This window comes from Phoenix dactylifera, chromosome 1 (genome assembly GCF_051530095.1).
Source record: "Phoenix dactylifera cultivar Ajwa chromosome 1, Ajwa_hap1_PhDact_Kaust_v1.1, whole genome shotgun sequence".
NCBI classification, from domain to species: Eukaryota; Viridiplantae; Streptophyta; class Magnoliopsida; order Arecales; family Arecaceae; genus Phoenix; species Phoenix dactylifera.
Genome location: NC_143190.1, coordinates 2,647,500 through 2,748,898, shown reverse-complemented (window position 1 = coordinate 2,748,898; position 101,399 = coordinate 2,647,500). Strand labels below are relative to the sequence as shown.

The 101,399-nt window shown below is 39.6% G+C and overlaps 7 protein-coding genes, 1 long non-coding RNA gene and 1 pseudogene across 13 annotated transcripts; 8 read left to right on the top strand and 1 right to left on the bottom strand.

Annotated features, from left to right (window-relative positions):
• The first annotated feature begins 2,391 nt into the window (after positions 1 to 2,391).
• On the top strand, positions 2,392 to 3,569 carry LOC103719301 (protein WHAT'S THIS FACTOR 1 homolog, chloroplastic-like; annotated as a pseudogene).
• A 19,269-nt stretch (positions 3,570 to 22,838) lies between these two features.
• Positions 22,839 to 24,187, top strand: LOC103702885 (putative BOI-related E3 ubiquitin-protein ligase 3). Its single transcript, XM_008785516.5, has 3 exons — positions 22,839 to 23,020; positions 23,113 to 23,404; positions 23,490 to 24,187. Exons 1-3 carry the CDS (start codon positions 22,965 to 22,967, stop codon positions 24,009 to 24,011), a joined length of 870 nt encoding a protein of 289 aa, XP_008783738.3. The 5' UTR covers positions 22,839 to 22,964; the 3' UTR covers positions 24,012 to 24,187.
• Positions 24,188 to 35,212: 11,025 nt separating this feature from the next.
• On the top strand, positions 35,213 to 41,017 carry LOC103702699 (acidic leucine-rich nuclear phosphoprotein 32-related protein 2-like). The gene is made up of 2 exons (XM_008785236.6): positions 35,213 to 36,237; positions 40,461 to 41,017. Exons 1-2 carry the CDS (start codon positions 35,431 to 35,433, stop codon positions 40,632 to 40,634), a joined length of 981 nt encoding a protein of 326 aa, XP_008783458.3. The 5' UTR covers positions 35,213 to 35,430; the 3' UTR covers positions 40,635 to 41,017.
• On the top strand, positions 36,244 to 39,282 carry LOC148714999 (uncharacterized). The gene is made up of 2 exons (XR_015975877.1): positions 36,244 to 39,136; positions 39,174 to 39,282. It is a non-coding gene; the product is annotated as an uncharacterized LOC148714999 (long non-coding RNA).
• Positions 41,018 to 43,131: 2,114 nt separating the features above from the next.
• LOC103702702 (uncharacterized) lies at positions 43,132 to 48,231 on the top strand. 2 transcript variants are annotated; one of them, XM_026802860.4, is made up of 2 exons: positions 43,132 to 44,664; positions 48,131 to 48,231. In XM_026802860.4, the coding sequence occupies exon 1, from the start codon at positions 43,250 to 43,252 to the stop codon at positions 44,648 to 44,650; it is 1,401 nt and encodes a 466-aa protein (XP_026658661.3). In that variant the 5' UTR covers positions 43,132 to 43,249; the 3' UTR covers positions 44,651 to 44,664; positions 48,131 to 48,231. The 2 variants fall into 2 exon arrangements, with proteins under 2 accessions (XP_026658661.3, XP_017697206.3); XM_017841717.5 differs by lacking the exon at positions 48,131 to 48,231 and adding an exon at positions 44,953 to 47,386.
• Positions 48,232 to 48,331: 100 nt separating this feature from the next.
• LOC103702700 (uncharacterized) lies at positions 48,332 to 50,901 on the top strand. 2 transcript variants are annotated; one of them, XM_008785237.5, is made up of 3 exons: positions 48,332 to 49,815; positions 50,392 to 50,489; positions 50,594 to 50,901. In XM_008785237.5, coding segments are annotated over exons 1-3 (1,584 nt in total). In that variant the 3' UTR covers positions 50,596 to 50,901. The 2 variants fall into 2 exon arrangements, with proteins under 2 accessions (XP_008783459.3, XP_008783460.3); XM_008785238.5 differs by lacking the exon at positions 50,392 to 50,489.
• A 2,117-nt stretch (positions 50,902 to 53,018) lies between these two features.
• LOC103702708 (protein ESSENTIAL FOR POTEXVIRUS ACCUMULATION 1-like) lies at positions 53,019 to 68,898 on the bottom strand. 4 transcript variants are annotated; one of them, XM_008785247.5, is made up of 11 exons: positions 68,689 to 68,898; positions 64,529 to 64,617; positions 63,400 to 64,326; positions 63,176 to 63,296; positions 62,944 to 63,081; positions 60,310 to 60,519; positions 59,665 to 60,234; positions 56,690 to 59,450; positions 53,797 to 53,984; positions 53,659 to 53,718; positions 53,019 to 53,544 (listed from the first exon to the last, which is right to left on the bottom strand). In XM_008785247.5, exons 1-11 carry the CDS (start codon positions 68,759 to 68,761, stop codon positions 53,153 to 53,155), a joined length of 5,529 nt encoding a protein of 1,842 aa, XP_008783469.3. In that variant the 5' UTR covers positions 68,762 to 68,898; the 3' UTR covers positions 53,019 to 53,152. The 4 variants fall into 4 exon arrangements, with proteins under 4 accessions (XP_008783469.3, XP_088573149.1, XP_026658662.3 ...); XM_088717023.2 differs by lacking the exon at positions 68,689 to 68,898 and adding an exon at positions 66,160 to 67,021; XM_026802861.4 differs by lacking the exon at positions 62,944 to 63,081 and having other exon boundaries at positions 68,689 to 68,887.
• Positions 68,899 to 75,061: 6,163 nt separating this feature from the next.
• LOC103702707 (proline-rich receptor-like protein kinase PERK4) lies at positions 75,062 to 78,913 on the top strand. The gene is made up of 8 exons (XM_088712567.1): positions 75,062 to 75,149; positions 76,129 to 76,665; positions 76,806 to 76,868; positions 76,951 to 77,048; positions 77,544 to 77,620; positions 77,721 to 77,868; positions 77,998 to 78,159; positions 78,623 to 78,913. The coding sequence occupies exons 1-8, from the start codon at positions 75,062 to 75,064 to the stop codon at positions 78,911 to 78,913; spliced, it is 1,464 nt and encodes a 487-aa protein (XP_088568693.1).
• Positions 78,914 to 82,391: 3,478 nt separating this feature from the next.
• On the top strand, positions 82,392 to 96,002 carry LOC103702706 (coatomer subunit gamma-2). Its single transcript, XM_008785245.5, has 18 exons — positions 82,392 to 82,615; positions 83,033 to 83,127; positions 83,243 to 83,293; positions 83,402 to 83,515; positions 83,605 to 83,805; positions 83,915 to 84,016; positions 87,010 to 87,117; positions 87,189 to 87,422; positions 88,189 to 88,439; positions 88,532 to 88,703; positions 89,496 to 89,651; positions 89,785 to 89,835; positions 90,323 to 90,463; positions 90,533 to 90,730; positions 90,876 to 91,007; positions 91,094 to 91,267; positions 94,825 to 95,064; positions 95,575 to 96,002. The coding sequence occupies exons 1-18, from the start codon at positions 82,570 to 82,572 to the stop codon at positions 95,767 to 95,769; spliced, it is 2,661 nt and encodes an 886-aa protein (XP_008783467.1). The 5' UTR covers positions 82,392 to 82,569; the 3' UTR covers positions 95,770 to 96,002.
• Positions 96,003 to 101,399: the final 5,397 nt, after the last annotated feature.

Genomic DNA, 101,399 nt, shown 5'->3' with positions numbered 1-101,399 from the left:
CCAAGCTTGGGGCGCCTGCTTCAGTTGTACGCCCCGACTCTCGAGCTCGGGGCGCTCCACCGAGCACACCTCGGAACTCAGGGAGCCGAGCTACCCCCAGCACCCATCAAGCCGACCTCGTCAAACACATGATGCGACCTCTCAATAGGCTCGGCCTTGCCAACAACCGCACCTATGTACGCGTCTACGCCCATCTACGTGGCCGTACATTACAACACCACTGTGCTACGCTTCGATTGCTGGCCCTCGACAGTCAAAGGACGGCATCAAGACTACTCCAGCCATATCCTGCTGTGTCTGTCAAGACCTTACCGTTCTCAAGAACGGACAGCACCACACACCACCAACCAGCCTAAGCTGCCTACCATTTGGCTCAGAGCCACGCCCTCTAATGATGAGGGTTGACAGTGCCTCTGCCACTTGGGCCTCTCCACCGGGACTATAAATAGCCCGGTCAGGTAACTTTTAAGGGACTCTTGACTGGACCAAATTAACCCCACTCTAACTCAATCGTCGGAGGGCCCTCACCGGAAACACCGGTGAGGCTTTGTGCAGATCCACCTCCGTCGCGCAGGAGGTGGCCCCCGTCTTCTTCCAACCGCCGACGGCTCCCTCGACTCCTCCGACGTGGTCACCCTCAGGCCAAATTTGAACCACAACAGTTATAATTATATAAAAATTATGAAAATATTTAATTTTAATTAATATAATAAATAATTTTATAAATTAATAATATATAAAATAATTTATTTATATATATCAATTATATAAATAATTAATTAAAATTATAATTTAATTTAAAAAAGTTAATTAATTTTATGTAAATAATTAACTAAAAATACTGAAGTATAAATAGAAAAATAGAATTCAATTCTAATTATTTACTTACAATTATGGAAATTATGTACTAAAATTAAAATAATTAGTAATAAAGGAGGGATGATGGCTGAAGTAGAGAACTCAGATCTTTAGTCTTGCAAAAGAGTAAAGAAGCGTTACGATTTTGTCAAAAAATTAATGAAGGATAATTTTGTTAGCATATAAACTCATCTCTCACATGCTCCATCCATTCTTTCTTGCATCCTTCCAATTTATGAAAATGCAAATCGGTGATCCATGATTAGGGGTGCAAATAGGTCGGATCGGATCGGGTCCTAGGTGACCCCGATCCAACCCGATTTTTTGTTCGGGTCCTAATTTTGGACCCAGACCCGACCCGGTTGAAGATCGGGTCGGGTCGGGTCGGGTCCGAGTTGGGTCCGGATCGGGTCCGGGTCCGAGTCGGGTCAGGTTCGAATGCAAATCGGATCCAATTTTTTTGTATTTTTAGGAAAGAATTTAGGCAAATCTAATTTAGTCATATCATAATTATGAAGTGCTGGGTGACCCATGACTTGAAAGACTTGCAATTGATCTCCAATCAGAACAGATGGCCCCGACTTACTAACTAAGTCGGTCTACAAGCCAAATTTCATATCACACTATTTTTTGTCCATATGACTGATTGGATGGAACTTGGCGTCTCCCAGCTCCCCTCTCACGAGGACAAAAAAAATCCCGGACCTTCTTGCAAAATCCAATTCCATTGCAGAAAACTGGCACATGACCCGTATTCAGTTCGGTGTTCCCTCACTTCCTCCTTGTAAAAGTTAAAAAAAAACAAAAACCAAAAAACCGAAGGAGAAAAAAAAAAAAAAAAAGCCAGCTACCGAGACACCAGAGGTATCAACGGTGTAATGGACCGAGAGAGGATCCTGACGGACCAATAGTGCCACGACCCATATTAAAAAAAGAAAAAAAAACTTTTTTTTGCTTTTTCCCCCTCTCTCTTTCTCTCTTTGGGTCCATTCGGGTCGGGTCGGGTCCGTTCGGTAAACCCAGACCCGACCCAGAAAATGATTCGGATCCAATTTTAGGACCCGATCCGGATCCGCGGATCCTAAAATTTGGGGTCGGATCGGATCTACGCGGGTCGGGTCTCGGGTCAACCCGACCCATTTGCAGCCTTATCCATGATGGATAGATAATTTCTCTTTCATCCATCATTTTTAAATTTTTTTGAACCAACTGATGGATGAGGGCCATCTATCATTCCAATCCCATCTATCCTCCCTCCCATAATCTCAACCAAACACACACAGTTAAGGAGGGTGGAGAAGGTGAGCTAAAGCAGCAGAAAGGGTGGATGATGGTGGCAAAAAGAGGGGCGCATCTGTGTTTAGTGATTTTTTCAAAAATAAATATAAATCTTGTTATATATATATATATATATAATATATATATATATATATATAGAGAGAGAGAGAGAGAGAGACGTGTCAAAAAAAATCTCATGCCTTTTCTGTCTGGGTTTCTCCTCCGTCCTCCCAAAACGAACACTGTGCTCTGAATTCCTAAACCCTCTCCCTTCGATCCGAGAAGAATGAGAGCGAGAAGAACGACTCCAACTTCTGCCCGAAGATCCTCTGCAGTCATCCCTAAAACCCTACTCGGTCTCACCGTTCTCTAGATCCAATCCAGGGCCATGTCCTCCTACTCCGGCGGCGGGAGGCGGCCAAAGAAGAAAGTCTGCCGCCGCGTCCCGGAGCCATAAACCTCCCGAAGAAGCCCGCCCTCCTCCTCCACCTCCACTCCATCATTTCCTCCTGCAAGAGCCGTTCCGTCCTCCTCCGCGACCTCGAGAAGGAGTCAAGGAGGTCACCTTCGTCCAGAACTGGAACCACCTCTCCCTCATCCAGCGCCATCCCGCCATGTTCAAGGTCTCCAGCGGAGGCGCCTCCCGGGGCCCCACCTCCGTCAGGCTAACAGAGAAAGACGGCAGGGTGTCCGCCGAGGAGGCCGAAGCTATCTGTTCTATCTCCGTCAGGCCCACGGTGAAAGTATCCGGAGTATTTCCCATCCGGAATGTGAATGGGGTGGACTATCTCTATCTGGAAAGCTGGGATTCTTCATTGGCTATCGCTGCTCGTGCAGAAAAATTGAAACTTGGAAGTGTTCTGAAGGTGACCAAGGTGATTCCTGGAGATGGTAATTTCTCTGGCCCGTTTGCTTTTAAGTTGAAATTTCCTTCTGGTTTCGGGCCAAACAAGCATTAGCTTGAGGAAGAGCTAAAATGGCAGAAAATGGCGTTCTCTTCTCCATATTTTAATCTGCATGAGCTATTCAATTTGACTGTGGAAAATCATTTATCAGATAAATTGGATGCATTTCATAAGGAGTATTGGCTGCTATCCCAGCTGTTGCGGGTCAAGAATCATGGGATTTTTATATCAAGAATAAGGGGCAAGAAGTACTGTTTTTCTTAAAGAGGCTTATGATGTACCCAATCTGATTGAGAAATGTCCTCTGTTGAGATTTTATGATAGGTTTACATCACTAATTGGCAGGACATGCTCTGATTTGAGTAATGTGATGGCAATATGAAGGGATTTGTTATGTCACTAGGATGCTTTCATGTTCATGTGAAATGCTCCTCTCTTGTTGGTTCTAGTTAGGTTGATTTTTTCTGCTGTGTTTCTAGCCAAACAAGAGCAAGGATAACCTTGAGCAGGTGATGAAATGGCTGAAAATGGTCTTCCCTTCTTTGGTATGACTGTATGAGGAGAATTGGGCTCATGAACCTGCAGGCCTGGAAATGGGTGGGTCGCAATGCTGCAGAAGCTCCAAAATTTGTCTGTGGCAAAGAGGGCGACATCTGATTAAAATTGCTTGCATTTCATAAAGGGTATCACTTTCCTTCAAGCTGTTTCTTTGCTTGGCTAGGAATCTTCAGATGCTTCAACATCATCAATAAGGGAACATGGAGTACTGTTTTTCCTCTGAGGAGGCTCATGACGAACTTAATCTGATTGAGAAATGTCTTCCGTAGAGTTTTCATGATATTTTCTGGCACTCATTGGCAGGATATGCTCTATTTGAGTAATGTGGCAATACTATGGAGTTTGACATGTTGATTTTATGACAGAAGTCAAGCTGATGCCAAATGCTCTTCTCTTCTTAAGCTATCCTGAAGAGAAACTCGGCCGACGCATATGCCTTTCTTCACTCAGGTATGTGTCAAATATTCAAAATTTTTAACTTGTTTTGAGGAATTTCATTTAAATGTCAATTCATGTGCTAATGCAACGAAACACTGACATTTCCTAAAGCATTTTTTTTTTTTTTTTTTGTTGGGGGTGGGGTGGGGTGTGGAGAGGCATAAGAGGCTGTGGAACACTGTTAGCTAGGAGATATGCTCAATTCAAATTTCATTAAAAAATTTATTGGTCTCAAGCCTTTTTGATCTGTATTAAGTTGCTTTCTTTTAACAGGCATACATAATTTTACATTGTTGAGAAAGCTGGAATTCATATTCTTCTCAAATAGTGAAATATAAACTTCATGATGGCCCATCATCATCATTTAGAAAAAAATGAAGAACAATCTTTTTTTTTTTGCAAGACTTACACCAAAATACAAGACCATATAGCAATCTTTATTTAGGTTTGCTCTGGAAGTTTGAAGTAAAGATCTGAAACAAATTTCAGATATGAGGAATTTTACAGAATCTGAATTTGTTTCAGATTTCTGTGAAGAAAATTAGCAGACTAACAAAACCCTGCTCCCAAAGCAATTTTATCCATGATCTTAGGAAAATTCTCAAGCACAAAAAAGGGAAAGAAGAATAATCGAAAAGAAATTTTAATTTTTTTCATTCATCATCTAAAATTAATTTTTACTCATATAATTCGAGGGACCATACCAGTCTAAGGAAGTAGTGTTTACCTTTCCGTGATGTGGTATTAGCAAGATACCTCCACATGCAGTTAATAAATACCTTCTGAAAAATAACTACCTTTAACATAAGTTGCAAATTGGTAAAGGTGAGCTTCTTCAAGATCCTTGATGTTTACATACTCACGATAGCATTCTTGACATCAGCTTCTCTATTGCTTCCGATGCCCAAAGCATGTGTATTTTGTATTGCATGGATTGGATGATTGGAAATCTACTTCCAGTTTCTGTCAATGATATTTGGTAAGTGTTTTTTGGTGTAGCTAAAAGTAAACATATTTGCTGTTTTTCATCAAAGGAAGCAAAAATTTAAGGTTGATCATGCAGTGCCCAAGTGGCACGTGAGATGGTCGTTAAAGTTGGTCCAAACATCTTGAAGTTATTATTGGCTGGAAAATGCATTTATTGACTGCTGAGGTCCCTTGATCATTTATTATAGGCAGTTGATATTTGGCCAATTGCCTTTTAGTTTCTTGTGAAAGCATATGGTACTTGTGTAGTCTTTTTAGTATTTCATATAAACTTTTTGTTCTTGTGCATTCCCTCCTAGCCATGGATGAATCTATTTTATTATTTTTTGTGTGCACGCATAGAAATGGAGACATGGCTATGCCTATATATAAGGGGTGCTTTGTGAGAGAGAAATCAAGTTGTTTGGATCTATGTTACCTGATTCATGGGTTCTCATGGTATGGGTCTGGGTTTGTAATTTGAAATTTAGTGCGTAATAATGAATAAATACAACAAGAGTAGGATTAGAAAATACAATCCTAAAAACTTAAAATATGTCCTAATTTTGATTAGGATAGGTGACTGTTGCAATCTCACTAAGTTATAGAAATTAAATGACAAAACACTATAATCCCTTGATCCTGATCCCTATATGCAAGCCAATGCCAAGCATTTTGACTTTATTAATTAAGGCAAAGCGTTATCCTTAAAAGTGCGGACACAATCAGCCAGTTATAAAATTGATTTCTATTCACCATTTGATATTATACAGAGCTTATTTGCTTTCCGAATATCTTTTGATTTGAGATATCTTACGAATATCTCTCACCCACTTCATATTCACTGATTGAACCCCTATTTGTTTCCCAGCAGCAGAAAGTCACAATTCTACCAATTTGGAATCCCACTTGCATGGCTTTCTCTCGATGTAACTCCCATCTAGAGTCTACAAACTATGAGCCCTAAATCCTCATAAACCGGTAGCATCTAAACCTTGTTTGTCTTGATAAGTAAGTTTTTTCCCTATCTCATCTTTTGATTTACATTGGATCATATTATGAATTTATTCAAATCACACTGATTTATAATGTGCATTTATGCCAGGCAATTTAGGTAACTCTTGTTTGGATTAAAAAATTTCCCTTTTCATTTAGAAGATAGTTCTTCTAAGTCTCATGTTGCTCATATCCCCTTGGTGGGTTCCTTAAGATGGCGAACCTATATCTGTGGTTGCTTTTGTGTTCCCTGCTTATACTTCTCCACCAGCCAATGTCAAGATTGTTATCAAACCCAAGTTGATGGCTAAGCACTGGCATTGTGGACCAAGAGTAAAAGGCACTCCATTATGCGAATAAGACTAATGTGACATCAATATGGATGACTCGAGGAGACAAGTGCAGCAACTAGAAGAGCATGTAGTTTGCTATCAGGCATTTGGACATGGTGTATCTCTTTACGTTTCAAAACATGAAATTCTTAGCAATTTTGAAGAGGAGCTTAACCCCTTCCACTGTACTAATGGTTGGATGTTAAGCAAAGACATGTCATACCCCGAACTTAGAGCATAACAGACGTCGCGTACCTGTATGGCGGACCATATAGGCATGCAAGGCTGCAGATCATATCAAAACAATAATAATTTCTGAAAATTTATTTAATCAACATCTTATTCAAATAATTCTCACAATATCTCCAAGGTGACATAAGTCAACAATTGCTAACTACTAACGTAAACCAAATAAAATATTCTAACTAGACTGACTAAAACTCCAATGATTGAAAAATAGAGAAACATAATAATGAGCTATATAAGCTCAATAAGCAACATAATACCCCAAGGTGGGGTCAAAGCATGCCAAATAATTTAGTTAAAAGCACAAAATATTGACTGAAAAATAAATTATTCCTCGAATAATGCATATTTCTTTTGAAACATACTATAGTTTTTACAAAAAATGCCAGAAAGAGAACTCAAAAATCAGAAATCGGGCTATGGTCACGTAACCCAGTGGCATGGGTTGCACAAAGTGCCAAAAATCACTATTATTAACCACCGGTGACAGCAGTGTCCAAATACCACTATTCTAATCACCGGTGGTGCAGTGTCGAAATCAGTTTTTCACAGATTACAAGTTGATAGGGCCAACGAATAATCTCCATTGGCGGGGCCAGAACAGATTATAGCTGTGCTGAAAATACATATTTATAAAACAAATTTTTCATGATTTGCCCAGTCATATTTTTTTTCAAATTTTATAATATAGCACATAATATATTTTAAAGTAATCATAACATGAACATGCCTGACCCGTTTAACTAAGTATAAAATAGATATCATAATTAAATATAATCAAGTAATTATTATTTTACCAAAAATTCAAAAAATACATATTGAAGCATTAGGTTAGTTGCCTCTTATCACTTCAAAATTTCACTCCAGTTAGACAAGTGCACTTGTTTTAATATAATTAAAATATCATAAATTTCATCATCATTCCAGAAGTCAAGCGAAGTCAAAATCAAACACTACTGGAGAACGACTTCATGCCCCCAGATCAGGTCGGTCACGTGATAGTGCCCGACTACCCAGGTCAGTCCGAGCAAGGAGGATTCAACAGGTCAGGTGAACATCAAAAGTGACCAAATCTAGCTGGGGTTGAAGTAATGGATCGGTCTACCGCACGAGTATCGAGACAGTTCAGGGTCTCCAAACTGGGTCAACTTGGATCCGAGCAACAAGAAGAGCAAAGATTACACTAGGATTCCTAAGTCTGTCTAGAGAGAGAAAAAAGGGAGAGGAGAGAGATTCTCAGTCCGAGTTTAATTAGGGATCTAGGTTTTGTCCATCGATGACACGAGCTATCCAGGATCATCAATATATCTGGTCTCTGAGTCAACTGGAGAGAGAAAAGAAGGTTTTCCTTCTTTCTTTTTTTTTTAAATTAATTAATTACAAATAGGAGAAAGATGGGAAGAAAGTAGAAGAAATAAGAAGATCAAAGAGGAGGAAGAGAGGGAAGAGGAGAAGGATGAGGTCGGGGAAGAAGGTCCGGCGGAGGCTGGGCCTGGGTGGTAGACGACCAGCCGTTGATAGCAGGTGGTGGCGGCATCTAGACAGTAGGGGGCCGCCACGACAGTCGGCGAGAAAGGAAGACTGAGATCATTCTCGGTTTGGCCAAAATAGGGGAAGAAAGCCGCTCGGTTGGCTTGACCGAAGGAATAGGGGAAGAGAGCTTACCAATGGTCGACGGAGGTGGCGGTTCTCAGCCGAGGGAGGCTCGGTCTGGCGGCTAGCGGCGACGGTGCTCGAAACAGGGAGAAGAAGCAAAAATAGTGTCGTCGGTGGTCTAGAAGGAAAAACAAGGGACTTCGGCAACGACGCTTGGCCGAGGCGGCACTCCGGTCACTGGAGAAGAGGGAGGAGGAGGTGCTCGGTGGAGCTCAGAGATGAGTCAATCGTTGAGAGATAGAAGATTTATAGAAGGTTTTCCGAAGGAGATTAGCTAGAGGGTGAGGGGATAAGCCCGGGGGGGGGGGGGGGGGGTTGCTTCGTCGCAAGAATCGCGGCGGATGGACTTAATCGAAGAGGAGGCTAGGCTTATCCTAGCCTTCGACAGTGCCTGCGGTGGAGGACTTTTACTCCTCCGCATGGTTGAACAGGGCTCTGCCCTATTCCGAATGGGAAGAGGGCTTTCGGACCCTCTCTTGGTGTTGGGCCGGCCCAGTGAGGCTGGGCCTCACAACTTAACCCCTTCCATTGTGCTAATCGCTGGATGTTAAGCAAAGACCTAAGAGGCTTTCTCTGATTGCCACACTCAAAGGGACTAAGGTTTCCTTTGAGACTACGACATTAAGGTGGGCCTTCTTGATTTTGAAGGTTAGATGCAACCCGATGAATTCATTAATTGATTCAATATTTTCAAGCGATATTTTGACTGTAAAGAAGTCCTTGATCATCAAAAGGTGAAGTTTGTTGCCACCAAATTGAAGAAGCATGCTTCCATTTGATGGGAGCAACTTGGAATTTGGTGAGCATATGAAGGTAAGTCCTTCAGTGGTTCACAAGAGAAGATGAAGGAAGAACTTTGTAAGAAGTGCTTACTAGAGAACTATTTGTGAAATACTTTTCTAAAGGTCCACCATCTTCAACAAGGTACTTGCTTTGTAACAATGTTTAGATATGGAAATGTTGCAATATTTAGCCAAGATGGCAGGTCCATCGCCATCTTTACTGAAAAACTGAGTAATTCTCACATAAGATAGTCATTACTATAAAGACTTCTATGTTATCATTTGAGCTTTGGGGCATTAGTGGCACAACTTTGTATCAGAGTACTTTATCCTTTTTCGGATCATGAGACATTGAGATATATAAATAGTCAATATAAGCTCAAGCTCAATGATAAAGATGCATAATGGATAGAATTTCTTTAAACCGATACTTTTGATCTCAAGTACAAACTTGGCATACAAAATCCTGTCGTAGCTGCATCGAGTCAAAGACATTCTTTCTCACCATGCAAGTGAGGGTTCTTGGCTTTAAAGTTTTGGAAGATCTGTACCAAGTTTTGCCGTCTTTGTATTGGACCCCATACTAGTGCCACACTAGCACAGTATCGGCAAGGTATGGTACAAATTTTTTTTGGCATACCGAGTGTTGATACGCCACCTGTACCACATACCGGTACCAAACCGATACGGTACAGTACATCCTATACCATCCGGTTTGGGCCGGTACGGCGTACCATAATCTGTACAAAGATGACCCATATGTTGGCTAGATTTGGAGTAAATGCTCCAAAAGTCTACATCAAAAGTTTTTGTTGCAAGGCAGGTTCTTATTCAAGAAAAATCTTCTTTCTTGAGTGCTTACTACGAGCATTCATTATCAAAGAGACATATGGTGAAGGGATTTGATGGCCACTTTTAAAGAGACTAAACGTTTGCTCTTTGTTTTCCTCCAGGTGTTGGGCAGTGGGTGGGTAATTAGAAGGGATTGGGCACCAAACTAAACTCCTAGGAAATTGCTTCCTCTACAATCCGCCATCATGGCTATAAACAACCATATCAACAGAACCGCAAGCAAGATCAGCTGCAACTGTTTCCTGATTGATTCCCTTCACGATAAATATGAGGCGCTTTCCACTAATGTCAGCAATGAATGGATAGCTGCAATTTCTGTTAATACGATCCAAGCAATCGCAGTGGAGGAATTGCCCACAAACCTGACTTTTGAGCATTCAAATGTTTAGCAGCATAGTGTAGGCCTACTCAAGTTTCTACTATCTTTTGGGTCTTACCTTGGAATAGATGAAAGTTTTGAGCATTCCAAATTTGTTAGAGAATATAGGCAATTTGGGCCTTTAATCAACTGTCTGCCAGATTGTGAGGAGGGGAGGCAAGGGAATGAAAGATGTATTCCCGGCTCAATTGGTTTTTTTGTCATCTCGGCATGGTCCCAAACCTGCCTGGCCCAGGGACATTGAAGCAGATTGTTCGGAACATTTTCTCTGACCATGGAGCATTTGGAGTGCACTCCTTGTCCAAACCTATGGCAGATAATACATTAGAACATGGTACGGGATACCAAGGCATCTTCCACAAGAAGCACTAAACCTTTAGGCTGCGTTTGGAAGCAGATTAACATGGAATCAGAGCTACCTAGTCCAGTTATTTCACCAAGCATCAAATTCTTATCCCACTCATTCCAAAATAAACTACTTTGGTCAAAATCAGTCCAAGTCTAGCTAACTTGTTTAACCCAGAGTAAACTACTCCATTGGGAGAGGTGGAGTAGTATAATCCACAATATACTCCTCTCATCTTTCCGAAAAATAACCATGATCCCTCTTCTCTCTAATGAAGTTAAGAAGCCAGTTTGGCTTTTACTGATAACCTTTATGCAGTCAATCATCAATCTATGTTGTTTCTTATAATTTATACATGGTTTTTGTTTGAATTATTCGTGATATGATTTGACTTGATAAACTCAATAAATCAAAAAATAAATCTTAAACCCAACCTAATTTGATCTGAATGGAAATGGATTAGTTTTTTTTTTTTTTCATTTTGATTCAAATTGGATTTAATTTGGGTTATGCCAATCCCAAACATGTTTGTTCCCGGTTTTTATCTAATAATTTAACACTATTTTTGAAATAGACAGGTTAATGAGTTTCAAATTTTCTAAAATTATTCAATAAACTATAGATATGAACAATCTACCATTATTATTGCATGTTTATGTTCATTTCCAGCATAAAGATTATTAGAAGTTTTGTTTATTGCTAACCTTAATAAAGGCAGCAACATTTATCCTACCTATATAAAAAAATCTAACACAAACTGAAATCAATTTTACAATATAAAATTTTGTAATGTGCTAAGCTATTTTTGCCATAGGTTAACAGTTCTCTAATTATTATGGCCATGATTTAATTATATGTGGTGAAATATGCCTGTGAAGTCATTACATAGTGCATTTTACTGTCTAGCCTCTTCTACCTTGCAAGCTTGACTTATATTGTTATGAAACATAATATTTAAAGAAAAAACTAATATTTTATGTTATTTATTAATTAATTCACTCAACTAATTTTCTTCAAACCATTTGTTTGATGATGCATCTAGGTGAAGAAGTAGTTCCAAGTGTCTTTGTTGTGATGACGCGTTCAATTTGGATAATCCATCTGAAGGACACCTAGAAGGTGCTATTGGATGATATAAAAGCATTCGGTGAAGTATCTCTCAGGCCCAAGGCTCTCAATCACTTGTCATAAGCCATCATTCTTCTCATGTGAGGACAAAATGGACTTTTCCATAACTGTTGGTTATGATACGATGATAATGAGATGAATAGACAACAGTGCAGCCTTGAAGAGAACATCAGGGCTTTTAGGAGGGAGGAGAGGATATAGTCTGTACATTCAAGCACCATCATCTGATTTGGGTTGGAGATTACTTTGTTTATATGATGAAAGTTAAGAGTCGCAATATTTGTGTTTGTTTGAAGACCAATAAAATGTCCACCATGTTCTGCTTGAAACAAGTTGCTTTAAGTCATTGTATGAAATCAAGGATTTGGCAGGGGATTTGATTATAATGCTGTTATTAGTGTCCCTATCTGTCTGTGAAAAACAAAGTGTTCTATGGAATAAAGTTGTCTCGAGCTTTTTGCATTGACATGCATACCTCGGACAATTTAGATGCATGATGAGCTAATTATTCTTGAACATGTTCCAATGTTCAAAAGTTGTCTACTTTGGATGGTAAAGGAGGGTTCTTACAAGTGGATCAAATATCTTCCATAAAAGTTTTGCTGTTTGTTTGTCTTTCTGTATCGCCACTCAGTAGATGGATAAGCATGAAGAATATGAGCATGATACACCATAATTTAATGATTTTTTCAGTTCCTCATGCAAGGTTGTCATGTAACTTTGAAGTTCGAACACAAGTATACTCTATATTCTTTGGTGATCCTGTGGTGGTCTGTTGAAAGAAGAGTGTTGTTTCTAGAAATCTTAGGAAGGTTACCAGAGTCTCCACTTCTGTTGAATGGTTGAATTATGAGATATGGAGTAATTTTCTGGAGATGAGCTCATTTGGGTAGATAATAAAGTTTACCAAGTTGATGGAACGAACTTGGGTCATTTGAAAATTGTTCTTGTTCATTTGCCTTTTCTGTTTGAGCATCAAAGGAAAAGAAATGGGCTAATTCTAGAGAAAAATACACCGATGTAGACCAGTAATTATGTCAATCTATATAAAAGCAGTCGACGAGTCCTACCGTTGAATTCAATATTGAAATCACCATCAAAATTGACCAACATTCCCATGCTATAAGGTAGAACTTCAAGAAATATACTTGATGTTGAACATGCTGGGAGGCTCCTCCTCGAGTCAAAATGAATCATTTGGATGGTCCTCCCGGAACTTTGACATTAAGCCCTTGGCATATAGCTTCTTGTTTCTGCAGTCTCATTTGTGCATTGACCTTTTGATGAATAAAAAGTTCTTTTCTTTTAGCTGGAGTAATCAGCGGGCTGGATTGAAACATTTGAAAACTGATACATGGTGTTGCGGGGACGGCATTCTGCCGGAGCCTCACACAACAGCATAGCCCACATTAAGCTAGCAGAGAAAGAGGACTGCGTTCCTCCCGAGGTATTGTCCGCTTTGGGCGCTCCGGCCCGCGCGTCCAGCGCAGATGGAGGAAGACCACTGCCCTCTGGGCTCTCCGGCCCGCGCGTCCAGCGCAGACGGGGGGAGACCACTGCCCTCACGGTTTTGCCCTTCAAAAGGCGCCTCGAGAAGAAAGGATTTACATCCCCCATTTAAGGCACAGAACCTTTCCGCTACTAGCCGATGTGGGACTAAATTCAAGGCCCCCTCCCCCCCCCGCAACATAGCCCCCCCAGCGGGAAGGTTCTTGAGCCTCCACAGTCCCGAGCGGTAGTCAACGGTGGGAGGAGGCGCCCCCTACCTGGCGCGCCATCTGTTGCGGGGACGGCATTCTGCCGGAGCCTCACACAATAGCATAGCCCACATTAAGCTAGCAGAGAAAGAGGACTGCATTCCTCCCGAGGTATTGTCCGCTTTGGGCGCTCCGGCCCGCGCGTCCAGCGCAGACGGGGGGAGACCACTGCCCTCTGGGTGCTCCGGCCCGCGCGTCCAGCGCAGACGGGGGGAGACCACTGCCCTCACGGTTTTGCCCTCCTTCTAGCGCCATCTGATGCGGGATTTGCACCCCGTCACCAGCACAGCCCACACACCAGCTGAGCAGGGAAAGCGACCGCGTCCTCACCGAGGTATTGTCCGCTTTGGGGATCGGAGATCGTGACCGCTCCCGGGGGTCCGCGCTTTGACGGCGCCCCGGGTGGAACCACCCATTCCACCCCTCACGGGTTTGCCCTTCAAAAGGCGCCTCGGTGAGAAGAGGTTATTGAGCCCCCCATTTAAGGCACAGACCTTTCCGCTGATTAGCCGATGTGGGACTAAATTCGGGGAACCCCCCGTAACACAGCCCCCCCAGCGGGAAGGTCCTGTGCCCGGGTCGGCTCCTTGCTGGATAGGCGGAGGGCCAGACCCTTCCTCTAGCGCCATCTGTTGCTGGAAATTGGACCCGGGGGCGGCCGTCGGCTGAGGAGGGGGAGCTCCGGTGGGCACTGGTGGGTGGCGGTCCGTCGGCGAGCGGCGTCCTCCATAGGGGTGCCTGCAAAAAAAGCCGGTGGCCGGGTCTTCCGGCGCCGGCCCTCCGATGCTTAAGTCAGAGGGAGGGGCTTAGTTTTTTAGAGTGGAGGAAGATATATTTTTTGCTGAGTTTTTCTCCGTCCCCCCCCCTCGGGAAGGTAGGGTCCCATTTTTATAGGGGGGTCGGATTACCTGTGATGTGATAGGGCGAGGCCGTCGTACGACTCAGCACGTTGCTTGAGCTGGCGCGCGATCAGGTGAATCATTGCCTTGATGTCGGAGGTGAAGCCGGGATCAGAGAGTTGTCACGGCCGACTGGACCCTGCTGAGCCGATTTGTCGTGGAGAGCTGAGGATCCATAGGTAACAGGAGCCACGCGCATTAATTGTTGAGTGAGTCGGAGATATGCATTAATTGTTGAGTGAGTCGGAGATATGCATTAATTGTTGAGTGAACTGTGGGTTTGCAGAGATCATGCGTATTAAATGCTGGAGGCGGTGGCAGGGTATGGCCCCTGGCTAGACTTCGGAAGGGTACAACCGCGGTAGGTGGGCGGCGAGGACGGACCTCCGAGGTCGGGAGGTCTCCGGGTCAGAAGTGCCGAGGTCGGCGACCGACCTCGGCCGTCCAAGGCCGGCCGTCATGCGGTCTTCTGGTGACGAGGTTCTCATGTACTAAGGGGGGAAGCTGCATTCCCCCACCATCCGATGCGGTCTTCTGGTGCCGTCATGTCCAGGCCCTCCTTCTAGCGCCATCTGATGCGGGATTTGCACCCCGTCACCAGCACAGCCCACACACCAGCCGAGCAGGGAAAGCGACCGCGTCCTCACCGAGGTATTGTCCGCTTTGGGGATCGGGGATCGTGACCGCTCCCGGGGGTCCGCGCTTTGACGGCGCCCCGGGTGGAACCACCCATTCCACCCCTCATGGGTTTGCCCTTCAAAAGGCGCCTCGGTGAGAAGAGGTTATTGAGCCCCCCATTTAAGGCACAGACCTTTCCGCTGATTAGCCGATGTGGGACTAAATTCGGGGAACCCCCCGTAACACATGGTACAAAAACAAGTCATCAAATAAACCATATTGATTTTGTTTTTTTTTTTTTTTTTTGTTGAGAAAAATACACTTATCATACTGATATGACTAAGAAAGCCTGTGAATAGCATAGCTAGAGCTTATAGTGTGCATTTCTTTAATGGTGACAACAACAGAACAGATTGGTGGTAGTAATTGATAAATGAAAATGCTTGTTCTGTTTCCAATCGAAAAGAAAATGCTTATTCTGTTTTCTAGAAGTGGTTGTATCTGTAGCAACAAATTGTACTGACATATAATTGAGAAGGTGAGGACATGTGGAACTTCATAAATCCAATCATTTTGTCTTCAACTTCTTTGTGACGCATGGACTTTCACCTTCTCAAGTATATAGGGGTAATAAAAAATAAGTTAAAGATGAGCTACAAACAGATTTGAGGGGTTGAGAAAAGCCACTTTTTAAAAATCTAGTTATTTTTTAGATATCCCTTCATTGAGATACTTTCAAATCCCTAAGCTAACCGTATTGGAAAAAAAAATTTATGGCAATTGGCCTAAAACTAAATAGAAAGTAGAAGAGATCCTGTGTGGTTTTGAGAGTATTTTCTTTGTTTAAAACCAAACTTGCCTTCTGAAATCATTTATCTGGTGGAGCAAGAGATGAAGGAAAGTTCCAGTCTGATATTGTTCAACAACATTGACAAATTACTTGCCTCTGACTTCTTCCTACTATTCCGTGTTCAATGATTTGAGTGGTGAGTAGGCGACATTCAATCTGGATTGATGCATCTGGGTTCCATGCCTGAGAAATTATTGATTGGATATAACGAAAAATTATTGGTGAAAGTTAGAACTAATAGAACAACCTTGCTAGATGTGGCAGACCATGAAAACCTTTCAAAAGATTATTTTCTTCTTGTGTTGACAAACCTAACTAAGCTTAGATATCTCCTAGATGAATTTTAAGCTAACAACTTTACTGCACCAAAAGTCTAGAGGGAGAGCATGCTGCTGCACCAAGCACAAAAGGAGGAATTCAAATAATTACATCCAGCAATCTAACTGGTAGTTGGAAAGGTAGATGATCTCTTGTTAAACATTCAGCGATGAATCATGGTGTATATTGACATGATGAGCCTGAATGCTGATGGTGCCATGTCAAGGAGGCATGGAGGAGTGGGTCAGTGGCTGCTTCCTGTTATTGAAATCAGCAATGGCACATCGAAGTGGCGAATATATGTGAGGTGTATTTGATTGTGACCAGATTCTGTCAAGACTGGTTTTGGGTGTGCTCTCCACCAAAAGCCATCATGTGAGCTAAAACCTAAAGTATAAAACAAAAAATAGTGGTGGATGCTGTGATTTTTCTTTTAATGCTTTGATGTGTTGCTGGTCAGAGGCAACCAAAACCACTCTTTGGATTTTAAGTAGTGGCAGCTGGTTCAAAACATCTGCCTGAAAGGCACTGATAGAGGCTGCTGATGTCCAATTGGAAGCAATGATCTTTCCTTTTACTTTCTTGTTCTATATCTTGCTAAGGTGCCCAACTTTATATGCTTCTACTATTGGTCCAAATACCATGCTTTCCATCTGTCGCACTCGATTTCTTGCGACTTATCTGGATTCTAATTGTTCAGTCTTCTTATTCATCACTCTTGCGCCCTACATTGTCTGAGCAGAATAGGAGCCTTGCATCTTAAACTTGTGGCTGAGGGCCATCTTAATTGACCACTGCCAGAAAAACACAATAATCATAGTCTCCAAACTAGTTGTCAATAGTCTCTAATTTGGACTGCATCATCCTTATGAAACAAATTTAATTTTCAGGCATTTGTCTTATTGGTGCAGTAACTCAACCCATTGATTGCATTGAGTGGAACCAAAAAATGCCATTTTCCCTCCATTTCTTTGGTTTATTGTGATCCGCCGATTTATTTATTTATTTATTTAATTATTGTATTAGTTTTGCCTTTTCGATCGAATTAAATATCACATGCAATTGACAAGTTGCCATGTAATTCGCTGTATCATTTGATCAAGGAAGCAAAAGATGAAAGAAACCCTGCCATACATGTAGTGCAGTTATCTTTCACCAAAAAAAAATAAAATAAATCTGTAGATGACCAAGAATCACTTTTTTTCTGAATAAATTCCAAAACTGCTTTTCCTCAAAAAAATAAAACCCAAATCCATGCATGACTTGTAGGATCATCTCTTATCCTTGGACCACATATCCTTAGGGTGCAAGCTTAGGTCCTTCATTTTCAATTTTTTGTTGGAATTAGATGCAAGGTTCTCACTAGGCCTTTGGACCAGTCATATTCTTCAGGTACAATCCCATCATCTTCTGACCTATTCCAAGGCTCTTTTGCATCCAAGAGCTTAATATCTATCAGCACTACATTAAAAGTGACAAAGAAAAGACCAGTTCTATTCCTTGGCTAATGGCTCTACCAAAGCTAAAAACCTTGTCATTGTCCAATTAGGCTAAGCATGCCAAACAGTTCTTCACAAGTTGGGGTGTCCCTTTTCACAAAGAAAGAATGGTAGCCCTAGATATCCATCTTTCCAGGCCAGCATCCACTAGGGTTAAATTGCATCACCAGTCATTGCCCTTGCTGTTGGAGTGGGTCAGCTTTGTTGGCTATCAAACAAATATGCTCACCTAATGGCATTGTCTGATGCATGAAGAAAGGGATCAGTGATTGGTCATCCTATTAACATACATATATAGGTAGTCTTATAGAGGGTTGAAAATTTTAAAGCTCATATTATGCTTTAGTCTGCATCGAGCGGCCGAGGAAACACTTCATAGGATCTGGTGATGGATGATTAGGGAACATGTGGGCCTAATCCTGTCCTACATTACATGGTGCTTCAATCAAACCTTTTACCTGTAATATTTTTCTTCTCCATAGAATAGTGCTGCTAATCCAATATTGTCTTTATCATCTATAATCGCAAGCTAAATGTGAGTAGAAATGAATATGTTAATTATAGCGTTTAGCTTGACCGTTCCTGTTGAAGGCTGATATAAACTCGATTTTATTGTTTGCCCTGCTTATGATATACTGCATGTTTTTATTTTTTATTTTTTATCCCAAACAACCACATGGTATGAGTTGATTAGTGCTTATTTTAGAGTCAATGACTTTAATTTAGCTTTCCAAGTAATCGCTACCGTGGTGGAGACTTCACACAATTGCCTCCAAAAGGAATCACATAAGACCATTTTTCCACTGAAAAGAGACTGGAGATTTGATCGCAGGTCGACACAAATTGAATTGGTTCTACTTATTAAAAACATCAGCTCACTGAAGAATGATTTGGATTTTAAACTCGAACGTATCCTTGCCAAACTTCTGATACTCTGCTTCTAGATGTATTTTCTAAGAATGTAATGAATCCTAATTATTCCTTATTATGGATTGGAGACGGATGTGTAGAAGAGACACTTCTTAATGTAAAGTTTAATCGTTGCTCTAATAGTTTGGTTTTAGCTTTCCAAGTCATTGATGCCTCAACACAAATGATAGGTATCAAGGTCCCACATATGATCATTTCTCGAGTGAAAAGAACCAAGGATTTTAAGTGAACACCACAACCCCTCCATGGACTCTTTTGCATCTCTTGGGGACCCAAAGGTCCCATGTAAGGGCATGGATTCCAAGCAAAGCTCTTTGGAAGGGCCCTTGTAAGCACAAGTGCGCAAGTAAGGCATGTTTCCAGCGCACGGAATAATGATAAGGGTAGGAGACCAAACCCCCAATGAAAGAGGTGGCGGGGAAGTTGCGTCACAACTAACTCTCAACCAAGGTGAGGGAGCTGCTTTGGGCTTTGTGTGTTGGAAACCTGACATCCAACTTTTCTATCCTTTGGGTCAGAGTATGGTACAACCTTTGCTTTGAACATATCATATCTTCCTTAGAGCAATGGTGAAGAGCAATGACATATATAAGAAAAAGGAAAAGGATAAGAGAACAAAGGGGAGAGAAAGGTGGGAGGAAGAAGAGAGGGGGAGTTAGTGAGATTCTTACCAAATGGGAAGTAGGACCAAGAAAAAGGGTGGAGGGGAAGATGGCAGGGCACATGTATAGAGGATTCAACTTTAAGTTGGATAGGGAAAAGGAAAAAGATGTGGGGTTGTGCCCACAAGTCAAGGTGCTTCCAATTGCCCGCAAAAAGGGGGAAGCACGAACACGCATGTTATCCTCTCCTCTCTTTACTTTTCGCGAGATTCGTCGGACGTTCAGGATTCGATTGTGATGAAAATCGAACAATCTTAGCCATCTGAGGGGCTATCGCTTTCGAATCTTGCTTGATCCACCCTAAATATTGTGGGGTTATGTGACCTTCTTTTTCTAATCTTTAGCTTCTAAGGTCTTGTGATTTTGGCAATTAAACAATGTGGGTGGTGATATGGTTGGGGTTGATGGAAGCAATAATGGAGACAAGGAATGGTGCAATGGAGGAGAATCCATGCACCTATTTGTATATGCTAGATGGGCATTTCTCTTTCATGCTATTTTCGATCTCCATCCCTATTTTCCATATACGGAGTATTCTAAGATGGAGTGGGGGGTGACTAATGCATTGTAATGGCCCATGATCGCGTGATTGCATGGATCTGACTCAAAATGTTTAATGATTTAGTTTTAATAATGGTAGTTTATTTTGAGTCACGAGGCATTCAGAAAGACATAGGGAATAAGTTTGTCACCCACCATCACCATGTGTGGTAAACTGAGAAAGCTTGAGATCATGGCACACTTGAAGGTGAAACTGCTTATTAAATCAAAGCACAAACAAGTTTATATGGTGAGTGCATAATATAATAGTACAAGATAATCCACCTTTGAACATGCCCATCCTTAGCTAGAACACAAACACCACTATATTACAAGGGCCATAATTTTATGCCACTGCAAGCTTCCAGTTACATTGTCAGAGAAAAATATTATACTCTCTTGAGTCTACATTGGCATGCACAATCTTAAAATTATCATTACATGGCAGTGTTAAGTTCCTCTTGTTTGTATGCAAGTCTTATCATTACTTTTGGTAAATTTTTGCTTTATTTTTTTTATTGTATTTTGGTAGGTACCTACATAACCTTCGCTTCCAAATTGATTTGTATTTTAGTATGTTCCTACAAATGCATGCTTTCTAGGTATCATATTTGATATTTCAAAATATATATTTTAAAAAAGAATTTCTATTAGAGTGAAGCTACAAGAAGCAATGCTATTTAGCATTGCTAGTATTACGACCATTGTGTAGGATTTGATTTGATTTTGTGCAATATATTTTTCCATTCTTAATGTAAATTTCACATAATATGCATCAAGAATGAAAAATACATATTGTACCGAATCAAATCAAATTCTACATAATAATTGTAATAGCTGGTAGGTTAATAAAATCTCAAGATAATCCTGGATTTTATTTTGTTAATCCTTCAAAAACAACAGAAGATTCAGCACAATGAGGGATAAAGGGAAATAAAAGTCACATAAAACACTAAACCAATTGGAGCCTACACAAAGCTGGTTTCCAGCAAGGAGATGCAAAACTAAGGAAATCTGCATGGAAGTTACACAAAGAATCCAAGCTGACGTGCGAAACATAATAAATATCACGTCAAATCAATTGGTGGGAACAAAGGAGTACTAAGAGCATCAATAATGCTAGTGTTTTCTAGAAAAATAAACAATTCTTCCATATTTCCAATGAGAGAATAATGCACTCCACCATGTGGTTGGCTGTTTGTTCTGACTTCTATCAAACCGTATACACCCCAAAGGTTCCATTTAATCCAGTCCTCTAATCTCCCAAACAATTTATTATAATAAACAAACACTCCTCAACTCTCCCACCCTGTCTATTTTTTTTTTTCTTTATTTTTTATTTTACATGTGATTGGTTAGATGGTAAAGCCATAAGACTTGTTTGCGAACCAGAAAGAAAAAATAAGAAATATTTTATATTTAATTAATTTTTTTAGAAAAATAAAAAGATGGTTTTTATATGAAAAATAAAATTTTCATATTTTATGAGAAGAAAAAATTAATGTGGAACATAGAAAAGTCTGGCTAACAATTAGAATTTTTTTTTTCTTCTAAAAGCATCCATAAGTTTTGAAATAGAATGAAATAAGATCTTTTACATTAACAAGTTTTTTTTAGAAAATTAGATACTCAATCGAACATAAGTAAAACATACAAAAACTACTTATATATATATATATATATATATATATATATATATATATATATATATATATATATATATTCATACATCAGCTTTTTAGAAAAGATATTTTATTTTATTTTGCTGTAAATCAAATAAATCTATAGTTCTATAAAAAAAAATGGAATCAGATTTAATAGATTATTTGTAAGTGTATGATCAATTAGAAATTATAAAATTGAGACAATGAGTGTATCATTGTAAATGTATGAGTGATATATTTGATTCCACACATTTTTTGTAGAGGACTCACATAGTCACATGGTGAGTCAGGTGAAACGAGATTTTGCCCGGGGGTGGGGGGAGCGAAGCACGAGAACGGCACGGGCAGAAGGGTCCAAACCGGGGAAGCCCGCGGGCCCCACAACCGTGGTCCCCATAACTGTCGGATCCCACACGTGCCGCACGCGGGGCCCACCAGTGGAGCGGCCCATTCACGTTGGGCGCGGGAAGAATAAGGTACCTCCGCGGCCCGCGTGCCCGCATGTGACTGTCGGACGACACGTGTCCGGGAGCGGTGCGTGTCAGTCCCGAATCCCCTCCCCTCTCATTAAATAAAAATTTTGATATAAATGACATAACGAAAGAGGAGAAGATTTCGTTCAAAACTCTCCCCGCTTTTGCCTCTTTTCTCTCACTACCGCCACAACAAACCACAACAGCTTCTTGGCCCATCAATTAAAGCCTTTTTGGCCCCACCTGAATAGGGCTGTTAATGAGCCGAGCTGCTCGGGCTCGGCTCGATAAAAGCTCGGCTCGGGCTCGGCTCGGTAAAAGCCTGGCTCGTTAGTCAAACGAGCCCGAGCCCGAGCTCAATATGAGGCTCGTTTACATCCGAGCCCGAGCCCGAGCAGCTCACGAGCCCAAACGAGCTCTAGTCTCCCACTGAAAAATCTTATTTCAGCACTATAATTCATAAAAATATGACCACATAGAGAAAAATAGCCTATTATCGAGCCCGAGCCCGAGCTCGAGCCCGATTACGAGCCCGAGCTCGGGCTCGTTCTGGAGCTCGTAATTGAAACGAGCTTTACGAGCTCAAGCCCGAGCCTTTGCTTTGCCAAGCAAGCCTGAACTCGAGCCCAATATAGAGCTCGTTACCGAGCCCGAGCTCGAGCTTCTGTGAAACGAGCCGAGCCGAGCCGAGCTCTCCCAGGCTCGGGCTTGGCTCGGCTTGTTAACAGCCCTGCACCTGAACTTACAGCACTATTTCTATGTACTCTAAAACAAATACCAATTTCTTTATTTCTTTTACTGAACATGAATGAGTACAAACAAAATTTCTCTCTCTCTCTCTCTCTCTCTCTCTCTCTCTCTCTCTCTAAACCAAACCCCTAAATAAACCCCACCTCTCCCCACCCATTTCAATTGCATGTCCCCTCCCATTCCTTTCCACACCCTCCTCCTCCCACCTCTCCTCTCTTTTCTCTCTTCAACCCACAAGAAATAGTAAACATCCCCCACACCCACAACATATAAACACACCTCTCATGGCAGTTGAAGCCCACCATCTTCACCTCTTCCCCTCCCGACTCCTTAGAAACAGGTATCAAAAAACTCCTCGCCACCTTTATTCCCTCTACTTCATATATATTATTCACAAGACAACGCTTGCTATTCTTATAATTCTTGCGGCAGGGAAATCACCAACGCTGTGGAGAACCAATCCAGCATCTACAACACCCAAATGAGCTTCGTTGCGCCGGTCTCCGGCACCACCGGCTCCTTCATCCCCTTCTACAATCCCACCACCCCCACCGCCGCCTCAGAAAGCAGTCTCACCTTCAACAACCTGGCTGCCACCGCCGTGGCGTCGCTCCCTAAGAAGAGATCGCGAGACTCCGACCGCCCGCTCTCCTTCCTCGGTGAAGACATCTCCTCCCACGTCCAGCAGCAGATGGTCGACATCGATGGGCTCATCGTTCATCACGTAATTCTCACATTCTGACACCCACAGCTGCCGAATTTGATCGTATTTATTCGATCGGTATAACGAGTTCGATCGATGCTTGCAGGTAGAGAAGGTGAGACTCGAGCTGATGGAGCGGCGAAAGCGTTTCGCAAGGCAAGTCCTCGCGGCAGTCGAGGAGAGAGTATCGAAACGGCTCAAGGCTAAGGAAGAGGAGATCGAGAGGCTTGGCAAGCTCAACTGGGCGCTAGAGGATCGCATCAATAGCCTGTGCGTGGAGAACCAGATATGGAGGGATTTGGCTCAGAACAACGAGGCCACCGCGAACGTTCTCCGGATCAACTTGGAGCATGTCCTCGCAGCCCAGGCGAAGGTCAAGGAGGATCGCACCGGCGAGGGCGAGGCGGCCGACGCCGAGTCATGCTGCTGCGGCGACAACCAAGAAGAGGAGATAAAGCTGACGAACCGATGGATGAGAGCCTGCCGGAACTGCCGAGAAAGCGAGCCCTCGGTGCTGCTGCTGCCGTGCCGGCATCTCTGCCTGTGCTCGGCCTGCGCTCCGGCGATCGACGCCTGTCCCATCTGTAAATGCAGTAAGAGCGGCAGTGTCAATGTAAACATGTCCTGAATCCGAGAAGAATAAACAGATAGCATGCTCAGATCATACAGAATTTTTAGTCTGCGTTTTCGAAGACATTTTCTCTCTCTCTCTCTCTCTTCGTCGGATTATGTTCATAGCTTTAGATGAAAAGAAAAATTTCTTTTAATTATTTATAAAGCTACTCATGATCAAATCTTTCCAAATTTCTTCTTCTCAGTGGCATCATCATGTTGTGCATGATGTGATCGAGTTATTGTCGTTCTTTCCTTCGAATCCCGGCTTTTCCAGCTCGATGAAAAAAAAAGAAGAACAGAAGCAGCCAAACCGAAAGGCAAGCACTATGAACTAACAGCACGAAGAGGAGACATCACCACACGCCACGTGTAATGCCCCACGCTCACGTACCACACGACAAAGAAAACCCACGTCCGTTTTTATAACAGCCATCAAGAACCCATCCGATGATTACAGTGGGTTATACGGCATGTTTCGATGTATGGGACTCACAGGGGGGGGGGGTTCACGAAGCGGCGTTGGTTTCGAGCAGTTCCAGGAGCGGTGGGTGCGGGTGTCGGTTGGGGTGTCCGCTTGCAGCGAGCTAAGTTAACCGGGACCCCCCCCCCCCCCCCGAAGAGGACAAACGAGGAGGGCGCGCGAAATCCCGGCTGGGCCGGGCGGAGGACCAGGCGACAAAGTGGTTGGGGATAACGCTCCGCCATCGGGCCCCACCGCAAGCCCTTTTCGTCGCCGAGCTCTCCGGCCCCACGTGAATCGCCCGTGAGACCCGGTGGGTCCACGTGAATAGCTCACGTCGTGGCACCTTACGATCCAGCCACGTAGACGATTCCACACCACGCCGCGGTCTCCCTCATCGAGCTGCGCGATTGATCTGGGCCGTCAGATGTCTGATATTTCTGATAGCACCACAGGCCATTGAGTTGTCGAATCGGCGTCATCATCTCATCAAATATCAAATGATGGAGGGACCATCATGATTCGTGCCGGTGGTTCCTGTTGTGGTCCGCAGGATCTTTTTAAGCCATCCCACCGCCACCACCTCTGTCTCACGTGACCTCTATTAGTCAAATGTTAGGACCCTTATCCTTGAATATCTTTTATTCTTTTTGGACTTTTGAGATGGTATTTGGCTGCTAGCTTTTATCTCCTTATGGTACAACCATTTTATTCATGAGCGGTGTTTGGCTCTAAATTTGTCAGATCTTAGTTTGTCCAGCACCAGAGCTTGATCAATATGAACAAGATATAAGCTGCATACATTCTTGGAGGTTCGGTTGTATCTTTCTCACGAAAAAATGGTTAACCTTGTTCCATAATGTTGAATGTTAAATCATACTTTATACAGATTTCAAAATACTTAAAACTTTTTCATTCATCCATTTGCACAGAAATATCGATGATTAGTGTAAAAAAAACAGATGATCTTGAAGCGGTCATTAATTTGCGTGAAGATGAATCTTTCAGTTTTCTTTGTTATCTGTCAATTTGTCGATTATGCTGCAGGGAATAAATGAGTCGTCTTGGTTAAATTGGTGTGGAGTATAAGAACTTGGCATTATGCTTTAAGGAAAGAGCACAAGAATAAGAACTCCATTATTGCGGTACGTTAGCTTGCATGCTTTTAGGACTTTGGAAGGTTAGTGTTGTATACGATGACTGAGGAGTGGGGATCAGTGATGGGAACCAGCTGCATGGAATTTTGACAGTAAAGCGAATAGATTTCTTTTTTTTTATGCAAGCAAAGCATGTAGATAACTTTTGAATTCTGATGCCAATCTAATGATTCATTGGAATTTGTCCATTATGTATTGCGACGGTAGGCAGATAAAGGGGGTTTGTTTTTTAGCAGTATGTGTGTTTTTCTGTTTTCTTGTTCATTTCTTCTTTCTTTTAAACAAACTTTTCACTGGAATGAAATCTTCCAACTCCCTGGCCTCCGTTTTTTCCCCTTCTCTCTCTGTGTGCGTGTTTGTTTTTGTGTGTGAGGGAGAGGAAGCCGTTAGACAGATAAAGAGGTCCTATTGCCATGACTTCTCTGTGTGTGTGTGTGTGAGAGAGAGAGAGAGGGAGAGAGAGAGAGAGAGAGGAAGTTGTTGGATAAAGAGGTCCTATTGCCATGAAGTTAACAAGAAAATTGTTGTAACGCTTGGTGAAACCACAAAGGATAAAGTTACACAAGAGTTGTGTAACTTTAAAGAGAGAGAGAGATCAGAGAGAGAGAGAGAGAGTGGTATGTGTGACTTATGTTAGACAAGGACAAGGAGTGGTTTCAAATCCATGTGGAAAGATTGATAAGGAGGCAAGAATGGCCAAAACAAGTTGGAAAGGATTTGAGACACTTTCTAATTAAATGGGAGAATGAATCTTAGTGAACACTAGAGGTAAAGTTTCACAAGGCATGCAGTTCCATATTGCTTTGAAGACAAATATCTATGGTAGCCTACAAGTTAATGCACCACCATTCCAACATGGTCTTCCAACTCTTTATGACCCACACTTCTGGTGTGGAATAAATAAGAAAGCATATCAATGGTTGGATATTAGGGTTAGGGTGCAGCGCACTTCTCCTAAAAGTGTGTATACCTGGCGTGGTGCTTTGAACTTGAGAGCCCGTTCCCACATCAAACAGTGCCAAAGTTTTAAAAACTTGGGAAACAAAGCCACCCCTATGTCCATCTCCATCTCTTGATTAGACAGAAAGAAAAGGACGCAGAGAATGGAGTTTGTGGCAGTCTCTTGCCTTGGTCCCCATCCATTGTGTCACATATCAATGTCATGTGGGTCCTCCCCCTCCCCTTAGAGTTTGGCTCTTTAGCAAGGAACAAGTAATCTAGTCCTTAGAACATCTTCATCATAGATATTCCCCAACAGTGGTAAATTCAGCAACTGGTGGCATTAATAGTTATCAGCTAGCAACAAATTAAAGGAAAGGAGTTCTACTCCAAGTGTTAAACGTTAATAATTCATTATATTTCAAAAGAAAAGAATTACTTTGGAATGTTTTCTACATAGCAACCACCCTGTGATGGAATTAATTCAAGCATCCACTTGAAGACAATGGAGTTGGAGCTATCGCATTTGCGGACCACTCCTCATCATCCAACGTACACCCCACGCACCCTGCCAATGATCAAGAGGACAAGGACGTACGGGCCGATGCTTCCATTTATATTTGTTTTTCTTTATTTTCTCCTTATATGGGATTAGCTAGCTTGTCCATTTGAAGGAACAAAAAAAAAAAAGAAAAAAGACTTCAGGTATCTTGGCCCCATTCCTGTGCTTTTATTATTTTTAGTGGGCTTGCCCCCATCTGAAAGAGATGGAAGGATGCATGCCATAATTTTTGAAGGATGGACATGAGCCTTGCACTTGGGGTGGTGTGTTGTGAGGGACCATGCATGATGGCTTGGTATAGAATATGCCAGGATGATGGGAACCCAGACTTTCTCTTATGGGCAGCCTTGCACTCCCCTCTCCATGAAGGATTTGATGTTGATTCTTCCTTTGTTCTAAGCATCATACTCTTTAGGAGTGGCCCCAGCATTTATAAGACAACTCATTTGCCCATCTCCTCTTCCAGCAGTGACCTAGGGCTCTCCTTATGTCTTTCAGAAAGGTATGGAGGGGTTGAGATAAGAATCAGCTACCCCAACCCCTAGAGTTAGAGGAAGGCACAACTCCTCCTGCCCCACCACCTAAAAATGATACCTTAGACAACACCCTCCTCCAATGCATCCGCTTTGGGTGAGGATTTCAATGGCCAAAGTCCCAAAAGGGAGCACATAACTCCCCCTCCACCTATAAATGATGCGTGGGGACTTTCAATGACTGCCATGGCTTCACTTTTGGAGGATGGAGGAGTAGGCCTAAAGCAAAGACAATATTGTTTATTACAGTGTTGAAGCAAGGACCGATAAAGATGGGAATGAAATAAGTAATGGGTGCAACCATCCAATGTGCTAAGTTTTGCTTTGGAGAATGAATCAAATAAGTAATGGGTGAAACTAAGAAAAAGGTAAATGAAAAGCATACAACCATTCCATATTATATGAAATGATTGTCTTCTTCTTGTTGGCCATACATATATATATATATATATACACTGTAGGTCTTAAAAGTTGAGCAGAATATCAACACCAAAATCCTCCACAATTCAACCACCAATAACACTATTTGACTGGTTCTTTGTTCATTGATTCTTCTATATATACTTTGGACAAAAAAATATGCAGGATAACAAAAGCTCACAAACGAAGTTATGTGATATCTCTCAGCTTTTAATAGATTAATTGGATCTAAGGTAGCCTTGTGCCTTGGCCTAGAATAATAGGCTTGTCGCGCGTTGGCAATGATCCCAAGCAAGGCTCCATTGGAAATGAATAAGAATTTGTCCATCCTCTGCACTGTGAGCTACCATTTTCATTTGTTTAATGTGGGACTGTTCCAAGTTCAGGTGACAAAGCCCGTACTTGATATGGCCTTGACCGTGAACTATACTTTGCGGATCAAACGAGAGATGGCTTATGCTGTGGGAGGCCACGCTACTAATTGTCATGGTACCTTGCCCTATCCCTTCCTTTGCACTGCAAACGGATAACATGGCTTAGCAAATCATAATAACATAATCTTGATATAATGTTAATATCATCGCAAGACCGCAATTTAGATGAGGTGCAAGTTGTATTTTGGGCTACCGAATAAATAAAACCTCGATTCTCCGTCACGCCACCAATTTGAGGATCCATTCAGACTTTCGAAGCTGAAAAATGTTCATCTTAATTGCTTGCATTTTGCCAACTTTTGTTCAGACATGCAGAATAGGAAGTTGAATTATAGAGATATAATCTCACATATATATTTTTTTTTAAAAAAAAAATAGCATGCGCATGATATCCCATAGAATCTTCAATTTTGGCATCCATGTGTTCTCTAAATAAACTTCAAAAACTTATTTTCCCCTTATATGGGCATCGTAGAGATAGATAGAGTGATCGAGAGTGATCAACCTATATTATAATTACCTAGGTCTCAATATTGAGGATGCATGACTAAATATTTGAGTTCAGAATCTTTGGTTGCAAGCAATGGTACCTATATGATGGAAATTTGAGATATCTTACACTTATCATCTCGAGATAAAAGAAGAGAGAGATGCTCATTTTAAATCCCTAGAGGGGAAACTATGGCTAGGAAAGAGTATTGTTAGTTGTAAGTTGAGCATTTTAGCTAGGACCAAGGGCATGACCATTGATGAACCCAACTCCAAGGTAGGAGTTGGTGGAAAAGTTAAGGGAGCTATTAATGCTAGCCAAAATGCTTCTTTGCATGCTATAACATGGAGAATGCTATTAAGGATAAAGAGAAAGCTTCGATTTGGAGGGAAAACCCAAGTCACACCAAGTCTCTTGGGCCAACGAGGCAAAGGAGGTGCTAGGGCTTCTAAGCCCATCTTCCCCATGTCACTGGCTCAACTTAAATGGCTTAAGAAGTCAACTACGGATATAAGACTATCATGGACCCAACTATGTTGGCAACGAACAATGCATATTAGCAAAATGCTATTTGGCAAATTTTTGGAGAGGCTTCTTCCCATTAATGAACTACATATGGTTGCAACTTAGTAAATTATGACCATTAAGGAATCACAGTTTTGTCTCTAATATTGCAAATGGCTTCTATGTATTTCAGTTTCATAATGAAGAGGATATGGCTACTATGCCTCCCGAAGGTCTATGGATTGTTAACAAGAAGATTTTAAATCTCATGTGACAACCTGTGCGAGCGTGTGTTTAGTCCAACATCGCTTATTCATTGAGAAGATCTTAGGTACTTATACAGGATTAAAGAATCCAAAAATATACCTTCCAGCTAGTTATTTTGGGTGAAGTCTTAAATTGTGACAAATGGTATTAGAGCAAACTCAGCCCATAGTCGATGTAGAATAGGGGACACTGCAGTACGGGTTCATGAAGGCTGACCACGGGCCGATTGTAGTGCTTGTGATTAGATTTGAATCTTTATCCTGATAAAGATGTTAGGGCTTGAACGAGGGGAGTATGTGAGAACCTGTGCAGACGTGTATTTAGTCCTACATCGATTATTCGCCAAGAAGATCTTGGATACTTATACAGGACTAAAGAACCCAAAAGTATACCTTCCGACTGACCATTTTGGGTCAGATCCTAGGTTGTTACATATCAGGAGTTGGATAGATGACTTCAAACCATCTAAGGAGACCCTCTAGACCACTATATCAAGAATCTAGCTCATTGATCTTCCTTTGGAGTATCGAACTTGAGATGGTGATCTAGGTGGCATGAATACATCGATTGCATCTACCATGGATCAGAAAACTATCCACAGAAACTAGTGTAATTATGACAGCGATTGTATCGAGGTTAGAATTGCCACTCAAAATCCGATATGATAGGTCGACATGCTGACAGATGATCTGCTTTGCTTAGTGGAGTTGGAGAAATATATCATGACGCTGAAGCTATTCTACAACAACAGAAAATGATCAGGGATCACCAGAACATATCTAGCTGGGAACCCTCTAATGCTTAAGTCAAGTGAAGTTTTAAGAAAAAACATGAGAGATAAAAGAGAGGTAGAGATTTTAGAATATGATGATGGAAGTTTTCTTCATCGTACATGGTGGGTCCCCATGCCTGATATTTATAAAGGAGAGGATCTTGTGAACAATATGGTATCACATCAAAACTAATGTAATTGTGCCAACGATTGTGTTGAGGTTAGTATGAAACTATGAATGACCCCATGAAGAAGAGGGTTTGGGTTGGACCTCTTTTATTAATTAATTGAATATGAAACCATCCCTTATATCAAACAAGGTGGAAGGCATGGACTAGTCAAAATGATTCAAAATAAGAATGAGTCAAGAATAAATAAATGGTAAAACCAGCCTATACGAAGATTTCAGCTCATTAACCTTGAATTTGATACCATGTTAACCAACTGCTAGACCTCAAAAGCTTACTTTGATAGAGAAAAGGTCTACAATGCATATCATGCCTCAACAATTATGGACCATAAGGTCGGTATCTATGTTTGAGTATTTCTGTCTAATCTTTTACTTATCTTAGCTAGAGTGAGTACCATCTCTGTCATGAATACCCATAAGAGTCATTCAAAATTTCAAATGATATTCTTCATAAGGTAAATGGGAATTCTATTGGGATGGATTAAAAGGCATCTCCATACCGAACCCAATTGTTGGTGGGCATTGGGTGACTCAGAAGAATATTTTGTTGCCCAAGAAAGATAGTGGTTTGAACCTTAGAAGTCTTAGGTGGGCAGAACATATGACAATAGGCTTGCATGCCCTTGATATATATCTTGTGGGGCAGAGGTAAAGCCAGTGCAAACACAAATACGGCACTCTTGACCCCTGGGGAAACTTGGCTACACAAAATACATCTTGGACATGGGATCTATATATATATATATATATATATATTGTAGCTACCTGCAAAGCCATATGTGATGGTTTGCGACTTGTGATTGGCAATGGTAAGAATGCTAACATCATTTCTATCTAGTCCATGGTCCATGGCTTTTTGATCCACCTCTTCAGCACAAACCTACCTATATATATTGACACTTTGCATGATCTTTTTGATATTGTGGAGAATGCTGTCTCTACTATAATGTAGAAATAACCAATGGAACTTACCTTTAGTTCAACAGATTCTGGGAATGGATGTTGTAGAGCTTGTTAGTATAGAGATCACTGGTCTTGGCATGGGTCTTCTTAGATTCATAAGACTGCGAAGGACATTAATTTGTAAGCACCTTGCTCGGAAGAGCATTCCAAGGAGTGCTAAGAGATTGCCTGGTTGGAAAACCATTTTTTGGAAACTTGTGGTTCCAAGGGTTAAGAAATCCTTTGGAAATTGGCTTGGGGATGGCTGCCAAGTAAGGCTCGGCTCTGATCCCTCTTGTGTTGCGTAAGGCCCAGCCTTTTGGCCCGGTCCATGATAGAAATAGGCCCAAAGAGAGAAAAAAGAAAAGAAAAAAAAAAAGAAGAAGAAGGGAATGAACTTCCCTTGTTGGAGTTAGAAGAGGAGACCGACTCGGGCTCCTCTTCAACTTCGGCGGAGGTTAGGAAACCCTAGCCTCCATGTCTATTTAAGGGACCTCACCCCTCCTTCGAGCCTCACCGTGGATCACCGAGTTCGCTATGGATTTTGAGTATATTACTTAGGGGGATTGCTCGGAGATGTCACCGTCGATCCGGCCGGAAGAGCTCACCAGAGGTAAGTACTTATTGTTGACTCCTCTCTTCTCCTCCTTTCGGCTATTAGGCCATGTTTTCCACCCTCTATCATCATTATTCTTTATTGTATTACCTGTATTATGATCTGATTCTTGTTTCATAAGTTAACTAATTTGATTGTCTAGAGTGGACCGACCCAAATTGTCCGACGCTGCTACCCAGTCGACCCTGTCAATCTTGCACCCGACTGTTGTCAGGTACCATTGGATCCATAATTGATAACCTCTGATCTATTATCTTTTTCTTGATCAAATATATATTTCTTGATAAGATAGATTGAGTTACGTTGAACTGACTGATTCAAATAATTGGGCATTGTCATCTAACTAGTCTCATATATCTTCCTGTACAAATCTATTTTCATAGTCAACCTTGGTTTTGTATGGGTTGCAGTCATCCAGACAAAAAAAATAATCCAAGAAAATCTTATACTCTAGTTCTAAATTGAAGATCTTGACCCTTATTTTAATTTTCAATTAAAGAATAATAGAGATGTGAGTAATTCAAATATTAGAACTCTAAAATTACGTAATTACTGAATAATTGATTCATTAATATGACGAATGATTGATAAGGAATAAGTTAGTATTATATTAATATTAAATTGACTGGACATGTTAGCTGTAGATTGGTAGCATTGTAGCTGTGTTGGATTGCAATAGAGGTAAGAATATCTATGCTCGGTCATCAGATATATGTGTGTGTTTATTAGTTTGTACCGTTGGATTTGCATTGTGAGATTTATATCGATAAATTTGGTTGGGCATGTGATGATATGTCTTATATGATTTATAGTATAAATATATTTGTATGGTTATTATATGTATCAAATATTGAGAACATGATTATGTGAATAAAGATGCCTTGAATTTGAAAAAAATATATTTATATATATAATAATTGATTTGACAAGAGTAATGGATAAATCAAACGGATAAAATATGACTTGGACTAACCTCATCATAATGCCCATGGGCTAACACATAGGAAGCCTCTACGAGCTTATGCGTGGAAAGCCACCGCATACAATAATTTTTTCTCTTCTAAGTTTGATAGATTATAAAAATAAAATATAAAAACAAAATGGAATTCTCATATAGAAAGAGAATGATCCATTTTGACTGTTGTTATGAGGTATAACACATGGGATTGAACATTGAGGTGAAAATGATCTATCAGTTTTATAAAGTCGATCAATCCATACAAATTTATGAATTTTCTTTTTTTCGAACTTGATTTGATCTGGCCAGAGTTTTATTTGTTTTCTAATTTGATTTCTAAATTATGGATGTACATTGGGCTAGGCCAGCCCATGGCCCGTTTGAACTTGGATCCCAACTCAAAAAGTTTTGGTCCGATTTGCTATCAGGGTAAGCTGGGGTCATTTATTTATAAGCCCAATAATCAAGCCCAGCTAGGCCAGCATACATATAAAATACAATATTAGGTCATATATTACACATATGATAATATGATACTAAATATTGTATGCCATAAAATTGAATATTACAAGTTATTTTACGAATTATTCTGCTAATCATGTATTGGAAACGAATTACTAAATCAAATTTGGTATCATAAACATGGTGCTTAGGGAGAACTAGAGTGTTCGTTGTCCTTGAACTTTTTCTAAATACAAAGTTCTAGAGCATTTGATGGATAATTCATCTTGTACATTATGATGGGTGATTTTATTTATCTTACATGATCTAAATTGACCCAAATGCTAAACATATCACTTAGATTCATTAGTAATTTCTCACAGTCCTCATAAACCTAGAATCCATCAAAATTGTAACACATACTTGTATTGGCTTGATCGACAACCCAATGCCCTACGCTCTATTTCAACCCAAGCTCATTTGTAACATTTTGGGATAAATAGGGTAAAAACGTTGGTTTCGATATCGACATGGCTCGGTTTTGTCATGACTTGGTCTAATCCCAAGACCATCAATTACTCAGCCTAGGTTGGCTGTTAGGTCAGGTTTGGTCTTACTAAACCAACTTATACCTATTTAGGATTTAGGTCTAACTTTTGTTCTTCACTCAGCCTATTAAAATACCCTAGGTTTATGTAATAAAAATATGAATCAAGTTCGGATCAAATGGAGGTTGACTCTAGGTACCTATCAACTACCAAATATTATATCTAGAAAAGTTAATTAAGCCAAATAATCTAAGCTTTAAAAAATTTCTTTATGAAATATACAGTGCATGCTACCAAAAACAAATCATGAACTACAAGTACTTGATGATTACTATATCAATATTGGATAATTTTTTTTCATATATACCTTTACAAATATGATTTATTGAAATCGCTAATTGCACATATACCTCTCAGTTCTTCTTACTTTTTTTAAGAGCACCCTCTTATTAGATTTTTGGTTGATATTGGTATTGTGTTAGTAATAATATCCTTTAAGTATAAAATGACTTTATTACCTTCTTGCTTTATACCAATAAAAGATTTTCATGCCAAAATACAACTCTTTATGGTACCAACTAAATGTTAATTTTTAAGGTATTAAAGGATAACAGTGTCTTTTTACACTTAAAATAGTTATTTTTTCAATACTGTAGCACCGTTGCAAAAATAAGATGATTTGAAAGCACATCCAAATAGTAGTTTTTCAAGAGTAAATATACAGTAAGCTACATATACAAAGGTATATGTGCAAAATGCCCAAAATAAAATACATTCTTACATATCATTACTTTTTATTTTTAATTAAAGTGTACAAATAAATTTAATATTATATTTGTATGTATGTATGTATGTATGTATGTATGTATCTATGTTTGTGTGTGTATGTGTCTTTATACATGCATTGATGTGCATACGTTTGTCTATATACGTGTCCATGTAATTAATCTGGGATGGGCTATGTGCTGGATTATTCTTGGCATCAATTCGGCGCTTCGGGCGAGGGGGAAGAGCCGCAATTCTTTTTTAGAAAAAGAAAAAGAAAAATTGGATAAAACCCTTTGGGGTTAGGGTTTTACCTTCCCATTTCCTATTCCTTCTTCCAATCTAGGGTTAGGGTTTTGCTCCTCGCGTCCCATTCCACCTTCCGATCTAAGGCTAGGGTTTTGCCCTTCATTTCCCCTTCTTCGTCCCCGCCGATGGACGAGGCCTGGGAGAAAGCCGTAGAGGCGGCGCTTGGCGGCCGGGCGGACTCCTCGTCGGGGGAGCTACCGCGAGCCCTGACCCTTGACGGCGCCGTGAAGTGTCTCAACGGCCACCTCCCGCGGCCGGCCCTCTTCGAGAAATTCCCTGCACTGGAGCACCTCTCGATCGCCAACGTGCGGCTCGCCTCGCTCGAGAGCTTCCCCCGCCTGCCGGCCCTCCGGCGGCTCATCCTCTCGGACAACCGGATATCCGGCGGGCTTGAGTTCTTGGTGGAGGCCGGCCTCGACGGGCTCCGCGACCTCGACCTCTCCAACAACCGCATCCAGTCGTTGGACTACCTCGCGCCGCTCGCCCGGCTCCAGCTCGCGTCGCTGGACCTTTACGAGTGTCCGGTGACGAAGATCAAGGACTACCGGTCCAAAGTTTTTGGATTGATTCCGTCCTTGAAGTATCTGGACAAGGTGGACGCCGATGGGAACGAGCGGCCGGAGTCGGACGAAGAGGAGGAGGACGAGGAAGAAGACGAAGAAGAGTACGAGGATGAGGAAGAGGAAGAGGAGGTGGTGAATGGATCGAGAAAGGGGCAGGGAAAAGTATCGAATGGGGTTCAGGGAGAAGAAGGGGGGGATGAGGAGGAGGAGGATGAGATAGATGAGGAGGAGGGAGAAGAGGAGGAGGATGTGGTTGAGGAGGACGGAGAAGAGGAGGATGCGGAGGAGGAGGAGGTAGAGGGAGGGGAGATTGATGAGAATGAGCAGGGAGAGGACGACGAGAATGGGGAGATTGGGGAAGACGATGAGGTCAGTTTTTCTTGGTTCAAAGTCCTTGATGCTTCTAATAGCTTTATTTTGAGCACTCAATTTGATGGCTGATAATTTGAGTACCACATTAGATGGAGTTTTAGTTTCCTTGTTATTATTGGAATCTGCTGCTGTATACTATCATAATTCGTTCCTCATGACCTTAAAATTGGTGCATTTTCATTATCATGAGTTGGTAGATTGCTTCTATTAGATGTTCATTAGTGATGTGTAAATATTATGCATGGCTAATTTGCTATCAATCAGTTAGTTTGTTGTCTGTAATTGGTATTTCTCTGCTTACTGTTCAACTTGGCTGATTTAATCATGTCGTTTCTCCTTTTGAGCAAGCATCAGTCTAGAATAAAACTAGCAGCATTATGTAGGGTCTTTGCATGGGCGCCAAGTATTTAGGGGTCCCCAAGTGTCCTCCACTTAAACATCTAACCATGGTATGCCATATTGTATCAAATCAGATGGTACGAAACGTACCATACCATACCGGTTCAGTATTAATATACAGTGTGATGGCGTACGAATACTTTGTACGCCAAACCGGTCTCCATACCGAACGTACCGACATGGTGACTGAGTGTCATCCGCACGGGGCCTTGTAGCATCTAACAAATCTGACTAACTGAAACTTCTGTTCAAGATACACTACCCTTCTAATTTGACTACTAATGGTCTTTTTTGGTTGAGGAACTAATAGTCTAATATCCATGTGTAATTGCATAGGAAAAAAGAAGTAAAAGGCATGAGGCTTGGGCAGTAGTTTATGTATCCTTTAGGCCGGTTCTCTTTTACCACTTGGGATAGTTGAGAGATTTCATAGTGGCATATATGGCACAAAAGTGTGCTTTGACAGGACATATGAAAAATAGCGTAAGGCCATTCGGATGTGCCAAGAAGTGTCACTTCATGTCCATCTGTCCATAAATATCAGAATTTTATGAGATTTGAAAGTGTCCAAGAAACCCTAGAAAATAGAAACTACAATTAGGGAGTTGGTTGACCAATGCTTTATCTGTAATTTTAGTTTTATTTGTATCTCTTGAAATATGTATGATGATAATCGGAATTGGATAATGCAGTTGTTGTCTTAGGTTATATTTGGGACTTTGCTGAAACTATCTAGTCCATGTCAATACGTGTGAGATTGGTAGAAAATTTTTTGTGTAAGCTTCTTTCGGGAGACGAGGTGCATTTTCATTGCTCTAGAGTACATATGACCAAAACTTTCTGCTGTACATTACTTTATTAGTTGCAACTACTGTTTTTTTTTTGGTTTTTTCCTCCTCTTATTATAGTTGGTGTTCAACCCCAGCGAATTCTCTTGCCATTAAAATCCCTTTTATCCTTGATTCCATGTCACAATTGGAAAGAATGGCTATGCCACCAAATCTCCCTCTTCTTATGGGCCTGTATATACTCATGTTTTTAATTAATACACCTAGTAAGATCCAGACTGAGTCTAAATCATAAAGGGGGTTAGATCGAATTGTAGATCGTAATTTTTTTTTTCTGATTTCTTTTAAAAAGTTTACAATATTAACATGTGAAAATTGAATATAAATCAACTATAAAGCAGATGAATGGAGAATAAAAATCCATACAAATAAGAAGTGTAGTTCCAACCAATACAAGCCCACCTATGGCATGTCTGTGAAACAAATAGTTTTTTTTTTGTCACTTAAGATATTTATAAGCTACCTATCAATTCTATTATACTTTTAGGTAGAAGAAGAAAAGTGATAAGACTTATTTGAGCCTCTTATCTTTAAGTCCTTGAATTCCAATAATATGCATGTGAATTTCATTACTCGAGATTGATAAGTAATTTTAAAAAGCTACAGCTCAAATAAATTATAGAAAATGGACTTGCACATGATTTAATATGCAAATAATATAATTATGTTGCATCTTATTACCAACAGACTATGATTCATAATACAGTTAGGTTGGTTCTTATTATCAATAGACTATATGATTCGTAATATTGAACAAGATCATGTATTCCTAATCAATTCTAATCCAAGGATGAGATCTAGATCATTCACTGATTGGGATCATGGATCGTGAATTGTAGTATTTTTAACAACAATGAACACATTTTGATAAAATCCTTGTTCTTTCTTCTTGAGTATAGGTGAGGATTGCCAATCAAGGATGTGTTTGTCAAGTAATGCTAAATGTTTCTTTCTTTTTCTTTCCCTTTTTTTAATCAAAACCAACCATTCTTCTTTGCTTGTGTGTTTCATATGCAGAGATTTATTGGTTTTAATATGAGCTGTTAGGTTTGGCCAAAAGGCAAGTTAGTGGGAGAAATAAGTTGTGTTCAGAGATCTTTAAGTAGCTATTTTTACTTTCTGGCCCTTGTAGGAATCCTTAAACACAATACATGTCAGTTATGTATTCATATTTCTATCTCTGCCATTGCAACACGAACTCTCAGGCAGTGTATTAGCTGCCTGAGCAACTTGATCCTTTTTGCCACTCTAAATATATCTTTTTCTTTCTGTTGGACTCATCTGGCGATTTGTTCCTTCCTCTCCATGAATGGAGCATGTGCATCATGCATAACAAACACTATATTCTTGTAATTGAGGCAGATGGAAACTTGGTTAGACCTAGATTTCTACTTAATTTGGCTGAAATTCAGGGTAGATTTTTACTTAATTTGTTTAGGGCTTGGCTGGATCTATTTGTTATTTTAGATATTCTGGGTCCATCCCAGCCTGGTTACCCTACCTGGACAACTGATGCAGTTATCCTTTCTTGTTAGGGAGCCATTACTAGTCATGACAAGTAAAACCTGCCAGACTTAGTAGTTGGTTTAAATTTTGCTGTGGATAATTCCAGGCAACTTTATGGGAATTTGTGAGGCTCTTGATTCCAGGCAACTTTATGGGAATTTGTGAGGCTATTGATTCCAGGCTGATATTGCTAGACGATTATTAATATCATGATGGTGGATTGTTATCTTTTCTATAAAGACATATTAGGGTATCTTATCTTTACAATGTAAGTTCAGATCATTTTTTTTTTAAAAAAAAAGCACGACAGATTTTGCCTTTATGTCAGGATGGTTGTTAGGTTGTTTCATCACCAGTCATATATATCACAAGGATGACATCTTCCAAGGCCTCTGGCTTGATTAAGAGTTGCATGCACAATAAATAATTATGTTTTTTTTTTTGTACATGTTTTGGCTCAGACTAGACAGGCTCAAAGATTCTGATTTAGCAAGTGATTAATATTTATCAATAAGCATAGTTGGAATACATATATCTAAAGGTGGAACAAGAATTCTGGCATGATGAATCTAATGCATTGAGTTTTACAGATTATGAACTACACCTGGAGGCATTGTTTGCCTAATTGAACTGGATAAGCCAAGTGTAAAGTGCTAGATTGCATTATCGTCTAGTATTGTCTGGTGCATGATTTGAAGAGTTAATTAGAACTGTTTTTGTTAGGGTTTTGGTTATTTGCAGTCAATAATGAGTCCAAACTATCTTGGTGTACTGTGCTTCTGGTTTGTTCCTCTTAATTGGATGTTTTCATTGTAGTTTTCAGCTGCCTTTCATGTCTCGCTTATTTTACTGAGATTGACTTCATATGCGAAAATACTGCCTTAATGTCCAGACAAAAGATTGTGGTATGCAGCCAGCAGTATAATATGTTAAAGTTTGTTTTCTCCATGTTGCTTTGCGAAAAGTTTAGCTAAATAATTTGTTTGCTGTTGTGTATGCATCAGTTTCTGAAATCAATTTTTTTCCGTTTGTTCATTTTCCTGCTAATTTGCTAGAAAGATTTTTTATCTGAATGCATGTTGGATGTGCTCGGTATTTTGAATTTTGCCTTAAAAGTAATTAAGGACATCACCGCTTGCTACTTCTCTGGTCTCTAACAATTCACTAATTGATTTCATTTCCACATTCAGCTCAGTCATGCAATCCTTTTCATTTTTTATTATATTTTTGGTGATTCATATGTCGCTTCTGCTTTATGTTGGCTTGTTGGTTGATATTGACTCCTAATATTTTAGGTCAAATTTCTTTTCTTATTTTACTATTTTGTCTGGCATTGAGTTTCTGATCGGGTTGGTGCTAGTTCATCCATGGTTCTGTGAAATGGAAAGGAACGGGTGTTAATAGCCTTTATTAATGGAGGTGGTGTTCTTTCAATTTTTCTGAGCTTAAAACTTTTGGTGATGCTAGGAAGAGGATGGGGGGACAGAATATGTGTTTCAGCTCGTATCACGACCGAAGGATTGGACCGAAGGTGAAGGAGTTGATGATGAACAGGCGAACCACCGTGGCAACGGTGCACAGCCCAACAAGAGGAAGAAGGATGGAGAAGAAGAAAACTCCAGGTCACCGAAGCATCATTGATAATTCACATTACATGTACATGGACAGCATCAGAAAGGGGCAAAAAAAAAGAAACATCATCCAAGGCTGTTTGGGGTACGCTGAAAACTCCAACTAGTAGGATGATCAGTCAGATTGCGAGTACCATTGAGAAACTGTTATATATTTATCAACCTACGACAAGTAAATCAAGACTCGTCTACATGCGGGTACGCCTTTTTTTGGTGGCTCGCTGACCTGCAAATGTTGTCACAGCTTCTTTTCAAAATGACAGTTATACTTAGGAGTATATCAGAGAATTTTGGCAATCTAGTAGGTGTCGGATTTGGTGGGTCAGTTTTGTTAATCTGATTGAGAAGATATCTCTAATATAAATGCGGGGATTGCAAGTAGTGCTTCGTTTATTCGTTTCATGTTTTAACCAGGTGCCTGTTATGCCGTAGATACCGGGCTGGTGAGCTTGTTCTCTGCAGTTTTTTTATATAGTTCTCATACGAGTACAGCTAGACAAGCCAAAAGGAGGAAGATGATACAAGAAAGAAGAAATATCAGCAGCTTTCGTCTAAATAAACTCACCAGTGTGCGGCGCCATGAAGGAGGTAATTCAATCTGTTTTTCGAAATATGTGTGCTGCACGGAAAGGTTCTATTTTTCTCTGCTCGGAAAGGTTCTATTTTTCTTATCAGTCTACGAGTCTGATCGGTCAATGAGTGGTTATTCTCTTTTAACAGTTCACGTTTCGTATTCAATCAATCATTGAAGGAATTTTTTTCTTCAATGGTGGTCAGGCCAGGTTGCACCAACGCTGCCGCCACCATTAGAATGCCATAATGATCTATGTCGGGAGTACGGTGGCTAACGTCGCGGTTGGTGCATCTGTAGGTGCTAAGGTTGGGGTTGTGTGTCATAGGGGAAGTACAGGCTCGGCCAGATGTAACTAGTACTGGTTCTTGGCCGCTCGGTACGTTGCACCTGAGACCATCTCTTACCCGGAGCGCAAGGCAGCGAAATGCTGAACAGAGAAATCATTGCTCCTACCTGTTGGTTTTCTTGTTTGGATATGTGGAAATGTGGAGTGAGGGTCAACAGGGTAGATGTATGATATGCTGTCCGTGTGACTTTAGTCTTCTTCTGTGAATTCAAAGACAGGGGCGAGGTTTGGAGTTTTGTAGGCTATGAGTCATGATTCCACTGGTTCAGATAAAATCTCCTGTTGTTTGGGTGTAAAACATGGTATCAATTGTTGTTAGGGAAAAGAAAGAATTCTGTTAGCTGGGGCAGCCAGATTGGGGATTTGAAATACACACAGGGAGAGATGCACTTGAACTGCAATAATGCTAGAGAAAAAAAAAGATATAAGAGGGAGAGATATAGATTGATATAAGTAATTTTATTTAAAAAAATAAGTGCCTATATTAATATATTATTAATTTGATTCATCTTTTATTTAGTATATCTTTGATTTGGTGGTCCTAAAGCTTAACATTGGTACTTCTATGCATATTTACATCCGTACTTTATATATCTATATTTATTCAAAGTAAATTAAATATGTATATGATCTTTTGTATTTGATTAATATGCTATTTATGTCCATATTCTCTACATGAAATAAAGAATATAGACATGGATACATTCAAGGCCGATGCATATCTAATCTATTTTTTCAGCCTCAAGAATAAGAAAAAAGAGTTTCATGCAAGAGGGAAAGAAAGGAAGATGGATGAGTCATGATTGTTCCTAACATGATTTGTTTCCTAACACAAACAAAAAACGAGAGAGAGAAACTATAAAAGGAAGAGGCCGACGCTCCTAACATGATTGTTCCAAAAATTAATGTTGACTCCTGAAACTATTGATTGAAGCTTAGGATCCATGAATTAAATCAAAGCAAATAATGTGATACACATTTACTAGCTCCCGAGGCTTTCCTAAATTACCATGCAAGATTCTAACCACAAATTGTGCATGTAAAAAGATTGTACAGTTAGTTCTACAAAAAAATTTTATATATCTCAATACATTAACTAATACAAATTATTCTTTTATGTCTCTTGAACAATATCAAATAATTTATAAATTATTAAATACTAAAATCAATAGAGAAGAAGAAAGAAAACCGCAGACAAATGGATGTAAGAAAATTTGAAGTTATTTTTTTTTGATAAAAAAAGGGCATTCATATAGTTCTTACATGAATACAACTTGTCAAGTCAAAAACGATAAAATGATACAAGGGAGAGAAAATCTTAGTGATATTAGTATTAAAAAATTTCTCCAGAGTGTTGAGTCACGTAGACGGCGGTCCAGTCTGCGGCTCTGTTCGTCTTTCGATACACGTGCTTTGTCTGAAAAAAAAGCTAAACTTCTGACTAGTCTCACAAATCAGTGGATGATCATCCTCATATCCAATCAATCACTGTAATGGAATTTCTCTTGCGATATATTCTATCCGGTGCCCTCCTCGCATAGGAAAAAAATTGAAGTTATCGAGTGCTCCATCGCAGCAGCGGAGATTAACACGATACCTTGACTCGTCTTTGGCAGCTTTCGCCATAAAAAACATTGACTTAAAGACTCGGCAGCTTCTTTCCACCTTCTCCTCTGGGGGCAGACGACTTCACCAACGCCCGTCCATGATCCCATCCCTTCTCAGTCCTTCCCTTGCTCTTTTACTTGGCTTCGGAAACAAACAAACTCATCCCGGCTACATGGAATCCGACGACGACAAGCGGCCGAGGTCCGGCGGCGGAGACGACGACTCCGGCGCCGACTATGCGCTCGCCATCCAGGACATCCAGCGGCGGTTGAGGCGGAAGAGCCGCGACCGCCTCCGCGGAAAGATCGCCGACCTCCTGCGGCTCATCAACACCCCGCTCGCCGACATCATCCGTGACCACGCCCTCCCCTACCTCCCCGCCGCCTCCGTCCTCCGGTTCCGCTCCGTCTCCGCCTCCTGGTCCCAACGCATCTCCTCCCCTTTGTTCGCCGTCACCCAGTCCCGCTGCCACCGATCCATCTCCGGCCTCTTCTGCTCCGCTGCCTCCCTCCCGTCCTTCGCCCCCTTCGACCCGGTCGCCCACGCCCTTCCCGACCCCTCCCTCTCCTTCCTTCCCTCATCCACGATCGTCGTCCGATCCTCATCCAACGGCCTCCTCTGCTGCTTCACCCCGTTCTCCCGCCCCTCCTACTTCGTCTGCAACCCGGCCACCGCCGACTGGACCGCGATCCCGCCCCCGCCGCTCCACCCCGGTGCCGACCCCGCCCTCGCCCTCATCTTCGAGCCCTCCGTCCCTAATCTCGAATCGCACTACGCCATCGTCATCGCCTTCCAGATCGACCGCGTGGAGGGAGTCTACGGGTTCCAGACCTTCTCGTCTGCCGCCGGCTCTTGGTGGGTCTCCGCCGAGGTGTGCGTGGCGGAGTGCATCATCGCCGACTCCGGCGTGTCGGCCGGCGGGGCGGCCTACTGGCGGACGACGATGCAGACGGTGGTGGGGTACGACCCGTCCGCGGACGCCGTCAAGATGGCGCCGTGGCCGGCGGGTTACGAGGCCGAGGCCCGGTGGGAGCTGGGGGAGATGGCCGGCCGCCTCTGCTGCGCCGCCGTGACCCCCGCTGCCGCGGCGGTTTACGCACTCGGGCCGTCCGATCGGTGGAGCCTGCTGGCGTCCTTCGACGTGGTGAAAGTGGACGGCGAGGAGGAGGAGGAGGAGGAGGAAGAGGAAGAGGAGCCGAAGGGGAGCCGTCCGATCGTGTTCAAGAAGCCGCCACAACCGTTGAGATTCCAGAGCGGAAATCTTGAGGCGTTGTTCTGGTTGGAGGGGAGGGTGGTCGGGGTGGACCTGGCGGGCCGGCGAGTACGAGCGGTCAAGTTCGATGGGCCCCAGCCGGCGCCCGGCGTCGACTACGTGTCGCACATCAACACCCTCGCTCCGGTGGTCCCGCAGGTCGCATCGACGTCCGCTGCCGCGGGCCCCGCGGTTCAGGGAGAAGGTTCGAGTTTGGAGTCCCCCAAGAATCGCGAAAGCGCCTAGCCTAGTTTTTTTTGGTATGTAGCTATATAACTTTAATGTTTTCGCTATATATTTATATATATGCATGGCTAGTGTATATACTATACGCCATTTGGGACTACTGATTGAAGCCAAATGCTTGATGGGATTAGTACTATTCTTCATTGTGTTTGCTTGTTGGCTATATACCTTTTGCAATGAATGCATTGGCGATATATGATCTAAGTGAAAAAAAGGTATAACCTAGGCGCATTATTTTGTAGATAACTATATATATTTGCAAGAGGTACATTTGCTCTATGTAGGATTTTATTCTCATGCAGTGAGAGATGGATGTATCCAAGAAATTGATGACCATGCAAAGACGGACTCCATGTTGAAATTGTACATGTTTTCCTTCTCATGAACAATATTCCTTGCAAGCTCTCATGCCCTCCCCTCTGCTCCCCCTTGGCTCATCATCTTTTTAGGGCGTATGAGGTATACTGTAAAATTCTAAGGATATATTTTTTTGAATATTAATATTTACCTTATCTTACTCTTTTTGATCATTTAATATAAGATTTAAAAATTTAGTCTTAATATCGCAACCATCCATGAAGTTCTTCTTTTTTGCTAGCTAAGTCTATTATCATCGGTATCATGCTTAAAAAATGATTCTATGCTTTCCTATATAGCCTTGACATGTGCCATAGGATAACTTTTTACACTGTTTTTGTAGTCATGGCTGATAGATTATCGCACCCTTTGTAATGGAAAAGGAGAAGAGAGTGTCCTTAGCAAGAAAGGAGGCTACTTTAGACGACGTGACAGTGAGAAAATATATAGAAGATAGCAATTGTAGCGAGGATTGGCGCTTAGATGGAAGGCAACTGAAGGTCGACAATTTTTGGAGACAGAGGCACTATGGAAGAGGAGCAAGAGACCTCAAACTAGACGGTGAAGGAGCCGAAGGCAGTAAATGAAACCAGAGATAAAATGGCCGAGTGACAATGAGGAGAGAACCGAAAATCTGAAACTAAGGAGAAACATGGTGGAAGGGAGCTACGGATCCATTAGAAAACAAAGGATCTTCAGGTGTTAATCTACTAAAAATAGAGGATATACAGATCTATTAAGGAACGTAGAATCTTCGAATGTTGATTCATTAGGAAACAGAGGATCTGTGAATCTACCGATAGAGGATCTTCGGGTGTTGATTCATTAGAAAACAAAGATTGATAGATCAGCAATGTAGGTCTTGAAAGCTTGTAGACATGGCAATGACAACCACAACAAAGGCGGAAGAAATGGTGGCGGTAGATTAGGTGATCGGTGGATCTAAAACCTTATTGAAATATTTAAAAAAAAGAGAAAAACAAAAGAAAAAGAGAGAGAGAAAAAAAAATTATATCTCTAATCCATCGAATGTACTAAAGAGTTACATATACTAGTGTACAAACTCCATATAAAAAAAATAATATAGGCTTATGTAGGATCACGCTAACAAAAAAAATATTATTGACTGATACAAGTTATTAAGTGATCTCTAAAATAGCTCTAACAAAATAATGCTAACAAAGAAAAATAACGCTAACAAAGGGTCACGCTAATGAAAACAATATTATGGACTGATACAGGTTGTTACATGATTCTAAAATTATGCTCACAATGTCTATCAACTGAGCATGTAGATGGCATTCCTATTATAGTAATAGATTAGCAACAGTTGACAAGGACTTTGTTAGCATTCTGCTTAATTTTTTTAGGTCTATTAATTGGATAATTTAGTTTTGGCCCTTGATTGAGCGGAGTACTTGTAATTTTGGCTCATATAGAGTAAGGGAAATTGTGTATAGGCTTAACTGTGTATAAGAACAAGTCTAACCATATGCAAACGACTTTACTTTATCCTTCAAATTTGCAAGAGATTAACTAGAGAAGTCAGATAAGGGGCGATAATCAAGTTGTCTGGGTTATTATAAATGAATCAAAAGATCATCCATAATAAAGTCTTTAACGAGCTTTTCTTGAGCTACATATTTGTCATGGCACCCATTTCTTGTTCAATTTTGTTTTTTGAGACAACAGTTATTCATCACCACTTAGATTTGAACTTAAGATCTTTCACTAGAGAGAAAGACACCAAACAGAAAACTAAATTAATTTTTATCATTAATCTTTATAAATTAATAATTAGACTTTTTAATGGAAAAGAAAAAATCTAAATAACATGGAACATTTAAGATTATTAACCATAATTGCGTTAGGAACCTAGTCCCGTTGGAAAAGCTTACAACCACTGAATTAGCTCTTTGCAAAATGTTCTTCCATATTGCCAACGGCAAATAGTGTTTTTACTAGAAAGATTGTTTAGAAATAATAGCCTCCATAGACATACATACTAGTTGATAGAGATTTTGGAGTGGCGGATCTCCTCCAGGAGGAAGAGCTCTAATCTGTACACAAGAAGAAGCAATAAAATCAAAAATTGTCAGAACTTATCCGGCTGCAGACTTTCTGATGCTTAAAACAAACAGAACTTTGAAGGACAAAAAAAAGTAGAAAAAAGTTTTGGGGAGCAGAACAGTAGAATAATATGTATGAGATGAGCACTCTGTAGCTGAGTCCAAGTCAAGCGAAGAGCTGCCTCTAGCTTTTGTTATCCGAATTTGTTGAAATAGATCTTTTGGTGTGCTCAAATTTGGGCTACATTATATGCTTTTCTAGAAAAAAATTATAATCATTGATGGGAAAGGAGGAAGGTTTATGACCAAATCACATTACCGTCATTTCTCATTGAGTGGGCCCTCTGCCTTCAATTGCATGCACCGCCTTCCTCATCTTTTCTCCCCGGATGGAAATTTCTAACCTGCTTCCTTTCTCTTACCTCAAGACTTTTTCTTTCTTCTCTTCTTATCCTCTCCCCTTCCAAGTCTTCTTGGCATATCCCTTAACGTGTGTACGCCAGATGAGAATTGTTGTACTCGTAGCTTTCGCCTTGTAGTGAGAAAAGTGCAATAACTTGTCATGCGAGTAAGAAGCAGCATTAGTTCAAAATTTGATCCATTACAAAGTAACATTCTAAGCGTCCGCAGTGGGAATTGAAGGATTTTTTCTAACTATGATTGATTTATTTGGATTAGAGTGTTAGCTTTATAAATTAACTACTTATAATCAAATTGGTGTAGACTGTAGACTAACCCATACTGATCCAATTGTAAAAAATCTCTCACCCAAAGCCATTAATCTCAGGTATCTTTGGATGAATTGGCATGTTCACTTGCTTTAAGTGAGACTAACCAGTTGGGACATTGAATCTTATTCATCTCTCTTAAAAATGGAAAAAATTTATGATTATAACCATCTTTCATCTTTTAAATATGCTGCAATAATCATTCCTCTTGCTCCTTAATTATTAATTATTTCCACTTAGCAAATATATTTTTCCATAATATTTTTGTATAGTTTTTCCATCAAAATTGAAGGTAATTATTTAAGTCTTTTTTTTTTATAATTTAGGGCTCGGTCATTTCAATAACAAATTAATAATGATATAGGCTTGTGATGCCTCTAGCCACTCTTCCTCCCACCCTATCCACAAAACTCCGACCTTTCCATTCTCCTCGTCTCTCCCTCTTCCCCAAGAAGACTTCTTTCCACCCCATCAATTAATGCGTCAAAATTTTCGTTTGACTCACCCTCGGATCAAGATCCTACGGTATGGATTTACCCAATGATGTTGAAATAGTTGCCCCACAAAGAAATAAATACTCGCTCAAAGGAAAGAAACTAACCACGTTCGAAGTCGCCGAACGACGCCGGACGAGCGAAAGAGAGATCGTGCAACGAAGACTCGTAGCCATGGACTTGGATCCCGACACCGCCGACGAGACCCGCGTCCGCCCCAGGACGCGGAGCAGCTCCGGCGATTCCTCCCTCTCCGACTGGGTCGTCGGAGCCGACGAGACCCACGTCCGCCCCAGGACGCGGAGCAGCTCCGGCGACTCCTCCCTCTCCGACTGGGTCGTCGTCGACGGCTCCGACGATCCCCTTTCCTCCGATGATCAAGAATTCGCCGTCCATGACGATTCCGTCGACGCCGAGATCGAGGTGGATCAAGATGGAGACGCGAATCAAGATTGGGATGAGATGTGGGTTCCGATGAGGCCCTTGAAGGAGGAGAAGTCGCTCCGCCTCCTCTACCACGTCCTCCCCTACCTACCGGCGAAGTCCCTGCTCCGCCTCCGCTGCGTCTCCCCCCAGTGGAACGGCTGCATCTCCAGCCAGTTCTTCATCCACTCCCACTCCCTCCACCCCCGCCCAGTCTCCGGCCTCTTCTTGCACCGCCGCGGCGACACCTCCTGCGAGCTCCCTGCGTACGCCCCCTTCGACCGCGCCGCCGACGCCATCCCAGACCCCTTCCTCTCCTTCCTCCCCGAGCCCGTCGCCGTCGCCGCCTCCGCCCGAGGCCTCCTCTGCTGCCGCGGCCGCGCGTCGGGGGGGTACTACGTCTGCAACCCCACCACCGCCGCCTGGACCGCCCTCCTGCCGCCGTCCAACGGCCACGGCGCCGACCCCGCCGTCGCCCTCGTCTTCGACGAGCCGGCCGTCTACAACTTCCACGCCGACTACCGCGTCGTCTGCGCGTACCCCATCCCCGGCGGCGGCTGCGACGGGATCTACGGCTTCGAGACCTTCTCCTCCGCCTCGTGGAACTGGACCGCGTCGGCGGAGATCTGCGCCACCGAGCGGATCCTCACCGGGTCCGGAGTCTCCGCCGGCGGGAAGGCCTACTGGCGGACGACGACGGAGGAGGTGGTGGCGTACGATCCGGTGGTCGACACCTGGACGGCGATAGCGAGGCCGGGGGGCGATCTTGATTTGATATTGTGGGAGCTGGGGGAGCTGGAGGGGAGTGTGAGCTGCACGTGCGTGAAGGCGGCGTCGGTGACGGCGTGGGTGATGGGCGACGGCGGATGGGAGGCGGCCGGCGAGTGGTCCAGGGTTCCGTCGCGGAACTGCGAGGAGTGGCCGCGGCCGCTGAGGTCGCAAGGTGGGAAGGAGCTGCTCTTCTGGGAGGGGGAGGGCAAGAGAGTGGTGTCCAGGAACTTGACGGGGCGCGTCACGAGGAGGCTTCGCGACGGCGTCACGGATCATTACACCAACTTCTTGCCCTACGTGAGCACCCTCGTCCAAGTCCGGAGGTATCATTCTTTTCCCACTTAATGCATGCTTTGGATTTCAGGACTAGTGATCTGTAAGTAGAGTTCATGGTGGAATCTGGATGGATCTTTGTCGCTTGCAACTCTTATACACCGATGACAATATTTTTCTTCTTGCATCAGATATATGAGCTATAGATATTAGAAGACAAGAGGATGAACAGAATTTAGATAAAATAGTTGAAATGTTTGTAAGAATAACGATCATTGAAACTTGAAGGTAGGAATTGATTTCCTAACCTTGAAACTAGTTGTTTTCCTAGAATATTTTATATAGGATGTATTGCAATTTAGAACATTAGTTGAAAAAAGCAAAATTAACTACTTGGTCTTAGGAAATACGTATGACTACTTGCATCATTAAACTGGGATTTGCCTCAGTAATCACACCTCTTCCCTTTGGGTTGTGCGCGTCTCCAAAAGTCTAAACCTAAGCAATTAGATATGGGTGGGTGGTTCTCCCTCTACCTTTCTCTGAGGAAAATGAAATCGCTTCTATCATAAAAAGTTCTTGTTCACAGTAGAGCAGTAAGTAGCCGAGTGATGATGATGATGCAGGCCAGCTCAAAGCCCAAGCGATGAGAATGCGAATCTGGAGGGAACTGTGGATTCAAAATCCAATCCAATCCTTGGAAGTCTAAGTGCATATTACACATGTAAAGATGAATTTCATCTAACGAGACTCGGTTACGGTGCATTATTTAGATTTGATGCTCTCACATGGCTTTCTTACTTTGATCTTTGTGGTGATCCATGACAGGAATTCAAGTTCATAAAGAGCTCAAGACATTGCATGAAGAATTATTTAGCTTTAACTCCGCGTCAAAAGTGAACCGAAAGCTAAAGACGAATTGGATCCTGCAAGACACCTTAATATCTTATGCTGTGCCACAATCTTTCAGTGGGACCAATGATGGGAACGTAGTATATATCTTCACTTTGTTATCCCTAGCTAAGCATTTGCCGTGTGTAAAGACGTTACTTTCGACCATCCTTTTTCCCCTTTGGTTTTTTTTCCTGTCTTAAACTGCCATACTGTTTGATTGAAAAGGACGTTTTGCATCTCTTTATCTATGCGTGAGGCTTGGGAGGGGAAGAAACAAGAAACATAGTTTAACAGAAGATGAGGATATCTCATTGCATGGGGACCAGTGGCAAGGTAAAGTCGCGAAACCTCTACGGAGGGTCATGCTTGTTTGTTTTCTTGCTTATTGGTGCATTTGGTTTCTTACGTCTAGAGATGGGCATCGGGCCGGCTGCAAGATGGGCATCGAGAGGCTCACCGGGCTACAGACTAAACGGGTCGTGCCTGGCACGGCCCGCTTAACCTAAAGGCTAAGTACGGCACGACCCTAGGCCCGTGGGGTGGCGGGCCATGCGGGGCCCGGCACGGGCCGTCTGTCCAAAAAAAAATAGCCATTATGGGTAGCCCATAATAGCTATATGTGGCTTTTTACCCATTTTGTCCCTTCCAACAGCCTTAAAATGGCTAATTTGAGGGGTATTTTGGGGAAAAAAATTGGAGTCCTATAAATACCCCTTTCCTTTCTCATTCTCACCACACCAAACCAACTCTTCTCTCCTTCTCTACTATTACTATTTCTTTCTTCTAGCAATATTTAGCAAATGCTCTAGGCTTCTAGCAATTTAATTTTTAGTTTGCATTTAGCAAGTGTTCAAGTGCTACACAACAGGAGGTTCTTGTTGAGAAGTTAGAAGTACAAGAGAAAGAGAATGTCACTCCTTGTTGAGAGCACAAAAGGAAGCTCACAAATCTCGGCTCTACCTCTGGTCCTCTATTCAATTCCTCCTTGTGGTTAGTTTTTACTTTTTGCATTCATCAATTTAGATATGTCATCTTATGATGAAAGTCATTTTGGCATTGAGGGAGAAAAAACTAATCCCCAACCCCATGTTCCTCTAGAACCAGTGAACCGAGTGAAGATCAAACCTCTTCAAGATAAAGGTGGATATGATACAACATCCTCTGATGATGATGATACAAACACTACTGAATAATAAATACTGATGATTAGTAAGATTTTGATAATTTATTTTTATTTTTTAATTTTTTATAATTGTACATTTTTATTTTTTTAATTGTTAAAGTGAGTCATCTCTATTTTTTCTTCTTTCTTGTTGTATTTTGGAGGTCAGACCAAACCTCCCTTCATGTACCATTTTGATTTAAATCAATAAACTGGTAGGGGTATATGCCAAACCCCCCACCATTAAGGTGGCTTTATATTAATAAATCCTTAGTTCCCAACATTTATTAATTTATTAAAAAAATTATAAATAAAAAATTTTATTCCCATTTATTTTAAGGGGGACGAGCCGTGCCGGGCCCTGTTCAGGCCGTTCCGGGCTGGCCCGCGGGCCGTGCCGTACTTGGCCCACGAATCGTGCCAGCCCAGGCCCTTATGGGCCGTGCCGGGCTCGGCCCGCGGGCCAGAAATCCTTAACCCAGCCTGGCCCCCCTTTTATGAGCCGTGCCTAGCACGGCCCGTTACCATAGCAAGCGGGCCGTGCCGGGCACATGGCCCGACACAATGCCCACCTCTACTTACGTTGCTGCGCAAGCACGGGGAGTGGTGCCTTTGGAAAGTTAATGGTGCTTTCTTTTTTTCCCTTTTTTTTTTGTTTTTTTCTTTTTTTGTTGTGTTGACTGTGGAGTCCACACAGTGGAAACTTTCGATTCCAGCTCCAACCCTAGTTCACGGCATGGGAGACTTCAAGATTTTATGTCACCATGCGGCGGAATTCGTGCGACTTGACGATAGGAATTGGCATCCGACTTGCTTCCGACTTTTTTATGTTGTTATCCGCTTTATCCTTGACATTGTATGAAGTGCGATTAGATCTATATGGTGGGCATCCTCTCGCACAAAGATATATAGAGGCTTTTGTTTTCTTTAGTACTTCGTCAATTACATCCTCAATCATACTACCTTGCATTGTATATTGTCGAAGTCATAATGTAACAAATACCTACAGAATTCCCTCCCCACTCAAAATGGAGGGGGCCACCTTAATACTACATTCCACCTTGTCTCTTGGTAAATAAGCAAAAGGCTGCTGTTAGTCATCACCACAAAACTGCTCGAGCTGTGCAATTAGTGCTCTAGAGATTAGGAGGGATGAGCAAAAGGCTATTGTTAGTTGCTACCGAAAAAAAAAACTGCTAGAGCTGTTAACCGTCTGTGCAATTACTGCTCTATAGAGATTAGGAGGGGGCAAAACCCACCCAGCAGAAGGATAAAAACATTTACAGAGTGGTTGTCAAGATGATGTATGTACATTCGCACCCTCCAACTTCCTAATCCTCTATGCTCTGAATCTCACCCATCATTATTCGGTTACTAACCACGTTAAAACCTAAAACCGATGCACTCACCTTCTTCCCTTTCTTCCCCTTTTTCTTGCCTCCTCCGCCTTTGGCTGCCGCCTGGTTTCCGGCTTCCGGATCTGCGTCCATGTCCCCGATGTCTGAACTGTTCGACTTACCATGTCCCGGACCATCAGCACGTGTGCTGCACGCCCTTCGATCTTGGAATGCCATTTCAATGACGTCAGATGATAGGAACTCTTTGCAGTTGAGGAACTTATCGATGAACTCATGGTTGCGATCCAATGAACCAAGGTTTTCTCTCAGGAGCATTTCAGCCTCTGATGATGATTGCTTTATGCAAAATTCCAAGAAGCTCATATCTGAGACAATAGAAGCAGCAAACAAACAGTATCAGTAGTCATTGCTCACTTGTAGATCAAATGAAGGGAAAGCATGTATTCAAGGTTTAACGTCAGGCAGTTCAATAATAGTACCATTTGTCCCGGTTAGCCTGACCCACTCACTCTCGCACCAGTCTCTGAAGTCCATTGCCTCTGGGGGGGAAAAATGAAACTTTAGACAAACACAAGAACCTTCCAAATGGAGAGAGTCCATTTCATGATAAGCTCTACCTGAATGCTTGGTTGCTGAAACCCTCCGTTTTGCAGCTGACAGACCACCAGCAGGCGACGATGAAAGAGCATGTTCCACAGGTCTGCCACCTGATGCTTTTTGATGGTTTAATGCTGCTCCAGGCGTTCCTTTCGCAGAAGTGCCTTTAGCTCCCCAACTGTTAGGGTTGAGGGACGGGAAATCCGACCTGCTTACGAGCAATTCTATTATTGTTAATAGCAACATTCCAGAACTTGGAACTGGTAAATAAGTTATTCACGACAAAATTTATCCCTACTACTAAAGCATCACATCGTATTGACATGGACTTGCAATAGTCATACAAATTATTGATCAAGGTTAAGGTTTGTGTCCTTTTAATTGAAGAAAAAAGATACTGACATTTGAAACTATTGCTGTACATGCGAGTAAGGTAGTTTAGACCTAGAGCAACAAATCTTACTGAGATTGAAGAGGGAATACAATATTGAATTAAATAGCAATCTAATGGCCATTTATTGCATCAAAAACTAGGAATTTTTAGTTTCAATAACCCAGAAGATGTGTAGGCAATAATTTCAAAACAGAGAACAATGGAGGGGGGAGGGAGGGAGGGGAGAGATTTAGAAAAAGGAAAAGGGAAAAGGGGGAGGAAGAATGATTCATTAAGTAAATAAGCAAATGCATGAGGTTCTCCATTTTCCCATGTTATCGAGTACATTAAATGATGTGAAACAGTACCTAAAATCCTTCACTTGGAAAGCCTTCTTCTGAGAACATGATGAAAAAAAGGGCAAGGAATCTTTACAAATTTCACGAAATTTGTCTCGACCCTTGAGAGAAGGAAAAGAATTCTAACATGTACAATATAAACAAAGTGAAGATAGATACTGCTACCACACGTGCAATACAAGAATAGGGTAAACCTAGACTAAAATCATTCACAGCATCAAGAAACACATGAAATCAGTACATCCACGGTATATATCACCTGCGAGTACAGCAGGGATCAGTATGCACTAGGATTGGTAAATAGGGGCCAGACGGCCTAGTGTCATGCCAAACATAGGCTATTGATTTCATAATGCTTGATGCCCCTTTTTTTACTTTTTTATTGTACATTTGTACCAAGGCATGCCAATCCTATACTACCCCTGTACCGAGATACCTACTGTACCAGCCAGTGACCATTATGAGTCCATACTCGGATTTTTAAGCCATTGACAAGAACCAATTTAGTTCAAGCAGCAGAACAAAATATATTTACAACAAATACAGCATGCTAAAAGCTTAAAAATATGTCGATCAGTTCATCATCATATTATTTCAAAAAGAGAGTTAGTCTTCAAGAAAACTATTATGGAGGAGTGTCGACAGCCATTTTCATTAGGCAACTGCACCAGTAACTAATACGTATCAAGTTACAAGGATGCCGCACTGAGGGGTCAGATGTGGACAGAATACAATATATGGCCTGGAGCCAAACATGAAAAGGGAATGAGCGCACATGGAGCAAGAACAAGTATGAACAGTAAGGCAGCAATAAGGGGCTGTGGCATGAGAGGGAAGGCCGAGCTACGATCATAGAGACCTAATGTCAAACTGGATGACCAGAAAGGATGACTCAAGGATCCAAGAAGAAACCAATAAAGTCTATCCTCTCTTGGTGCTTCCATTGAATGCTTCTGATCAAGGCAAGTTGAACCGAGGCGAACTGGCCGGTTCCACCCAAACCGAGCGGACCCGGTCTCCGACTTGGTTGGTTCGGCAGTAAAAAACGGTTCCGGCCCTCCTGGTTGGTTCGGCAGTAAAAAACGGTTCCGGCTCTCCGGCCCCTAGAGGGCCGGAACCTAATTGGCTCTGGCCGGAATCGGACAGTTCCGTCCAGTTCGAACTGGTACTGACCCGTACTAGACGCCGACCGGTATGGGTCTTGATACTGATTCGGCCAACCTTGCTTTTGATGCACTAAACATTTATATCTACCTTTTTTATGATGTCCACCTAAGCATCATTATCTCTATATGCTCAGGCTCATTTGCCCTCCCCAATGCAAAACATTCAGGTCCATAAATTTAAAGTTTGTCAAGTAGCTCTTTTAGAAGATCAATCATCGTATAGGTATTCCAAGATAGAAGACACACTCATATATCTCAAAGTTGTTGGCATATTCAAACCATAATAACCAAGAGAGTGCTCCGCCGAAGCATATTACTCAAGCTGGAGACAGAGAATGAGAAAATCCTAGCATACTCCTAGCTGTTCGGAAAGATGCATAAAAGGTAGCATGCTAGTGAAATTAACAATATGCGGAATGATTCAATTGTACAAATACAACCAGTTTTTAAAAGAAAAAAAATATTTTGCTAAGAATGATGAGATTGAACATTCAATAAGACTATTTCAAGTAAACATGGTAAATGAGAACAATATAAAAGGCAGAAAGCTGAGTGCTAAATGCATAGTCAGCATTGTCAAACTCAACATAGAATGCTGTAAATTTATTGCTAGTTCCAACCAAGACTTGGATGTCGCACTTTGAGATCCAATAAGGATAAAACATAAAGCATGTGTTTTCATGGTTCAACTAAATCAAAGAATATTCTGAATTTCTGCTAATATGGAGATAAAAGATGCAGCACCAAAAAATTAATGGTTAAAATCACCAATGTTTAGTCTCCTCGCTGCAATTTTCAATGTTAAGTTGGTAATATCATAAAATATGAAAAGTTTTTGGCATATGATCATAGAATTAGGATACTAAATAAATTTCACCATGAAATAGGTTGTGGCTATGAATAGCAACAGAGAAAGGCCAAAAACAGTATAAGTTCATAAGACAAGCAAAGAAAGTGGTTATGATTAATGCACAAGACAACTAGTGAAAGTTGAAAGTTAACACCAAGTACTTACTGCTTTGTTTCCTGTTTTGTTTGTTCAAGAGGACCCCAAAATAGATCATCTTCAGTTCTAGATTTCGATTGAGTGGACACATGCAAAGGGGTTCGGATAGGTGCTGCAGCCTTGGAAGGAGATGATCCAGGAATCGGCCAAGAAGATCCACTTCCATGACAACTGCGGTTTGATTGGACTTTTGCAGGAGCTTGTATTGGAATTTGCTGTTGGACAGACACTGACTTCTTTTCCTGTTCCCTCTGAATCTCTCTTAATGATGTGGGTTTCTGAATTCTACCAGAGTCCGTGGACCATGCTGGAGCAGGTGCAGAGTTTGCCTGATCCCCCTTCCAAGGAACAAAATCTCCTAACGATGGAGCTGTGGGTGGAGCCGGCAATGTCTCCTTCTCTTGCTGTGCCGGACGAGTACTTTTGCCCTTTTCAGTAGGAATTGAGGGACCAGAAAGATCAGCTGACCCAACCGGTGATGGGGCTTTAACCGCAGCACCTTTGGCCTTGGATGCCTTTCTACGGCTTTTCTTAGTGTCTTTGGCCTCAACAAAATCATCATCATCAACAGCTGATGTGTCAACTTGGGCACGCACTGGTGAAGGAGGTAAAAATGACCCTTTAATATTACTACCATTATCTTTATCTACTTCACTTGACTTGGCCAAAACTTCTTCTGCCAATAAATCATGCAACTGGCTCTTCCTGCTCTTGGAATTCAATGTATTGTCTGAGTTTCCCAAAGCAGATGGACAGGTTCCACCTAGAACAGTATCTTTACTGGATTTATGCTCCAGGTTGGCAGCAATCCCAGTCCAGGGGGTTTGTGAAGGACTACTTGCTGGGATGACCTTAGCCGCAACTTCAGAAGCCATTATTTCTCTCTGTGCCCTTAGCTGTTCCTCCTGTTGAATTTCTAGCAACGATTTAGTCCTTAGCCCTGGAGCAGGTTTCCAAGCTCGATGACTAGAAGTTGTTGGTGCATTGAATGTTGATGTTCCTTCTCCCTGTTCAGCTTCCCCTCCAACAGCTTCAGACTCGTTGGCTAAAATGTATTCCGAAGATGAAAGATGAGATCTTTGAGAATCCAGAGGTTCAGTGGAATGTACGACAGAATTTTCTTTTCCTGTTACCAGTGAAGTCACACAAAGAGATTCTCCCGCATCGGCTTGCCCCATTGATTTAGTTCCACCAGCATTCAAACCTTCAGTTTCAAAATCTAGTTTTAACAGCTGGCAAGGAATTGTCTTTGATGATCCCTTCCCAACATCTGAAGCAAATTGTGCCTTTGAATTCTTTTGTTTTTTTGATTTTTTCTCCAAAGCCTTCCTTGCCTCCCGTATTTCTACATTTTTTGTTTCTTTTGTTAATGGTATTTCAATATGGCAGTCAGGGATGTTTTCTGAAGAAATCTTCATATCATGAACTTGATTGGAGATAGAAAACGCAAAATCAGATGATTTAGGACCATCCAGTGAAGACTCAAGACGGGTCACCACTTCAGAACTAGCTGATGTCACAAGTTCGGTAGTTTCATGTATTGTTCTATATTCATCTAGGCTATGGTCACTCCTCTGCGGAACAAAAACCTCTTGTTCATGCTTCTCTGTGGCCTCTGATAGAGGCAGACTATCTGCCATTACTGGTGTTGCTGCAGCATCAGAGTTAGGGATATCCTCACTCTCTCGTGAAAGAGAAGCATCCCATTCTTTTGTATTTGCTGTATGATCAAATATCTGATGAGACAAGTGTAGAGACGAGGGCCCAGAGCTCACCAAGCAACTGTCATCCTGGGCACCTTGCAAATTCATACCTGGAGGATAGGATGGTTGTCCATCCTGCAAGTTATGGACTGGCATCTGCTGATTAACTTGAAGCACCTCATGTACTCTTTGAAGCCCAAGATGATCCATAGGAGTATTGCCTGATGGAATAGCACCATGTGCTTGCCCATAGGAAGGATCACCAGAATGTCGATGAGGTTGATGTGCAGATAAGACTTGGGAAAGAAAGTGCTGCTGCTGCTGCAGCAATAGCTGCTGCTGCTTCTGCTCTTGTTCCTGCTGCTGTTTGAGCAGTAACATCTTATCCAGCAGAGAGAGTTGAGCGAGAACAGGGGCCTGAGAAGGCAACTGAAGTTGTGACAGCAGATACTGTTGCTGCAGTAAACTTAGCAGGTTTGGATCTTGAGGCAACTCAGAAGATAGCAGTTTCTCAGGTGGAACCAAGCCAGAAGAATGATCACCAGGTTGGGTGAATAAAGCAGACAAAGGTGGCTGATTTTGGGGTTGCAACATCTGCTGTTGAAGTCCTAACGCGATCTGGGAAGGAAGATGCTGATTGTGGTGCATGTCTAGCATATCTTTGGAGATCTCCATGCCGCCATGAATGGTATTATTCATAGATCGTGCATCAGGAAAGTTTGACCATGAAGGTATGCCAGAATTAACAGCCGATGATGGAGATTTGTCTGCTGCAGAATGCAGGATAGACACCAAGTCCACATGCTGAGGGGATTGTAGAATTTGTTGAGAATTGTCCCCCGTTGGAGGCAGCAGTTTTGAATATGGTTTAGAAGGATCTGAGATCATATCCAACTTCGGTGCTATAGATGAGACATCCCTTCCTGACCAATATGGAAGAGGATTGGGTAATGACCTCTGCCTGTCCAACAAACTTCTCTGGGCCAAGATGTAATTCACATCACTCCCAATTTCTCCTCCTACTGAGGGTAAATTGCCAGATATGCTCCTTCCATGATCTTGCATACCTGCAAGGTGTGAAGTAAAATGAGGAAAAAAAATAATTAATCTACAAGCTAGATTGCATGATCAAGCATGTTAAAAAGATCGAGGGGCAAGATAATGCTAAAATAACAAACATGAAACAAAAATCATTTTTTTAAAAATCGCCAACCAACAGATGTGATAAGGTTTGCTTATCTCTATATATCTTTTTAATTGACTTTTGGTGACATAACAAACCTCCAGAGAAAGAAAAATTTTCTGATGGAGAACTGCCCATGCTACCAGACATGAGGGACTCTAAAAACCGATTCTGTGCTTCAGTTGCCATATCATGCCTGTTTCTTTGCCCATTCTTAAGAAACTCAAGCTCATCCAAACCTGCATGAATATTACCAGGACTGACAAATTTCCCCCTCAGAGATGCCTCTGCTACATCATTCTGCTTAACTACACCAAAACCAGGTGGAGGCCTTGCCTTCGCCCGTAAATGTGGCATAACATCTCCAAGTGATGAGAAAGGGGCATCAGCTGGAGCACTTGCAAGCCGAACCTGCAAGTCAATACCAAAATATCCAGCCTCGAACCACCCGATCAGATCACTTCCAGAAAAGGGGCCTTGAATTTGACCTTGCGGATCTTTGTAATAGAGGGATAGGTCTTCTGGAGAAGTATGTGGCTGCAATGTTCTTGCAGTTAATGTATCCCTGGAACTAAAAGGAGCTTCATGACCAAGCATAACATTGACTTTACTTTCCCGGTCCCAGACTTCAGATGATTGCCGTGTAATTTTGTAATCACTTTTCATTCCTGAATGAAAACCAAGTCCATCAAAGTTTTTCCAGGGAGTTTCATCACTATAGAAAGATGAGGCGATAGATGTACCATTTTTATGCTCATATTCCACATCTCCATGGAGATGGGACCAGCTCGAATCAGATGTTCTTGACCCAACTTCAGAAGAAAAGTCCTTCTGATCATGAATTGATCTGTGAGTGCGATCTCCAAATGATTGAGATTTTTGCGGGACAACATAATGTGATAAAGAATTTTCCATCCCAGTCTCATCTGCCTTTGGAAGATTAATTGCTGAATCTGAAAAGCAAACAACCATGAATATTAAAATGGAATTTGTATAGGCGGTAACCCAACAAAGCAGAAGACACCATTAAGTAATATATCAAAATCAGCAAGTCAAAATACAGCATATATATATATATATATGCCAGAGAATATATGGAGTAAGAATACTCTAAAAACCGTGGCAGGAGAAAACATCTTTTTCATTTTCATATCAGATGAAAGCAAAATTTACATAGAGCCCCATATAAGAGGCAGGCATGTTCATTCAAGTCAAGGACCGAACCATCCCAAACCAGGCAGTTAGGGGTGTGCCGAACTAGATTGGTCCGTTACTGGGACAGTCTGGCCAGTCAAAACGGTATAAAACCTCTCCCCGTCTCCAAATCTCCCCTGAATACCTCTTGCCTCTCCCCTCCCATCTCTCCAGAACCTCCTCTCCCCTCTATCCTCTCTCCCATCTCCTGATCTTCCCCTCCCGCCGCCGCCTCCTCCAACCTCTGCTCCAGATACTGATCCTCCGCTCTTTGGAGGACAATCTTCGTTCACCCTCCAACAACACCACCATTCATGGCAAGGGACTCGTCCACTGCCTTGGGCACTTCAAGCTCATCCTCCTGACATAGACACTGGGATCTCCATGGCCTGGTGAGTCCTCTCCCTCTCCTCCCTCTCTCCCAATCTTCTTCCCTTGCCTCCCCTCCGACCACTGCTATGGGTTTTGATCCTCCGCTCTCAGAAGGAGAACCCTACTACCCCCTCTAACGATGCTGCCATCCACAGCAGAGGCCTCGTCTATCGCCTCAGCCTCTTCAAGCAAATCCTCCTCAGATTGGCACCAGGATCTTCGTGGCCATGGCCAGGTGAGTCTTCTCCCCCCTCTCTCTCCCTCCCTCCATCTCCTTGCTCTCCCTCCTCTCCCTCTCCCCCACCATGGCTCCGATATGCGTCAGGTCGGTGCAATACACAACAATAATGTACTAAATTGGTAGCTGGCCGATACGACCCCCTATACCGGTTCGACAAACTTAAGTTATATTATCAATAGTCTAGTTTATCCCTTGCCCAAACAAACTTTTGCCGGTTTCAGCATTATTTGATGCTAAGGAGACAAGATTTTCAAACTAAAGCACCATATGTAACTTGGATGTTGGACCCAGAGAATGGTAGACTTGAAGATAGTATGATAATTGGAATAAAAATATAGAATTATATTCAAATAGAAACATGCTAAAGTTCAAAAGATGATGTTAGAATTGCAAGCCTTCAGCATTGCAAAATAATCTCTAGGGTTGTCAAAATTGGAACCTAGGCATCTTGGCAAGCCAGACCACTTAGGCAATGGCAGCATGAGCATTAATTTATTAAAACATAATATATATACGTTGTTTTCCTTGTTTTACATTTGTGTTTCGTGACTAATACTTATTTTAAATGAATTGGGAGAGAAAGTAACAAAAGGATAAGTAGAGCACTTCAGATGCCACCTACTCTTAACACTAGAGCACGAGAAAGTGCTTCACAGCCAATGGCCCATCATCCACCTTCATGCCTCAAACTAGAGGCCCCCCACCAATTCTCCAGTAAACAATCATTCTCCTCCGGTAATCTGTCGGCAACCATCGGACTGCCCAAATACCCCATAAAGGGTTTTTAGTTCCTCTTTGGTTTTTCCATCACACTTCCACTTCTTGCCTTTCCTTCTTTTTTCTCTCTTTTCTTCTCTTCTTATTACTCTTCTTCTGCTTCTCTTTTGAAGTATCCTCCCCTTTTTTCTTCTTCTCTTTTGAATTATCTTTATTTTTTCTTCTTCTTTATCTCCTTTCTGTTCTCAATTTTAAAATCCTTCTTTTTTTTTCTCTTATTCCTCCCATTCTTCCCCTTCCACTTTGCATCTTCGTTAACCCTCTTTTCGTCTCTTTCCTATGTTTTCATCCTGCTTTTTTTCCTGGTTCTCTTCATTTCTTTTCCTTTATATACTTTTTTGTTCTTCACATCTTGCAATCTTTGGGATAAGAATATGAAATTTTATTTTACCTTATACCTTGTAACTTTTCATTTTTTTTTTCCAGCGCATGCTTGTCAAATTTACTTTATAGGCCTGAACTTAACAATTTGCTTTTATTAACGCTTACTACTCTTTTATTTGAATTGGTGGATTGATATGCCAAGAGAGTATGCCTTGACTTTAACTAGTCTAAGTTCCAATTGACTATAATGGTTTATTCGGTTATTTATATTACGATTTGCAGAGAAAATAAGGTCTATCACATTGTTTTTAACCTTTTATGTATTTTTTTGCCCTTTTTAAAAATGGACTGCCCAAGTCACTAGGCAGCCCAACTTAAAACCTGTGCAGTTCCTAGGAGGTTCTAGGTCCCTGCCAACCAGAACTGCCTCACAACCTTGGCATTTTCCTTTACTAATAGAGGTTCTCACCTGAGGACACCTTTGGATCAGGTCCGTGTTGATGGAATTGTTTTTCATACAATGGACTCCCAAAATATAACCCTTTGCTATCGTCAGAATTAACTATTTTATAATCATCTCCAGCAGTTGGCAAATCTTCTCTACTCCCTGTACCAAAAAAAATATATATATATATATATATATATTAAAGGTAAACAATGAAACCACCAAAACATGAGTATAAGAGGATGATAGATGGCACCTAATTTAGTTTGTTTGGATGGGACAGCATCCGTAGAATTCCTTCCAACAGAACCATCTTTAGAAACCTGCGGCATTCCACTGCTTACAATATCCCCTTTATCAATTCCTTTCAAAATGACCTATCCAAAACTTACAAGGTAAGATGATGCCAAAACATTACAGAGCAGGATGATGCATACAACACAACAAATAGCTTAGTAAAAGAACAATAAAATTGATTACCGATTCTTCAGGAGTAGGAGCAGAAAGTGCCAGAGGCTCCAATGGTTCTTCCTGTGTCAGAGACTGAACTTCAATAAATCCATCTAAAGACATTTTAAAGCTTTTTACATCAGTCATTCTGAATATGTCAAGCAGTTTCATTCTACTATATCTTAGAGTAGAGGGATCTCCAGATGCACCATCAGACTTGTCAGAAACAGAAACTAAATGATATGGACGTGAAGCACCACTACTTAGGGTGCTCATACTAGAGTTAAACCTCCCACGACCAGCAGGGGAGACGGGAAATCCATTTTCCACTCTTCCTCTACCAGAGCCAAACATAGCGGATGGTTTGTTTGCTGGAGACTGACCATGCGAAGGCTCTCCTCTTCCACGACTGATCAAATAGTTAGACCTCCATGAACGAGAATAATGGTCCTCTCTTTCTGTATCCTTTCCATGATTGTTTACGTCCTTTCCATGACTAGCAAGACGAGGCAATCCTTTGTCACGAGATCCCTCAACATCTTTGCTAGAATCTGACCACTTTACACGCCAACTCTCTGACTCCTTATCATCAGGTCCCCAGCGTGTGTTCCATTTGCTCTCACGGCGTTGATCAAAATTGCCTTCCCTATTGCCCAAATCATTCCACCGCTCGGATGGGGGGCGGCGTGCTTCCCCAGAATGTCTAGATGAATTGTCCAACCAGCGCTCCATCTTGCGAGTATCACCAAGTTCCTTATCTCCCTCCCTCCAACGATCTCGATGAATAGCAGAGTTTGTTTCCCTTTCTTCATCATGCCAGCGATCACGACGCCCAGTTTCCGCATCATGCAAGGAAGGCCTGAAAACATCCTTTTTCTTTCCAGCATTATGAAGGTCTTCACCATTTCCTGATACCTTCACAGCATCTGGGCAATTACCATGGTGAGGACTAAATTCCTGCAAGTATCAAAATTGCAATAATACATATTATACTAGCATCAACGCATATAGCAAGCAGGCATTCTAATCTGGAAGTAAAACCACTCAGGGTGAAAAAACACCAATCATGATATAACGAAAACGCGATCTATGCAGCATCTCTTTTTGAAGCCTCCCTGCAAGAGTAAGGCAAACGAAAGGATCTGATGAAATACTTTACCCCAGACACTAGTCCAAGCTTATTATCCCCAGGCTTTGGAAGAAGCCATTGTGGAGAAAGAGGTATAGGGTTGTCAGATCCTTGCATGTCTGCAAAAATCAAAGAAGATCATGAGAGAAAGACAAATACTACTGCATTTAAAACATAAAAAAAGGAATATAAATGGCATCAAAATTAGTCAAAAAAGTACAGAAAACATATTAGACTGTTTCCCACATCATTGCACGATGCACATTACTACATGATGCATGTAATTCTGATTGGTAAACATACTACTTTATACCGTTTTTCAACATACAATATTTACCATATAGCATATTCACATGCTATTTGAGAAGGTATAAACTCTTTTAAATGTACATAATAGAAAACTACTACTGATAGTAGACTGTTGCATCATTGAAACCCATAGAATGTTTGCTCAATTATTTAGTCTCAATATTCTAAGATATTCAATTTGTTGCTCAAAAATTTATTACCAGACATTCATCATTGTATATAGCCTAGATCTTGCTGGCACAAGGTTTTCCCCTGACCGATTCTGATAGTTGCCTGATGCATATGACACCAGCATCTACTGGAAAACCTGAGTTTTTGTAATCATTTTTACGCTCTTACCTAGAATCTAAATGAGGTGCCAATCGGATGTGAAGTTACCAGGTATCCACCAAAGCTCCATATTTTGACACAGCTTTCATTTGCTAGTTGTCCAACAACCAACTGTACTGTTTAGTTTCTCCTGTTCCTCCAGCGATCAATCAACATCAGGTCACTTTGGTCCATCATATATTTATGCACATCATTTGTTTGGGAATTGCAATGAAATTTAAGATCTTAGGGCAATGGCTTAGCATAACTGTATGTCATAACCTTAAATAGTGGAATTTAAAGAATTTTGAAATATTGATGGCTTGCTCAACTTCTACTGGTGATAAAGTCACATCCTTCACACAGTGTATACATCTAAAGGTAAATGATTAACAAAGTATCAGCATCAATATCGCACGTGCGCATCAGCAATATCAAAATGATCTCAGCACAAATACACAGTTTATAATCAGACATAGATAACCTGTAATATTGAAGAACCAATAAGGATTCATCAAGTTCAACACAAATGACCAACACCACGTCAAGCCAAGAAAATTTTTGGCAAGGCCCACTACAGTAAGGTGCAGCAATGCCTGGGATTAAAACAGTTTGAAGCAGCGCATTCCAAGAGACTACAAATCTCTTTTCAACTACTCTAAGAGTCAAAGATGATGGTAAAATCCACCAGAGTTGATCCACCAGTTAGATGTTCTGGCTAACAATGAATTTTATGATCAAGATCGTAGTAAAAAATAGCATATCAAGTGCCAGCAAAATGTTCCGCTCATTTTTCCTCCCCTCACATAACTACAATCAGTAAAACCATTTATCTCTAACAAAACATCAACAGCCTCATCCAAATATTCATCAAGCCAGCTCTTAAAAAAAAAACAAAGGGTTATAGAATGACAAAACCTACATATGTGATGTTATGAATTTAAGTTATCTATTTTTATGACAAAATTAATTTTTCAACACAAATGAGCATAAGTAATTGCATCAGTTTGCTTTGAAGAAAATATTTATTCCTAGGTCAATACCCTCTCTTCTCAAATTGCTGCTTGCATTTGTTGCCAGCCCTTGACGGTCCTGTTCACTTGTCCCCTCCTTCCCCCAACAACCCTCTGCATGTGTCCATAGACCCCATATGCAGACAAACATTCAACCATCAAAAGTTCTTGGCTTTCTTGTAATACTTTGATTTCTTCTCGAGGAAACCCCACTAACTCTGAAGAAGGCATCCGTATATACATATCTACTTAGGACGCAATTTTAACAAAAACATTTTTTCATAAAATAACCCCCAGAATTTCTTATATGCATACAACTGCAAATTCCTGCAAGGAAAATCACCCTAGTTCTATCTTCACCATTATCCTCCCAAAAAATAGGGCAAGAAAATAACTAATAGTATCAGGATAAACTATATTCCTATCTTGGAAGCTAAAACGTTCAACCCTTTCAGCCCATTTCTCACTACATCTAATTCAACCAGTCATTTCCACTCTCTTATGATATTTGAATTTTTATTTAATTTTCCATCATTAACTAAGAGAATGATATAGCGAAAGAAAGATGCCCTCTGGCTATCGTTTCTTAGTTTTCCCACAAGATTCCCACTCTTTGATCCTTAAAGATGCATTTGGTGATTCACAAGTTAGGTACCCTACATGCTAGGATCCACTACCAAAAGAAACACGACATCCAATGTCCTAATCCACAAGATGTTTCAAGATGAAAGCTACACTGCATAAGATGATGTTGGAAATATTGAAATTCTCAAGTATGTAAGTGGGATAATCGCCAAACAAGGATCAATTAATTGCAAAACATTCATCGGAAAATTGGAAATCTTTTGTAAAAGATATCAGCCTAAAGGCATTTATGTAGTAGGAGAGTAGCATTCTTGCACATAAGAAAGACACATGAGCATTTCAAACTTATAAGTACCTCCACCTACTCTCTTCTAGAGGAGAAGATGATCAAGTTGCCTTTTGAGGTCCTGTAGGTGATAAATATTCTTGTTTCCATCAGACATTTGACTCCCATAAGTTTCAAGTAGTGATGCTTGAGGCCAAGAAAAATTCAACCAATTCTTCAAGTTCATGAGAAAGAGTGTGTCACATCCTTTGTGAGCGAATCTCTTCACCTTAGGCTTCGTCGTAGTTCTATTTCGCTTGGGCTGCGGCGTACCAACATATTAGGAACTTATCTTTGCAGTCATATTTTTTAAGGCAACAACCAGGGCTTAGCCCAATGGTTTAGTACCTTCCTCCTGGAGGTGATCTAAGTCCAATGATGCAACATCCGAGATTTCAAATAACGTGGTTGTAGATATTGTACAAGAAAAATAATCTAGTGAAGTTTAGATATGGACCGAAAACAGGATTAGTGATTGCATACATGTTTCCAAAAGAAAGATCAAGGAGACAATGGTGCTAGATGGAATTCTCCTTGCAAAATTAAGGAGGCTATTGATCATGGAAAAATGACAAGGATTAGCTGATCATCTATACTTAGCAGGATGGTTATTGGGATTTGGAATATGAATATACTAGGTTATAGGACGGTCACATTACCTGTTGGACTTACTCTCTTCACTGTTTGGCCTATATGCCAAGACGGTGGCCATATGCCAAGACAGTGGCCTATATGCCATCCTAATAGAGTTCAAACTGACTACGGATATCATATCACCGCGCGGGCGGGCGCACACACACTCTATATACATATAGAGTACTTGTATGATTCACCATTAAAAAACAAAGACCATCTGATAAACATCATCAACAAGCAAAAAAAAATTTTTTAGTAGCATATCAATGATAAAAGGTCTCGAGATACGACGATACTAATATATCAAAACAGATGACTATATCAACTGTACTGCTTCCAACTGCAACTTTTCTTCACCAAATTGCTGCCATCATTTGTATGTAACAAAATTCTAAACAAGCACAATTTCATTCAATGGTACCCTGATTACAAACCTATCGATGTTCAGTGCGGTTCACTGAGCAGTGCAAAGAATTTCTACAGTTCAAACATTTCTGCCATGTCTTATAAAAGGAAGAGCATCAGGAAATGTTGCATGTAAGGGGCATGACATGCATGATTACCAGTGTTCAGATCAGTAAAGCTAACAAAATTTCAGCTTTTTCTTCTTCCACAGAACTTCAAAATCTAAGCTACAAACTCAATCAGGAAGCATAAAATGTACAAACATTTCCAAGATCGATGCTTAAAAAATAGAAGAAGTATGAGATCAAATACCAAAAGCGGCCACATTTCTTTCCGTATCAGGAAAAAAAGAACTCTTTAGAAACTAAAACCGAGAAAAACACAACAAATCAGCCAAAAAAAATAACCCCTAAAAACAAAAGGTTCGTCGCACGGCAAGAACAACGAGCTGGCATCCGAACCCCGAAGGAGCTGAATCGACATACCAGCTTGGGTTTTTATCTCCATATGAGCTAGGGTTTTATCTCCAGAGGAACGGAGAGATCAAAAACAAAAAAAAAAGAACTCGGTGGATTGGGGCTGGGGAGGGGCGGAGAGAAAAAAGAAACCTTTGGGGCTTTGATGCGGCGGAGGCTCCACGGCGAGGCCGTGGCGAGAATCGTCATTGTTCCGATTGGCCATCGTCAGCGGCGGAGTCGGCGGAGTCGGAGGCGAACGGAAACCCTTGGGAACTCGCTATTCTCTTCTCGGTGACTGCTCTCACGGGGGAGGAGGTGGGGAGAGAGCGGTGTGAACACGGGCGGATAAAAAAGCGGATGAGATTAGGGAACCCCCGCTTCGCCCCCGGCTTACGTTAGCCCATCCGGTCCAGAGCTGCCATCGTGTCCCGCCGTACAACACACCGATCGCATCCGTTCATCTCCACAAGGAGCACTGATCTAACGGTAGGAATCAGCCGGCGAGCAGCTCTTAGCCGTAAACGTGCGCCGGGCGAGCTTCTCTAACCCTAGCGGGCCTCCTTTGGGAATAAGTACGTACATAAACGCACCCAAACCTAGCCCGAATAAAGAACCCACGAAAGTTATTTCCAGGAGTTCCCAATGTGGGACCCTTTATTGGTCCTCTAGAGTTACAGTTTCCTTGCAGTTCGTTACTCCGTAACCAACTTCACCCACAGAAATACCCATTAACCGACGTGCAGGGGCCACGTGAATTGGATCCACGTGACATTGTAAGGCTGTGTGGGTGATTTTATTTGACTTGTTTGCTTTTTGACCCGCAGGTCTCGAACGCTTGGCCACAGTACTAAACTCCGTTAAAACGCCTCGCGAAGACAGAATTTTCGAGCTATTAACGTGATCGAAAAGAGATCGGACGCATAGGAAGTTATGAAACGAACGGTGGGAGATGGAGGTGGGGCAGCTTGCATGCGTTTGATGCGAGGCAACTTACCCTGCGGTCCATTGACCGGAACTGTGGTCAAGTTAAACACCGTCCGTGGAATCTCCGGGACTGGAGGGCGAACGCTGGCCCAGAACTTAAAAGCTCTTGAATGCTTGGTTTCCAAGCAAATGCGTATTCAGGTGATGAGACCGGGGGATGAGAGACGTGGAGCCAAAATGATTTGGTGTAACTAAGAAAAGTAAAAGCGAAAGGGAAAAGGAACATGAGGGCTTGAACCTAGGTGGGACCATGGAGCTCGCACCTTTATGGATGCTGCAAGAAGGGTGTTTTTTTGGTTAGGATTTGATGGAAACATCAGAGTCGTTCGTTCAGACGATCGAGTCATCAGAGCCGTTCGTTTACATTCGCGCCAGGAATTGACATCATCATGACTAGGAGATGATTTTGAGCCACCGGGTTGAGTCGAGCTTCAGATTGGATCTATTCGAGTCTGCGTCATATTTCTTTTATTATCTTATTAGTTGCTTTTATTTGAGTCAATCTGGTTGTGTTTCTGTTATTTTAGAGTCAATTTAGTTATTGAGTCAAATGATTGAATCAATTGATCAATGTAATACCTAATTATAAAGATCTAATTTTGTATGTGATCAATTGGTTTAATGGTCTAATGTTAATAAGGTTTAATTTGATATGTAAGCAATTAATTGACTTAATCAATTTGAAGGATCCAAGTTTGGTTAGTTTTTAATTGTTTGACTTGGTCAATTATGATGTAAGACCTATATAAGAGCTACCCCGCTCATGTATTAGGAATTGAATGATTGAATAAAACTCTAGCCTCCTCTTTCTTCTTCTTCCTCCTCTCTTTCTCTTCTCCTCTTCTTCTTTTTCCTCCTCTCTTTCTCTTCTTCTTCCTCTTTCTCTCTTCTTCCTGCAGTGGTCCGCCATCAAGGTTGTTCTTCATGCTAAGAATTTCATGTTAATCTAAGTACTATTGAGTTGGATCAAGTTGGGTCAAGTTAAATTTATCATAATTACAACCATCCACCATGGTGTAATATAATTATAGTGCTCTCTAGTTTGGCATTTGAAGTGTGAAGGACCAATCTTGCCATCATGATTGTTCATACACCATCACTGCCATGCGATAGCTTATGATGTTGTCCATCTGGTACATTACAAACTACTTCCTGCAAAACGTCAAGCTCACCCCATCAAAGGCTACACGCAACCATGATCATAGAAGGACCATGCTCCTCCTGTTAATTTCAAACATATAACCATTTCTGATTAGATCGTATCTTCAAACTCAACAAATTATTGTGTCAATTGATGGAGCACCATCCAAATGGTTTAGAGCACGGGTAGTAATTTACTCTATCCCATCATGTGTCCAACCCGACTTGATTCTATTGGGGCATATTTGATCCGGCACATAGTGGATCCAAAGCAGGTATAAGTAACGTTGAAATCCACCTCAAAACCGATCCAGATATATTTAACTCTTCGCCAATCCTTTTCCCCGATGTAAAAAATTTTTATTTGCATGCCAAAAAAAAATATAGTTTTACCCGATCAATCTGTCTTGTCTAACTCTACATATCTGGTCCCATCTCAAGTCTCTACCCACCTCCAAGACAAATACGGATCGGGTACGACTAATGGTCTACCTGATCCATATCTTCTCTCTCTCTCTCATCTCTCTCCTCTCTCCCTCCCTAGATCATCTGCATTTAAAGTTTCTTTTAGCAAATCCGCTAAGCTGCAAGCGATCTTTTTTTTTTTTTGATGAAAACGGGCATTTCATACAACACGGGTACGAATACACCCAATAGAGTCAGCTGCAAGCGATCTTGAAGCGGCTATCCAAATTCATCAAATGGAGAGTGCTTATGACTCTCAATGTTTGTCAGTTTACCGTGCGAGATTAGCAAGCAGGACTCAAATCGATTGATAAATATATGTAGCAAATTGTAAAGACAAAAATTCAACAACAGCAAGTCTATATAGAGAATCCCCAAGCAAACAATTATGAAGATCTACCATGCCACTGATCAAATCTTTCATCATAATCTTTAAATCGGCGGACTCATGCATGTCTATTCTTCACTACTTGGGCATACCCATTGGTGACCAACTATAGGCTCCAGGTGGTGAACCTAACCAAGATTACTAATAATAGCTCCAAAACAATCATTTGCCCATGCATTGGCAAATAGGACTGCTTGATCTAAAGTATGCTAAGCTATATATCAACTTATAAGTTGGCATCTTTAGAGATGCCTTTCCATGCCATCGGCCCATCGATTAAACGGCTAAGCTTCTTTTGGTGCCAAGACTAACACAAGCCAACGATGAAGTCTTGGCAGTTATATCGTGGGAAGCTCATGAAGTGTTTTCCTTTGCCACCAAGGTGGTAGCGCAGAAACGGGACTTTGTTTCCATAGGGATGGTCCAAGTTCGAAACTCGTGGGCATCGATTAAATTTGGAGACTGGATGCCCCACGCCTGGATGCTTTCAGTGGAAGCGCTACTGGTCCGCTGGTACCGAGGTGGTACTGGGGTGACGTACTCACACGTGGGTGAGAAACCCAGTGGAAGAAACCCACGGGTCGGAGAAGGTATGCGAAAACTTGCAGCCTGCATCGAACACTTCCTGGTGGAAGGGGGGCCTAGTGGGGGCAGTTGGTGAGGTTTTCTCTCTCCCCTCCTAGTTTTTACCAAAAAAAAAAACAGTTTTCCTTTAGGCATGCTATGAAGTTGTTTATATAGCCATGGTCTACACGTAGGCAAATCCAATCAAATCGATATGGATTAAGTTATTATTGGAGATGCAATCAAGAAAGAGGACTGACACAAGCAAAATGAAATATAATCTCAGCATCGTCTTTCGGTTCTCCTTAATATTATTGATGATGTTTTGGTGATATTACATTTCCTTTGGGCTATTGGATTCATGTTCGATTAAAATGCATTAAATAAATATGAAAATGAAGTTGAATAAAACCCCAATTTTCAAATTAAAAATGGGGGCACGGTTTTACAAGTACTTGAGCCGAACATTTGTAACCACCTCCTAGGTCTCGAACCAAGAACCTACCCCTAAATTAAGGAGGTTTGCAACTACTTGGGCAGTACTTAGTCTGCCATGAGTGTCCAAGGTAAGGTTTTAAATGTAAAAAAAAAATATAAAAAATACCTATCATGAGTTAGCCATTGATATACATATAGGCAATGTGCTATATAATTACTGAAACCTAGTCACAGGCCTCCTATCAAACACCTACTTAGGAACATGGAAAAGGCACAAGCTAATTATCGCGACTTGTTGTATAAAAATTTTTATTCCCGAAAATAGCTATGAGACTTGATATTTAAAGAGAGTTTCTCTGGCAATATTTTTCTCGGAGCAGCTCGAGCAATACAGACCTCATTATGCACAGTATATCTTAATTTGCATGTTTAATTGATGTTGGACAACTTAGACAATTTTATTATTTAAAATTAGATAAGAAATTAAAAAGAGAAAACTTGTGTTCTTATAGTATATTATTCTCCCAATTAATTTCTCCATAGACAATTGCCTCACTTATAACAAGTTCTTGAACTTTCTTGCTTATTACTCTATAGATGATAACTAATTATTTTGGTAGGTGAGGTCACAAACAAACTAATAGAGTAATACTATATGACAAATATGAAGGAAGGCTAGTTTTATTTGAATCAACTTTTCTTCTATTTGATTGTTGGTGGAGCTCGGTTAAGAATTCGAACTCCATTCCGATAAACAAGTTTTCATGATAAGCCACGATATAGAAAAGTTGGAGCATAAAAGTTAATATCACAATTAAACCCCTAGTATTATATTATTGTTAATATTAATCTTATACATTGTTAGGTCATTCTAGAAACTAGAATCTATTATGATGACCCAAGTGAGTCAAAGCTCCAATGCATAACTTACTCGTTTAAAATTTGTATAAAAATATCCAATTCAAAGAAAATTTTGAAAAAAAAATGATCTAATCCTTACTCAAATATGTAAGAACAATTTTGGCCACCTCTAAGTTGGAGCGTTCATTTTTATTTAATGTCCTAGATCTATCAATAAAAGTTTGCTCTATCTCTTAAAATTATTAGAGAGTAATAGAGCTAGACGTGAAAGTTCTATTCAATAATGGACAGATTTGAGATGCTCGTCTATTTTTCGATGCAATTAGCATACATGAATCTTAAGGATATTTTTATTTATCCTAAGGTAAATTAGATGAATTGTCATGGTTGGTGAAATTTCACTATTCTTACTCATTAGAGAGCCAATATGTATATCTATAAAACAAAGATTTATAAGTCATATTTTTTTTTCTTTTTCTTTTAGAAATAAATTAAAGAGAATTTGTCTACTATTGTTAATTATATCATCACGTAAAAATTAGATATTGTTTAAATCAGATAGCGTCACATAGGAAAAGGCTAACTACCGTACAAGAATAGGTAAAAGACTACTAATATTAGAAGTAACGAGAGGTTTGGTGGAGAACATGACCCTTATCGCTCGCCTTTTATTTCTTTCTCTTTTATTATCCTTTTTTTGTTTTCCCCTCCCACATCCAGCTTTTTAGTTGCATTGATGGCATCAAATAAAAACAACAAACTTTAAACATTATCCCGTGGAATGAAGAAGTGGTTTTGGGGAAGGACGAAGCTAATGCTTAACATTGCATCTCTCTCCTCGCCCTTCCCTAAGAACCCTTCTCCATATATTCTTTTTAAATTATCTGATGATAAAAGAAAAGAATAAGGTACTCTCTTTTCCTCATATGCACACATTTATTTGTTTTTTTTTTGCTAGCTATAATTCAATTGAAATTGGTTTTTTGGTTTTCAAGCAAAGAAACACCAACTTTATCATTGATAAAGTGGGAAGAATCAAAAAATATGTTTGATTGTTGAAATATTTTTTCTTTCTCCACATCTCTCTTTTTGTTTATGCATGAATTTGGTCATTCATCTCATTAATCATGTTAGTAAAATTATAAATTATATCTATCAATTATTCTCACTCAAATTTAATTTACTTCTAAATTATAAAAATATATCTTAGCATTTGCAACTTATAATACTTATTTTTTCTTATAATTGGGTTTTATAATAGTTATTTGTGTTGTTTAAAGGTATTTTGGATTGTTGGATTCTTTATAGGTTTTTTCGATCTATTGCGTTGCAGGCACAAGCAGACAGAAAGGATATGGTCATTTAAATTGAGATTACCATTAGAAAATGTCTTCAAACTCAACTTCGAGCAATTCATCATCTTCCAAGTCATCATCCTTAAAAGATTCACCTTCTTTTCCTCAAAGTGGGTCTTCATCTCCTAAAAAATTCTCACCACTTTCATATTTAAAGAGCTCCCATACATCAAACCAATCATCCAAAAATGAGTCCATTTCTATGCGTGCTCCACCACCACCCTCCAAAAACTCAAACAAGAAGTCAACCAAATCTAAAGATCCACTTTCTTCAAATGTACCCATATTTATTGGGGTTGGGATAGGTGTTGTTTTATTCTTTATTCTTATGACCATTACATGCATCTGCTGCTGCAAGAAAAAGAAAAAGCCTCACAATCCAATGCAATATTATGCAGATACTTCAGGGTTTAAAGGTATGTTTGGCCAATTTTATTCTAATACAAAATTGTATGTATCATGTAGAAATTGTTATTCCGATGCAAAAAAGTTTTTATTAACTAGAATCACTAATTAAGCTTCATAGCTAATTAAAAACATATATCTATTTTTGTATCAATAACTTCAAGAAGAATTTAGTGAGGGAAAATTTGAAGTTTGGAAGGAAAAACCTTGAACTTTTGTATAACAATCTTAAAAACCAAAATAATTGAATATATATTCCTTATATATTTAGAATCATAAACAACAGATATGGTCTAACAAAAACAATAATAATATAACAATAGATAACATGAGTAACAAATATCACCAAATGCTCACAAACTTATTAGATTTAATTGAATAACTTGGTATAAATTCTGAAAATTCCAAATCTTAGTTTGAAAATTTTTAATGAGTCATTTGGCATATAAAAAAATGATAAATATTTTGGAGAATTATATAATTATTCAGAAAATATTGTAACTGCTTCTATTCATTAATAAATTATAATAGTATTTTTGGGTGCGCATACGTCTATTGTTCTATTAATATCATGTCTAAGTAAGCTTTTGGTCATTTGTAGAGATCTCTGTACTCTTAAAAATCATAAACAACATTCTCTTGGAAAAATTATGTATCATCTCTTGTCAACATATTAGTCACTATAAACAAAAGTTTCTAATTTGATCTTGATTTGATATGCTTGTTTCTTCCTAATTGTGCCAATTTTGTGTTTATATTGCATGCAAAATCTCTAGTAAAAGAACAATTGGGTTGCTCTCAGTTATTCTAATACTTCGTAGATATGAACAAATGCACGTCGGCCATGATTAGTAAGTCGTTATCTAAGAGTTAATAGTGTTTTCATTAAAGAAATTTTCCAAACAACGCATGCTCTATCGAAATTATTTTTCAATAGCAAAGCCTAATATTTTTTTTTTTTGACTTGAATCATATTTTTTGCTAATATAGGTGACTATTATAATAGTGGACCACACGAGAAATGGCAAAATGAATACCAAGGGACGGATTATGTCGTTAAGCTTCCGCCGCCTCCAATCTCACCTAGTCCTCCTGGAGCTGGGTGGCATCCATTGCCACCTTCTCCAATGATGAGCAGTAGTGATATGACCTCAAGATACTCAAGTCCCCATAGTCCTTCATTACCACCCCCCTCTCCAAACTTAGCCCCAGGGTTCAACAAGAGTGTGTTCACCCTTGAGGAGCTTGCTGCTTGCACCAATGGCTTCTCACAAGCCAATCTCTTAGGGCAAGGAGGCTTTGGTTATGTGCACAAAGGAGTATTACCTAATGGAAAGGAGGTTGCAGTGAAGCAGCTCAAGTCAGGGAGTGGGCAAGGAGAGAGAGAGTTCCAGGCTGAGGTGGATATTATTAGCCGGGTCCACCACCGCCACCTAGTGTCCCTTGTTGGATATTGTATAGCTGGATCCCAAAGAATGTTGGTATATGAATTCGTACCGAACAAGACTCTTGAGTATCACCTCCATGGTTAGCTTTTTCTTCATTTCCATTGGTCATCATAAGAGTTTGCTTAACATGTTATGGTACTTAAAATTCATGTTATCATATGTTGAATCTCGTAAAGAATGGACAATATAATTTGCTAAATCATTTGGAATTTATTGCAGAAAATAATCTTCTCGTGATGGAATGGGCTACAAGGCTTAAGATTGCACTAGGCTCAGCCAAAGGCCTTGCTTACTTGCATGAAGATTGTAATTTTATCTACTATGTTCTCTTTACTTCTTTCTTAACCATTGATATATAACTAATTTTTTGGTTTGTATCATCAACATGCAGGCCACCCTCGTATTATTCACCGTGATATCAAATCTTCCAACATTCTTTTGGATTATAAGTTTGAAGGCATGGTAAGGCAACTCATTTAGAATAATATTTAGACTGTAAGTTGAATTTTCTATGCACATGCTTGTTTAGTCATTTGGAGAGGTTGTTGTATGATCACAAAATCTTATATTTATATTCAAGTTTATATTTTAAAATTTGTATAGAAAAGAAAATAATGTGACAAAATTTTTTAATAGAACATCAAGAATAGATTTATAGATTCTTCCCCTCTCCTCCTTCCCTTCTTTAAGAAAACAAAAGTTGTTAGGGATCACTAGCCCTCTAAGTTTCTGATCTAGAGAATAATCTTATAATTATTGCCTCAATTCACATCTACTCATAGCTTGCTCTTTCATGAGTGAATTAGATAATTAAAAACAAAATTAGTTAAAGGGATCAAAATGTCTTCATCTAGCAAACATGTATTAGCATGTAGGTTCATATAAGGGTATCTAAATACGATTATCCATTTAAGTTCTTCTATAATGAAAGATTCTTTTGCACAATAACTTATCCAGGTTGCAGATTTTGGATTGGCCAAGCTATCATCGGACAATGATACACATGTTTCGACACGTGTCATGGGAACTTTTGGGTAAGAAAATGCTCCATGGAGTGGCATGTTTCATTGTTGTTTTAAATTCAAATGTGATCTCTATATTTTGAGATATTTTTAATTTCTCTCCCATGACTAGGTATTTAGCTCCTGAGTATGCATCTAGTGGCAAGTTAACAGAGAAATCAGATGTCTTCTCCTATGGTGTGATGCTTTTGGAGTTGATAACTGGACGAAGACCTGTTGATAACAATCACATATTTATGGAAGATAGCTTGGTTGATTGGGTAAATATGCTGGTCATATATTATTAATTTAGATTTAATTATTTAAGTATTTTTTAGCAAATAAATTATAATATAATAAGCTATGTATCTATTATATATAATTTTTATTGCTTTATTAAATTCAATCAGGCAAAACCTATTCTATCGCGTGTATTAGCTGATGGTGACTATGATCAATTAGCTGATCCACGTTTGAATGACAACTATGATCCAATGGAAATGGCACGTATGGTAGCATGTGCTGCGGCTAGTGTTCGCCATTCAGCGAAAAGGCGCCCCAAAATGAGTCAGGTATAAAGATATAAAATAAAATCATTTTTTTTGAACCATTAACAATTTTTCATGCTTAGAATTTTTTATTGGTTAAAAATTGCATTATTTTATATTTTGTTAATTGAATATCCATATATTTAACAACTTATATGTGACTTATGTTTAGATTTTTCATGAAAATATGTGTATTATCAAACAAGTGATATTTTTATTGACAGCTAAAATTTGATTTTAAGTTGTATAAATATAATTCAGTTTACATCTCTTCAATTTCCTTCAAATTCTAAGATCATTCTGTGGTTTATCCCTCATTAGTTTTGAATTCTTTTGAAAATTTTGACAAAACTTTCATACTCCTTTAGTTTTGCACTTTCCCCTCTCCACATTATCTTGAATGTTGAACTTGAATAATAATTTACCTTATAAATAAGCATTTAAAATTTGGATGTCTCCATAATCATTAAAGATGTTTTACAAGCAGATTGTACGAGCATTGGAAGGCGATGTATCTCTTGAAGACTTGAATGAGGGAATGAGGCCCGGGCAAAGTATGCTCTTTAGCTCTGGCTTGGATTATGATTCAGGTTCATATAATGTGAAAATGAGGCGAATCAGAAAAATGACACCTCTAAGTCCAGAATATAGTGATGAGTATAGTGGAATAATGGATGAATATGGACACCACCATTCTGTATCAAGTAGTGATGGGATATTTTCCGATGAATTGAATCCAATTGGAAACCAAAAGCATAGAACTCATTCACCACTCTAAAAAAGCATTTGTCTTACACATCCATCCATTAGAGTGAACAATGAAGTGGGCTTAATGCTTTATGGTCATTTTGTGAGTCATGATCCACTTGATGCATATAGAGAGTTGTTCTAAGAATTTTTTAAAAGTGGAGGAAGACATGGTTATGACTTGGACTATATGTTCTTTCAAGTTAAAAGAAAAGTTTGGGGCTTATTTTTTTAAAAAAAATCTAGGTTGTATGTTTTTTCATTGTTCATGTCTAGGAAAGAATATTCAAATAGAGAAACTTGGAATGAAGGTTTATTTGATATTTTCTATGATATTCTCCCTACCTTCTCTTCATCTTTTTTATGAGATCTCTTAAATTAATGAAGTAACATATTTGTACATGAAGGCCTTGGACTTGAATCCTTTTGAAGGCAAAGGCAAATCATAAACTCAATACTGCAAGTAATTTCTCAAAATTTTGTTAGATGCAAAGAAAGGTGCATCTGGGTTTCTTGGTAAGCTATACGATGTCAAAATTCTATTCTTTTACTACTAAACATGTAATTGACGAGGTAGAAGCCTCACTATGACTAAGTATTATTTTTCTATTATAACTAATTTGTGCCTTATCTATATTTTTGCTAAACAAATGGAAGTTCTAGAGAGTGATCTAGAATAACCCTAACTGTTAGATTTGTGATACTTATACATAATCATAGCTAACCAAAGTACATGATAGTGCCTATAAAAGGGGCGGCCTCATTTGGCCAAACCAACAAAAGAAAGTGGCATAGTTCTATAGTGCAATATAACTTTCTACTCTCTCAAAAACTCTTTTGTGTGTCCTTCCTAGTTTTCTAAGTGCTTTAGCTTATCGTCCTTCCTCGGGCGTAGGTACGGGCAAGCAAAGCTTTTAAGCATCATATTGTGTGCTTTAGGAATAGGAAGCCCGTGACATAAGGCCTACCAAATTGTTTAGGCCCGTAAATATCTTTCAAAAATATATAACTTCTTCTAGTCTATAAAAATTAATAAGCCTTTTATTTTACCAACCGTAATTACATCTTAAATATAGATTCTTCTTTTGAAACTAACATTAGAATTTTTATGTAATATAAATCTTTTTTGGGGTTTAAACTAGATAGCATCTACGACTTAACTTCGACAGCATGATTACATTCAATGGCATCAGAAAACAAATCTAAACCTTAATTCTAAAGGACCACCAATACTAGAATCCCAAAAATAGTTACAAGAGTGATGGGTGAAAGCAAGGTTCGAGATATATATGCAGCGGAAAATAATTTAACCATGTCCCTGGGAAAAGCAGGTGCATGCAAATTAATTTTTGAGTAACCACGCTTACAAGGATTTAGATTTACCTGCAGCTCTAAATCCAAATAATTATTCCAAGTAGAGGAAACTCGAGCAGGTGCAATCGTTCTCAACGACATGCAGCCTTCAAGCTTTGTACCATTGCCGAGTCCTGCCCAGATCAACTTGGCTCAAAGATAGGCCTCCATGAGAATGCTCAAAGAGCTCCCATCTTCACGTCCATGGCACTTCGAACGCTTCAATGGCACAAGAGTATGCAAGAGAAATTATGGATGATGTGGGGAAGACAAGACTGAGAGAGGAGAATAGAGAGTGTTGGTCATCCACCCAAGGCCTGTGGTGCTAATCTTTGAGCTTTTATGGGACTTTTCTTTCTCTTCTGGAGATATAAGCTCAATTACCAGTCAAAACCCATTTAATCTAGTGTCATGCATAAATGGGTCTGAATTAATGCTCTCACAAAATTAACCCATATCAATATTTGGGACTTAAACAACCTCTCAGTTAGCCAATAAGGCTGAAATATTTTTTTCTAAAGACTGAATTAATGAGCCCGAACCCATATACGCACTCAAGGTCCTAGTAAAGGTGTACATTGATTCTAGAGTAAGTCAATTCATATATTGGGCGCATGGAACTGCATCGATGAACTAGATATTGGGATTCTTATCTTTGGGCTAAAGGTGCATTATTGATTAACAAATTGACCAATGTTTACTTCATATTAATTAGCACACCGATAGGTTGTAAGTGACATGGAAAACGGTATTATAGCGAACCCTAGGACCAAACATTTCGAGATGTAACCCTTCCATAAGATAACATGCAAACTTGCAATTTCATCCATCGACTATTACAATAACTAGAGTCACCATTGGAAAAAAATCTCCATATACTCATCCATTAGGTCATAAGGAATTATCGGTCAAGAGAAAAAAATTCCCAAAAATATTTGTAAACAATAAATATACTTTATAATTATTTTATATATAAATAAATTATCTAAATATTTGTGACAAACATTGGTGGATTTAACGTCCGATCAACCCTATATACCCAATTTCGTTATTCTTCTTATACAATCAGTGGTTCCCTATTAAGCAATTTATATAATCTCTAACATAGGTCTTATACTCCTAACATGCTATTTGCTCAAAGACTCCTATCTAAGTCCAAGCAATTTGAACTTCAAACTAAGTCGACCATGTTTGTTTATGTAGACCCCTCATGCAGATGCTCTCATATAATGAGAGCACGATCAAAATACTTGGTACAATTTTCACTATGCCTGCATCACACTCCAACAATTAAGAAAAGTTACCCTCATCCTATGGTCATCATCTAGAGCTAATAGCATGCCGATGAAGTCTCCCAATCTCATACAAAGCTATGACGCATTTAAGGAATAAGGATATGGATTCCTAGTGATCCTCGATTGATTGATTCAGTCGACTAAGTCTTACAACACTTCTTTGGATCTTAAACATTTTATCTCATATACATATCTCACGTACATGAAAAATAATCCTAATCTGCATGGAAATAAATAAAAAAACTTTATTAGCGCCGCATAAAAATATATCTAATATAAAAATATGACTTTGCTGCGACACCAATTCTAACAATGGACTACAAGCATGGTTACTCCATTTGCAATACAATTTTATTCACGAGACCTAAGGGTTACCTAAAGCTATCAAATATAGTAGATATTCGCCAAATATACATATCTTCGTACCATATCCATCTATATATCTTTGCATTGTATACATCTTTCTCTAAAATTATGATGACAAATGCAAGTTAATATCCGAAATAAGCTCTCTTGGACTACACAAAGTCGACACATCGCGCGCCGATTATAGGAGACTCGGGTGTTTCTTGTCAAACGACCCCTCCTCTCTTCTATTCAACATGTGAGGGTCTTCCTCTTTTTTTTTTTTTTTTTTTTGCTAAAGCAGAGGAATCATACCTGACGAGCACGGATGCACCCTATAAAGTCAAAAAATAGAATGCCTCAAAGTGCCAAGAGCAACTCTTCATCACCAACCCACAGAGTGTTTTCGAAGTGGCTGGTTATATAAGCAACCATCTAATCTGCAGCCTTATTAGCTTTACGTCTTTACCGAACACAGCCTAAAAGCCCCGCCATCAGACTGCACAAAGTCGACATATCGCTCGCCGATTGTAGGTGACTCGGGCGTTTCTTACTTTCTTATCACGGCCCCTCCTCTCTTCTATTCAACACCTGAAAAACTCTCGAGACACTCGCAGCGTAGAGACGCGAAATCTCTCCTCTCTCTCGCCCCGTCCCTCCGAATCGCCGACCTCGGCGGTCGCACGGTTCCGCCATGGCCGAGCCTCTCGTGAAGAAGGATGACGATCGGGACGACGAAGGTCGGTTTCCAAACCCTAGAATCTCCCCTCCTCTCTGCCGGTCTCTGTTCTCGAAGCGATTTCGCTGATGAATCCGCGAATCCGCTTTCTTCGAGATTCCCAGGTGGTAAATCTCTCAGATCAACTGCTACGGATTCAGATCCGCGGTTCTTGAATGTGGAATCCGGGCAATTGATCTGGTTACGACAGATCTGTCGTTTCTACTGTCGGGTTAATGCAAATCTTGGATTTATTCGTGTTATGTGTACGAGATTACGTTTCTTCTTGTCCATTCTCTTGTAATGTGGGATCATTGCCTCCGGATCTGAGGCATCTCAACCAAGATCCCAGTTTGTTGAGGATAATTATGTCCGTTTCATTGAAACTTTGCTGTTTTGAAGAGTAATAATGGTGTTATTGTTGTTTCCTGTGCGGTAGATTACTCCCCGTTTCTGGGTATTGAGAAGGGTGCAGTCCTTCAAGAAGCCAGGGTTTTTAACGATCCTCAACTAGATGCCAGAAGGTGCTCGCAGGTTAATAAGCTACAAACTCTTTGATTTGTGCTTAAATTCTATATCTTTATTATTTTCTTATACGCGTTCATAACTTATAAATGAGTTGTTCGACCTTTTTTGGGCTGATGTAAAGGTTATCACGAAGCTCCTGTATTTGCTTAATCAAGGAGAAACTTTTACCAAGGTAAGCTCTTGATGTTATTTATCTCTCTATGTAACTATGTTGGGTTGTTGGATTGCTCACGGATTCATGCTTGAGCTATTGTGGACTTTTCTCTTCAAAATATTGCAGGTTGAAGCCACAGAAGTATTTTTTGCTGTGACAAAACTATTCCAATCCAAGGATACTGGGTTGAGGAGAATGGTTTATTTGATGATCAAGGAGCTTTCCCCATCTGCAGATGAGGTTGGTCATATAACTTCTAAATGCATCACTTTCTATATCTAACATCTATATGATAATTTGGTATGGACTGATTTCCTTGTATGTGGAAGGTTATAATTGTGACAAGTTCATTGATGAAAGACATGAATAGCAAGACCGACATGTATAGAGCCAATGCTATACGTGTTCTTTGTAGAATTACTGATGGCACCCTTCTTACCCAAATAGAGAGATACTTGAAGCAAGCTATTGTTGACAAGAACCCTGTTGTTGCCAGTGCTGCTCTTGTTAGTGGTATTCACTTACTTCAGGTACTGTGGTGTGTTTCCTGGTGATGAGCGTTGTGGTGTGTTTCCTGGTCATGAGTGATAAGTTTGTTGCCTGAAGCAACTTCTTACTTCTGTTTCTTTTATAAAACAGACAAACCCGGAAATTGTGAAAAGATGGAGCAATGAGGTACAGGAAGCTGTCCAATCAAGAGCTGCTCTTGTGCAATTTCACGCATTGGCTCTTCTTCACCAGGTGCGATGAATTTCTTTTTCTCTGTTGTCTTGATCAAGTTGCTAAGAACTTCTGGACCTTTGCTATTTAGTTGATATGTATGGATAAAAACATTTTTGAGGAATTTCAGAAGATTTTAGCATGATCATATAATTTATGTTAAATCTGATTCACTGATATGATTAAATCACTAATGGTAGTGAGGGTGGATAGCTTGAAGATGTGTGCCAATATCCAAAACTGCAAGAATAAAATCAAGATTTTTTTTTTATTTTAATATGCTATCTTTCTGAAGTAGAATACATTATAATCTTATGATAGCTTAAACATGCAATAGTGGATGATACCGTAGGAGTTGTCAAATGGTTTCGAGATCTATGTCAAGAGTGTTAAAAGAGAAAATGAAGGATTTATCAATAATATTAGGGTAAAAAATCACCTTTTTGTGTTCTGGTGTAAAGGGGATGAGGAAATCTCACCATTATAGATAGACCTCACAAAGTGAATGAAATGGACTATGCAGTATGGCCTGCGCAAATCACTTTTGAAAATTCGGAGGAGAGCATTAACCTAGGAAGAGATTATGGACACCAGAAAACTAGGAAGGTACTGGCAACCATACTCTTGATCAGGAAAGGGCAACAATTAGAGCGAGTAACTCACAGAAAGAAATGTTTCTTATTTACAATTCAAATATTAAATTTAAAGCATATGCAGGCAGAGTTTGCATATGCATTTTTTTGCATGTCGGGAATTGAGTTCCAATTTTCAATAATTGTCTGGAGTTATTTATGCCTCAGATTATTTAAGAGGTACATATGTTTAGGGAAACTTTAAATTTGAGAAATAAGTAGTTTGTCATAGATGTATAATTAGTTCATTCATCTGACCATATATCTTCAGTTGCTTTGGGAAGTGTGGGAGAGGTTGGCTGGGACAACATGTCTTCAGATTGCAGCCATAGTTGTTAGAGTTTTCAATGCTGGTACTTGATATTTTTCTGTTTTTGATTGTAGAATTTTTTATGGAGAGCTGAATAACTATATCATGGACCAGCATGTCTAGTACAGAGGGGTAACTGGGTGCAAGTTTGACAAAAAGGTTTTGAGAAGCTTTTGTTGACAGAGGATTTGGCCATTAATAGGTTTATTTCTTAATAGGAATTCATAAGCTGATTGAAATACATTTTGCTCGTTATAATTATTTGCCTGATGCAAAGTAGGAATGGTACTGAATATCCAAGTGTTTATTTAGGCTTATCATCAGCATTTTTGCATAGACATATATATATATATATATTTATGTTATGATGTAAGCATTTATTCAGAAATAGGTAATTGGCTTATATTTGGAACTAACTAAAGTAGATGTGGCAAATCTTCAAAAATAGAATCCAATTCAGCAAGGGTGGGTGCGTGTGTGTGCGTGCGTGCATGCGTGCATGTGTGTATATAAATTTCATTACATATATATAGAACAACATGCATAGTGATAGTGGGTTATCAATAGATAACATAGTTTATATTTGATGCAATAACATCAACATCCCCAAACTCTTTCTTTAGTCATCATCCAAATCTATAGACTATAATCTGTAGTTTATGCAATAATTACAATGCCGCAAACTCCAGCATTAGGCATTCAACAATAAAAGGTTAACATTCACCAAAAAGGAAACAAAGGAAAGAAAGAAAAAGAAGAAAGCCCCCTTTGTATCGTTAGAGATATTGGGAAAGTATCTCAGGTATATTCAAGATGTATTTGATGTCTTTTTTTAATTTTGAAAATAGAAAATAAATACCCAGCATGTATCCTAGATGTATCTGACACATATCCTAGAAATACTCAGCAAGTGTCAGCATTTAATGCATATCTAACATGGACACAGCATACAATTTGAAGTATCAATGTTTCCTTGAGAACTAGGGTATCCCATAAGGTTCATGCTAGATTGCCGGTCTCAGCAATCTTGGATCCTAGGAGGGCGGAGTAGGGACCGACCTAACCTTTGGCATTTTTTTGCACAAAGTGGCTGCTCAAGGGCTCAACGCGCACCATTGCACTCGACAGCCCCAAGCCTTTTATCATTGGACCAAGCAATGGCCCCTATGCTAGATAATTGATGCTAAATCCTATAAATATGATTACCTTTTACCTGTAAGTTACTTCATAGTATTATAATCAAGAGGGGATTTTCTTCCTAAGATTCTCATGTTGTCTCTTCTTGGTGCTCCAGTTTCATGGATTATTATCTTGACTTCTGTCTATATTTCTTGATATTTTTCACAGCATAACATGCCTCTATTTATTTTGGAGTAAATAATCTTGAGAGTTATGTGTTGGATACTATTGCTGTATAATAGAATCAGAGTGCATGTTAATTTATAATTGTCACTTTGAAATTTGCTCCTGCTTCCACTATATATTTGTGTTTTCAATACATTGACATTGAAAGGCTAAAGAAGATTGGAGGAGCAGATGGTTGGGCATGCTAAGTTGGGTCTTGTGCAATGAAGACTTATATGAAATGAAAGGGGGGACACTTGAATGAGGAAAATGGGAAACTTTATTTACTCATCCTGCTGCTTGCTCTTTGACCCCTTTTAACCTCCTAATATGAGCCTGTCATCTAGTTGGTTTTGATGTGAGGCATGCTTTATGCTGGATTGTTTAGTTTTACATTTTCATTTAGTAATTACTGGTTGGTCCACATTTTTTTTTGTTTCTTTAACATCTATGCCTTGCAGGTTCCTTAACACTACTTGCATCAAATGTTAAGTTCATAGACTACATGGATCTCTTAGTTAGTTTGTTACCAAGACTCTGCTTCATTTTTTTTTCCATTCTCTGTTGTTGTTAAACCTATGTTTATCAGTGTTATTGTCAAGTTTTCCCATGTCAATTCAAAAGGAGATTGTAATAAAACAATCTTTTGTCAGATATACATAACTTGTTAAGTGTTCTGAGAAACCTCTTGCATGTGCATATTAATTGCATAGTTTTTTAACCCGCAGATACGGCAAAATGACCGCTTGGCTGTTAGCAAGCTTGTTACCAGCTTGACTAGAGGATCTGTTCGCTCGCCTCTAGCCCAATGCCTTCTTATTCGGTATACTAGCCAGGTATTTGTCTCTTTTTTTAAAAAAAATTGCAGCATATATGGTATATGGGAAACTAAAGGGCATATCTTCAGGTGATTCGAGAGTCAAGTATGAACATGCAAACGGGGGACCGTCCTTTCTTTGATTTTCTTGAAGCCTGTCTGCGACACAAAGCAGAAATGGTGATATTTGAAGCTGCAAGAGCAATAACAGAGTTGAGTGGTGTGACCAGTCGGGAGTTGACACCTGCAATCACAGTTTTACAGTTATTTCTGAGTTCATCCAAACCGGTTCTTCGTTTTGCTGCTGTTCGCACTTTAAATAAGGTTGGCTCTTAATGTTCTATCTTAAAAGGGCACCTGATTATACCTTTCTGTTATATTGTGTGGACAGTAGGGCATTGGTTTTTGTCTGGTTTGAGTAATTCAATATATGCAAATATTATTAGTGATTGAGCAAGAGTTGGACATGCCATGTGGATCCTGTCATCATGTAAACTCTTTTAATTGCTCCCTACGTTCTTTCCTTATAATGGAATTTCCAACTAGCTACAAGTGTAGTTTCCAAAAGGAGTATTCAGCGATTTTCATGAAGAAACTCCTTTATCATGCTAGTGTCCTTATCAAATCTAGATTGGCATTATCAGTATGTGGTTAGTACTCCGATGTGTTTTGATGTTTCCATAATTTTTTCCTTAGGAATTTTTGTACAACTAAACCCTGTATAACCATTTAGATAGTCGTTCATAAGTGTTTCACTACTGACTTCTGAAATACTTTGACTATGCATATATGCAAACAATTAGATTTGTAAATTCTAAATTAATGAAGATAACTGGTTTATGATTCATTCTGAATTATTTATTTAATTCCTTGTCTCTTTTTCAAATGAACTATCATTGAGATGTTGTTAGTAATTTGTTCCTTTCTGGGTCCATTTTTATGCAAAAGAAGATAAATTATGTTTTGGTCTGTGAATTTCGAAAACTATCTTAACTAGATACTGTTTGGTTGGGTTCTGAAAATATTTGTTCAGTGGATCAACATTTTCTAATTTGATATGCTTTGTTGTTTCTCTAATGATGTCTTTCAGGTGGCTATGACACATCCTTTGGCAGTTACCAATTGTAATATTGACATGGAAAGCTTAATCTCTGATCAAAACAGGAGCATCGCTACTCTTGCTATAACAACACTTCTAAAAACTGGCAACGAATCAAGTGTAGATCGATTGATGAAACAAATAACTAATTTCATGTCAGATATTGCTGATGAGTTCAAGATTGTTGTGGTGGAAGCTATAAGATCTTTGTGCCTGAAATTTCCTCTTAAGTATCGTTCACTGTACGCGACCTCAATTTGTACAACCTTTGGATTCTTTCTTGTTTTTAAGGGATAACACAATTAATCATTTACTACTTTTATATTTTATGCAGGATGAACTTCTTAAGCAGCATTCTTAGAGAAGAAGGGGGTTTTGATTATAAGAAAGCAATTGTTGATTCTATAGTTATCCTTATCAGAGATATACCAGAAGCTAAAGAAAGTGGCTTGTTTCATCTCTGTGAATTTATTGAGGATTGTGAATTTACATATCTGTCAACTCAGGTAACTATTATTTAATTCACTGTTCTTTTCTTGCTGCTTGGACAAAATTAAGCTGTTCTGTTGCTTGGTGTCTTCTCTGGCTGCACCGTCATTTATGTCCTCCGCATGGTTATATTATGGTTGCGTGTCCTAAGCTATAAAATAAAATATGGAGGCTAGACTCCGCAACCAAAATTAGAAATGCCTCCAAGACTTCTATGCATCATTTATATTGACGATGCAGCATAGAAGGAAGGAACAGTCATCTCTGAATGGAATGGGCAAGCTTAGCATAGAAGAGGAGTCCATTGTAGAAGCTAGCAGCTAGTAGTGACAGCTTTTGAGCTTTCAACAGGGACATGACTTTATGTAATATAGTCTTATTTCTTGATTCTTATTTTAGCTTAAGATGAATGCAATGAGACTGCATGAACTTGAACCATGAATCTTTTGTGATGACATTCCTACTTGTGAATTGGTGCTCTAGATTTCACTGTAGGATCCTCTCTTACTCATAGTTGCATTTTCAGGAATGCTACACCAAATAGTGGAGTGACTCTCAGATTGAGATCCTATTGTGAAACATCCTCAAACTGTAATGAATCATAAATTGATTAGTAAAGCCAACATCACATAGATGGGATAAGAAGTACTTAATTCTTTCAGGAGAAGAATTGTTCTGCGTAAATGATATCACAATTAAAATTCTGATAAGGAAATGGCCACATTTGATGCTAATAGGTGTTTCCATACTCTTTTTGATGTGTTTAGTTGATTTGATTATTGACTCTTCTTATCAAATGTTACTTCTAGATACTTCACTTTCTGGGAAATGAAGGGCCGAAGACATCAGATCCTAGTAAATATATACGCTACATTTATAATCGTGTTATACTTGAAAATGCCACTGTTCGAGCTAGTGCTGTGAGTACATTGGCGAAGTTTGGTGCTTTCGTTGATTCATTGAAGGTGCTGCGCTGATCCAAGTTCTTTTCCCTATTTAATTGCAAGTCTATCTAAATTCTTCCCCTCTTTATTTTCAAGTTTCTTTAGCTGATGAGCTACTCACACATGTTGTATCTGTTGTGGATATGTTTTGCAGCCTCGCATATTTGTTCTTTTGAGGCGTTGCCTTTATGATAGTGATGATGAGGTAAGCTTAAATTTAGAAGGAACCTCAGTCTCTCTTCATGGTTTATAAATCTAGGCTGCATGGTTACATTAGCAAGCTCTCGTCATCTAAATTTATCAGCGGAACCTCTTCCTATCTTCATTGTCATTCAGTGAAAATCACACTTATTTTATTAAAAGACATGATCCAATGGCATATGCGATGGACACAAATATATGGCAGCTCAGACAAAATTCTACGCTGTCTGAAATAGATTTTTTTATGCATATCAGATTTTCTTTCTACAGTTTCTGTTACAAAGCTCCATCTTTCATTTGATCTTGAATTGCCCTCTTTCATGGATTAGAATGCATAGTAAAACCCTCGCTAGGCACAATTGTTATAAAGCTGACCTCCATTATTGTTGGATAAATCTGGTTCTCATGACCATGGTCTTTATGTATGAAGTTTTTATATCTAAAGTAATGACTAAAATGATCTTCATTTTCATCTATTTTAATTACCATAGGTTCGCGATCGTGCAACACTTTATCTCAATATGATTGGAGGTGATGGTTTGGTTGGCGAAACTGACAAAGATGTTAAAGAGTTCCTCTTTGGCTCATTGGATGTGCCACTTGTCAATTTGGAAACGAGTCTACGGAATTATGTGAGTGCCCTTTGAAATTTGATAGCTGTTGTTCTGCCATCACCTCATTTTTCTTTAATTGAAATACAGGAATCTTCTGAAGAACCTTTTGATATATCAACTGTACCAAAGGAAGTAAAGTCACAGCCTCATGCTGAGAAAAAGGCTCCAGGTAAAAAGCCTACTGGTTTAGGAGCTCCTACCACCGGTCCGACATCGGCTGTTGATTCATATGAAAAACTTCTTTTGTCTATTCCGGAATTCGCTGGCTTTGGTGAACTCTTCAAGGTTACTGATTCAGACTCTTTGTCCCAACCCCACCCCCCTCGTGCAACTTTTAGAGTTTTCTCTCTTCCATCCCTCATGTAACTGTTAAAATTTTCTGATTGAGATATATATATCACGATTGAAATATTTTGTTCCTGTTTCTCAGTCATCTGCACCTGTGGAGCTGACGGAAGCTGAAACAGAATATGCAGTTAATGTTGTCAAGCACATTTATGATGGTCATGTTGTATTCCAGTACAACTGTACAAACACCATTCCTGAACAGCTACTTGAAAATGTAATAGATATTTTACAGAATAAATATTTCTTGTTCATCATCGTTTTGGATCCTTTTCAATTGTTTCCATTTGGCAATGTTTCTAGGTCACTGTTTTTGTTGACGCTTCTGAAGCTGAGGAATTTTCAGAAGTTGCATCAAAGCCTCTTAGAACCTTGCCCTATGATTCGCCAGGGCAGAGTTTTGTGGCTTTTGAAAAGCCAGAAGGTGTTCCTGCCGTGGGGAAGTTCTCAAACTTGTTGAAATTCATAGTCAAAGAGGTACTTCTAGAACATTTAAGAATACATTTTTTACTGCATCCTTTTGTACTACATTTATGCTGTATGAGATCTTGACGCTATTTTTTAGCTGATGAGTGATTAAAAAAAAAGGTGGTAACAGAAAGTTTACACAGCTGCAAGTTTAAATTGTATTTCATCGCTAGCTTGAATAGAAGAAATACAAATGCATTTGTAGTTTACTTTTTCTTCCTAATGTTGGCAAAGATACTTAGTCTCCTCGTGACAGTGAACAAGAGTTTTAATCCTGCTCAGTTTTTAATTGAAGTCAGCATCAGTCCAAGCTTCCAAAATTTGGGTGATGTTCACTTATCAAAGGGATTCTGTTCTACTTTTGTTGTTTTAAAAATATTCTTGTCTTAACTTTTTAATAAACAAGAAATTTTTATTTTTTGGGGTAAATATGAGAGCATTTTGCAGGCTTTTTATTTATCTCCTCCTTATCGGATTTTTAGACCTATCTTCTGTCCTGGGTGAACTGCAAGAATTTGGTAGCAAAGAATTTGGATCAAGAGAAAATAGTTGGATGAGGAGAACAAGATCTAATTTATAACCATAGCCATAACCAAGAAACCTTGTCATGTATTTAGCTTTTCACTTGCTTTACTAATGTATCCTTCCTTACATTTCTATGCATGTTTTCCTAAAATTTGTCCCTCTTTCAGACCCTAAGGGACATGCCTAAGCTCATTTGCTTATCAGTGGATTTCTTATTGGGATTGGGCATGACCTGAGTCAATCTATTGTCCTCCAATTATCTTCTACCATGCAACTTGTTGAATATTTTCTTGTGTTCCCATTTCATCTTTTCTTTCCTTTTTTGTAAAGGTGAGTGGTACCATTGGCACGATGATTTTTCCCCTGGATACCTAAATGGTCCATTTGAATGTAGCGAGGCATTGCCAGAAACACACATGATGTGTAAGAAGCCAAAACCTCTTATATTTGTCCTAGAAATCGACTCCATCTGAAAGGGCATTTCTCTCATTTGTGTTATTGACACCTATGTTATACATAACCTTTAATTTAACCTGATACACAAACCCCAAACTCTTTAAATGGATATTGAGATGACACTTGGATATGGGTTTCTAAGAGAAATATGTAGATATTGAAAGAAACACTTAGATGCAATGAGCCTGAGCCCATGTAACAGAGATTGGCACTTGCTCCTTTTCCTCCTGGAAGGAAAAAGGTTTTAAATGCAGCTAAATCTCTTCTCATTACTAGGGGTCTTAACATGCTTTTGATGTGAGGTATGTTATGCCTTGATAGCACTCATTGTATTGCAGAGGACGTGATCTTCTATATATAATTATATGTAGCTTGTAATAACTTCCTGATATGCATTTTGATTGCTTATATATAGTGTAATAGAAAAATATACAAAAGTATTGTCATATCCAAGTTCATATATATATATATATATATATATATATATATATATATATATATATATATTCTATATTGTAAATGAAAAATGAATGTACTTAATAGATTTTGTTTGTCAAATTTACTGACCAATATATCCTTATTTCTTAGGAAAATATTATCTTAAAATAATGACACTTTAGTTAAAAAACATCATTCTCAATTTTTTTTATCAATTTTATGTTACTACTCAAGTTATGGTGTCTCCAATCCTAACTATTCTCCCTTTAATTTTATATCTAAATATTTTAAGATAATTTACAAACACCATCCAATCCACCAAGCCCATTTTCCATGTGCAGCAATTTTCCCCTAATTTTTTGATTTGTTGCATTCAATTTATTTAACTTATATATCTATATTATATATTTAAAGGAATGGATTTTGCACCTCCTGGGAGGAGTAGTTAGCTGCTCTTTGTGGGAGTAGTTAGCTGCTACTCTTGACTCCAAAATTAATAATGGAGTTTCCAATTCAAAGATCCACAATTGGATATCAAAAATCACTATTTAATGGTATTTAACCTATGCATCATGGGGACACAAGAATGAATTGATGGATTCCATTGTGCTACTGTGCTAAGATACATAATAAGCATCTAAATTGAGAATCCACCCTATTGATCATGATCTACACATGTTAGAGCATATTTAGATTGAAAGCACAAGATTATAATGCTAAGATCATAGCAAAACATGGTTCTCTATTATTTTATCCATTCATTTTTATGTCTACATGTTGCATATGTTAGAGACCAGCAAAATACTTGATTCTTGGTTTCTAGGCATTTTTAGTGGTATAGGTCATGGTTAACAGTGGAAATCTTCACTTTGAACGCCCCGTTATTGATTTTGGAGTCGAGAGTAGTAAATGCTATCTTAGAGAAGCAAAGTCTATCTCTTAGTATAATATAATAACATAGAACTATATTCTTATTTTATTTTTATTTTTTCTTAAATATGCAACTTACATGCCTGGTTGCTAGTACCCTGTAAAACTTGCGGTCCTTTGTTAATGGATATCGCCAAGTGAAAAAATTCAACTATAACCCCCCATAAAAGGCTCATAAACAGTACTATGTTGCTAGTTCTGGTGTTAATGATCAATGAGAAAATTTGATAAGGCAAACTGATTTTTCCCTAGAACTTCGAGTGAACTAGAATTGGATAGATCCTGACAAATAAACATGAGGGGAAATGCCACCTTACAACCAGTCTTTAGGCAGAAAAAAATTAGCCTTTACATGCTCTATAAAAAGGAAAGATCGATTAACATCCAAAAATTGTGGCTTTAAAAGGATTATGAAATTCACCTTCCTTACATTTTGTCCATCAACCTCAATTTGACTTTAAATTACATGCACGTTATCTCATATATAGGAAGCGAGGATACTCAGGTTGATTTCAGCTTCTCGTTTTTCTTCGGAAAAAAAATCTAACCATTATATGGGAAATTTGTATTGCTGAAGGTTGGAGGAACTGTGCTCTCTTGCTTCGATCTACCACGCCCGTTCTCTCCATGCCTCCACCTATATCCTATGCAGTGCTCAATCTCCTGAATACTTATTTCCTTAAACACCAAAATTGAAACATGAGATCGCCTTCCACTTCTTTTCTCATCTCGATTACCCCTATCTGTTACAAGGCTGTGACTGACACTGGATAAGTTCCATGATAGATCAGCAGCACCCACATGTGGCTATTTCAGATGCATGAATTTGTTAAATCCTCCTATGATGGTGTACCTTAAGGTGGGTGGAGGTGAATGACATGGGAACGTGGGTAGGAGGCCTGTGGTGGCTATGGGTTCTTACTCTTTCTCTTGACCCTCTTCTTTCCCTCCATCAACCTCTACGTACTGTGCCTACTGCCATACATAATGACTGCAATCTCGGTGTTAGTTCATACTATAAAATATAATGGGTGTGCAGTGCTTCAAATAATATTATAGAGCAGTAAAATCTATCTAAAAGATCATGAAGACAGAAGTTGATTCGTCGACATTACTGTTAGTGTTGCTTTGGAGCCATTTTATCTGGGCTAGGCTGAGCAAGGTCAGTTTTTAAAGGATGACGTGCATGATGTTGATGGTTACTGGACGTGCTTCAGGTGGATCCGGCTACTGGCGAAGCAGATGAAGAAGGTGTTGAAGATGAATACCAGCTAGAAGATCTTGAAGTCGTGGCAGCAGATTATATGCTGAAGGTAGGAGTCTCCAATTTCAAGAATGCTTGGGATAATATGGGTGCAGATTGCGAGCGTGTTGATGAGTATGGACTTGGCGTCCGTGAAAGCTTGGCTGAAGCTGTTAGTGCTGCCATCAACATTCTTGGCATGCAGACCTGCGAGGTAGGTTACTTGTTACTGAAACATAGTCCAATAGCGAACCTAGAATTTCAAAATACGACTACATATAGCTCAATACATTAAATGATGCCATTATGCATTACTTTGACACCTCATCAAATAGTGCAGATCTGAATGTTCTGTTTCTGGTTCTTTCATTTTATTTATTTATTTATTTTATTGTTTGATTCAATTGTCCTTGATTCAAATAGAGCACTTATTGCCCTTGATTCAATTGTATGGCATTATTTATTTAAAATTTTTGTTTTCAAAATCTGGAACATAAACAAGCCTTGACTTCTTAGCTGCCAAAAATTCAATGCTGCTTAAAAAATTTGAACAAATATGCATTCGAATTCTAAAATTTCTCATATATTGATCCATCATATTTTCACATAAGAAAAGTGCATTCCAGAATTTTTTGAAGCTTTTCGATATATTTTTGTTCTCTATTTTTAGCTGATTTTTGAAGGAAATAATCATGATTTAATTGATCATGTCTGTTTCTGGCAGGGAACTGATGTGGTTCCAAGCAATGCACGGTCACATACTTGCCTTTTGTCTGGTGTATTCATTGGCAATGTGAAAGTGCTAGCTAGGATATCATTTGGGATTGATGGTCCTAAGCAAGTGGCTATGAAACTTGCGGTTAGATCCGAAGATCAGGCAGTCAGTGATGCAATCCATGAAATTGTTGCTAATGGCTAATGCTGATATTGGCAAAGTTTCCTTTTTCCACATAAGATGGATGATTTTGAGGATCTGTTTTTCTGAGTCAGGATTGATACAACATAATCATAGCAGCCAAACGAAGGAAGAAGGTGCAGTTGGGGTTTTTGAGTTGTTATTCTAAGATGAAGACATTGCTGTTACTATTTTTTTGAACTCCAACATTTCTGTTTGTTGATCAATGATGAATGATATGAGATTAAGTTGTTAAACCTTGTGAGACTGATTCAGTGTTCTACTATACTCAGAATCGGGAATATGTTATGACAAACCTTCTCTACCAAATAAAAAGCATGCCTAGTCTGGAAAGCATATGCGAAAATGGGTGATCTGGTATGCTGAACCAGTTCGTACCGGCCGGTTCTACATGTACTGTATCGGCACCAGTATCGGGGCCAATCGGTATGGTTCAGCCGTGGAAAACGGGAGCTGGAACCGATTAGTTTCCGCTATGTACCGGTGCAAGCTAGTCCGGTTCGCATCGGTACTATCTTGTACCGATGCGAGTCGGACTGATTTGCACTCTACTATCTTGTATCGGGGGGAGCCGAACCGGTTCGCACCGATACGTGCGGGGCAGCAGGCTCGGGAAAAAAGAAGAAGAAAGAAGAGTGAAGAAAGAGGAAGAAAGAAGAGGAAGAAGAAGAGGAGAATAAGACGTATTGGCACTGGGCCTCGCGCGGGGAAATGCCTTTCGTTGCTCGCAAAAGAAGGGAGAGAAGGAAGGAGAAGGAAGAAGATTCGGGAAGAAGAAGGAATAAGAGAAAGGAAAAGAAAAAGAAAAGAAGAAAAGAAAAAAAAAGAATGTGGCCGTGCGTGTCTCGCATGGATGGCTTCACCTGTGGAAGCGCGGGGAAACGTGTGGAACCGCGCGGGCGCGCTCCCACGGCGGACCAGGTCGGTACCGGTTCGGTATGGCCCGAATCGGTAACGACTTGGTCCGGGTCGCCACGGGTATGCCGACCGCTACCGGTTCGGTGTACCCTGCCTATTGTCTCCTAACATACGAATTTAATTCAGAACTCTCGTCTGATGATTATGGATGATCGTACCTTTGCTACAGATCATGTGAACTTATATAGAATTACTCCTTGCTGATGCTTAGAGAAGAAAGTTAGACTTTGTACATACCATCAGTCTTGTAAAAGAAGAGTTCCTGGTGGATTGAAGTAGTAATTTCTTCCAGGAAGCTGGCAGATAAATATTACTGCTCCTGGTATCTGTAAAGATGTGCATGTCATTAGAGTTCCCAACGGAGCTATAACCTGTGCTTGCTGCGTCCATTTAAGCTAGAAATTGGTAGCTACCTATGATGTTTGTGACTCATGTCAGCAATCTGGGATGTCAATGAGCTTGGGTTGATGCAAGGCAACTACAGAAGACTAGGTGGTAGGTCTGACCTGAGTCTTGTGGATTCAGATCGACCGGGTTCTATCACAAGGTCTCCTGGACGGTGGAGACTGCAATAACAGTATCCTTATCAAATTTCCACTCCTAGAGGATCTCTTACCTGGTTCTCAAAACTAGCCTGTATTTTTTTCCTTCATTCTATGTCTCTTACTAACAGTTTCATTGTTCACATCCTATGTAGTGGCAGCTGCTTTGCATTTTATCTCTGTATGTATCATGTTGTACTGACATCATCCTTGTTTGTGGAAACGTCATCTCTTTACATTTTACGTAGACCCACCTCAATTAAATAAAGCAATACTGGTAACGATCAAATGACTCAATTAATCAATAGAGACTCAGTTTAACTCAATTACTTTTTTAAATTAATACTTAAGGACTTCATTTATGTCATTCTAAAGCTTGAGTTCGGTGATTTCATCATACCTTTTGCTCTGTGGAAACTCAAAGTTCTAGGTTTTTTTTTTTGGTTCTTTCTTTGCTAAATTTGATAATGAATTCTGGTCCATGATTCTGTAGTTAGCAGTTGATTGGATGCCTTTGATAGTCTTGTTGCTTCTTGTGGCGTGTAGTCACATAAAACAAAAGAAAAATCCTTCAAAGTTTATTGTAAGTATCTTTATTTGTTATCTGTAGTATCAAAGAAGATTTGGTTTGGAAGCTAATAACTTCTTTTGCATTAGCATTCTTCTTCATCAAGGCCTTCTAACTTTGAGCAGATTGTCTTGATTAAGTTTTAGAATATCTTGGACAGCTAATTCAGTTTGTGGCGGATCTTGTGGTGCATCATGTTTGTCTTTGGTTGGCTGAACTTTAATGACGTTTGAGGGATCTTGAACAGCCATTTCACAATATTCACATCTTTATTGTTGTATTCCATGTCCTGTTCGTGGGAAAAATTTTGTGGTGCCTCCTTTGGCGTCTCTCACTTCCAATTTCTCTATCATGGCTTTGTCACATTTTGACAACACTTTAGGATAATAGGGGCTTTAATACTTGAAGCAGAATCTACGTATGGAAGGCTTCGGACTTGAAAATGTTGTGATCTATTCCATTTACCATTGATTCTTGGGAGGGATTGTTCAATAGCTAACAAAGTGTTCAAGTTCATCTAGCCTACCGAATATTTTTATAAAAGTTTGTTGTGTTAGAATTCACAAGTTCTTATAACTATGATAAAATTTCATATAACCATGATATAGAAACTGTCCTTGATTTTGCATTGTGATTAAGCTAAATTTTGAAACTAAATTGATATAGGACGCCCTTGGGGTTAGGAAAATCAAAGGCTGAAGGGGCTTGGAGATGTTAAAACTAACCTACTCATTTGAAGGATTTTAAGTTCACATCTCAGTTTTTGGACTCACAGAAAAAAGAAAAATAATAAGAAAAAGGAAGGAATTTTTTTTAGAAAAAGGAGAGAAAGATAAGCAAAGTGATAGGATCTGAACTCACTTTGGAGGTTCTCACATCTAATCTCGAATCATATGAGGGAAACTCAAAGAAGATGATAAAATGGAATCACTTTGAAGGGCCTCTTATCCCCTTTGCATCACATTAAGGAAACTTGTATAATGAAAATTGGTTTCATTCATCAACATTACATTCTATCCTAATGGAGAAGCATTCACTAATTTATATATTGTTTAGAAGTATATGATAAAATTATTTCATGCCTAAATAACTTTTATTGACCAAGCAAGGTGGCTTATAGAACAAATATACCTTACTCGACATACAAGCAAATGATTTTATGTCTATGTGATATGACTTAATGGCAATTTGCTTGTTGGTCGAGAAATTGGCCCGATTGAGAAAATAAAAAGAAAAATAATTAAAATTACATGGACATGACTCAATTAAATAAAGCACATACTAGCACGGCTTAAATAACTTAATCAAATAATTAATACTCGATTAACTCAACTAAAGCAGTTAATTAACAAATAAGCTATTAATTAGGGCATATTTGGTCAAAAAAGTGGAGTGAAAATTGACCTTTAGGAAACTTCTAAAAGCAATAATTTCAGAAAATGCACTTCACAAAAAGAAAAGTTATACTTTTGTTATTTTGTTTGTTGAGAAAAGAGTTACTAAGATGCACTTTCATCGTTTTGGTTGTTTGGTTGTTTGGTTGCAAGTTGAAAGAGACACTTGCAGCATATATAGAATAAAAAAAAAATCTTATTTTATTACTATTTGAAAAATATTATGCATCATATCAAATGGATATATAACCATGTACTGATGAATTGTGATAATATTATTTTTTTATTAATTGTTTTGTACATATTTGAGTAATAGGAATAGTATTTCTAATAGTTATTACTAAAATAAAGATAATTACCAATAATAGTTAATTTTGATTAATAATAATTTAACTGTTACAAAAAAATAATATATAGTATAAAGTAGGAATAAAATCTAATGTATTTTAGTTATTATAATGATATGATCTTATATAGTTAATATTCCTATAATATAATAACAATAGTCAAAGTAAAAATATGTTTAAACATAACTAAAATATAAATTTTTAACTAATCATAATTGTTTATTATCATAAATAATACTATGGTATGATAACATAGTAAAATATTTATTATCATTTTCTAATATAATACTGTACTAATAATAGTAGTAGTAGTAGTAATAATAATAATTTTAATAATTATTTTTATATTATAATAAAAATATACCTATTTTAAGTTTCAATTGCCATTTGAAAGTGAATTTGGCTCTCTCATCCATTTTAATTCAAAATGGCTTAGAATCTCTTTTGGTCTAAAGTGACTTTTTTGTTCTGCTGACCCAACCAAGTAGTACAAGTAGTCGAAACTTCACTTTGCAGAATTGTCTTTCAGCCCTTTTAAGGGCTAACCAAATATATCCTTAATTTCATCTTAAAGCATGAGTTTAGCCATTGTATTATACATCTTCGCTATATGGGAACTCATCTCGAAATTTGGATCTTATTTTGTTCTTTCTTCACTACTAAAATTCGATAATGAATTATTATTTGTAGGCTTTGTAGTCCCTTATTCCTTGATAGTACTAAAATTCCCTTATTCCTTGTAGTCCCTTATTTCTGATGATTTTGTTGCATGATTTCACATAAAATAGAATAATATATTGAGAAAGCTATTGTCCGGAAGGATCTTCATAGGTTATGCTTAATTTTAAAAGGATTTGGTTTGGAAGCTAACAACTTTTTTATCGAGTGGATTTTCATAATTAACCTGTCCTTCAACTCTTCGAGTTTCTTGGACATCTAGTTCAATTTGTGGTGAATCTTATAGTGCATCATACTCGTCTTGGCTCAAATGGATTGATAATCTTGAGAGCCATTTCACAATATTCACTTTTTATTATTATGTTGGATGTCCAGTTCACTGAAGGAACTTTGTGGTGCCTCCTTTGTTTTTTTTAATTATTTTTTTTTTATTTTTTTAACTTCAAGTTTCACTTTCATGAGCTCACCACATGCTTGCTTTACTTTTAGGGTAACAAGTACTTTAATGCTTGGTCCAGAAATCCACGAATCCCCATAACTATGATATAAACCCTCATAACTATGACATGGAGACCATCATTATTGATTATATGTTGGTAAACTAAGCTTTGATGCCAATTTGATATCGAATAACCTAGTGGTTAGGAAAGCCAAGGGCTTTAGGGGTTTTCGGATACTAAGACTAAACTAGTAGTTTGCTAGATTTTAAATTCAAATATAAGCTTTTTCACTTTGTAAAGAATTAAAAAAGAATCAGACGGAAGAGAAAGATTGGCAAAACGGTAGGATCTAGACTTACAATGGAGGGCCTCATGAGGAAAAAAAGGAAAAATAACATGAACTAATTTTTAAGAGCATCACAACAATCTTGAATCCACCGAAACTTAAAGATCACTCAGGAGGGCCTCCTACCACCTTCTCACTAGACAAAGAAAACTTATATACAGAAAATCGTTCCATTTATTAACATTACATCCCATCCTAATCGAGGGGATGCCAACTTTCTATAAATCTCTTAAAAGTGATACATAATAATATCATCCTTCCACTAAATTACAATTACAAGCTAGCCTTTATTTCATACCAAGTAACCTTCATTGGCCAATGGCCAAGTAAGTTGACTTGCGTAACGCGTATACTTAAAAATTTACTAATGATGCTTCACTTGAGAAAATAATTTTATAGA

What these genes read in the sequence shown, in the direction of transcription:
- LOC103702708 (XM_088717023.2), bottom strand. Translation starts at nt 66,280, where the DNA reads ATGTTTGTCTGCATATGGGGTCTATGGACACATGCAGAGGGTTGTTGG. An exon ending in CAGCAATTTGAGAAGAGAGG is followed by an intron (nt 64,618 to 66,159) that starts GTATTGACCTAG and finishes TGATTTTTGCAG; the next exon opens with ACATGCAAGGATCTGACAAC. An exon ending in TGATCCAAAGGTGTCCTCAG is followed by an intron (nt 60,520 to 62,943) that starts GTGAGAACCTCT and finishes TTTGCTTTTCAG; the next exon opens with ATTCAGCAATTAATCTTCCA.
- LOC103702706 (XM_008785245.5), top strand. Translation starts at nt 82,570, where the DNA reads ATGGCCGAGCCTCTCGTGAAGAAGGATGACGATCGGGACGACGAAG. An exon ending in TGACGATCGGGACGACGAAG is followed by an intron (nt 82,616 to 83,032) that starts GTCGGTTTCCAA and finishes CCTGTGCGGTAG; the next exon opens with ATTACTCCCCGTTTCTGGGT. An exon ending in GTGGTATTCACTTACTTCAG is followed by an intron (nt 83,806 to 83,914) that starts GTACTGTGGTGT and finishes TTTATAAAACAG; the next exon opens with ACAAACCCGGAAATTGTGAA.
- LOC103702885 (XM_008785516.5), top strand. Translation starts at nt 22,965, where the DNA reads ATGGCAGTTGAAGCCCACCATCTTCACCTCTTCCCCTCCCGACTCCTT. An exon ending in TCCCGACTCCTTAGAAACAG is followed by an intron (nt 23,021 to 23,112) that starts GTATCAAAAAAC and finishes TTCTTGCGGCAG; the next exon opens with GGAAATCACCAACGCTGTGG. An exon ending in ATGGGCTCATCGTTCATCAC is followed by an intron (nt 23,405 to 23,489) that starts GTAATTCTCACA and finishes CGATGCTTGCAG; the next exon opens with GTAGAGAAGGTGAGACTCGA.
- LOC103702699 (XM_008785236.6), top strand. Translation starts at nt 35,431, where the DNA reads ATGGACGAGGCCTGGGAGAAAGCCGTAGAGGCGGCGCTTGGCGGCCGG. An exon ending in AGATTGGGGAAGACGATGAG is followed by an intron (nt 36,238 to 40,460) that starts GTCAGTTTTTCT and finishes TGGTGATGCTAG; the next exon opens with GAAGAGGATGGGGGGACAGA.
- LOC103702707 (XM_088712567.1), top strand. Translation starts at nt 75,062, where the DNA reads ATGACCATTACATGCATCTGCTGCTGCAAGAAAAAGAAAAAGCCTCAC. An exon ending in AGATACTTCAGGGTTTAAAG is followed by an intron (nt 75,150 to 76,128) that starts GTATGTTTGGCC and finishes TTGCTAATATAG; the next exon opens with GTGACTATTATAATAGTGGA. An exon ending in ATTATAAGTTTGAAGGCATG is followed by an intron (nt 77,049 to 77,543) that starts GTAAGGCAACTC and finishes TAACTTATCCAG; the next exon opens with GTTGCAGATTTTGGATTGGC.
- LOC103702702 (XM_026802860.4), top strand. Translation starts at nt 43,250, where the DNA reads ATGATCCCATCCCTTCTCAGTCCTTCCCTTGCTCTTTTACTTGGCTTC.
- LOC103702700 (XM_008785237.5), top strand. Translation starts at nt 48,332, where the DNA reads ATGGATTTACCCAATGATGTTGAAATAGTTGCCCCACAAAGAAATAAA. An exon ending in ACCCTCGTCCAAGTCCGGAG is followed by an intron (nt 49,816 to 50,391) that starts GTATCATTCTTT and finishes ATGATGATGCAG; the next exon opens with GCCAGCTCAAAGCCCAAGCG.